General features: G+C 37.0%; 8 protein-coding genes across 8 annotated transcripts; 4 read left to right on the top strand and 4 right to left on the bottom strand.

Moving 5' to 3' along the window:
• Nucleotides 1-14,789: 14,789 nt before the first annotated feature.
• On the bottom strand, nucleotides 14,790-15,982 carry PpY-55A (Protein phosphatase Y at 55A). The gene is made up of 2 exons (XM_068289022.1): nucleotides 15,437-15,982; nucleotides 14,790-15,372 (listed from the first exon to the last, which is right to left on the bottom strand). Exons 1-2 carry the CDS (start codon nucleotides 15,825-15,827, stop codon nucleotides 14,861-14,863), a joined length of 903 nt encoding a protein of 300 aa, XP_068145123.1. The 5' UTR covers nucleotides 15,828-15,982; the 3' UTR covers nucleotides 14,790-14,860.
• A 41,902-nt stretch (nucleotides 15,983-57,884) lies between these two features.
• Elk (Eag-like K[+] channel) lies at nucleotides 57,885-137,860 on the bottom strand. Its single transcript, XM_068289886.1, is given in 18 exon segments — nucleotides 57,885-60,908; nucleotides 60,910-61,158; nucleotides 62,963-63,087; nucleotides 63,304-63,457; nucleotides 65,471-65,566; nucleotides 70,539-70,619; nucleotides 71,707-71,825; nucleotides 71,919-72,110; nucleotides 73,068-73,269; nucleotides 78,703-78,866; nucleotides 79,147-79,375; nucleotides 79,790-80,040; nucleotides 85,793-85,930; nucleotides 87,921-88,040; nucleotides 88,284-88,394; nucleotides 92,257-92,437; nucleotides 136,771-136,866; nucleotides 137,829-137,860. Coding segments are annotated over 16 exon segments (3,915 nt in total). The 5' UTR covers nucleotides 92,333-92,437; nucleotides 136,771-136,866; nucleotides 137,829-137,860; the 3' UTR covers nucleotides 57,885-59,300.
• LOC137575733 (uncharacterized) lies at nucleotides 96,854-97,357 on the bottom strand. The gene has a single exon (XM_068288366.1). The coding sequence runs from the start codon at nucleotides 97,355-97,357 to the stop codon at nucleotides 96,854-96,856; it is 504 nt and encodes a 167-aa protein (XP_068144467.1).
• Nucleotides 99,647-101,570, top strand: LOC137577197 (uncharacterized). Its single transcript, XM_068290591.1, has one exon. It carries the CDS (start codon nucleotides 99,714-99,716, stop codon nucleotides 101,490-101,492), a length of 1,779 nt encoding a protein of 592 aa, XP_068146692.1. The 5' UTR covers nucleotides 99,647-99,713; the 3' UTR covers nucleotides 101,493-101,570.
• LOC137575732 (uncharacterized) lies at nucleotides 105,362-105,991 on the bottom strand. The gene is made up of 2 exons (XM_068288365.1): nucleotides 105,929-105,991; nucleotides 105,362-105,874 (listed from the first exon to the last, which is right to left on the bottom strand). Exons 1-2 carry the CDS (start codon nucleotides 105,989-105,991, stop codon nucleotides 105,362-105,364), a joined length of 576 nt encoding a protein of 191 aa, XP_068144466.1.
• Nucleotides 106,901-109,431, top strand: PPO1 (Prophenoloxidase 1). The gene is made up of 5 exons (XM_068288753.1): nucleotides 106,901-107,297; nucleotides 107,355-107,985; nucleotides 108,066-108,699; nucleotides 108,771-109,023; nucleotides 109,108-109,431. Exons 1-5 carry the CDS (start codon nucleotides 106,942-106,944, stop codon nucleotides 109,307-109,309), a joined length of 2,076 nt encoding a protein of 691 aa, XP_068144854.1. The 5' UTR covers nucleotides 106,901-106,941; the 3' UTR covers nucleotides 109,310-109,431.
• Nucleotides 117,339-119,036, top strand: LOC137575731 (uncharacterized). The gene has a single exon (XM_068288364.1). It carries the CDS (start codon nucleotides 117,339-117,341, stop codon nucleotides 119,034-119,036), a length of 1,698 nt encoding a protein of 565 aa, XP_068144465.1.
• Nucleotides 129,520-132,513, top strand: LOC137577173 (uncharacterized). The gene has a single exon (XM_068290568.1). The coding sequence runs from the start codon at nucleotides 129,624-129,626 to the stop codon at nucleotides 132,327-132,329; it is 2,706 nt and encodes a 901-aa protein (XP_068146669.1). The 5' UTR covers nucleotides 129,520-129,623; the 3' UTR covers nucleotides 132,330-132,513.
• Nucleotides 137,861-144,179: the final 6,319 nt, after the last annotated feature.

The following is a 144,179-nucleotide window of genomic DNA, read 5'->3' as shown; positions in this document are numbered from 1 at the left end:
CTTGTATTTATGTCTCACTCTCTGCCTTTTCCGACCTCAAAAAGGATTTAATGAAGAAGATAGATAATGGTATCCCAGGTCCTGTTTGTCAAAATGTAGCACAATTCTGATTAAAATTGATTTGATTTTAATCCTTTTTGGACACAATTCCCATATCTGTCAATGACAATTCATTTGCCTTATACTTCTGTATGTATGTGTGCATGTTCTTTTCGAGCAGTGTAAGGAAGAAGAAGTGAGCATTCAATTGGTTTTGCTGGCCCTAGCATGGTAAATAATTTGATAAGGCTCAGCATTTCAATTAGATTGCATTGCCGCATTCTATGCCCGAACCTAAGCCTAAGCCGAAGCCCTATAGTCGTTGCATTTTGCATGCAACTTTGACAGCGTTCCCAGAGACCAACCAATTCTCTTCGATTGCTAATTGCTCAACACTTCAGTTGTCTGGTTTGGCCATGGGGTTGCAGGACGGCCTTTAAATAGGGTGGGGTGGAGTGGGAGAGTACATAACTAAACTAAATGCTAACCCTTTTGCGTCATCATCGTCGTCATCGATTTTGCATGCATATCTCTCTCTATATCACTGGCTGTCATGTGTATGAGAATGCGGATGCTGATGATGCGGATGCTGAAGCTGATGCGAATGGTGAGGCTGCTGCTGCTGCTGCTGCTGTTGCTGATGTTGATGTGAATGGTTTTTAGGCATCAACAGATTTTCCATTTGGTTTATTTGTCATGCATGTTGGGGCTGGCAACATTGTTATCGGTCATGTTTGTTGGTGTTGCTTATGCATTTTATGATTTGTGTGTATGTGTCTGTGTGTGTGTGTGTTAGTTAAATTGCAATTACAACACAAATCACATTCATTGCCTCTGGTACAAGCATCTAAATACATACATAATTTTGGTATCTGTAGTCCATCCAAATGTGGTGATGATCATAATCACGAGTCATGGGCATTCATGGGGAGGCCTAAGGTGTTTTATTTATGTCAGTTGGTCAGTCTCTTATGCTCATTAGGCCACTGGTCGTAATCCCAGCCATTAAGGATATGCATTATTCACGTTTGAAAACGCTATGCAAATGTATGTGTGTGCGTGTGCATGTGTGTGTATGTTGCATGTCCTTGTTTGTTTATTTGTATGCTGTGACTAAATGCTTGTAATTTTCTGTATTTAAGCTTTTGTAGATGCTTCTACTGCTTCTACTGCTGTTCATGATGGTAGATTGCAATTACTTATGCCAACGATGACTGCCATTATCACTTGTCTGTCCGTGCACACACACACATATCCCCTTAGTCACACACATGCATCTGCCGATTCATATTTAACATGGGAAATCAATTTGCTTATAAGGATTTTCATTTATAATGTAATTTTACGTTCTTTGTTGGGCTTTGAGCCACACTATTGACATTATTTGAATTTCAGTTTAAGTCTTGTTACCCCATTCCCCTCTACACCACCCTCTTCGTCACGACCACACCATCTTTCTATACACACATTTGGTATCTCATGTTTGATATTCGGTATTTGGTCGTTTCTATTTGCCCACAAAATTCAAAAAGCATTGCGCAAACACACTTGCTGACTTTTCAAGCAGCAAATATACAAACATATATATATATATATATATATTTATCATTCCATATCTGAATTGTAAATAATGAAATTTACCAAACTTTTATGAAATTCGCTTTCAAAGTAAATCGAAAAAAATATATGTACATATGTATTCAACTAGATTCTGACAGCTGCGGGGCAACTGCATTCGAGTATCAATCATCTAAGAAATCTAATCAAATCAAATCAAAACAGCTGAGGTTAACGATTTGGAAAGAAACTTTGTTCAGAAGTCAACTGGCACTCAAATTTCTCTAGTTAATTTCTAACTTACGTTCTGCTTGGATCTATTTGGCTTTGTCTGTATGTGTGTACTATTATTTGATTCCCTTAAAAGCGACTGCAATTCGAGTGGCATTATAAACAATTTCCCCAACAAAACTTAAGTAGAAAATTTCCCATGCTTTTCTTTTACCATCTCCCCACCCCCCATTCTCTGTACCCTCTGTCTGTCCCTTTGCACCATTTGCCTTTGTTTGCTAGTCTCGAATTCCGTTTTTGGTTAGCAAAGTCAAGCCATGTGTTTTGTTGACAAAAATAGGGGAAAAACAAAAAAAACGAATTCTAAAAAGAAGAAAAATACTTCACAATTTTTGCACACTAACAAGGAGGAGCATTGCGTGCCAGCAAAGCAACAAAAAACCCAAAACGTTAAAATAAAACTTCAAGCGTACCAAAGATTTTATACTCTTGCCAGTTAGATTCTAACTTTTTCGCTATGGAAAGTTTTAATCCATTTTTGAGTTCGAGGTAGACAGATTTTCTTAATATCCATCTATAACAATGTGTATGATGAGACTTTATATGAAGTCTTGGTAGCGCAATCCAATTGAAAGAAATTCATTAAAAATAAATGTTTCTTTTTTTTTATCTAACAATAAATCTAAGCCTTTTTATATCAAATTTAAGATTTTGGCATTCCAATTTAAGATTTCAACATTAATAGTAGCTAAGAAGCTGAAAGTTTAAAGTTTGTTAAAAAAATCCTTATCGATTTAAAGTCCAAACGACAAATTTCTTAAATTGTTTTATATATAAAATTCTAATTCTAAAACTCTTAGCAATGATTAGGGGTGAAGTCCTTATGGTGTAGTCCATCAAGTCTGATGAAGTTGTTAATAATATTTGACTGATTCATATTTTCTTTAATATTAACGCGAATATCAATATTGTTTTAAAATATGATTTATGATAATTTTAAATCATTTTATTTAAAACCCAAGTTTAGATTACTTCTTTAAAAAAAACTAGGAGCTATCATTAATTAAACAAGTCAAAGTTGGTTAATATCCCAAAAGAGAAACATAGTCAGAGCTTTTCCTGCTTCTGATGATTGTCACACACCTCTAAGGTCTACGTTTCTTACAATTGTTACGACTAGTGAGAACAGATGGACGAGAAATAAACCAACCAAAAACTCTATTGCGACTGTAACAATTCATCAAGAACAAATAAAGTTTTGAGGTGGCTGCACTGCATTGTAAAATGGAATATAGCCATTTGGCAAGAGTATTGGGAACAGCAAACGACAAAGATCTACAAAGGATAACAACGACAAAGAGGAGGAGCAACTGGCGCACAAAGTGTTTGCTCCAAATAGCAGCGTAGCAAGTATTTTTAGACACGGTGCACAGGATACAGAAGGAGGATATGGAACTGAAGCTGTACCAACTTGTGTAATGTTGCAAAAGTCTCTACTAGCAGCAAAGAGCAAAAAAAGCGACAAAACAACCAGAAAAACAAGAAAAAAAGACATACATATAAACCGAGCCGTGCCATGGCCACATACAAAGATTGAGATGCTTATGGACACACAGATACACACACACACTCACACGCACACCCGAGGGAAAGGCTTACCCTTTGCCTTAACTCGTCCATGGCTAAAACGGGGTAAGGTAAGGGTGGATTATGGCGAGGGGAAGAGGGTGGAAATGATGTTGCTAAACGTCTAAACGCTTTTGGCACCTTAACAACGAAAACAGCTGCACAGCAGACGAACAAAATATTGTTACATGAAAAATTGCAAACAAATAGAAAAACGCATAAAGTTTTTTCTCTCCTTTTCTTTTTGTTGGCTTTTTTTCCTCTTGTTTTTTATGTACAGTTTTTTTTCTTTTTCTAGTGGCCAGCCAGAACATGTTGTTCAAATAAAAAGTGGCCATAAAAAAGAAACAATCAGAGTATGGGATAATCGTTGAAACGAAGCGACGACGAGAAAAAGATTTCACATTAAAATGTTTGAGATGGATAAGAAGATACATATTTATGTCTATATGTATACCAATAGATTTATGTTTTCATTTCGTCTATTTTATGTTTTCCTCTGCAATTAGTTGAATTGCTTATTTATATGGTCATAACAATTGTAGTTAAGTCCTTAAGACTGAACACGAATGTTATGCAATGTTCGATTAAGTTTTTCATTAGTATATAGGTATTCTTATAGTCTTTCTAAGTCTTCACTGAGCATAGATTATATAAATTTAACATGCAACTTGTATTAACAACTTTTATTTAGTATTTAATGAACCTCTCAAAAGGGAGTTTTACCTGTAAGATGACCAAATTCTACAAAATTTTCTAGAATAAAGTTATCAATTTGCGGTATTTGATTTATTTGAATCAACTATGGTATATCTGAAGACAAAGATCAAATTTGATACAATTGGTTTTAATTTTACTTTTTATCTTTAAAACATAAAAAAAGAGCTTCTGCAAGAGTTTGCTCTGTTCCCTCTGGTAATGACTTTTATATTGTTTACAACAATTTTTTCGAACATTCTTGTTTATGAAATTTAAAAAAAGTTAAATAAATTGCAAGCGCTTGATTCAAGTAAATGAAAATGTTTATTTACTCAACATTTAATATGGTAAATGAATTAAATTGTGCGTTAAAACGTTAATGAGCAGCTGAGAATGACATGAAAGCCGACAGAACGGGCTAAAGAGGAGCCAACGAATGAGAAGAAGAACAAAACGAAAGAAAGGGGCCAACAGCATTGTAAGCCAACAACTGACCGCGTGCTATCCGCAACTATCCACACCAAAAACCATGATTGATAACATCTACAGGACACACACAATGCTGCACACACAAACACACACACACACTCACGTGAGATTGGGACAGATTTCGCGACCGCCGCGGCACATCGCATGGAAAAATGTGGCAGACAGGCGGCAACAAAAATCTTGTTGTTGTTGTGTCCGTTGCTGGTTGCCGGTGCTGCTATTTGGCTGACTGTCGGGCATTCCGACACCGGCTGACTGACGGACTGACGGACTGACTCACTGGCTGTCTGTGCCTTATCGGAGCACTTAAAATTGCACTGCCATGTGTCAGAAGCAAACACGTGTAACTGCCAGGCGTTGGGATCGTCGGTTCGTGGGGTCGTCGTGGGTTATTGGTGGGTCACGTGGCTTGTGGGTGGTTGTTGGCGGTTTTTGCTACGGTTTTGCATTTTTGCTGCCACCTGCCACAGCCATGGGCAACGGTTACGATTATTATTGCATATGTATGTATGTATGTGTATATGACAGTGTGTGGATATCGTTTATATATACATATATAAAGCATATTTATTATTTAAAGAGCTCACACGACAATCACGGCTGAGCTCAGCTCTTGACGAGAGAAACATTTCATGCAATTTGCACTTGTGAGTGCCATGAAAAATTGCCAAAGAAAAAAAATCTAAGGCACACAAATTGCCAAGCCAAGAGGATAAATCGCATGGAGGACGAAGAAATGGTGGCACAAAGCATCACAAGAAGAAGACGGAGACGATGACGATGACGATGACGACGACGAAGCCAAAGAGGAAAACAATGCGGCAATGTGTAATAAAAACTAAGTAGCTTACAAGCTCATTGCTTGCTCTGCTTTAGAGCTATAAGAAGTTTTGCCTGTAAGGAGACATTATGCAAAACTCAGTCCTGCTGCTGCTTAGTTAACATTTGTGTATCTATGTGTGTGTGTGTGTGTGTTCGAGTGTAGGGACATTGTGTCTCTCTGTGTATGTGTGTACGGGGGCGTATGATTGTTTTACATGCTGCTGCAACAACATGACGATGACAACAACCACAATAGCAACAACAACAGTGGCGACTCTGGCTCTGGCACCGGCTCTCAGCTCTCAGCCCTCAGCTCTGGCGACAACAACGATGAGAATGTGTCTCTAATAACCTAACGTGCTGCTCGCATTAAATATGCTAATTTTTACAGTGAATACATTTTGAAGGCAACATTCCCACGTTTTACTCCATCTTCCGCCGGCCATTCCCCCCATTTTGTCTCACTTGCAACCTTGCGTCATCATCATCATCAGGCATATTATTTGCCAGGCAGCCCGCCCGAATATTAAATGCAGGAGATGGAGACGGAGATGGAGATGATGTTGCCTACGTGTAGATGTCGCCTGCCTGGCCGCCCGTTGACATTTAGCACGACAGCGACAACAACCACAGCAGCAACCGTGGAGCAGCACCAACATCGACAGCAACCGACAGCAACATCAACATTAAATGCGGCAAGAGGGCAGCGGCATGAAGAGCCAAACCAAGCAAACCAAAATTGAGAGAAATTACGCTGCAAAATTCCACGTGAAAAATTATGAAACATTTTTTTTTTTTTTTTTTTTTTTCGTTGTTGCTGCTATTGCTGATGTTGTTGTTCGTGCTGTTTTGTGTGCTGTTATGTGCGACAAGATTTTTGCTTACCTTTATTTTATGCTGCTGTTGCTCTTGCTGTTGATGTTGCCATTGTCGTTTAGTACACTGCACGAAAAAAGTTTGCCAAGACTACGAAGAGACGACTTACGTTTGTCAGTATGAATCTTTAATGGCTAACAGTACGTATGCGTAATAAAACATTTAACTGCATACATACATACATATATAAATCTTTCTATAGAAAATAAAGTAGATTATATTTATTCTCATTTTGAAAGTGGTTTAAATATATATTATTTTTGTCCTAAGTGATTCTCAAAACTGGTAGAAGCGAGAAATAAAGAAATTTTATCTCCTAAAACATAGATACTTTTCCCTGTAGAAGGAAGTATTATTCACCACTGTTAACAGAGCACTCAAGTATTTTTTTATATCTTTGAAACTTTAAATATTGTAACATAATTTCTTAGTTAAATGTACTATATAAACTTAACTAAAAGTTAAAGCTAAAGCTTGTCATCTTCGAGTTCGAATCTTCTTCTATCTTAAGATCATCAGCAAAGATTGACAATAATAATATATATTAGGAATATCTATCCTTTTCAGTCATAATTTCCTCTTTAACAAAGTTTGGTTTCTAGTTCTCATTACAACGAAAGATTGATTAAAATATTAATTAGTCTGTTTAATAACTAAATCATCAAATCCTTTTTAACATTTTTAAGGTAGTTAGTATTGGTCATGTTTACGTATATTTAATCAGCAAATTTTTTATAATTTCTTTCACTGTCTATGAAATTTGATACTCTTTTTCGAAGATACTTTTGTCGATGTACTTAAAATTTGACATTGTTTCTATGAAAATCTTATATAATATTTATAATAAAGTGGGGAATAGGATGAGAACTTTTGTTATTTTTATCTATGATTTGATATGTATAGGTGTCTATTTAACTCCTTAGAGTATTTGACGAATTCGTTTCATATTTGACTTTAAACTGGGAGTGTGGGAAGAAGCCTTGAAGAAGTCCTTGGCAATACTTCCATTCACCCTCGCTGACTCCATTCTCTGCCATTTACGCACGACTGTTGCTGTTCTTGTTGTTTGTTGATTTTGTTTTGAGCGCTTGTTTTTATGTTAAAAATATTCAAATTATTTCATGGCAAAGGTTGTGGGAACATTTACCCACCATATAGCTATATACATATACGTATATGTAGGTAGACGACTTTTTGCACCCACAAACCTCCTACTTGGCTCTTACTTGGCGCTGCTGCTTGGTTGCCATCATTGTCAGTGAATTAAAAACGTCATAGGGGCTTATTTAAATAAATTATAAACATGTACAAGACTCCCGGTGCCAGGTAGAACTGCGAGCTAAGAGCTGGGCGAGGATGGGGGCCAGATTGTGTGGGATTTTCAATAAATGTAAATAATTTAGCACATAACTGAGGCTTATTAGCCAAAGAGTCGGCGCAACTCCGTCTTTGGAAGACATGGCCAAAGCCATGTGAGAGAGGCCACAGCCGGCAGACGGCAAAATGTTAACTTGGCTAAATTCCTAAAGGAAATTAAAAGCAGCAGCAGTAATCGCAGCAGTAACAGGCAGCAAAAGCAGCCACAAAGGTCACAAGTTTTACACGGCTTTCGCCCACGGGCATCTTATCAAACTTTTTCTCTCTCACAACGGAAAAACAAGTAAAAACCAAAAAGAAACAAAAAGAAAAAAAATAACAAAATATTTTACTTAACCTGGCTTTAACTAAATCGTAAACTGAATAGAATGGCACGAAGGTGAGCTGCTCACCGAATTACAATACATTTTCAGTTGGCTTTTTATATCAATTGTTCAGTGAGGCAAAGTTAACATTTAAAGTGCCAATAATCGGGTAGCCGAAAATGCAAAACGTGCCTGGCTAAAGTCTCAGGTGTCTGGCACCAAAGCCAAGGCGAAGATGCCATGTACAAGAGAAGGCTCTTTGCCAGTCAAGAGAATGGCAGAGGAAGTAAGAGAAAAGAAAGTGAGTGCAAGGAAAATATGCAATGCAGCTGCCACCAGCCAAACAAAGGAGAAAGTGAAAGTAACGCTTCATTGTTATCCTGGCAATGGTCCTCTATCTCTGTGTTCGTGTCTTCGTCTAGAGGGCTTGGGCCCAGAATGGGGTCCAGGTCGACAGGATGAACCGATGTTGGCGCTGCCGGCACAATTGCTAAAAGATAAACTTCGTTGCACGCAAATGGTGAAAAGCAAATCTCACAACAATTTGGGTCAAACAAGCAAATTGCATTCTGTTTAGTGGCTGTTGCTGCTGTTGCTGTTGTTCCAATTGCATTGCCTCCCCTTTGAGGTTAAGCGCCATTGAGATTTGCATGGGGGAGTTTCGACAAATATTTACTCAACTTTTTTCCCAGTTACATGAATAAAAAGCAAAACAAAAAAAAAAAAAAAAACAAGAATATATCTAAAAAGACGTTAAAAGGAAATTCTCGGTTTTTCCGCTTTTCCTTTTTTTTTTTGTTTGCTTTCTATCCGACATGCGTTAAAAAATAGAAGTCGCCTCTTTGTTCCTCACATAGATGGAAATAAAACTACCGCTTAGGATTTATCTCATTAAATTTTGCTAAAGTGCATTTGGTATATATACATATACATATACATGTATATATGTATGTAGATGTGTCGATGGATACGTGGTAGATCTCCGGTAGATGCGAAGCGGAGACGGAAGCAAAATCTCTGGCAGACGACAGATGGCAACTTATGCAAATTTCCATGCAATTGAGACGACGCCCTCGCGGCCTGTCTGCATATACACACATACATACGTATGTATTTGAATGTATGTGTGTGTGTGTGTTTGTGTGTGTGTTCGAGGTGTGCGTGTGTGTAATGTAGTGGTAATGCAGTTGCGAAAAAGCCCTAAACGACAAGAGCAAAAGAGATGAAAGCCAAATCATAAGTGAATTGCTTTTAAAGCTAACGAAAGTGTTTGAAAGAAAAATACATTAAATTTGCATTTGCATATCGATCATTTGGGGCGAAACAAATATATGTATGTATATGTACATCACAATATTTTCGAGAATATCAAAATATTTCAATGAATGAAACAGCTTATCCAAACCCAGGACGAACTGACTTTGACATTTTAAACTTTACTCTGGCATACTAACTGAGAGTTATCAGAAAGGATTTTCGAAAACTTATTGGAAACATTTTAGAAATCTACTTAAAATTCTTTCTATTAGGCGCTCTAATTAGGTAGATAATTAAATTTGCATCTAATGTCCTTTGGTATTGTTTTCGGATAAAGCAAAAATACTCAGAAAATATGCAAGTTTTGAAATTGTTTTTATTCCTTATATAAAATATATATTCCCTACTGTATAAGCAATGTATTTCTTAACATTTTTATAGGTAAGAACCATAATCTTTTACTATTAACTTATTGATATAAAAATCCAACTATTTTATTTCTCAATTGCAGCAGAAACTGCGCTTCATGATTAGCTCTTTAAGAAGAATTCACTTTGGTTCTAGGACTTGATTAAGTTTCAAGAGACTCAAGAGTAATAAAACTCGACGTCGGATTGAGGAGTGAGTAAATATTTATTGATTTCTGTTTTTTTGCTTTCTTGAGTCTTGATTTAATTACCAGGGTCCTTCTGCTGTTTATCCATTTATTGCCATTGGACTTTGATTAAAATAAAAAGGACCACTTGATAGTAGCAGGTAGATCGAGTGAGTGGCAGCAATGATATAAGCACGCATCGGATGACAGTAGATGCAGCGGCCAGCATATTGAAGCGTCGCGAAGGAGTGGGATAGAGTGAGAGAGAGAGAGAGGGCAGAAGGAGGCGGATGAACTAAGTAGACATTAACTGTGGCAAAGTGCCAAGTGGCAAGTGGAGGTGGAATTGGAGGGTGGCGCCCTGAAGCAGACTCATAGCAAATGCTTGTTGTGACGACTGTTTTCGCTCTCTTTCTCTCTTTCACTTATTTTTGTATATTGTTTTTTGTTTTTTCTTATGCTACGGCTGTATAGAAAGGTAGAGAAGGAGACGAGGACATTCCCTTGGCATTCTGGTAGTTAAGCAGAATTTTAATTGATAAATTGCCACTTGGGACATTTACTTTTGCGCTGCTGTTGGCGCTTTGAATAATTTGCAAAGTTGCCACCAGTCGTTGCCAGAGTTGGTGCTGCTGCTCCACTGGCGCCTGGCAATGGTGGACGTGCCTTTAGTAGCGTTTACATCATCAAATAAAATCAAATACTTGGTCTCAGACTCATTTAAAAAGCAATTAAATATTAAAAACACTTGTACAATTGTCACATTCAGCAGGATGAGGCAAAATGTATGTAGATGGAAGGGATGGGAGTTGAAGTAAGTCAGAGTAGGAATTTTGATTGTTTCTTTACCAAGTTTTGCTCTTGAGACGACAAAGCCAACAGAGAAGAAAGAGAGACAGTGACAGAGAGAGAGAGAAGGGGGAAAGGAGTGGAAAGTGTGGAAGAATTGCGGTTTTGTTTGAGTGATTATGCAATTAATTAAAATCTCTTTGCCAACCCACGACCACGAGGAGTTAGAAACAAATAATTGAATTTTAATATATTCAACAAAAGTCTAACCGCAAACTACAGCAACAACAATAGCAACCAAATATCAAGGGTATTCAGCGTACATCATAATGCATTTAGAGAATGATGACTTAAAGAGAATCTTACCAGCTTCTGGTACAAACTCCTCCCAATAAAAAAACAAAGAGAAATTGTGTGGTAAAAGAAGGAAAAAACTCACATTCCTTGGAAAGATTCCATTAATTTGATTAGACTTTCAGTTAAGACCGACCGACCAACTGGCCGAAGTTGGAGCTGCAACAGAGAAAGCAAATCAAAATGCTAAAGGCAACAATGAAAGAGGCAAAGAAGAACTTGGGCTTATGAAGTGCCCTTCCCTTTATCCTGTTTTTATTAACTATGGGCAGGGTGGAAGTGGCAACGTCAAAGGGCCAACCGGAACGAAACGAAAACGGTGGCAGTACAACTTATGCCTCATAAGAATTTAACGCCTCAAAATGCTCAAATTGTCAATAAGAAAGTTGGACACGCCTCACCCTAAAGTCAGTGAATTGGAGGCTAAGCCAACTTGTGAACATTTTATACCTCAACGCACACACACACACACACATACACATTAAATTGTCCACGCTTTTTCATTAAGGGGCCTGGCCAAGACTGGCCTGGTGGGTCGTAGCAATCATTTTTTATGAAGGCATTTCGCGTGGCAACAGCAAAAGCAGCAGCAGCAGTAGCAGCAACGACGCATCAAAAAGCCATTTGGCTGCCATTAACTTGATTGAGTCGAGCTGATGTTGCTGCCACATACCTTCCACACACCCCACAAACACACACACACACCAACTCAAATGAAAATTGATCATGTTGCTACTGAGTGTCAGCAAAGTCATATTTTTTTGGTCGCTGAGGTGATCAGCTTAGTCGCCCCATTAGTTGTCATTAGTGGCGAGCATTTTCTTAATTAAACTTTTCCCTAAAAATATCCTCAATCAGTCATCTTTATCTCGCCAGCCATTTGTCATCAGATTCCATCGCTGTTCCACCCCACACTCACCAACCTTTCCTTTCAGCTTCTTCGCTTGCTATCATTGAACAGATGCAATCGACTTGGGTAGTTTGCTAATTAAACTCGGTAACAGAATAATGTCACCTCGAAGTTTTCTCACTGACCTAGTTTAAATCGGCAGGTGCAAAGATTCTAGCGACAGGTGTGAGAAAGAGAGAGAGAGAGAGAGCATGGACTGAGTTGGCTAGGTGGGCTAGATGAGTCAGCAAGCCAGGTTGTCAGCGACGGAAAAGTTAAATTTTCATTGTGTAATTTAATAACTCAACCAGACCTTGTCAGAGCAACAGTTCTTTAGCTAAATCAATAACTCAGCTTCAGTTTCAGGTTTCGGGTTTGTCACTTTAAGTTCCAAACAAACTTAAATCAATATGTCAAATGTCGGAATAAGCTTAAGCTGCAAAATGCTCAACTTTTCCAGCAAGCATGTTTTAAAGTAACTACTCATGGCGGCCTACACTCGAAGAAAAACGGGGCTCAATTAAATTCTACACTGTCAGAATGCAATTGAATTGAATTCAAGTCTTAAACTTACCCTTTTGACCTAAGACTGAGTTGATCCACAAAAACGTGTGGCAAGAACAGCTACTCAATGGTCGTGTCTCAGCTCGAAAGGCTAAAGTAAGTAATTATTATGGTCATTTAAAAAGCTAGCACAGAATTAATAAGGACGAAATTATTTATATCATACGCGATAATCGATTATCTTGCTCAAAGTCACCATATACTGAGACTAAAAACCATAAATTTCTCAAATAATTGTCTCATCTATGTAGTTCATAATATTAAGACCCATTAATATCCGAAATCATATTATCTGAGATTCAGTTATGAAAGACATAAGAAAAGAAATGCATAAAGTACTTATTTAAATCACATGATGTCCTAGAAAGCCTAAAATATAATTCGAATACTAGGCTGTTAAAGGTCTCATGAAACATCCCCAACACGTGACGATCTCTTAAAAGTGACTTCTGCAGGAGCATGTGCCATTTGAATGAGGAACACATTAACCACTGCCCATCCTACTTAATCTTAATTCAGTATTAAACCAATAAAAATTAATTGTCTTTCTAATTGCATATGCTTTACTGTTATCTGTATTAAAAAGTACTGAAAACTTTCAACAAATTTGAAGAAATGGTTTTTGGTTATTTTTGTATCTTCTAGATCAACTTCGATTAATCATATCTTCAATAATCGATTAATGAATTTCTTTGTCATCACTACTTAATATTCCGAGGTCTTAACTATTATTATTATCAGTATGGGATATAGTTGTATCAACCGACCAATAGGAGCTATGGAATTCATCCATACACCAGTCTGGGACTCGAACGTTGTTTAGTTGCCTGATTGACTAGGCCATTTAGGCATCTCATCTATCGAGGGTTTAGCTCTTTCTCGACTAAATCAAGTGTTTTTATTTAAGAGATTTCATATCGTATAAAACATACATACATACATGGATATGTCGGTAGGTACTTTTTTATTTGACGACCCATAAACATCAACAATTGACCACACACATAGTCCAGTCTATATGTGTCTAGTTTACGTGTAAGTTTGAAAGACTATATAAAATTCCGATCAAACATTGTTTTCTTAAGAGGAAAAACTCCCGAACAATCATTGAAATGACAGAAGATACATATGTTAACCACAATATACTCCTTGGAGAACTAAACTTTATCAGTAGCTTGTTAAATTTTAAACAGCATTGAGGATGCAAACCGCTCTAAACGCGGAAGTCGTAAAAAAGTGCATCGAAAGGTTTTCCCCTGACCGTAAAGAAAAGTTGTGCCACATTTTGTATACGCAAACATTTGAATATGAAAAGAGAACCACAAGGTAGGTAGTGAATTATAAAATTTGAAGCAAAGCCAATACACCGATTGTTTTGATTTATATATAGCAATAAAATTATTTTAGCATAAATATAGAATCTGTTAAAAGATTAAAAAAGACTAGTTGATAGTTTGGTTTTGGTTTGGAGGTCTTACGTTTTTTATTCCTTTTTCGTACAGTGCATTTGGCCAAGGGGATAAGGCATCAGGCAGTGGCCTGGCTTATAGCTAGACAGTAAAATAAATAAATGTGATTTGTCATTTTGCAAAACATAAAGCGTGCAACGGTTTTGTTGGTAGAGCGCATTAAATTGCAGTCAAATGGCACGCTGTGTGCATGCCAAATGCTAAAAGCCAGGAACCCAAGAGTAAAGCCATAAGAAAGGAACAGGATCACAAAACTTACACAAACACACATAGAGGACGGTACATCTATTTTTTTTTTGGCTGCCGGAACTTGTCTACATATGTACATACATATGTGTGCGGGGTATTAAATTATTCGAGCGTGCCCAGACTTAGCTTTAGATATTCCATGTACTTTAGTATGCAAGACTGAGCACAGAATCCGAGAATTCAAAGCAAAAAACTCAGCCAAAGTTGTTAGAATAGAAGCATCAGTCCTCATTTGCAGCAAATCAGCATCATAGCATCAGCATCAGGCATCAGAGGCAACTCGAAGTCAAGTCAAGTCGAGTCAAGTCAGTCAGTTCAAGTTAAGAGGCATGTAAAATTCATTTGACTGAGCAAAAGTTGCAAATGAAATATCAAAAGATGCGTGCCAGCCAGTCTGAAAGACATCCATATGTATATGTATATAATATATATATATCTATCCATTCAGCCACCTGTCGTCCGCCCAACTGATGCTGACATGCCAATGCCAATGCCAAGGTGATTCTGTGGCTTAGGATGGGGGGGCAATGTCCCGCCATTGACCTTTCAACAGTCCTTCAGTCTAACATATTCGTATTCAAGTGATTTTTTTTCTTTCACAATTTGTTTTGATATTGGACTGTCTACACACTTTATTATATGATACCATAATTTACAGGGTCATCCCCATCGTTTACATTTCGTCTTTTTTAAAGGGCTTCAATATGTAAAACGAACAGGTTAAATCGCTACTAACTTTCATCACGCCACCAGCATTGTCCATCTCCCCGCAATAGTTTGGAGCCGAGAATATGGTGATTAAATGGCGATCGGCAAAGAACTCATAGCCGTCCTCGACCACCTCATGGGCCCTTACAACCAAATCCAAGTCGTGTCTTCTAATGAACTGCTTAACAATTAAGTCATCGAAGGTGTAACTCACCCCTCGCGAGTTGTACCCCCAGCCCTTGGTGGACCGGTTAACATCGGCCCAGAGCAAATCACACATAACTCCAGTAGAGGGCACCTCACTTGGACGACGCAGTTGGCGGATTTGGTCCATTTGATGGAGGTTGGGACTCAAGCCACCGTGACAGCAAAAGATACGTTCCCCCACAATGGCAGCCACGGGCATAACATTAAAGCAATCGGTAAAATTGCGCCATAGTTTGATATTATAGCGCCTCTTGATCTCATCAAAGAAGCCTATCAATCGTTATGATCTTATAACCATCTATTATACACTAACAATTAGCTAAAGCAGTCTCACCATAGATCCTATTTATGCTGGCGCACTCATGATTACCACGCAAAAGGAAAAAATTCTCCGGATAACGCACTTTGTAGGCCATCAGCAGGCAAATCGTCTCCAGGGATTGTTTGCCTCGATCCACATAGTCGCCCAGAAACAAGTAATTTGTATGTGGCGGCCAACCACATGCCTTAAATATTCGCATCAAATCTGTATATTGTCCGTGAATGTCACCGCAAATGGTCACAGGGGCATCCAGCTCGACCAGCATAGACTGACGTGTGAATGATTCGCGTGCCTGCAGGCACAAGCGTTGTATCACCTCCTCATCCAATTGACAATTGGCACCGTTCAGATTCTTCAGCGTCGCAATTATCTCATTAATTTGAGCCACCGACAAAGCCGCCATCGTTGATTTCGCAATAAAAACTCACACAAAACAAAACAAAAGAAAAAAAAACAAAATTATAAATCACAGGAATTTTGCTTCGCTGTACATATTTCGATTGAAAAAACTCGGAAAGTGAGATCAAAAAACTATATTTCAATTTTAATCGAGTTAATTCAAGCTTCATTCGAAATGAAACAAAACGTGAATGCAAATGACAATTTTAAAGTAAATGTTAATTAAATTCAATTTTTTAATTACGTGCTTGGATTAATAGCCCCAACGATTGATTGGCAATTTAAATTTTCATTTATTAGTTAATATGAACAATTTAAAGACGGTAGATGACATTAACTTTTCGAAAAAATACAAATTATTATTATTAATCTTTATTATTCATTTGGGAAACTTAAAAAACCAAATTCATACAAAGTATTTGGTCGTTCTTAGTGCTAATGTTGAATCGATTTGACTCTTTTCGAAAAGTCAAAGGGTTAAGGGTTTTCAAGGTGGGGAACTATCTTGGTTACAAAATGAAATGAAAAGAACTAAACATTGTTCATTTACTGACTAAACCAGAATATTTATAAGGGGGGTAGGGGGTATTATCAAAACCAGAGGGCCGGGGCTAACTACGAACGGACATGGCTGATCAAGAATATATATACTTTGTATGATCGGAGATGCTTCGTTCTATGCGTTGCACACTTCTGACCAAAATTAATTGACCCTTTTTGCAAGGGTATAAAAAGAAGGAAAATAAAAACATAAATGAAGTTAGGAAAGGCAACACAGCAGCCTTTTTGTAAATTGTTAAATGGAAAAATATATATTTTGTGTTCTTCGTAACTCGGAACCGTAATCTATCCATTATTCCCGTACAACTATGTAAATAGGTCTTTTTCGGTGAGATGGCCTCAATGGTAAGTTTATTGAACACTATTGTGGATGGCGGGCAGAAAGGATAACGCCAAATGTCTCAGTTTAAACCACTTAAAAGGACAATCAACGGAAAAATGTGAAAGACGGAAAGTGTCCTGTTGAAAGAGTTCATGATAATTGACATTTGTACTTTGTAGGACCCAGGGGATTTCGAATACAGCTTGCATACGGTAAATAGATAAAGTATTTGTTGCGTAGTAGATTCATTCTGATTATATTTAGACCTAGAAATGAAAATTTTCAATTCTAGTAATTTGATCATTTGTAAAAAATTAAATCAGTAGATAATTTTGAAGTAGTTTAATGCTTGAGAGAAAGTTTTAGTGAAAATTTGTTGTGTTCAATCGGTCACAATATATATATACAATATATTGTAAAATGAAATTGGTTTCGTCCTTTGCATTTAGACAGTAATATAGCAAATAAATTCCTTTTGGTATTTCTTCAACTGTGAGAAAATTTCAATTTTAAAAGCATTTCACTTAAATCTTTGCTTTGAAAGTTTATCTTGGAGCGATTTGCTGGCTAAATTCCTGGTCAGTATTCTTTGTTTTTGGCAGACTTTTCTTTATCGTTATAAACATCTTGTCTAAGTCGTAATACCTTTAGTGTATATACACAGAGAGTGGGTACACACAGAGGCATTTTCAGGACAACAGACAACAGAGGCAACCCACCCAATCTCACTCCTGACTACTTTGCTTAAAGCAGAAGCGTTAAAGTGCAAAAGATTTATGAAATTTATTTATGTGTCTAGTACAAAATTCCAGTGCCCTAGCATGGGCATAGCCATGGGTCAGCTGCCCAACCTCATTCTTATTCACCCACCAACTCATCGCCTGCCATTTCCCTCCGCTCCTATTCCTATACCTATTCCTATCATCATCATCATCATCTGAATCGCCATCACAATTTTGCGTTGCGGCGGCGTGGACGTAAGCGGATTTGCGACAAAACTCATTCGCCATGGACATGCCACGCCCACTGCCCTGCCCTCTGGGCCATGGTTGCCAGTCACTAGCCCTTGGCTCTTGCCACTGCCTCCGCCTTTGGCTCGGTGCGGTCGGTTGGGCACACTTCATCGTCGTCGACGTCGTCGTCGTCGTCCTCCGCTTGTTAGCAATGACAGCAAAGAGCGACGAGGCTAAATCCTGTTAAAATTTAGTGCAAAATAAGATAGAATGTTGTTCGCCTGTCCAAGGCAAAAGAAAAGTAAATTATTTCTTCTTCATACTCATTCAATGGTATACCTACTTTAATTTTCATTCTTTCTGCAGTTTTCTTCTTGCCGTTTTCATTCAAAATAAAATAAGAAATATTCCCAGCTCACATATACACATATAAACAAAACAATGTTTGTGTGTGTGTGTGTGTGAGTATCCGTAGATATATATTCCGCTGACCCATAAATTGTCACCGAAAGCTCCGAAAACAATAAAAATAAATGAACTTGAGTGAGTTCTGACTGCCTGCCTGATTTTCTGTATACTCTTCGTCCTTTTGCTCTAAAGAAGGGCATTTGCAAATAATACAGACACTTAGTAGATTAATTCCCAATATTGTAGGTAAGAATGTTTTTGAAGGTGCTAAAGAACCAAATAGTCCAATCGATTGATCAAGGTGACGACTAAAACAACTTAAAATGATTGAATAAATTGTTCAAAAATTTTTAAGAGTTTTAAAGTAATGTTTTCGTGGTCTTTTAAGCAGAAGACTAGCTTAAAAATATTTTTAAAATAATTTACTAGTTTTTTAACCTTTTATTGCTTCTTCTGGTTCAGGTTCTGTGTATTATCCACTTGGCAATAAAATTGATTGGGGGTCAATTGATACAGATGTTCGTAAGGGTATACACATTAAGTCATTGCGGAAAATAGTCTCATACTCTTAATTTTTGTTTCTTATGTATTTCCAACTTCTTGTGTCGCTTTGGTTTTCAGCGTGGAAAACGGAAACTGAACTGGCAATTTCATTATTATTACTTTCTCGAAGCTAACTTTTCCTTCTTTCTTGGCCATTCGTTATTTGAGCCAGGCCCATTTTGGCTATTAGTATTTATTATATTTAACGTAAAGCAGACTAAAACATGATAAGCAAGTAGCAAACGGTAGGCGAACAAATTCTAATGTTGAATAATAAAACATGTTTCAATGCATTTGTCTCCATTAAAGAGTTGAGTGGCAATAAAAAATGTAGAGAATTAGGATGAAAAACCAATATATATATATAAACCACAAATCACAACCAAGAAACTAACCAAAGATCAGGTTTTTAAGAGAAGTTTGCCAAATAAATATATTTGTGGGTTTCATATATATGTTTTGTACTAATTCGTATTTATTGAAAATCCTCTTAACCATTTTTAAAAGCCATTTCCTAGGAAATGCAAGCTCTCTCCCTTTGTCTCTCGCACTGAGTGAGTTGTGTTTGCTGTAGTTATATGGCAGGAGATCAAGGCAAAAGCTTGCGGAATCAAAATATAATTCCTATAAATGCAAAATGCAAGAGAAAACGGCAGAAGGATGTGAACAATATGCAATACGTACAAAAGCACGATGCCCAAAAGGAGGAAGAAGAGAAGGACTAGTCGATGGGATGCCTCCACTGATGGAGAAATGCAGATGAAGTTGTTGTTGCTGCTGTTATTGTTATTGTACGACACGTGCCGGATCCTCTGGCCATAGTTTTGTGCGTGGAGCATGGAAATCTTTTGGCCCTACCTTTCTTCATGCTCCATCTACCCAACTGGCTATGGCCGTTGCCTTAAAAAGCAATAACAAACAGCGACAGTTAGTATGTGGAATGTAGTTTCTGTTTGCTTCTTTTTTTGTTATTTTCTTTAGCTTTCTTTCTGACTTCCTTTTTTGCACATTTTTTTCTGTTTTCTGTTTTCTGTTTTTTTTTTTTTTTTTTTTGGTTTTCGCATTTCACTTTTCACTTTCCACTTTCTACTTGGCACTTTAGTACATTTGCTAGGTTCTTAGTGTACAGCACTCCATTGGCCCCCCCCTGGTGTTGCCCTCGTCTCTGTAGTCCACTAAGTCTAGGACACGTGTCGCTGACATTTCCCTTGGCTCGCATTTGCAAATAGTTTTACTTTTGGCATACTACACTTAAAAATTTCCCTAAGTAAATGGCAAAACTGTACATAAGAAAAAGATATACAAATAAAATTGTGAAGCTGAAAAAGGAAGAAGAAGAAAAAGCCAAGTTTCAGTTTGACAACTTAATGTCTGGCAGTGGCTAGAAAACAATTTGCATTGGCCTGAGAAATGTGCCAGCTGAGGCCACAAATAAATATTGAAACCGTAAAGGATTTTGCGGTGAAAGCAAACCCAAACCATTCGAGTCTCCAACTCCAACTTCAACTTCAACTCGGTTTCGGGCATTCTCATAATCTGCCTTGTAATAAACTCTGTAAAACTGGACACAAAAAACGACCAAAGTCATTTATTTTTACTTATTATTTTTATTTGTATTACACTTTTATTTATTTATTTTTTTCTTTTTGCAAGAGTTTCCTCCTCATCGTGGGCAAACATAAATATAATCATTCATGGTTTTCAGAGCATGAATCACATGCAAATTGAAGAAGGCCGAGAGCCCAGAGCACTGAGAACTAAATAGATTCATAAATCAGTTTGAAAATATTATTTGATTTCCGTTCTGTGCTAAATGCCAGCAGTTCTCAACAAAAGAAAAGCCACTTCAAGACATGGTCGGAAGCAAGTAATTGGAGCGTAAAGTAGGCAAGGAACAAAATATTAGAAGAGGTATATCCATTTATAAATCAAACATAGGAATCGTAGGCGAATGTTTACTTAAAGAGTATTTAAATTTCTGTCATTTCGAGTTTCAATGGGTTTTTTTTTTCCTTTGCTTGCTCCCCCCTTTTTCTATTAATTTTCTTTTAAGAAACGGATGCAAAATGTTGACATTCCGTTGTCATTTGGGATGTGAATTATGAGTGGTTTTTCTTAGTCTTAGGCCATTGGCAGTATGACAATGAGCACTTCCTGCCGTCTGCCTGCCTCAGTTCAACTCTCCAGCGCGCACAAAAGTATGCTACGCCATGAGAAAAGAAAGAAGGAAAGAAATCGGCATGATATATAAATAAATGTCAGGCGGGGCAAAGTCATGACATACGAAATGAGTTTCTCTGCTGCATTTGTTGTTGCTGTTGCTGCTGCTGCTAGTGCTGTGGATGTTGCTCTTGTTGCTGCTGCTGGCAATTGTTGTTGGTGGTGCCTTTGTTGCTTAATATTTCCGCTTGCACACTTGCTTATTTATATTATGTTTCCGCCATCATGCAGTGAACACCAGGAGAAGGATATAGCTAAAGTTGAAGACGCGACTAAAGCGAATGCCGCCTGGCAGAAAAGAGGATGGGTAGAGAAAAAACTTAGGCTGCTGCCACATGCCACATTCGCCGCATGCAGTCTGGCTTCGCCTACTGGGAGCTTCATGTTCCGGCCCTTGGCTGATGTTAAGTGCCTACATAGAATCCAATCTTCACATTCACACACACACATATATTGTGTGAATGTATGCATCTCAAGTCAAGCTGTGCAGTCAACTGCATCCTTGCTCTAACCATCAGTAACTTGAACCCTAAAGTTCCTTGGCTTATCCTCAACGCGTCATTTTGCATTTTCTAGTGCTTCTTTTGCTCCCTCAAGCTGTCGCTTTAAGTAATTAACCCGACCACGACTCGCTGCCTCTCTTCCTGCCTCTCTTTCTCAATAGACAAGCGAGTTTCAGTCGCATTCACAGTTATCCCAGCAGGTAGTCCTTTGACTCCATTTGTTTGATTGCTGATGTACGGCCAATCATTGTCAGTTGCAGCAAATATTGTCCAACCACATGCTGAGTGCGTTTATTAAAGGCTAAATTTGACGCTGCCAGTAAACAAAACTAGCTAGTCCTTTACCCTTCTATCTATTATTCTTAATCTACTCCACACACATGGCCCTTGCTTCCACTCTGATGCGGCAACAGTTGGCATGATAAAAATAATACTTGGCTACACATTTTTGTTCCTCCAAGGCAACTTGCCCAGATGCTTAGTTTTAAGGTTTAAAAGCTAAATAAGAGAACAAAATGCTGCAAAACAAAACTTTTAGTGAAGGAATTTCCTTTAAATAGCATTAGAAATTAATCTAAAAATATCCAATTACTTTTTCATTGGCTTAAACTGAATTTAAACCCTTCAACTAAAGAGTTTTATAAACATGCTCAGTTGTTTGCAACGCAGAGGAGGAAACAAACCATATGTACATAGGTATATATAGGTATTCTTAATCAGCGTGAGAGCCCGAGTCGATATTGCCATGTCTAATTTGTAGGATCTGATTAGTAGCAGGAACAAATAGATATGTAGCCGCGATAAACACCAGCGATCAAAAAGGCTACTTTATTGAGTAATATCTTACTAGAATTATGGATAAATATCAATTAAGTAGGTTTAATGAGAAATTCTTTTAATCTGACATAAGAAATCTGACAATATATAACAATATTTTGATAACGAAATTTGGCACATCACAAATACATCATCAGAATTTCAATAGGAGCCAAACAATAAATGGCTCACTTAAACCCTTTGCAGGTGAAAAAGTTTATAATCCCGTGTACTTATTTCGCGTAGAGAGGATTTCTTTTTGTAGAAAATGTATAAAATGTATTGTAAAATTAGTCAGATTATGTATTCTTACTCAAAAAAGAGGTTTTCGACCCCATAAAGTCCATATATGTATGTACATATTCATTATCAGAATGAGAAGTCGAGTCGATATAGTCATGTTCATTTGTTCATCTGGGCGTGGAATAAAACTAGATTATTATCTTTTTGTTTTCCAATTGAGATCAAGTTTCATGGGACCACAATGTTGAGACGGGGCTAGCAACATAGATACATACATACATACATAGATACAGAAAGGATATTCCTTTCTTCCCGCGAAGTTTAATGAGTCTATAATGAATTCAAAGAGTTATGAGTTAATTATAAGAGCTATTTTAAATATCAGTTTAATAGTGTATATAAACACATGTATGTAGGTGTATATCTATAGTTTCTTATGTGATGCAACATCTCTCAAAAAGAGCACCTGAAAATTGTTGCACAGTGTAATTGCAGTTGAGTAGGTAATTAGAGGTCATTGCCGTCTTCATTCGATACTCTGTGCGCTGGCATATTTAATGGCTCAAATGTTTAGGAGGTATATGTGTGTGTGTGTGAGAGCCACAGGTAGTTTTCGGTTGGACTTTTTTTTTGGGGTTTCTGGGCCATGAAAGTGGGAAGGCATCGTTCGTTTGGATTTGTTTTGTTGACTATGAAGCCACGTGTTGTGCGCTAATTATGTACGTGACTGACATGAAATTGACGTTTCGAAATTTCGACAAGTTACCCAGGTAGTTGCTTGGCGCCCTTTCAGTTCTCCAACATTCTATTGACATCGTTAAAGTGCTTAAAGATTTGTCTGGCTCCTGTTCTATTCACCCCTCATTTCTCTCGATCAACTTTTCTGTGTGTTTCTTCATGACCATTTGTTATGGCGAATAAAATTCACTTCAAGTTCTTATCAATAAACGAGCTGGCGCTGCTTTGGCAAATTTTCTTCAGTTACGTTTGATGTCATTTAGATTCTGTGCTGCTGCGGTTGTTGGCAGGTGTTGGAACACACACACACACACACACACACACACAAATACTCGCTGATAGAATGAGAGTGAGTTAACAAGATATTTGCTGCGTATGTCGTTACAATTTTCCATCAAACAAGACAACGCAAAGCGAGACACACACAAAACTTTCATGTTATTGAAAAGCAAAAAAAAAAAAAGAAGGAAAAACCAAGGGAAACACGAGAAAAATACACACAAACACACATACGTACACACACACATACACAGAGGTAAAATAAACCTTAATGCTAAAAAATATCAAATGTCTTTGACTGGCAATGTCTTTTCTCCAAACTGATTCCCTTCCATCTCTCTCTCTCACTATCTCGCTTTATCTAAGTCTCTCTCTCTCTCTCTCTAACTGTGTTAGCTAAGCATTTTTAAATGGATTCGCGCACGTGTATGTCCATGGCACACACACACACACACACACACACACATACTTGCACAGAAAGTGCGTTGATTAAATTTTCGTTAAACTGTCTCCGAGCTCGTTCAGTTTTTCACTCCCTATGTGTGTGTGTGTGTGATTAGTGGGTGTTTGTGTGTAAGAGTGTGAGTGTTATATATGTCATTGTATTTTGAAAAGATTTTTATATGCTTGAGTAAGCAAATCGCTTTGACAAGGTGATAGAAAAAATAACAAGTTAGATTTTGTATAGAACAGAACAGAAAGAGTTGACAAAATACTAAAACTTATTTACGGTCTTTAAACTTCCTGAGATTGAAGCACATCCATCAGTTAAAGGACCTGCTCAAAGTGGAGCACAGGGCTAACTAGTTGTCCTCCAAGGGGGTGATATTAAACGAATTTATCGTCTACTTATGCCCATTAAAGAACTATACAAGTTCTTAAGAATTGAAGTGGCAGATCTGAACAGTAAGAAACTTGGTTAAACGCTTTCAAACTCAAAATGTGATAAGAAGTACAAGAAACCATGACAAAAGTCTGGCATATTTTTAGTATAACATGTTCTTAAGTCATTCATAGTTACCCAAATCGTCTAAATAAACTAGTAAACAAAAAGGCAATAGTCTGTGATGACATAACAACCATTGATAGCAAAACGAATACTTAAATACAGCGCCAAAGAGTATAGACAATTTCTTATGGAACGATAATTTCTGTTTTCATAAGTGTGCAACTGGAACTGTGTTTTTATTTAAAACAAAATGTTGAACACATGTTAAATAGGGCTACGTACAAATATTTGCCACTTTTTTTCACTTATCGCACAAGTGAGTCAACATAAACATCAACAACATGAACAACAACAGTCAGCAATTAACATTAACAATGACAAACAAATTGTCAGTGCATTAACCTGGCTAACTGACTGACTCACTCAATGACTGAGTGAGTGAGTGGAGGAAAGTCCTTTGCCCGCTGGACCTTAACAACAACATCAACTGGGCAAAAAAACAACATCAGCAGTTGCCTGAAAGTGAGTCAAAGAGTGCTTCATGTTTTGCTCATTAGCGCAAATGAGGGGGCCCAAGCAGTGCAGGAGTGAAAATCTGTGAAAACCTGTGGAAAATGTGCAAAATATGCAAGAGAACCAAAAGACCGAGAATGAAATACAGGAAGACCATAGAAATGCATAAGAATGACGAGAGACAGACAGTTTTCAAGCTTGAGGGAAAATTATGTTATCTGAATCTTTCTCTCTTTTTTTCACTTGCACAATTTCCAACTAATTGGCCGTTGAGGGTGGGGAGAAATCTATCTGGCAAGAAAAATCTAACCAAGTTTGATATTAGCATGTGTCAAGATAGTTAATTGAATTGACCACGAAGCAAGGGAAAGTAGAGTGGGGGACAAGCAGCATAATCATCATCTCCATCATGGTCTACATCATTCTTATCATCATCAGCTTTATCAGCTTGCTAGACATGTTTTTGGGGGCGTGTATCTATCTTTAGTTGGGACTTGTGTTAAAATTACAATTAAGCAATTTCTCACCTGTTCAACACAGAAGACACCTTGCCTGACCACAACAGTAATACCAACAGCAAACGGATAGCTGAACAATGCCTAATGACTTAATGAACGCCTGCTAGGCAGTGGTTGGCGGACCTAACTACCTGTTTTAGCCGGAGACCTGAACCTGTCCGGCGCATTAAGTTAATGCCTAACCAAAGACATGACAAGCCAAAAGGAAGATGAAGCCAAGGCTGCAACTGAAGCTGGAGAAGAGCAGGAAAGACCAACAAGACAAGGCCAAACTACTAAAAGCACTTCTGTGGCCAACACGGCATTGACTCTCCCTTACAAGCCGCCGCCCACTACCAACCTCGTCTCTTCGCTCTATCCATCTCTCGCCTTCTCTCTTTCGCTTTGTCTCTTGCTATTGAGGTAACCACGACAATAACAACAGCACTAGTGAAACAATGGCTTTTAGCTGGAAAACACAAGACATAAAGGTGGCCAGCCACCTCGACATATAAAGCAAAAACCAAACTGAAAGCTGCGGAAAATGCTAATGTGAGTCCGGATCTCTCTTGTTAGTGATGTTGATGTTGTTGCTGTTGTTGTTATTATTGTGGTTGTTGTTTTTATTGTGGCTTGGCCTGCTGCTGGCCCTATCCTGGCAATGGCCCCGGCCTTGGCGTCGGATTATGGCAAAGTTCGCATTGCGTGTAATGAGTATGTCCTTGAAACACAATATGTCTCTCCATTTCTCTGTCTCTTTGCATAAATTACAGTTATTTATGCCGGCTGGCCGCATTAGAATTGAAGTTGAGACACCCACACACACATACACACACACACACACACCCTCAAAAGGTGAGAAGTGTCAGAGAGTTGGCTCTTTGTGATGCCTGTTAGCATTAACTGGATTGCCATTTAATTTTCGCCATAATCCATTCGTGCACCGGAAATGCTGTTAAACAAAAATTAAGCCAATTGAATGTTAATCGCTGACTAAATGAAATGGAACTGAAATTGAGAGAAAAATGGTAATAAGTAGAATTGAAATAAATCACAACCTACCAATAACTTAAAGTGAAACATAGGCCCATACACAATCAACTAGAGTATAATCTTTAACTAATTGTAAGACCAAATATAGATTCATAAGTAATACATACATACATACATATTATGTATACTACAAGTACTTATTGAACGAGCTTCATTTGGAACACTTAGTCCCAAAAGAGATGCCCATGGTGGTGGCAATGAATAATATTCCTCCTATTTTTGAATTGAATGATGATGGAAGCACAATGCTTTGGACAGAGTATACATCGATGTCAAAATGTAATCACAACGTCTTCGATTTTATGTCCTTAACTTCTTTGTCTTATGCCTAGACACGTCTTTTTTGACTCAAGCTTCTGCTGTCTGTTTCTCGTTTTGTTTTCCTTACATCGCGACGTTGTCGTCCCTTGATCGTCTTTAAAACTTTCTCGACTTTGCATCACTCACATCTTTATGATATGGTTGGAGGTCAACCTAATGTCCTTGTGTGGGTTTGATTAACTTTTGACGCAGTTTTACTTTTTAAATAAGAACTTATTAAAATACGAAAATAAATCTTGTAATCTGAGGTGAAATTTAATCTGCAACTATACAAAACACCCTTTGGGATTTTTATTTTTATACCATACACCCATAGGGTGAAATGGTATATTAAAGTCGCCAAAATGTATGTAACAGGCAGAAGGAAGCTTTTCCGACCCTTTAAAGTATATATATTCTTGATCAACAGCCGAGTCGATCTAGACGTCCGACTGTCCGTCCGTCCGTCCGTCTGTATGAACACGCAGATCTCGGAGACTATAAGAGCTAGAGCCACAAAATTTGGTATGTATACTCGTGTATTATGTACATATACAGAGTTAATTGGAATTTCGGCCACGCCCCCTTACGCCCCCAGGAATCACATAAAACTATTTTTCTTAAAAAGTATAACAGCTAGAGACATCAAATTTGGTTTATATACTCGTTTAGTTGGCGCGCAGAAACTAATTGTTAAAACATTTTGCCACGCCCCCTTCCGCCCCCGGAATTAACATAAAACTGATTTTCTTAAAAACTATGACAGCTACCGACATCAAATTTGGTATGCAGACTAGTTTAATAGACGCGCAGAAACTGGCTATTTAAAAATTTTGCCACGCCCACTTCCGCCCCCGCAAATTAAACAAAACTGATTTTCTTAAAAACTAACAAAGCTAAATTCACCAAATTTAGTATGTATACTGGCTTAGTATGCGCGCAGAGTATATATATTTTCATATTTTGCCACGCCCACTTCCGCCTCCATAATTAAGAAAAAACCGATTTCCTCCTGTATTTTTTTGACTATCGCATTCAAATTCGGCAGACTAATTAATCTAATCCATTTCTACAAAACTACCAAATTTTATTGAAATCGGAGAAACATGCAAAATATGCGTATGAACGTATTTTACAAAGCAGTCCACAAGGCCAGAATTGGCCGTTGGCTGGTGGCGGCGCTAGAGTGCTCGTGTGTTTGTAGAGTGAGCGAGATAGCACATAGTATGAAACATGTAAAAACATCTTAATAGACAAACATTTGGTTTTCGAAATTTGAAATATTTGTTTCACCTGGTGTATGGTATACCCAAGTCGACGAGTCGACTCACTTGCTTCATTTTATTAAAAGCTTAAAACATTAGAATATAATTGAAAAGAAATGTAAACAATTATTGAACGGTCTCATTGTTGCAACAAATCCCAAATAATAAAACTAAAGCCTATTAAACCAAATGGGTGAGTCTGATTGCTTAGCCTGAGGGCTTCAATTTCCGCACACACACACACAGTCATACAAAACATTTCACGTACCTGGGATATATTTCCTCGAAACCAAAAATCAATTACACCTGAAAACCGCTAGCCGCATTTGAAATTTATGATAAGCTGGAACATCGAGATGCAGAATGGCATTGCAGGCACACACCAAAACACACACACACACAGGCATATTCACAACAACAATTCGAACAGTTACAGTTAAAGCAACATTTACCGTTTACCGTTGCGGCGCCCATTGTTTAGCCAAGCGACTGTAATGACGATGACGACGACTACGACGATGGCTACGATGGCTACGACGATGGCAACAACGCGTCGTCATCTTGGCTGACAAACAATCCAACATATGGCGGCACACGGCATTCAGAATTTCGCATTGGCAAATTACACACACAATGGTTGTTGGTCGCGTTTTGTTTGTGTATTGAGTGAGTGTGCGGGTGTGTGTGTGTGTGCTTCAGTCTTATGTCACGCAGATGGATAGATATCTGTATAGATACGGTTATATACGATTTTTATTATCATTTTGTTACGTGTGCTTTTATGGCCAAAAAGCAAAGAGACAAGCAAGGATTCGCCTCCCTCCTTGTCTATCTTTTGATTTCTCTTTTTCTTTCTATGTGGCACAAACATTGTTGTTTGTTGCTCTTGTTTACCCGTGAATGAAACTCAAATACCTTTGACAATGTTTTTCCGTAGAAATTACATCTTGGATTCATTGTTGTTGTTGATTTAATACCCTCCAATCAGTGGGCAAAAGTATATAGACGAGGTAAGTGCACAAAAAAAGGACTATGCATATATTCATTAGCTGAATCGATCTAGCAATGTCCATCAGGGCATAGTGTCCTCCTTGATATCTTAATTCAGTTTCCTTACTTGGTCTTTACTAGACCTATCCGCCAATGAAGATATTGGGTTACGACAGAGAAAGCACTTAAGGCCAGGCCCAACTAGGTCTTAAGAAAGTTGTCAAGCACGAGTTGTGAGCGCGCGAAAGGAGTATTTAGTTACATGAGTCCAGAATTCTCGAGTGACGGCAGTGTCCTGGCATTTTACAAGCTACTCGGAACATAATTTTCTATATTATACTACTTTTCCATTAAATGTTTAAACATATTTCTTTAAGAACCCTAACCACTGGTAAAGGGTAACGCTAAATCGTTCTTGTGCTTAATTTTTGTAGATGTTGTTGTCGTTCCTGCTGTGCCAGCAAAATATATGGTCATATTATGTACCATTGTGACCACATTTGTTAGATTTCTGTTAAAGCTATCACTTAAAGAGACCCTTCTCCTTACTGATTCTCTTTCCGGCTTCGGGGAAAGGCAGAACTCCTGATAGTGGTGACGTGGCTGGTGGTGGCGGTGGTGCTGCTGATGTTGCTGGTGGTTGTACGTGTGTACCCGTGCGCTGATTATTTAAAAATTTATGAAGCCAACCAAGCGCAGCTGAAAAAGTTTTGCACAAAACTAAACAAACTGCAGCAACAACAGCAACAAGGACAGCAGAGGGAGTAAGTAACAAACACGGCAGCAACATGGACGACTATGACGACAGCAACAACACCAACAAGAACAATAAAAACTACGACGTGAGCGTGAGGAAACATCAGTTTGTTGTGTTTGTTGTTTGTTCCTTTTGGCGAGTTTTAACCACAAACGGAGGCAGCATTCGCTGCTGCTGATGTTGTTGCTGCTGCTGATAATGTGCAACGTACAAAAACTTTCAACATAGTTTGCTACTTAACTCGAGCGTAATAATAAAAGTGCTAAATCTTTGCTTATATTCACTTTGAAAATGCTGCGAGGACAATGCCAGGGAGATGGCTGACTGGCTGGCTGGCTCGCGGGTGGTTCGGGACAAAGAGGATTGCAAAGGAGGCGGAGACCAAATGGGGCCGCAGGTCAGTCAGGCGGATCCACAAAAGAATGGTATTACAAATAGAGGGAGCGGCAAGCTTGGGGCTTAAAAGGTGAAAGCAATTATACAAAATGTTGTAAGGGAAACCAAGAATTAAGAGAATGCAAAAAAAATGCAAAGTAAAATAAAAAAGGAATAAAAAGTGGAGAGGGGGGCAAGGAAAAATAAACGAAAAGTGAAGTGTGAAAAGTTTTACAATTTTCATTAGATTTAATGAACAAAGTTGATCAAGAGTTGATGCAAAATTGTTAAAGACTTTTGAATTTTAAATATATTTATTGTATTTCCCTATCAAGAGTTATGCATAAATTGCTAAATCCCACTGAAATAGTTGCAACCACACAAATCAATTTAGTAACATGAACTAATCTCACTATTATTACACGCATTACAATATATTTACTTTACATTATGTATTAATGCATTTATAAACAATGCATACAAATGCCAAGCCAGTGACGGATTTGCAGGTGGAAAAGAGATTACAAATTCTATCCAAGGAGATGATAAAATTTCCTGCACATTTTAATAAGAAAGGATTAGCAAAATAAATGGATAGAAAATGGCATGTGTTTAACAGCTCTCTAACCCAATTACTTGACGTTGGAAATAATAATTAAGTTAGAATGTAGGCCGACAGAATAAACGAAGACAAGAATTACAACGCCTTCAATGAATGAATAAATCAGAATCAATTTATGCTTTACAAAGCTCAACAAGGATATATGATATAGTAAAACTCAAAACTAAACAAAACTTTTTATTTGGGAAGGTGAATACCCTGACTTAGTATGAAGGATTATACTTAATAACTGAGACTAATCATTTAAGTAGGTGAAATTCAATTCCGATGGTATGACTTAGAGAAATAGTTTTTAGACTGTCTCAAATTAATATTGAAATACATAATTACATGGTATATAGAAATAGCATAAATGGTAAATACAAGAGACTATCTTTGTAAGTGTAAACTGAATTAAAGTATTTGTAGGCGGACTAAATGATTTTAATGTAAATTTTATAGAATTCACCTTTTGACTAACACACACACACACACTGAACTTAGCATCGCATCTGCCTCAGTGAAATAAGTATATGTGCATTGTGCTAATATTGTGCTTTAGTGTATGTTCAAGCGTTGAGGTGTGCAAATCAAAAAAAAAAATGTTGTAATTAAAAGGTGACTAGAACAATTTAAATTGTATTTGAGTTCAAGAATATAGTTCTTAATATGATTTTATGTTAGAATGCCTCGTGGATCGCATTTGTCGCCCAAAGACCAAGGTCTGATCACAGGATTGGCTGAAGCTGGAAAGAACATAACATATATTGCTGCTAGAGTTAATAGGCATAAAAACACAGTGGCCAATTTCCTCAAAAATCCGAAAACTTACGGGACAAATAAGCGGTCCGGCCGACCTACCGATATTGATAATCGGTACAAAAGGCAAATTCGGCGACTGGCGGTGGAAGACAGTAAGTCTTGTACCGAAATCCAACGTCAGCTACAGCTCAATGTATAAAGTAGACGGGTGAAACAGATTTCACAGGAGAACGACACGGTTACATAAATAGTTTAAACAGTGATATCCTTTTAATCACTCTCTCCTTTAAGCACTTCCTAACGCAAATCCAGGATATACAATCTCTTATTTTGATATACCAAACCATTGCTGTCTTCGTTTCTCATCGATGTGTCCCTGAATTTTGAGGATTGCTAAGTCATTCACACTAAACTAACATTATGATTAATGATTTTGCATAGAGGCTATATTTATTTTGTGAAACAAATATAAGAATGCTTCTCAGACTGTATTAAGTGTATGTACATATATTTACGTTCTTAATCAAAATAAAGTGTTTACTTACTTGCGATCCGACTAGATCAATGCAAACGCCTTCCTGCTTAAAGAAAGACGTCATCAATTTCGCATTGCTTCCATATACTAAATACATTGAAATCGGAATACATATATGTATAAAATACTTTTCATAGTGGTCGAATATGAAATTTCATGTCAATCGCTTTGTCATCTTCCAAAAAATTTTAAGTTTTCAGATGAAATATTTTTCACTTCGACAATAATGGAAAGAGAAAGTGTAATAGAAAAACCGGCCAAGAGTAAATAATAAAGGGCCAAAGTTAACCCGGCTTATACCTTATTATCCTACGTTACTTATTAATGTAAATCTTAAATCCGCCACTGGTAAATACATTTATATGTATGTGTGTGTCATAAATAATCCAGAATTTTAATTAACTTTATTTATAATTTGGTTGGGGGATGGCCAGGGCCAAGGTAATATTCCATTTGATTTCGATTATGATGACGATGATTTCCATTAAAACGGGCTTAATACACCCAAAAGGCAGTCGCGGCAGCAATAATTGATAAGCTTTAATATATATGTATAAACATTTATATTTTATAATATATGTACCACACATAGATATATATGTACATATATATATTTCGATTTCATTGTATACGTTCGATTTCAGTTAAACGTAAATCCGCAACGAAAGTTGTTTGCACATTTTTAATTTGATTGTAATAACGGTAAACATTAAAGGCGAAGGATTTCTCTGATGTGGATTTCGTAAGAATTAAGCGCCATAAAATTGCATTTGCTCACCCTCAATCACCGATCAGCGAAAGCTATAAACCCGAAAACGAAAAGTCTATAGGCAGAAATCATAAATTAAGCACATAGCACGGATACGATAGGATAGGATAGGGAGAGAGAGAGATGAAAAAGAGCAACCTGGACACAAAATCATTTCGTCCTGGAGACTTATCAGGCAACGGCCATTGGTCGCCTGTAACAAACAATAATTTTTTTAGCTTCCACCAACATGGAAACTGAACGGAATGGCACGGAACGGAACGCAGCTCTGGCCAGTTTATTATTTATTTTGGCGTGAATTTTACGAGCCGCACGCCAGACTTCGATGTCGTGGCTCAGGTTCAGGTTCAGGACTGTCCGGCTGCCAGATATATTTTATGACCCCTCTCCTAGCCCCAGCTTAGCTATGCTTTTCCCCCACAACATTGTTATATGCCGAAGGCTGAGACGGGCTATACGAAAAATGAAAAAATTAAATTTATTTTTTCACGCGCCAATAATCACAAAGCGCCGCGTAATCAAATTTATTGAAAAATAAAAAGCCATAAAAGCACCCAAAAAAATAAAAACAAAAAACGAGAAAGTGGCATGAGAGGAATATGTACATACGTCCGTATCTATATATTTTTCTATATTCTAAATTCATCATCATCGTTGGAAGGTATCTATGGTGTCAGTGCAGTTTGTCCACCTGTTCATTGTTTGTGTTTTCCCTTGATCGAATTATGGCTGAAAGAAGAGTACTCAACGTTTTTTATACCCTTGATCCGTCAGGCAACATGGAAAAGGTATTGAGTCTAACTTTAGCCAATAATTAAGATGTCGCATCCAAATGAATACTGAAAATTAAAAAATTGAAGATGCTAATGCAAGGACAACACGAGAGTCCCTATTTAGAATTGGATCTTTATCCAAGATTGGCAAACTGTATCAAAATTTTTTATTTACTTTTTACTTTCAAATTGTTGAAGTCCAAAGAGACTCGCTTACTTAATGTAAACGTTTTAGTAGTAAAATTGGTTTAATTAACCTTGGACTTCTCTCCATTACTAAGGCCCAATTTATATTCCTGTTTCGTCACTGAAAGTGCCCAATCGAGCCCAATATCCATGACCTCTGAAGTTAAGTTAACAAAAGTTAGTGTGCTGATATTAATTTATGATCTTGTAGTAATTCAAGGTGAGAATTAGGTCTCCAAAAATGAAGTTTAGAAATAATTCCAGGAGCTACAACGATTGTCTTGAAAATTAGTCATTTATTTTCACCTAATTCAATCAATTTTAATTAAATTTATGACTAAATAAACCCGTTAACAGGAAATTTTAAAGTCTCCATTATTATGGCCATAACATTTTAACTTGTCTATCTTTTATGACGTATTTGCTTATTGCAAATGAAGAACCATTCATTTGTGCATTCCGTTATACCTTCACTTTAGAGTGAATGGCACTCAAAACACAAAAGCAAACTAAATATTCGATTTTGTTGGCAATTACTTTCGCCATTTTTCATGAAAACATTTACTTCCACAATATTTGCTTATTGAATTACGCAATGTGGAATTTCCAAGAGATATAGAGCGGAAGAGAGAGAGAGAGAGAGGACGAAAGGGCCATATTCGTGTGTAGGAAATGGGAATGACCTGAAACCCCAGAAATTTTAGCCCGCTTTAAAGTGTTCGGGGTTGTAGAGAAATTAATTTGATTTGAAATTTGAATCTGGCAGCCATAATTACATATTGATTTAAGTTAATTAATAGATTTCAAATTGTTTGGTTTCACTTCTCTCTTTTCACTTCTCTTCACTTTTTTGTTGCTATGTTTTTTGTACATTTAATCAAGCCAAGTGGCTTTTACATAACGCTTAATTAAACTATCAAATTGTATTGGAAAAACACTCGACATAGAGCTGGCAGCACTTGTGCAAAAAATTGACTCATTAAAAAACGTTTAAACATTAGATATTGCCAATAAACAGGATGGGTTTATTTACAAATAGGTATGTTTCGTAAAACTATACTAAAATAATTAGACATGTTCTATGTTTGCCTTTCGAGGTCTAAAATATGATCGTAATGTCAATAGACTCCTCTGAATTATCCTGTTTTCTTTCGGTAACTTGAAAATAATGCTTGGTAGTATCTTTTAGCCAATATTTCTTAGTCTTGCAGAATTTTGATTAGTTTTGATTAGAGTTACATATTACCAAAGTTAGTTAGGCATAGGCTTCGCCTCAAGTCATTTGAAGCTATTGCTCTGATTAGAAGCTTCTTTTTGACTGAAATCTTCTAACCTTTCCTGTTTAGCCTGCAGTTAGCTGTAGCTTAAAATAATTGAAATCGTTTTGTCTGATTTCCTTAACTTGCGTGGCACGGATCGGACGGAAGGTGGCCAGCTCATCCAAAACATATTCAATATGTATGGCTCTTGGTTTTCCTCAAATTTAGTAGACTCAAGGGGATTTCAGGTTGCGTCACATAAAATCAACTGTTGAAATATGCCGTCAGCATTTACACGGAGTGACAGACAGCCGCATCTAGGGCATACATAAAAACCATTCAATGTGATTGACATTTATTGCTAAATTCGACAATGACGATTGATTTTAATTCGTAACAACCATTTATTAAAAAACATAAATACCAATTGCATCATAGTTACTTTAGTCTATGTCTAACTTCGATCATTAAATAGTAAGGCACATTTAAAATACTACTCTCCCAAAGCTATAGGCGACCGTTTGATTCGAGGTGCTTCGTATTAGTTGATGTTTAGTTTCTCTACACCAATCAAAGTGATTCTTTTTATGAACGATTGATAAGATATGGAAAATGTTTATGCAAAAATGAAAGACCGCGGTACGCCGCATCTTACAGAACAAATAGAACCATTCCCTGCATCCTGACTGTCATGATGCAGGGAGATGCAACGTAAATATAATTGAGTGTGACCCATATCAATCCACACTATCTTCTTGTTCCATTATTGACTTCCTATCCCTGGAGTAAGCACTTTAAGACTTGTTCCAGTACTATCTTCCCATCACATATGTATGTAGCATAGGCACTTTCCTATCAACCTTTGTAACCAACCTGTTTCCACTGACCTTACCGTAAAAGCGACCTCCTCTCAAGATCAGCCGCATTACGATTAATAGACATTGATTAGCCCTCTTAAGGCCCCTATCTCCGGAACGAAGGCAGTTGCAACCATAAATACAATTAATGAATGATTGATAAACGAATTGCAAGGTTAAACCGAAACTTCTGTGTAATTAGTTGCATGGCAAACTAGTGGTTAAAGGAAGAGTCTTGTGTGTCATCTTCCCAAGCAGAGACAAAGACTCGTGGCATGGATGGATTGAAGTGGAACTTATGTGTAAGGATGCCTGTATCCCACGAAATGTCATAGGTCGATCGCCGCTTTCTTAGTTCGCGAGCATCATCTTTGTTTGCCGTACATCAACCTGCACAGAATTTTTCAGTTACTAAACTACTCCCGATGCTTAGAAATGACAATTAGATCTGACTAATTTACTGAAATATTCACAACTCTAGTTCATTGAACATTAGAAAGCCGTCAATAAAGAATAACTAATTGTTGGACAGCTACCAAAAATAATCTTTATGTATGCAAAAAGTCAAATATAACCCATTTTGAAATAGAATTTAACAACTTATTTATTGTAGGTCAGAAAAACCTCATGGTTTGATAGATCATTTCTATGTGCGGAAAAAAGAATATTAAATTTAAAATTGCCGTCCGCTTGACTTGGCCACTCCTTTTTGTAGTATCACATTGACACACTTTCGATTTCAATATATAGTAGATGTTTTTACGATGCAAACGATCCAACAATTTGCACTTTTATCTCTCTCGGAACAAACGGCAATGCACTAGCTGGAAATAGCGTGATTTATGGTCTGTGGGTGGTTAGACAAGCCCCTCTCGGAGCCATCTCCCGCACCGCTATATGCCTGCATACATAACAAATGTTAGTTAACACTTCATTTATCTATGTCGCGCTAAACAAAATTCAATTTGAATTGCACTGGCAGAGACAAAAGAGAACTGCTATAAGAAGAAGCAGAAGATGCTGGCGGAGAAGAACTTAAAATGGCATAATTAATGCGGCTCTATTAGGTTGCACAAAGAGGGCAAAAAGCAGCTGCTGGTCCACTTGCCACTTGGCCGTTGCTCGACTTTAGCTGATGCTGTTGCTGCAGCTCCTTAAAAACAAGTTTATTGGCATTGTCAATGTGCTGGAAGCAAGTTTGTTCACTTGCAAGTAATTGAAAGTCATTCTTTATGCAATAATAAATGAGTTTTTCGCCCAGTTGGCCGACAGTAAAAGGAGCAATTGCTACCCCCACCCCCATCAGACAACTGGCAAGAGGCCACCAGCCCAGCAGCCACTAGAAATGGCAGCAACAACTTCAATTTGCAGTTTGAGCGTCAGTTTGATGCATGCTTCTCCGCAGGCTGCATCTGCTCCCACCTACACTCACACACTCACATCGAGTCGACTCCTCTTGGCCATCTACATATCCCTTTGCTTGAGATAAACAACTGATTGCTGGTCGTTTGAGCGCCATTAGCCTGAGAAAGTATACAGAATCCGACTGACACATTGCCAGTTCATCTCACACGCAGTCAATGACAGATTTAGTCTTGGTTTGACTTGACACAAATGGCCTCAATGTGTGTCTCTATATCTTTCTCTGTCTGTCTGTCTGTCTGTCTGTGTATCTCCCTCCTTCTCCGTCACTCGGCTCGTGTTACAAATGTTGGCAAATCTGTGTCCTAACTGCGGCCATCGAAAACAAAAATCCTTTAAGCGACGCCTTAATATTTATTCGGTTCATCCGTCTCTTTTGCGTTCTTCATTTAAGTCGCTTTATGCAATCAAGCTGAAATTTTTAATTTCCATTTAACAATCGCAACAAAAGCAGCAGCAAATTTTAATACTGGCATAAATCTAATTAGTGAAATCAAAACCTAATCATGCGTTAACAATTTATGCGCTTCAGTTTCAGTCCTTTATCCTCCCTCTAGGGTCTCCTCTGCCATCACCCGTCCCGGACTCCTACTCCTGCTCCTGCTCCTGCTTCTCTTGTTACTTTTTCCTGCTCCATTTCATTGGAAATTTTCCCCATTATGCGAAAAGCGCAACGTTGGCAGAAATTTACGTACTATATTTTCCTGTTTTTTTTTTCCCTTTTGTTGTTTTGTGTTTAAGGGCAACCGTTTTGCATTCAATTTCGGCTGTGGCATTCACATTCGCATAAAGTAATTGAGTGCACAATATTGCGAAAACGCAAAAAACAAAAAGACAATTTTTCTTTACTCTAATTGCGAATTCTTCGACTCGACTCCAATGCGACCCTGTAAATATCGCAGTTTATTAAGTGAATAAAGTGAATCACTTGAACGTTGAAAAAAAAGGATAAATTTACAGAAGATACTTTGGGACCTGTTCACATCTTGCTTAACGATATCATGCGTTACATTTCCTAAATGGCAGATATTAAGTCATATTGCTAATTAATCGGAGATGTTTAGCATTCTTAATTTTTAGCTAATCCTAGAATAGATTTTGTTTGAAATAAGATTACCTTAACAGTTACTAATCATTCTACTTTATTCTGCATTGTCACTCGAGGGAACTAAACTATCTTAAGCGATATTAAATTTGGAATACATATCGGGTGTGTATATATCGAGAATGTTCCTAGCTTAGCAATACGTTTATAGTTAAGATGAGACTTTTTCAAAAAATAATATATAGAGATGCTAAAGCCAAATACATGCCTCTGCGATGTCCGTCCGAAATCCATGTCTCAATAAAGATAATGTCTGTAGTTTTGTAATTGTGGTAATGAAGAAAGAGCTTTGATAGGAGGTGAGAGCAAAGCGACCACAACTTCTAGAAACGGCGTCTTATTCTCACAATTGAAATCTCCAAAGTTTCTCAAACCCTAGACCCAAAAACCTCTCTTAGCTGCAAAGCCTTAACTTTTCCTTTTCTCACATCAAAATTAACTTACCAAGCGTTTTTATAATTGTATATCAATTTTTTAAGCTTGTTATACCTTTTGCCATTGTGAAATAAAATATAATTTAAATAAAACAAAAAGTTGTTACCAAATGTCGAATACCTGTGCAACTTATATACCTTTTTGAGAGCCCATTATGCGCAATAAAAATACAATATTCCATAGGCCATACCCTTATAATGCCCTAGCTAAGAGTAGATTGATTATAATAAGCTTAATGTTAATATATAAAACTAATAAAATATGGATTTATTTTGCAAGTGTTAATGGGTTAATCACATAACGAAGATTATTCACCTCTATTTTCTTAGAGAGTTAGGATTATGTAAAACTTTTCTTTTTCGCGTGTAATTGGTATTCTGACCAAAAACAAGTGGACAATTTAAAAATATATTGACAAACCTCTGGGCCTATTTAATATTCTCTCTGGATTCTTAGATATGCTTCAACGCTTTAAATTGAAGAATTTAACATTTGATTCTCCTGTGTTAAATTCGAAACCATTTTTGTCGAGCTCCATGTCAAAAAGTTTAGCTATTGATTTTCAACTAGGTTATATGGTGAATGGCATAAGCATTTCTGTCCTCAAATTATTGCAATCGCAACTATATAGTATAGAGTATTTCAACATTAACATGGACAAAGCAAAGGGAGTTCCCTTTTAGTTTATTTTCTTTTTATTCCCTTTTATATATCAGATACATTTTCAATGGTTCGTCACAGTTACCAAAAATGGGAAATACATGTAGTTGCACTCGGGTTCACCCTGTGAATATGTGAATACAAGTGTATCAAGTTTTCAATTTTCCATCAGCTTTAACAGCCGCAAATTTGTGGGGAAAGTGAAAAGCGTTTATCATTTAAGTGCTGCAATTACACATACATTTCTTCCATTCAACGAAACGAAAAACTAAATGAAACTTTTATGTACCATGGCCATAAACATTTGTTGTCGCTTACATTTCCCCCAAAAGCCCCTCTCCCTGTGTTGTTCGCCTTCTCTCGAAGCTTACTATCTCCCATTTAGATTCTATGGTTGAGGGCAGGCCTATTAAAATTTTATGCTCGATTTTCAGAAATGATTTACACAAATGATGTGTAAATGTGCCAGAGCCAGACTAGCAGAAGATGTATCTGGATAAACTGATTTCAATTTGAGATTCTTTTGGCCGGCACTTAATTGGATTTTCACAAAGCTTAATTACCTTTCGCCAAAATTACAATCAAAGTCATAAAAAAGCCAAGGAGGGATATAGAGTCCAGAGGGGGGGTGGAGTATGTGTGTTGTGCGTCCTTGTCGATGTCCAACCAACAAGTTGAAAGTTTAATGCAAAGCAAACTCTGTTGCCGGCATAATGAAGCAGCAGGCGGGATAGTGGGAAGGACGACAGGCTGGCAGAAGGCGAACCAACGCGCTGGCCAACAAATATTTACACAAAATTTATAGCACGCGCACCCTGTGTTTTGTATGCCGTCCCTAGGATAAGGGTAAGCAGCAGCAACTCCAGCAGCACAAAAGTTGACAAACAATGCGTGGCCCCAAACAACAGAAACGAACCAAAAAGCCAAAGAAAAAAAAAGAAAAATATATACCCACCAGTTTAAAATTAAAAAAAAATTAAAGAAACAAAAAAGCAAACCCAAGCCGGAAAAACAAGAAAAATCAGCCCAAAAAGCCAAGAGGAGACTCGCATAGGAAAAGTCACGTTTCATACGCAAAATTATGAAAATGCCAAAAGTGGCGCATAATTTTTTGACCCAAACCTACAACCGCCCCAAAAAAAAAAAAAAAAAAAAGTTCTCCAAGGGAACACTGGGAGGGGGACCGTGGAATGGAAGAGTGGTAAGGTTACGGCTGATTGCGCTTGGCAAATGAGGCATTTTTAATTAATTCATCAGCCTCGACAACAACAATGACGACGACGACGACGACGACGACGACAACGAATTCTGAGTTCAACGATGTGAAATATTTTATGAAACTAAATCGCATATTGCTGAGCAATTAACAAACAAAATCAACATTAACTTCATTAAAGATTTCTATTTACATTTCTACGTCAAATGTTGGTTTAACTAATTCCCTTCGAAAGTATTTTGTAAATTACTTAAAATTTCGCATAATTTTTCGTGGAAAATGGCTGACTGAGAGGGAAACTCTCTGATGACATGCAGGATTGACAGTTCTATGTTATTGTCTGGCAGCCTGTCAAGGCTTTGGCTTAATTAGAAACTCGTCTCGCAAATTCTCCTTCTCAACTCATCAACTGCATTTGGGGAGCCATCATCCTCACCCAAGCTTGTACTTCTCATCTTCATTTCTCCATCGGCATCGGCATCATTATCATCATCATCACGAGTAGAAGCTGGCGGCAGTTTCATACTGTCAACGGCTTAATTCAACCTAAAACCAACCAGCTCACCATCTTTCCCCAACGACCCACCGAAAACCACCCAATCATCAGGCTCTAAAACTGACTGGCATTTTGTGTGAGAACGGACGTGGGACTTATGTTTCTCGCACACTCATTAAAATTCAAACAAAATTGTTGCCAAATTAACTCAAACATAAGCGAGCAATAAAATTTCCATATTCGCCCCTTCTCCTACACCTTCTACTCAGACTCAGAAGCTCAATTCCCTGCCGCCCTTCCCTCTTCTTACTGCCCGGAAGAGAGAAGCAACAACAACCCTCAAACTACCCATTGGTAGAACAAATATTGATATAGCTCTACCAGAATCACCAGCAGTTCCAGAAACCAGGCCTTACCCATCGTCATGAAGGGAAACCTCAGATTGTTAATTACTTGGGCAAGCTTAAAGTTTATACTTTAACAGGATCCCTTCGAAAGAAATTGGCAGGAAATGGGTACAGATAAAAAGAAAAACATATATGAAAATATGGCAGGAAAAGATACATGTGCAGTTGGTACTAAAGTGAAAAGCTTTCTATGAAAAATAATTACAATGTGCATGGAAGTATGCAGTGAGTAGTTGAGAGTCTTGAGTGAATAATGAATAAGAATTCACAATCAAGGGAAAACGCAACGACTAACTTTAGTTCTCCTGCAGTTTTATGTACCCCTTTGAAATATTCTACACTGTTGCTCATAAAAGTATTCGATTTTCATGAAATTTTATGACCATAAAGTTTACTTCTTTTAGTTAATATTTGTTAACTTACATATGCAGAGACTTTAAAACCTACTCTAGTCAATCAACGTCAAGAGAAAGTGAACAGATTGAAAAGCGAATTCTTTCTCTACAACCCTTTAGTGGTTGTTTTTTAGTTATAAACTTGGCCATAAAGGTTTTACGACACTTAAGTTGATGTGAAAATGATTTTAGAGTATGAAGAAGAAAAAGAAACACACGAAGTTAAATTATGTTAATAATTCCATTTCGATAAATCTTTGTTTTAATCTCTTCAACATTCTCTTAATTTTTCTCTCTATTTTACTATTTTCTTTAATGAAAATACATATTTAAAACTAATTGAATTATCTTTTTATCATTAAATGTAAATACCGCTTAAATACTTTGCTGAGTAAGCTGTTATGCCGACTAGGGTACTCCCTATAATAAGAGAAAGCTATAACTTCACCACATTTGAAATTTTCATTATTAAGTTCAGATTGATTTTGTTTCATTCCTTTCATTTATTCATTTTAAGTTTCTCTGCTCCATTTACATCTAAAACTTTCTCTATGTCAACGACACCATAAGACCAACATCAGTTTTTTTTTTTTTTTGCCCAAAAATTGATTCGTTTATTCTCTTGGCACCACTTTCGGCGTTCTTAAATTTTTTTCATGTCGCTTTTCTTTTTCTGTCGAGACTTTTCAGTGAACCGCGTTTCATTGAAATGGGCGATAATTCACCATTGATTGCACTTTGTCGCCAAAGTTTTGTGCCGCTGACAAGTTTGGCAACTGCAGTTTGCCTTTTTCTTTATTTCTTTCGTTTTTTGTGCCCTTTTTACTGGCCCTCAATGCAATTTGGCTATTTTCATATTGGCCGATGGAATCGTTTTCTCTTTTCCCTCCTTTTGACACTTTTAGTTTTTGCCTAAAAAGAAAGATTGTGGCGGAAACTGGGAGAGGGAAATGAAGAGAAAGCAAAAGTTCATCTAGAAAAGCAATTAGTTAAGATTTCTTGTCTTGCGGTGTGGAAAGCCAAAAACAGAGTGTGTCAGGGCGACAAAATTGTTGTTACAACAGGCCATGGATAAATCTTAAAGATGCCATCATCAATAGAGGCTTAAGAGCAAAATTTTGGTGAGTTTGTTGACTTGTCACTTGCACTTGGCAACTTCATCAATTTCTGCTTAAGCCCCAAACAAAAACCCAAACCTAATGACAACGGGAAATTATCTAGCCTGGTCCACCAATCCCAATCCCACTCCCACTCCTGTCCCACTGCTCTCTGATTGGATTTCAGGCCCAACAGAGCAGAGAGCAATGAAATAAAATGCCTCAATATATTGCGTATACGCAGCATTGCCATAACCAAGGCGTAAAACTTTCAATGAATACTCTAGCAAGTTTTGTCTATAAATTTCGTTACCATTATTTGACCTGCTTGCATACTATTTCAACTCACACACACACACAAATACATGGCAACACCTTTACATACACACACCTGCAAGTTGTCCAGGTTCATAGGCAAAATGTATTCTTTAAAAGGGGGTTATAAATGAAAAATTGGAATTAGGTCGAGATTCTTCACTTCAGATAATTGTAGACAAGTCTCTAATTCGTAGGTTTAATCGCTGTTTAATCGCTGTTTAATCGCTGTTGTATCTTTTTGTAAGCCAGAGAAGTTTGTGGGTAGAACATATACCCATTATTAAATCAGTTGAACAGCTTTTTTACATTGGATACTTCCTACTTATTTTGTACCTACTTGTTGTTTATAAAAAGCCCCTGAACTGACCAAATGTTTACACAGTTTTTGGTGGGATCGTTTTGTCGGTTGACAGAGTAATAAATCCTGGATTGAGATGGATCACATTGGGATCTTGCTGATCTGTGATCAATGTGGCTAGTTTAAGGCTGCTAAACAACCCCTCAGCCTTTGCCACTGTCCACACGCACAAATACACACACACACACTCTCTAAGCCGGGTATACCTAATGCGAGAAGGCAATAGCCATGGCTATGGCGTTGATGGTGGTCGACCTCAAGCGGCCTCAACACAGGCATTCGTGCATGGCAAACACTTGAATTGCAATGCACCAATTACGAGCATGCTGCAGCCTGCCGAGCTGCCGAGATGCTGAGCTGGTGACTAGCTGGTGTGTTGCTGCTGTGTTGCAGCTTCTGGGGCCGCTTCTTGGCACCGAAGCATAACTAATCTTTTGAGATTTCCAATTAAAAGTAAAACAAGAAACGCAACAACAGCAGCAACAAGCAAAGAGAAAAAGTAGCAGAGGAAAAAAATAAGAGAAACTTGCAGCCTGCAGCAAAAGGAAAAGGTGTAGGCGAAGGCGAAGGCGATGCCTCCAGAGTATTTCATACATTTTACGTGCAAAGTGTCTAAATTAACAAGGACGACAAAGTCGACAGAGGGCAGAGGCGAAGGCGAAAAGGAAAAAAAGCAACTTTATAATTATGTTAAGCATGTTTTCAGCATGCCCCACAGTGTGGCAACAGCAGCAGCTTATTTTGCCGGCACGCTCCACGTATTTGTCTTGCCTTTAGTCCATTTAGTAGGCACCAAGTCTCCACTAAGATGACTGATGCCAATGTCTTTCACCCGCGCTTTCCTTGGCCATGCCACTATCGACACACAAGCACACACACACAGGCATCTCAGGCGCAACCAAGTTATGCCTCGGCTTTACCTACCCAGTTGATAGTTGCTGAGTTTGCAGTTTTTGGCTTTTGTGATGGGCTTTAAGTTTCTTTAGATTTTGGTTTTCTCACTTTTCCTTCTACAGAGCGCAGTATGAAAATTACTTTTACGTCACTCATATGCACTCGTTGGGCACCCGGTGCGTATGAGTAACTTAATTAGAAAACTTTACCATAGCCAATACAGCGCACACACACACACACCCATACACATGCAGATATATAAAAAGAGATAGAACAGATGATGAGGTATAGGAGTGAGGGGATGGGGGCTCTTAAGCAAGGCATCTTTCTACTGTAAGCAAGTTTTTGTCAGCTCGTGCAGCAGGCAGGCTATTTATGCCAAGTTAAAGCAAGGAAAAAAATGAAAACATACAGATTTGGGATAAAAGGAGTAGGAAAATTGCTGCCTGCAGGCCTTTGATACACACTCACATATGATATCAAGGCTGTGTGTGTGTGTGGAAGTGTGCTGGTTTGGCTTTTCACCAAGTGCACATGATGTGGTTTTCTTTTACAGCAAAATGACTTTGAACTTTGCATTGATGGCAGAAGCAAGCAATAGAAGCTGCCAAATTGTACTTCGTTTTCCAGAGGTAATTTACTTGCCAGAAGTATAACTTTGCATAGCTTAAATGCTTGGCCTTGCCTGTTTCTTTTGTTGGGATAGTGTTAACAAGCTTGCCAAAGTAAGGGTTTATTAATTTCAACTCACATATGTACATATGTACATACATACATGGTAGTTCTGGTCTCTGCGGAGCTGTCACAAATGCTACTCTGCAATTTTGGTTAGATGATTGCAATCAAAACCATCTCCTACCTTGACTACCAATTGGAGTAAGCGCTTTTGACTGCCACTTTGACAATCGAGCAAGAAGAAGCCCCTCTAATCGATCGGAGAAAGTCCTTCTTATCCTTCCGTTTGAGCTTTTGTTCAACAGTAATTTGTTGTGACAACCATATTGACATAAATATTCTTACGTAGTGGCAATACCTTACAACCTGTGTTTCTACATATCACAGAAATGATGTTTCTAATAGCAAACCCAAAATATACACTTTAATTTTAAAAAATGACTGGCAATTGAAAAAATTAATTTGTTAATTTTCCACGACTGCCACTTTCGTTCCTTTGTGACGAGGACTCAAGTGAAAAGTTGCCACAATTTGTAAGCTCTTCATGTCTCACAGGCGAAACAAATTTCCAGCAATCATTCAGTATATAGAAGTGTATATATAGATCTCAATATAGTAAAAATCACTCATGCCAAAAGTGCAAAAACAAACAAACAAATAACAAGCAGAAATCAACTGAACGGAGAACGTTTAGTATCAAATCGATTTCAAGTTTTTGGTCAAAAAAAAAAAAAAACCAAAAACCGGACAAAAAAACACAACACAAAAAAAAAAAGGAATGAAAATAAATAAAAACACAAATCTGAAAAAAGGGAAAGGTCTCCGACCCATACACACACACACACATATACATTTAAGCACACAAACTAGAAATCGAAAAGCAGCCAAAAACAAATCCAATGAACAAACAAATGTGGAATCAAGCCGAAAGCTTTTACAGTTACATCTGCTGCTTCTGCTGCTGCTGGTGCGTTCATTTTTTATTAGAAATAGAAACAGAAGCTGTAACGGGTGAAAGAAAAGCGGGTAAAAATGGGGGAAATGGCATGTAGAGAGGAATGAGCGTCGGTTGACGCTATTGGAAAATGGTGAACATATTTGTCCCTGGACGGCAATTATTGTTATCGTTATTTGGCATCGCATCGAGAGATTGACTGAAATTTATTTCAGTTTGGAGAGTGCAACACGACAAACGGCAAACGGGCAAAACGAAAAGGGACAACGTGCCCCAAAACATGGCAGCAAATGGCAGACGCAGACATGCTTGACCAGTTTCACAGGACAGCATCTCTAAAACTCATTTTGCAACAAGCCAGCTGCAATTTAAAAGCGTCCAAAAATCCTAAAGACCAAAAACAACAGAACAAGACCAAAAACCAGCACAAACAACAGTGAAGTCGACTTGGTGATACCCAGTAGTGACCAAAAATTTAACTTGGACGTTTTTCACTTTCAATTGGTCCTACAAAGAGTAAGAGTGTACCCTTCAATACCCAGCGCATTGACAAGATTATATATTTTGTTAAGTTCACAAGTCCACATTTCAGAAGGTTTATTTTGCATAATTGTAATTCCCAACTAGTTTTCGTAAAGTAATTGAATGATATTGCAATTCTATAGCGATTGCCTTGACTAAGACAAACTACTCATATTTATACATTTGACTTCATGAAAGTTTAAAAGTTGATATACTTTATAAACTTTATACAATGGTGTAAATTCGTTTTCTTTTAAAGTATTAATAAGATAAACTGATAGAACAAGGACCAAATTAGATACCAGATTGCATAATAATTAAACACAACTTTAGATCTACTATGATATAAAATTGAGCCGACTGACATGGCTGGCATCACTATTGATGTCATTTTCATATTTTTATAGTACTCTTTCAGTTCAAAATCATAGGTATCAAAAAAGGGACCTAGACCATCAAGCCATGCAAAGAGAATGAACGAGAGAGCAACATAGTTAGAGATAGAGACAGGGGATATCTTGAATCGAGGCCTGCCGCAAAATGGGCCACAGTTTCCTGGCCTTTGCCATTTTTACCTTTACTCTTATTTCTTTCTCTTCATTCTATCTATCCACCCTTTGTATGCATGTGTGAGGCATGTAGAATATTTAAGGTGTCGCAGGACTAACTCGATTAGTTTTACAGCTTCTCTTCTTCATCTGCTGTTGCTCTGTGCCTCACAGAACTCAGTGTCTCAAAGTTTCCTTCTCTTTCTCTGTCTGTGACTGGCTGCCCCACGCATTAGGATAGCGTGTCAGTTTCGATTTTAACCAATACACGCCCCAAAGACACAGATACACCGTAACACAGATACATTTACAGATACAGATAGTAGAGAAAGAAACCCAGCATCTTTCCCCTCGTCTCCGTTTCATCCGCCCGCTCCTATTTTTTGGCTTTTGTTTTGTATAGTTCCTTTTTTTCCTATTTGACTTTTGTTGATTTTGTGTGGGTGCTTCCCAAAATCATGGCCATTGTTGTTTTTGCAAATTGTGCGGTTTGTTGTTTTTTTGTTAAAAGGAGACGGAACAAGGCAAAGCAACGAGGGGACAGGGAGGTCTATGGGGCTGATTATGGTGGTGGTATTACCAAAACAAAGATGGGTGCTTGGCTTTTCGACCAAGCTCAGATTTTCTAATCAGTTTTGTAATTGTTTCTTTTTGTTTTTTGTCTCGTTGTGGGTCAACTTTTGGGGTAAGCCCCAGTCTGCTCAACCCTTTAGGGCTGCCAGACGCAGACTTCTAAAAACTTTTCCATATACTTACTGTTATTGTATTGTATTGTAAGTATATATATATTGATATCATGCCAGTTAGGCCATTACCATCGCTTTGATATTTTATCAAGTTAATGAAACTATTTCCACATTTTTTTCTTGAAAATTAAAGTTTAATGCTTTGGCTGTGGCGTGTTGACCCTTAAATTCTATAAAGTTGGCTTTCAAATGTGTATTAAAGGGTCCTATTCTTCCTAAGCGAAATGTTTTTCAAAGCGAATTAGTACTTAAATTTTATATCTTATTCTTCATAAATGTTTTCAAGGAAAACCCTCGTTCTCTCTAATTAACCAACAAAGAATTGCAGTCCTGAAATCTAAAAACAGAATCGTTTAATATAAATCCAGAGGATTGAGTCAACTTTGACTTGCTTCAAGTTGAAATACCATTGACAACTGAATTACCTCAATGGCATAAAAGTCACGAAACTGACTTTGGCAACGGATACGAAGGAGCAATGTGAAGTAAATTGGAGTATTGAGAGAATCCTTTGACGAGTGATTGCAACCGCAAAAGCTATTCCATTTACCTTTGCCCCCTATGCTATGCTTTACTTGCTTTACTGCAATATTTTAACCACTCAATTGAACAAAGTCAATCGCTTACATCATTATTGATAAACACATCGTAAAAAATCAATTTCATCTGACCATAATAATGACTTTAAACGTGTCACATGTCAAATGAAATTTGTCGCCTTTTAGTTTCTATGGCAGCCTGTTGCTCTCCGACATAATGTGTAGGAGCAGCAGTGTAAATTGAATTGGATTACATATAAATTAATAAACAAAAACACAAATTCTGAGTTTCAGCATTAACATTTTTCGCTTGAAATATAAAATTAAAAAAAAAAAAAAAAGAAGAAAAATTGTCACATCAAAATGGATTATTCAGTCGTGTTGAGAAGGGGACAAATAATCACCGCTGCCGTCATTTACATGTTTACACGCCGCGGTTGCCAAGTTGCTAAGTCTGAGGTTAATTTTCGTAATACGATGTAATTTTTTAATGTGCCACAAAAATGAAAGCAAAAAGGAACATGGAAAAAGAACGAAAAAACGGTAGCAAAAGGGTTGAGCAAATAAAAGCAACCGAACGAAGGCAAAATGCGTTAAAATTCATGGCCAAATAAAATGTAAAATCGACTGAAAGTGAAATAAAAAGTGAAAATCCTATTAACATAAGGAAGTCAACGGCTCAGGGATACCCTGCATGAGGTAGTGTTAAACATTAAATACGTATAAAAGTCAGCTAAAAGTGTATATAATATATATTTAATATCACTTGTCTGATTTTGTAACCATTACAAATTATGTAAGTGTTATTAATAGAAACCATTTCTTTGACACAGTTTTCATTATCACCTAACCCAAAGCACCAGCCAGGAAAACTATGAATAGGTGAACTGATAAGATGGGTAGGAAAATAGTTAAGAAAGAAGGATCTAAGGAAAAGATAGCCATTTAGAAAACAGAGTTGAAGGTTACCAGTCCAATTTGAGCATCTTTAGATTTGCCTCTATGCCTTCTTGGGTCGAATTCATTTGCCTGCTTTGAACTTTTAATACCCTTACATCCCATCAGGATGCGCGGTTAGTTTTCATTATCACCTAACCCAAAGCACCAGCCAGGAAAACTATGAATAGGTGAACTGATAAGATGGGTAGGAAAATAGTTAAGAAAGAAGGATCTAAGGAAAAGATAGCCATTTAGAAAACAGAGTTGAAGGTTACCAGTCCAATTTGAGCATCTTTAGATTTGCCTCTATGCCTTCTTGGGTCGAATTCATTTGCCTGCTTTGAACTTTTAATACCCTTACATCCCATCAGGATGCGCGGTATAATGAGAAAGATCGACCTTGGCGGAATTGAAAGGCGAAGCATCGGCAAAAGAGTTCAGTACAAATGACCTTTGGACGGCTGCATACAAAATTTCATTTATTTATTTGTTGTACTTGGTTTTTTATGTGTGTTTTTTTTTTATTCAAACCAGAAAGGGGCCAGCAGTCGGGGTGGACAACGGATAGGATTGGCGCAATTAACAAGAGTCGGTCTCAACTGGGCAAAACCGAAAGAAAGCCAAAAAAAGGAATGCAAAAGCAGCCGCGAGTTGCCTGCAGGCAGGCAGCCAGCATCAGCAGCAGCATCCACTTATTTATCAAATCGGCCTTCTCCCAGTGAACTGCCATTTATCTCAAAGACAGAAAAGGGCCAACAGCAACAACAACCTCAACAACAGCAAATCCAAAAAAATACAAGCTACAAAAACAAAAACAAAAACGGCGGCATATTTATTTTGACCTTAATTAAAGACGCGAACGCATATTGCCCGGCTCGTTATTTTTTAGTTTGCCTGCAATCTGAAGTTCAAATTTACTGCCTCTTGTTTGTTTTAGAGATTCAACTGTTTCTCTTATCCGTTGCCTCGTTTTTTCTCCACGCTTCTTTTAACTGCAAATATTTGGTTAGGATGAAAATCTAATTAAAGCATTTTTTTTTTTTTTTTGTTGTTTTCACTTAATTGCAAACTAATGAAATTTGACCAATCTGCTGTCTACTCCTGGCATCAAAATGAAACTAGCTTCAGCTGAACTAAAAATCTGATGTGAGTTGTTTAATGTGTTGTCTACTTTTAGGCTTAATCTCAAGTTAATCCTTATTTGTGTTCATTATTTGTTGGAATTCAAAATACCTTGACTGATGGCTAACATTTCTTGTTTTATGGTGAAAAACTAAAAGTTAATTAAAACTTTTACCTACTAAATGTGAACTAGACTAAGACAATAATGCTTTTCACATAAATATTCCACATAAAGACTTTATACTGTAGACTCACAATGTATGAATGGATAAGAAAATTAGTGGCAGAAATAGTTTGTGCAAGGATTATAGCAAAATCTTGACAGCAGAAAAGCTTAAGTTAATCTCTTATATTAACATCAATTTTTATAAGCAAACATAATTAACGATAATTCAATGAACTGTATTAAATATCAAGTCTTGACGAATTTGTCCCATATCAACCCATTTACAAATTAACAAATTTTTAACGACATTTTCCATGGAAAAATATTCATTTTATCAATTTTGTTTTTTAACGATTCCTAGACCATTGAAAATAATACTTAGCGGTCTCTATACGAATGTGTTTGTTTTCTTATGATTGATGACATTTTGTTGTTATTCCATTTTCCAACATTGCTTTTCCTTCCTTCCTAAAGTATTCATTACTCGGGACTAATTAAGTTGACCAGTTAAGTTGGCAGGTAAACATTTGATCGAACACTTTTAGTTTCCCACTTTCATTTAGTTGACTGGTTTCAGCTCATTAAATGCCACTCATTTCTATTGCTTTCGCCGATTCTCTCCTCCTTTTCGATTTCTCGGTGGGCTAAAGTTTGTCACTTTGACTCAAAAGTGGCCTCGGGGTTAAAACGCGAGACCTAAACTAAGCTTCAGAAGAGTTATGCTTTTACATTTCTCAGCGTGTTTTTCCTGTATATTTTTCTCGTTTCTTTTTTTTTCTTCCTTTCCTTCTTTGCCAGCTGCCACTTCAATTACATAAAATTCACATTATTGGGGGGCAAGAGACAAAGAGAAAAAAAATAGAGAAAGAGCAAATGGGCGCATTTGAGGCGAGACGGCGTAAAAGAGTTTTTTTTTTTTTATGTTTTGTTTTTGTTTTGGTAAATTAAAATGCCCAAAGGCAGCAGCAAGTACTGTGGGCAAGAGAAAGGGAGATAAAGTGCGAGATAGAGAGATCAGATTGATGGCATTTGTTCTGACATCAGCCGGAAACATTTTGCCCACCAAAAGCCCAAACCAAGCACACAAAGGGCGAGAGACAAACATGGTCAAAATGAATGCCAAGGGCCAAAGCAATCGACACAGCACAACAAACACCCAAACAGGGAAAGAAGCAACAACAAAAAAGAGACGAAACCAGCAGAAAAAAGGCTTTGACCAAAAACAATGGCAATGCGCTTCTAATTTACATGCTGGCCGAATGGCTGCGAGGATGGCTCCTCGTTATGTTTTTTTCGCCTTTTTCCATTTTAAAAAAAACACAAAAAAACCCTAAATGTATTACACCGACTTTGAGTCACCCTGTAACTTCTAAAAATATTAATGCTTATACTTATTGTGTTTATTCAATGATCTTCTATTGCCAAACTTTGTTCTTTTAACCTTAATATGAATGTATTACCTATTGTACTTTGGATCAGTATATGGAAAGGCTTAACAAAGACTATAAACTAAGATTCGTATGATGATTGACGAGATTACGTTATGCTGAAAGAGAAAATTTAGTTTAGATGGAAAAATTTGAAAAACGTTTTGTTAAAATAAACGCGCCTAAATATATTTTCACTCAAAACAATCGAAATATGAATAAATTATTAATTCTTTTTAAAACAAGGATTTAAGTTGTATTTCTAAGTGCAGACATATTGCCTATGAAGGCTTTTTATAAAGCAATATGTTTAAAAACATCTTCAGATCTCAAACACCATCTGAATACCGGATTTGTTTTTTTTTTTGTAGCATACATTTGTGCGAAACTTAATATGCTTTATCCCAAAATGCCTACGCGGTACAAAAACACAAAACTGTGCCGCTTTTCGCGCATTTACCGTTAAAAATTAATGCCATACCACTTTGCCCAGAAGAGGCGAGCAAAAAAAAAAATACGCGCCAAAAAGGAAGTTTCCAGTTGCCAACTCAATTTCGTAAATAAAGCAGAGGGAGACAAAAAGGGTAATTCATTTCCCTATCTCTGTATCTTCCTCTCACTCACTCGCTATTTCTTTATTTTCTCTATTCCTCGCACTCTCTTTCTCCCTGCCAGCCTTTGGGCAAAACAATTAAATCACAATGTCTGTCTGTCTCACTGTCTGTCTGCTTGCCTAAGCTGCGTTAAGAATTTTGCCCCGCCCAGAAAGGAATTCTTCTTTTTTTGGTTTGGCAAAGATGAAGAAAACTTTTTGCCAGGGGAAATTTGTGTATAAGTTAGTATATTTATGTGTATGTGTTTGTGTGCGTTTGGTCTAAGTAAAAGAAAATCCCATTCCAGACAATTAGGCGCAATTTGCATGCATCAAACCAAAGCCACAAAGAGCATGTTTAAGTGCCGCATATGCGGCAACAACAACAACACAAAACTTTCACCAACTCTTGAGAAAAATTGAGGCTGCTAAATCTCTCTTCCACTTAAACGCTTTCGAATGAAGTTTCACGCGTAAAAGTCATAAATAAAAAGACAACCAGCTTGGCTGTATGTGTATGTATGTATGTGTGCGTGTGCGTGTTCTTGAGTGTGTGTGTCTGACAAATCTGTAGAACAACGCCCCAGTGCCATAACCGGGCAGGCGACTGTCAGCCAAGCACTCGCTCATATGAAAAACTCATTTAACTCATAAATTATGCACTAAAAAACAAATAACTCATCATTTTTATGCGTTCGTCGAAGTTCCCTGTATGCGTATGTATTTGTATGTGAGTATCTGTGCGTCCGTATGTGTCGCTTGCATTGTGTGGGTGACACTTGCCCCATAAATACACTCGTGGAAAAATGTTGCTAGACACAAAAATGACAGACAAAACAAAAACTCAATGAAGAAAAAAAACAATCGTAAAACATAGAACGAAAAAGTTAAGACAGACCATTAAATCCCTTTTAAAACGCAAAACTAAATGTCAGGAATTTGGAAACTAGACCACTTCAAACGTCTCCCAAATGCCAAACTGGTAAGTAGATGCTTTCATTTCAATATTGCACAAAATTCAAATTGAAAAACGAACTTAGTACAGATTTCAATCTAAAAACTAATGTAGAGGTCAAATATTGTAAAAAAGATATATCCATTATAGAAAGCTTAAGATATTTTGAAATTCTAAATGTTAACTAAAATTGAAAGCAATTCCCATTTGTCGAGTGTAACTAACATTTTTTCTTGTCCCTATGAGTTTCTCTCGATCGCTTATGATATATAAGTGGTCGGAGTATGTATAATGTATTATATACATATTTATATATCTATATTCTTTTCATTGTATGCATGCATGCTTTCGCTTAACACATATCTGACATTTAAGCACACTCGAACATATCTTGAGGCAGCCATTTAGCAGTATTTAAAATTTATGACTTGACTATTAAGTACGTATTAACTGGCAAAGCATTGAGGACAAAAGCACAAGGCGAATGCGATAGAACAAGTTGGGGGAGCAAAAACGCAGAAGAGGGAACTTTTAATGCTTTTGGGTAAGAGAATAAAAAAAAGGGAAAAGTGAAAATTACCACAAATATGGCTGCAGTGAAAGTTGCAAGAGGTGCAAAAGTTTGCACCAAAAAAATAAAAAAAGATATTTTACCTTTTGCAGGTTTTTTTGCAGCCACCTGGCAATGGAGACGTTCGTTTTTTAAGTGAATGTGAATGTGTAGGATGAGAAAGTTAAGAATGATGAGAGTGCAATTAGAGCGGAACTACATTAGCTAATCAAATGTTGGGGGCGTTGCCGTTCAGTTTTGGAAAACGGCAAAGTCCGCTTTGCTAATTACTCCCATGAATCCTTTTAATACGATTACGCGAATTGACACAAGCATCTCCCCCAAATGTCCTTGTCCCACCTGTAGGTGTGTGTGTGTGTTGAGCAGTGAGTGTGCGATCAACTTTGTCTAATGAAGCGCATATTAGAGCCGGGGCGACATCAACACAGCCAAAGCACTTGCCATTGCCCGCTGACTTATTGGCATTTTCTTTACAAACGCATTTAACGCGCAGGCCAGAAAATTCGATGCTCCAGCTCTGCATTCAGCATCATCCTACAGGCAACAGCCTGTTAAAGGTAGAAGAGCTTCGGATGATGGCTCGCTGCCTTGCTGGTTAGTTGACTGCGAGCCATCTAGCCGTTCGTTGCCGTTCAATTCAATTTCAGTGTAAAACTTTTGCAGCCAGCCTTAACACACACACACACACACACGCACACATATACTCATTTAACCAACCGCACAGTGCATTCATTTTGGTTTGCCTGCCTTTTCTCCCTCACTTGGGTTTCCATTTCGGATTTTTTTTTTTTTCTTCTTGTGTCGTAAAAGTTTTCCCTCCCTTTTTCACCCCTTCTGAGTCAGCCTCTCGCTTGTTGTGCCGCTCCATCGATTCTGACTGGTAATTTGCTTTATGTTCGTTTGCTTTGCCTCTTTCACTTACTTAAAATAAATTAGAAATTATTGAAGCATTTGGCTTTGCCAATTGATTTTAACTTTAACTCATAAATATTTCTCCAGTGAGAAATTACAAACTAACTGAAACTAAATCGAAAGATGCCAACTGATTGACGGCGAGTACAAAAAGTGTTGCCTACTGTTTGGCGCTGACCCAGACTAGGGCAAGAGAATTGGAGCAGAAATTAAGCTTATGACTGTCATCTAGCTACTTTGTAACCAGATATATGCATATGTGTACATGTCTGTGTGTGACAATGTCTCTGCGCGCATATGAGTGTGTGGTGTGTGTGTGAAATTGCAATCAATGGCTTTTGTTGTATTTGTCACATTGGCAACGGCATCCGGCAACAACATAAATGTGTGTCTCTAGCTTTCACTCACTCTCCCTTGGGCTACCTCCATCCGTACTAACATTTACACTGCCGCGCCATGCCATGGAGCAATTTGTATTTTGCGTAATTAAGGGGATGGCCATTGGCCAGGATCTAATTGCCGTCAATGTCTGCGTTTCTAATTAAAACAATATCCACTTTGAAACCAAATGGCTGCTTCGCATTTAAACGCATCTTATTAGGCAATTTACTTACCACCAAAGTGCAACCTCAATCACATTTTTTCCCCTCCCCACCCACTCGATTCCCGCACCCATTCTCCGCCGTCCCAGTGCTTTCTTTTATTTTCTTGTGGCAGTAAAAAGTTTTTCAAGAAAGTTAAAGGAACTGGTAAACTTATTTTCTTTTCGTTCAAATAGTTTTTTTTCTTTGATAATAGCTTTAAGTTATTAACATAATTCAAATTTAAACTTACAGCAAAAAGGGGTTGGGAAAATGATATCGCCATTTCTTTTTCTTTTATCTTTCATTGAAAGTTTTTATATAAATTATTAAAAAAAAAAATGCATCTAATTGTAAGAAGAAATTTCACTAATTACCCAAAATGCAAAATGTAATATTATTATTATCAATTTAGTTTACCTTAATTTAATCTTATCGAAATTCGAAATACTTACCGAATATTGGTTCCTTCTCAGGATAACAAGCTTGAAAAGCTGTTATCCTGAGCTTCGAAAAAGCTTACTTAAATAAAGGTGTGAGAATTTTTAAAAGCTTTCAGAGCTAACATTGGGGTAATTTGTCCTGTGAAAGTCCTGCTACAAATGTTGAGTAATAATTTTTGGTTCAACTTTATTCAATATCATAATATTGGTTTATGAAATCCTTACAAGTTTTTCTTATAAAGCTTTAGTACAACGGTGGGAAAATTTGAAAAGTTTGGTAAAAGCTCTAGTTAGACATCAACCAAGGATGCTATAGCATTTATCAGAATCAATTATAATAGCTTTAGAACCAAAACATCGCAAACTATAGTTTCCAAATGAATTTAGTACAACATTTTGCGATTATCAATCTTTAGTTAGTATAAGTTACGAATATAAGAGTAAAGACATTAACCTGTCTGGATTTTGATTAACCAATCCATTGTGTATTGTTGTTTTAATATCCTTATGATACTATCTATATCCTTTCTGTATTGATATTGTATCGTAGCGTGAATTTCCTATACAATTGAACATCTCTTGTATGGTTTATCTGTTAAGGAGCTTATCAGCTACAAATTTGGCAAATGTTGACTCTAATACCTCCATTGACATATGAACTTACCACATACACAGACACACACAAACACATGTATGCATAGAATTGGTCTATATAGGAAGCTAGAAGTAACCCCAATTGAGTTAATCGCATTAAAGCCAGACTCATATGCTTTAGCATGCAAAATGGCCAAAAAAAGAAGAAGAAAAAAAGGGAAAACGAGAAAGACAGACACTGAGCCAAAAGCAGCTAAGGCCAAATTCAATTTGTGCTAAGCAAATCACAATCTGTGTGTTAACTTGATTGCTCTATTAGTTAGTAGGCATTCCCAAGAGTCACTGAAATACATACTAACCACAATTAACTTCTTCAATTTCACATCAAATTGTTGTTTTATTTTTTGTTTTTCGTTTATTTGAAATGTTGAATATCTTTTTCATGTTCCATATATAACTACATTTGTCTATATATACCAAATATATTTAATAGACGATATATATATAGTCTCAATATATACACATAGGTACATATGTGTAACATTAATTTTTTAAAACAATTAAAAACGTTCAATAGATTTTTCTCTTGATCTTTTTTTCACATGAAACAGTTAATTCTACCCATAAATACATACAATTTGTTTGATTAAAATATTGTTAGTTATATATATATATAAATTATATACATATATATAAGTGTATGTATAGTATTTGGTATTGATTTATGTATAAGTATATTCTACCACATATAAAACCTACACAAAAATGCTTACATCAAAGATAGAATGAAGCCACAAGTCTTTATAGTTGTTTGGGAACAATTATTACATACGAGGGGTGGCGAAAAAGTTATCGTTAAACCATTTTGATATAGTTGAATTAAGTTTGGTGTCAATTCTGAGTTGAAACATTCAATTAATAATATACAAGGAGGTTTTTATGCAGATCATCTTTTTGACTACATCGATTAGTTTTTTTTTTGGCCGCCCCTCTTATGAAGGTATAGTTACCATATAAATTAGATACATATACATACGTATGTATGTGTAATTAGATATATATATGTACAATTTAATGAATTACTAGAAATGTACAGTTATCTATTTGTTTGACCACACAAATGGGTAAATGTTCTTAAATTTTAATTAGCTTTCATTTGATAAACCCTTTTTGTCAATTGGGCCACAATAATTGTTTTCCACAATTCGCGCTCTCTTCGTAATCACAAATATATCTCTTTCACTTTATAAGTAAGAGAATCTGATGAACTTCCAACTTTGCTACCTAGCGCACACGATTGTCAATTAACTTATATGATATAGAGACATCTTGGCAAGTCCTTCACTTCTTGTCAAATACAATTTCTTGGCCCTTACTAAAGGTTTCCTATCTAGCTTTATCATAATATCATCCAATTTTTGTTTAATTCATCTCAACAAATTGGCATCAAATTTTCACATTTTTCAATTGCCATAAACTAATACTTTGAATTTCATGATTATGTATGTTGCTTTGCAATATTATTAATCGGAGGTTTAATTTATAATTTTCCATTTCCTTTCTTATTATTAATAATTTCATTTATTAATTTTTTTTTGTACTTTGTCTTACCTCACAGCAGACTGCAAACAAAACTTGTTGGCAAATCATTGACCAAAATTATAGTTTGATTGATATACTACTGCAGATTGATCAGTTTTCTGATTGTATAAACTATACTTTCCTTTAGAATAATCTTTTAGCTTTAGTTTGGTAAAAAGCACACTTAAAATGATATTTAGATAAACTTTGGATCGGACATCGTCATCGAAATGCATCTGCAAGAGTATTCACACTTCGGTGAGCCGAAGAGCTTTGGATTTTGTTTGCCAACCATTATAGATTTTGCTCTTAAAGAATCGAGTTCCTGTAGTTGACATTAAACATTGAGATATAGTTTACACAATTAGTTGTCGGTAATTAATTCATGTCTGTCCTTATGGTACATAGAATTGAAAATGTCTGGATTTTCTTTTATGTTTTTCCTGCACTTGCTATTGCTGACAGCCTCTCTTTTAAATTTTCACTTTTCACTTATCGCTTCACCGGATAGAGCTAAAAAAATATATATTTATGTATATGTATGCATATGTAGATAATCTTTTGATATGCTAGATTTAAGATTTAACTATGTATATTAGATTTGGTTAACAAAACAAACGAAATGATTTATATAACAAACTTGTGTGTCTATGTGTAAGTGTGTGTGTGTGTATCTTAAAGATATTAAAAAGTACAAGCGTCTTCGTGTTTCAGTATTAATTAGAAAATAAATCACGCAAATGTCTCTCCACGCCTTCTCATCATATTTGTGAGTCCTTTTACTTGACACTGGGATCTCGTAGGGAGCGCGTAGATGGCAGACCACGCAGACCCTTCTCCAATTTGTCGGCATCGCCAGCAGAAAACCGGAAATTCTGAGCATGCCCCTGGCCCTGACCCTGCACCGTCAGCATACGTGTTGAGGTGGAGGTGGAGCAGCGTTTGCTATCCATGCCCCGTCTTCCAGGGCCCAGCAATTCTACACTCTCCTCCTCCTCGTCGTCCTCTTGCCCACCATAGCCAAGGGGAGTTGTCGATGGCGTTGGTACCTTAGCTGGTGGAGAATATTCTGCTTGAGCCTCTGTTAAACGACGATATTCACCACTGCGGGAATGCTGCAACTTCCAAGAGGCTCTCCTGGTGGTTGCAGCCGCCACACTGGCCACACTGTGGCTACTATTGCTGCAGTGAACCGCCGCATTGGTGGTGGTGGTATTGCTGGTCAGATTGCCAGTGCTCTGTGAGACCAAGCAATTCGAACTAGAGCCATTTGAACTGCTGCTGTTATTGCTGCTATTACTCGACAAGCTGGAATTGCTACCTCCCACACCTGCTCCACTGCCTCCTCCATTGCGTCGTCGTTTACTTTTGCTAATGGGCTGCTCTTGCAGCTGCTGAAGTTGCTGCTGCTGCTGTTGTGTATTGGTGGGTGAGCTGAGTAATGCATCTGTGCTCTTGCAGCAACTTTGATGGCTGGCCGAATGCCGGATGGACCAACGAAAGTCATTAGAATTCTCGTCATCCATTTGGGGCAGAGGCATTGGACGCTCCTTGGGAGGTGAAACGCACTCATTGATTGTATTGAGGGGGGAGATTTGCACAGTTTGCTTTTGTTGCAGCATTTCCATTTCATTCTTGATGGCCGGCTCAATACCCAGAAGGCCCAGCACAAGACGCGGATTGGCCAAAACGAAACGCTCAAAGGTGGGAAAATCAATGCGATAGAAATCGGTCTGGCAACTGCTATTGGTGGTGGTCACTGCTGGTGGTGGTGCTGATACTGGTGCCGCCGCCGTCGCTGTTCTGGTGGCGGATTCGACTGGCGAGGTGGTGTTAGCGGTTGGCAATTGCATTTCTCGTCCCCAAACCTCAGGCGGATGGGAGGAACAGCGTTGCAAAGCCTCGGCAGTGCTCATATGCTGTCCATGAATATCCAAGCCCACCTCCGTGGCAGTTACTCCACAAATATTGGGTATGGAACGAGCTGGTGGGAACTTAATGGAGCCATGCAGCGTGGCTGCAGCTGTTGATGAAGAAAATGTCATTTCCTGCAGGGCGCTAATAGCGTTCCTCACTTCCACGCTCAACTGGGCCACATCCTGATGCAAAGTAGACACTTGAGAGTCCAAACGTTCGAGCGAAGGCCTCTTTGCTGGCTCCTCCTCCAAGGGCTCGGGCTCTTCAAAAGACCCACGATCCAAACTGCTGGCTGCATTCAAAGCTCTTCGCTTATTCGTCTCCCTCAGTGTGATCAGGGAACGTCCACGCTGATGCAAACGCTGATGATGTCGCGGACTATTGGCCATATTCATTCCCAATAGAGGAGAACGTGTTCCAATGCTATGCAGAGGTGAGGGCGAAGGTGTCGCACCTGTTCCGCCCCCCCGTTCCACCATTCTCCTTGTCTGCCTCACTACCCTCCTCGCCATCCTCACGATTCTCATCGTCCTCACTGATGCTGGGCAGGGGAAATGATGGGCCAATATCCGACTCCTGATTCTCATATCCCTCACGCAAATTGAAGGTCAAATCGTGCTGTATATCATTCGCAAACTGTTGCTGATATTCTGGATACAAGCGAAGCACCTCCACCAGACCGCCCATGTGGATGCACTTCAAGTCGCAGTAGGTGAGAGCCTGCAAAAGGAAAACCACACACCAAACGTAATGTAAGTAAGTCAAAAGCCGTTTTGTTTACATAAACGATTATGCACTCGGCACAAAATGAGTGCGTTTTGCAGAGAAAAGCCACAGCATCTGCATCAAGGATACTTTTTAATAACCCGAATGCACTCAATAGTATGTAAATACCTCGTAATCGAGACTTTTACATGTTGTGATGGCCCAAGCAAATTAAAATGGAGGGATAAAATGCATGAAAAAACAAAATTAAACAAAAAAATTTTTCAAATTTTTAAGTAACTCTTATGTAACTCGTTACTTTTAGGCCATGAATATCCTTTCAAACGGACTTCTTATACAACGTAACTCAATCTGATGGCACAGAATGACAAAGGTTATTTGTGGTGCTTGGAAACTATGATTCTCAACTAGTTTTTACGTTAATCCTATGAAAAAGCTTGCTTTTGAAATTAAAAATATGTTTTCAACACAAAATATGAACTAGTTCTAGGGTAAATTCTTGTCGATTTAAAAAGCGACTTAGTATTCGTTTCGTCTTTTTAATCTTGACGCCTTGTCGTCATTTTCTGTTTAAGCTCAAGAACGACATCTTGGCGTTTAAATACACACAAACACATACATATCTTACATATTACACACACACGCACACCCATGCAAACACACTCTTTGGCTTAAGTATCACTCATACGCCCCGTTGTTGTTGCCTTCTACTTGTTAACATGAAGTGGCGCTGCTGTGAAAACACATTCAAAAACAACAACACCCTTACAAACACACACACACACACACACACACGAAACGCGCACACACTTACATTATGTCTGAGCTGCAGACATGCAAATAAACACAACATTAAAGTGAAAGTACAAGTAAAAGTAAAGGTAAAAGTAAGCAAATAAATAAGCAAGCAAAACAAGCAGAGACTGAAAAAATATAAAGAAAACAGAAACCAAACTAAGCAACAAAGAAGTAAAAGAAGAAAAGAAACAGGTACAAAGAACCAAGAAAATAATAGACAGAGAGGTAGAGAGAGAGAGAGAAAGCGAGGGAGCGAAGAATTTTGGCATAAATTAAACTGCTCGAACTAATTAAGCGACAATGAAATTCCACAAATTTTTGTGGTTATTTTAAATCTTCTTTTTGGTCCATGCCTCTCCGCGCAATTTGATGGCAATTAATTAGGCGTGAAGCTGAAGTAACCTGACCTAACCGCTGCAACATTATTGCCATAATTAGTAAAGATATAGACACGCACACCAATACCCAAACAAACTCACACATACATACACAAGCACACAACTGATACTTAAGCCTCATTGCCTTTGTTTGTCTTAGAAAAGCAAAAATATTTACAAAAAAAAATACAAATTTTAAATGTTGTGCAGTCAAGTTGAAAGTAAAAAACATTAAGATTGTAGCGAAGAGTAAGAGATACCCTGTGCTCTTTAAGAGTTTATAAGTTTACCAAGTTGATACCGATTTGCTTGATTTTACTTAATAATCATGACTCGAGATATACCCATAGATTACAGTTGATCTCTTCTTAGTCTTCTACAGGGTATATGAAACAAAGAAAATTCTTGGGAATGCCTCTTCCCGTCGTTTGGCCTCGGCCATAAAGTTTAACGAGTCACAGTCTCAACTTAAAGTTTAATGAAAAACAACATGTACATACATATAGACATGTATATGTGTAATTAAAGTATGGGTAAAAAAAAAAATGAAAATAAAACTAACGAGAGCATCAGCATTTGAATACTAAGAGGGTCATTTACTTTGGCTTAGGTGGGAGACCTACCTTGATGTCGCTGCTACTTCGAACTACTACATCCTGACCGGCACTATTGGTGGTGGCTGTCATCTGGCCGTTGCTGGTGGCCACCAGATGCACATTGATGTCGGAGCCAACCAGATCACCCTTACCTGGAATAGAGTGGTAGAGGGAACAACAAAAGGTCGTCGTACAACACAAAAGAATCAATAAGCATAAAAATAGCTGCCATTTGTCTAGGCTTTGGCCTGAATAAATAACTAAGCGCGGCGCAAAGCAAAAAGCGAATGAACGCATTTCTTCAATGGGGAGGGCCAGTGGGACAGGTTCAATAGACTCGCAGCATTAAATTTTGATATTTAACTTACCCAAAATGGCAACAACCATATCATCCTTGATCACCTCCATGGAGCCGTTGCACAGATAGTAGATATAGTTAAGTGCGTCGCCTTTGTGTATTAAATATTCACCGGGTGCACAGAAATTCGTTTTTATGTGCAGTGACAACAGTTTCAAACACCCCTGCAACGAATACAAACGCAAATACAAACACAAATATAAATGCGAATGTGAATAGGAATACGAATAAATCCAATGTGCCTGGTTGCTAGTTAGTTTGGGTCAGCAATAAAAAAAAAAAAAAAAAAAACAAAAAGCGACATCTGCTGCTGGTCGTGGTCCTGTTCAGCTACCATTGAATGTCCTTGGTCTCGGTCTGGGTCTCAGTCTCGATGTCGGTCTTTTGGTGTCCATCTGCTTCGCTGGAAAGAGCGAAAGCCATGGTATTGGCCACGAAAACTGGCTTAAAGCGCGCTTATAACTGTTGAGTGGTTTTTGTTTGCCTTTGTTTGCCTTCTCTAAATGAACGTACATACATATATACGCCTCTATGAACATACATATATAAGCTTTATTATTGTTTGCATTGCGTATTTGTCGTTTCGTTTAGCTATTTTACTTGAATTACATTTTGTGCCTTCGTTGATTTGTTGCAGTCACCAAGTGCTTAACTTTCCACGAAGAGCTCAGTTTAAAGACCATTAAGAACATAATTTACAGTAGACTTTCTACCATTAACATTAATCAATTTGGAATATCAATATGAAATATATGAGCTTGGACTCGAATCGTTTTTCCAAAAACATTCCCTAACGATAAAGAAAAGGTAACACAATTTGTTTTTGTAAGTTGTTTTGATTAGATGGGTTAGGTGTTCCTTTTTAGAGGATTAAGGTAAGAAGCGATCTCCATCTTTTCATATAATTGTCGAATACTATATTGGTTTAAAATGTATTCGGAGTTCGCCACCAATCAGCCCAACCGATTGGCAGCAGACCTGCGAAATGACAACTATCCTCGCAGAGGATAGCACATCTCATCACGAATGATAGTCAGTTGGTAGAGTCGCAAGATACTTATTAAAGTTGAATCCTCACGAGACAATCTTTTAAGCGGAATTCAGTCCTCTCCATACAGACCTGTCCTCGAATAACCCATGCTGATGTAAAAATGAACCGATTTGCTTCAATTACATTCCAATACAAAGTCAAAGGAATAGAAAATAATGTATGTTAACGGAATAGAAGGAGTACAGTTGACTATTAATATGACTAGTCTTGAGCAAGGCAGCTTCAAGTATTGCGAGATATTGAAACTCTTCTTCACTTCTATCTTTGTATTTAGTATAGATATTTTCGATTTAGATATTTCGCTATGGTCACCAGAGAAATTCTTCCACTTCTGCTATTGTCTATGCTGATATTTTGTCTTAATTTTTTGTAGGTTTCTAGTCGAAGTGAAAAATCAATTACTCTAAGGTTGGGCAAGTACGCATCGTTTCGCTTTTAGCACCTTTTGGCTATAAATGTTTGCCCATCAGCAGCAAGTGCAAACACACACACACGCACACACATAGACATAGCTATCTATGTATGTGCGGCTTAGTTTTGGGCAAAGCCAAATGACAAGGGTACTGACATTGGCATCTACGATAAGCAGCCAAAGAACTACTTGCAGAGGGGCAGACATTTTTGCTTACAAGTTTGTTGTCCCGTCCAATGCCTAAAACCTTTTTCATGCTTCAGAGGCGCACACACACTGACACAGTCACGCATAAATTTCGATGTGTCAGAAAGTTTACCTGTGACCATATACTAGCAACTCCAAGGGGGCGACCAACACAAAGAACCAAATTCACCCAAACTTGACTTTTTGCCTGATGTTTGCCTGGCTGACTGGCTGGCTGGATGGATGGCTGGCTGTTGGATGCCTCCTTTTGCCGCGTGCCACATGCAACCATCCAAGTTGCCTGTTGCTGATTATTTTGCCATCGCCTGCCATTTCGGTCCATTTGTCTGAAGGGAATCACTTTTAAAGCGAAATCGTCAATGTGTCCCTCCATCCAGCCCCCCCACAGTTCCAAGAACAAACATGAAAAGCACATCCATTCAGAGGATGTCCTCCCCCCAACCTCGCCCTCGGCCCAACTCAGACCCAGAAAAACACCTTTTCACCGATCCATATTCATTCACCCACCTGTGAGGCCGCCTCGAATATCGGCAGCTGTAATATTTCACGATGTAGATGCATGGAGACATCGCCACGGAGTTCCTCGGGAAATTCGCGTAGCGTCTGGAAAAAAAAAGAAGAAAATGTGAAAGTGTATAGTAACAGTAGAATGAATAAGCAGCAAACATAAACACGCTTGTCACACACGACGGAGTAAATGTGCCTTAAAGCTATGAGAAACACACACACACCCACTTACCCACACAAATACCGCACACTCATACTCGCAGAGGAAGACAAGTGAAAATTGAATTGCACGAAATTGTTTGGGAAATGTTTGACATCTCTCTGGGAAATGTTAGTGCACATTTTTTTCGTCTTGCCATTCTTGTTATTCATTCGCAATATGTAAAAATAAGTGAAAGGATATATGTTTTGTGTGTATGTGTGCCTTCTCCTTGGGGTTTTTTCACTTTGTCAAGGGATGAAATTTCGAATAAAAATTGTTCTTGCTGGTTCCGTTTTTTCTCCTGTTCTCGTATCAGAAAGATTAATATGAAAATTGAAAGGAATTTGCATTTTGTTTGTTTGGTTTTGGTCTGTTTTGTTCTTCCGTTTGTTTACCTTTTTTTTGATTATTTGCTTTTGTTTTTGTTTCTATATTTGTTGTTAGATCATCATGTGTGTGTGTGTATATTTGTGTGGGTGTGTGTGTGTGTGTGAAAGAAAATTATTCATTGACACGCTTGAGAGCATTTATCTCTGACATAATTGGTTTGCAAACATTCAATTGAAATGTTATCGGCCGATGGCAAATAAACAAGATAACTTCGCTTAGATCGGGGAATATGACTTTATAGCAGATAGAGCAAACAATTTCAAATGCAATTCTTTTCACATATTGATTTTATATAATCTTTAATGGCTTTGATTTAGTTTAGTTTGTGACTTGTTTAATAGATGGGCTATCGGGATACACACATCCATTTATACATATGTATATTTGTTGGATTCACCATTTATTTAAAAGAATGAGTAAAGAGAGTAAGTGGAAAATACCTTTTCAATTAAATTGACCATTAATCAATCAACAAGTTAAAATTGAACAGTCGAAATAATTTAAATTCTCTTATAAATTGCCAAGTGAGCAGCAAAATATCTTTCACTTTGCACAATTTAATTGAATTTAATTTGCAGCAGGCAAAACTTGATACTCATCTATTGAAATGAAAATCTAAATAAAAATCTTTAAAATATTCTCATAAAGTTTCCACTTTTTCCCAATTATTGACCTCGACCTCTTGCAGCTTTCCATGAATGCTTAATTTTCCAGTTTTTGCTCTTCAGGACTTACAGCGAATTGATAAGTCCTTCTGCAAGCCAAGCAACAACAATCAAGTAAACATATTTAAGTCGGAAACTATTAATTGAAGCAAGAAGAGGAAAAGGAGTAACTTTTCCTGGTGCCTCTTTAACATTTTGTGTTGATGCTGGACTGTTGAAAGGTAGATAGGTGTTAGAGCTCTGTGCTGCAACAGTCGCTCACCAAACTGCCGCAAAAGCGCGGGCATATGGAGGAAACTTTATGTTGTTGGAACTTTTCGCATAAAATGGTTCAACAATGAGGCAGCCCGGCAACCATCAGTCAGAAAGATGGCCAAGAGCAGAAACGGTTTGCTAATTTCCATTAACAGCACAAAAATGGCTAATGAAAACTTTTCAAAGTTGACTTTTACAACGATAATAGTGGCAATTAAAAAAAAAAAAAAAAATATAAGAGCCTTCTCTTCTCACTCGGATGCATTTGTGGCAAATCATGATTTCATGTGCAGTGCAAATTTACACGAGTTTGCCAAATTTGGTTTTGGCAAATTAATTAGCGGCATTTGTTTGGCTTGGCCCTCAGGCTCCTTTTGATGTTGGCATCGCTAAGCACTTGACTGACAGTTGTTGCTTCGTCTCGTTCCTGATGGTGTGGATGTTGTGTGTTACTTCCTGTCAGTTGCCAAACGTTTCCCCATTCATTTATCACGAAATACATATGAGATTTATGCACACACACACACACTCGCATATGGTAACGTGTACATATGTAAGTCAAGCAGCTTAACTGCCAAATTAGCAACATAATCTCTGCAATTAAATTGCCCAAAAATAATGTCTAAAACAGATTTCCTACTTACATATGCATACGAATATAACAAGAGAGTTAGCGATAGGCCAATGGTTGTGTGTTGCGGAGGGGGGGTGGTAGGTAATATGCCTTAGGGTGAAAACATGTTTTATATTGTTGGAAATTTATGGCAATGTAAATGCGTTGAAAATGTTTTAAATCAAATTTTAATTTAATTACATTAAAAACATGAAATATAGACACGAACAGGCCTATACACACACACAGACACACACGCACACTCATTCATCCGTGCACACACGCTCGAAACATGCCGAAGCCAAAAGTTGTGCCAAATGTATAGCATACAAAATGGGGCAGTTTGGGAAGTGGGTGGCAGTAAATTAAATTGTTAATTTATTGCTCAGGGAAAATTAACTGGCAAAATGTCAGCGCCTCAATGTTGGTATGGCACGCGTAATTTTCCAGCCATCCAGACATGCAGCATCATATGGTAGAAGAGAGGGATGAGAGGGTAAGACAGAGCATTTTCCTTTGGCCTGCCAAAACAAATGCATTAAATTGTACACGGATCAAGCAACCTGTCAAGTGCACTGTTCCCTATTCATTTCGCTTGACCCTAACATAAGTGTACATCTTCTCCACTTGCTTTTCTTTCAGTGTAGTGATAACTTTCGATTGGTAACATCAATTTTTTCACAAGTTTACACAATTTATTGTATCAAATTCCTTCGAGATTTTTGACTACGATGAAAAGCCTACTCGTCCTTTTAACCCTGACCAGACTTCCTTTTACAACCTATGTAGGACTCAACACGACACAAGTCTTGAACGTTTTTTTGTTTAAAGGCCCTTGCTTTTGTATATCTAAATTTTCCCTCTCCCTTTCCCTTTTACTTTCACGTTTTTCTTTCAAACTATTTGCAACCCTCGCTCTTTCTTTTCGAAGAGAAACTTTTGTGTCGCCTTCAATGCAATTAATGTAAAATATTTTACACTTCTTTGCATTTTCTGGTCCACACATACATATACAAACACACACACAAATAATAATTCTTGCCCTTTGGGCCGAAACCAAAAAACTATGTCATTAAATAAGCAAATAAACAAACCAGCATACAAACAAGCAAATGGAAGGCTAACAAACCCAACGGGCAAACTTTCAACATATTTTCCAAAATGGGTTTTCGGGTTTAGTTTTTACTGTTTCACATTTTTTTCCTCTCCCCACTCTTTTCCATTCCCACCAGCCATCTGCCATCCTCTTGCCCTGCTCATTTTCGTTTTTTGGTTTATGTATTTGCAATGGTCGGTAGTTAAATTTTTCCTGTCCACATAAATTTTACTTAAAAGCCAACAGAGCAAACATAAAATTTGCTGACAGCTCATTTGCCCAACTATTCAACTATTTGAACCTATTTACATTTACATTTCCAGTCAAAGCTATGATGAGGGAATTTGTAAATTAAAATTTCTCTGCCACGAATATAAATATGTATCCACAATACATATAAATTGAGCTATGTATAATAATTGGCATATTGAACATTTTATTTGCTCAATCGAAATTGGTCAATTTACGGTTTGTCTGTTGTTAATTAAGTTGTTTGCAAAGTTAGATGGAAATTGAAAAGAATAAAAATAAAATAAGTAAATTACAATTGATATGCATTTTCGGCATGCCCCATGAGTTCTTGTTCAAAAGTATTCAGTTCAATATTTTAGTGGCATTTCGAAAACAAGTGCTAAACTTTTTGCATTTGACGAGAAAAACAAAAAAAAAAAGGAGATTATCCTCTTTTAAAAAAACTTTTTTCTTATTCCTATAAATGACTTTATTTCCTTAAACTTAAGTTTAAGCGATTAATTTACCTAACCACCATTGAAAAGATTCAGTTAGCCAGTCAGTATTCAAATTCTCACATTAAAGACTATAATAGACAAAATAAAGACAAGTATTGATTATAATTAAATTTGGAACCTTGAAAGCTTTAAAATCAATAATCGATGCAGACAGGTGATTGACATTTCACAAAGGAACATCACTTTGAACTGACGTAACCTCATTGAAAAGTAGTCGACAACGGAAACATGACAATGTCCGTTGTTGTCAAACCAAAATAAGGATCCTTTCCTGTTAAGCCCAAAGAACCAACGAATATTTGTATACAATTACTTTGAAAATACTTCAGGTTATGCTTATGTTAAACTGAAACTCTTAGCCGATTCAATTTAAAGATCAAAAGTATTAATTAAATTTATTTTACCAACACATTCGTCTCAAAGCCGAATAAAGAATTTTAATTTTGATTTACTACTGTGTATTAAGTCAATTCGTTTGCCAGTTGGTATATTTACAAAGGATAATCAAGCAATTATTCTTTTGCCTTTTCAATTAAAATATTCATTTAAACGGGCTCATTCCATTTTCGCCAACACACAGCCACACATACACACACACACACACACAATAGTATGGGAACAATTCAATAAAACATTTAATTTTAACTTTTAAATGGGCTGAGGCTTTGAGCGAGAGAAAGAGAGAGAGAGAAGAAACAGAAGAGTAAAAGACAGAGTCAAGCACCTGCAAGTCAATGATGGCTGAATTCTGACAAGGATAACCAATCAAAGACTGTACCATTCCAACTGAATGGCAATCAATAAGCCATGACAGAACGAAAAACCAGTCCATATACTTATATGTATATATGTGAGTGTATGTATGTATATGTATATCTATAAAGATATCGTAGGACTTCTAGGCATTTTGCTTAATTAAAGGCAACAGACATATCTGAAATGCCAATGGCAAATGTCATGGCACAACTTTTACCGATGAAGATTGAGAGGGCCAAGATTTTCGTTGTTTTTTATGCTGCTGTGTGGACAACTTTTTGCACATTGAACGATTGAGATTGAGTTGGAGTATCAGTGAAAGAAAATGACAAATCTACTTACCTCATATATGTCGATGCCATGACTGAGGGACCAAGATGTTTGAAAATAATCCTCTATGCGTTGCTTTAACTCCTTGGGCATCTGCAAATAAGAATTTTATAATATAAATAGAAATTTTAATCAAGTTCTAATGCAGTTCGTATTACAATGCCACTTAATGAGTTTACATCTCTCTCTCTATATATTTTTATTCTCCGTATCTAGCGATTTCTTCACGTGTCTGTCTCTTCTGATAGTTTTCACTTCATTTGCATGCATTCCGCAGATGAAAGCAAGCAACACAAATGCGCTTAATTATGCAACGCTTCCTCCTACACATCCTCGGTACAGAAGCCGCCTAATGGAGCGACGTGAAAGTTTGTGCTATCATCAACAGGTTGCAACAGCTCAAGTCACGGAAATACATATAGTATACACGAGATCTCCAGTGGCAAATGGGATGGTTTGAATTGGGGTTTATAGTATATGTATGTATGTATATACGAAGGGCAACCGCATACACAATCGCTAGGTGACGTCCTTGTGCTGTGCTTACCCCTTGTGTCTAATGTTGCGTGGCATATGGCAAAACTGTGTGCTCTGCATTTCCAATAAAACTCAATGAACCAATTGAACTCTCATACCACTCGAACCGCATCCATAAAAAGCAAGCACGAGTATGAAAAATGAATTTCCTAACCCTCTAACCCTCTTTTTTTAAACCAAAGTGAAAATAAAATTGAAATCATAGGGTAGGTTATGAATCAATAAATTGTTAAGCTACGAATATAATGACAGATTTAAATTTCATGATGGCCAATAATTTGCAATTTCTTTGATTTCCATAGCCTCACTTGGCCATAAACCTTGTTCGAACACATCAAGAAATGGTTTCATTAATTCCCATTGCCTATTTTTGGGAGCATACATATTCATTTTTATTGCAGTATGGATGTTTTTATGGTTGCTATAATAAACAAGTATTCCTTGCAACTTTTCTGCAAAAACTGAACAAGTTTTATGTTAATTGCCTACTTTTGGGGGCACATACCTTAATGAAGGTAATTTTAGTAGAAATACTAGTTCAGTTGTTAGTTTTTTAATTGGCAACATTTATTCTGTCGTTCTTTAGGTAAATTAATTAACTTCATTTCATTTTCGTGCCATTGAACTTCAATTTAATACTCACATTGTGCAAGGCCACAAAATCCTTAAGATCCCGCCACTTGCTCTCATAGAGCGAGCGACGTGAATACATTCGCTGAATAATGGCAGTCACGTTACCAAACACCACGGCATGCATTAGGGCTGAAAGTACATTTTCAAACGTAAACTTATTGATTATATACATATACATTTCCTTTGTACACTTGTTGTTCGTTTTTTCTTTGGTTTACCCACCGCCAATCAGCATCATGATAATGGTGAAAACCTTTTCGGCCGTGGTATTTGCCGATACATTGCCAAAACCGACCGATGTCAAACTGGTAAATGTGAAATACAAGGCTGTGGAATATGTCTCGGCCGTTGTCAGTATGGCAACGGAGGCATTTTTACGTTCGGCAAGCAATTGTAGCCAACCTGTGAACAATACTTGAGGAATTTAATATGCGCGATGCGATGAGTATGAAGATTGAGGCCAAGACCAAAAGAAAGAAAAAGAAACTTGTTTTAGTATGTGGAAAACTCCGACTTACATCTGTCTATCTAACGCATAAGCATGTGCGTGTTCCTGTGTGTCGGTGTGTTGGCGTGTGTGTATGTATGTGTGTCTGTCATATTCTACATTAATTGTAATTCAGACCAGCAAATTGGTCTTATTAAATTGACAATGACTTGTGCAAACTTCGTCTGTCTGCCTCCAACTGCTGTCAGTCACTCACTAAGCTGTCGTAGAGCGTGCCAAAAAATCTGGCAAACTGCTTTAGCCTGATACTTAACTGAACTGAACTGAACTGAACGAAACTGAAAGTCAAGCCGGAAACGTCAAAGATTGTAGGCAGTTGGCCAACTTTTTGCCTATCATCCACACGCTTGGCTCAATGTGAAAAGTTAACTGGCAATTTGTTGCCTTTTCCTTGTGTATGGATTTCTTTTCTCTCTCTTTTTGTTTTTTCTGAACAACAACAGTTGTCAGTTCATTAGACCGTTTTACACATTCTTGTTGTAGGTAGATGTAGGGAATTGTATGGCAAAACAAAATGTGTAATAAAAACTTTTGCTTCAAACGCGTCTTTTAAAATTACAACATATGTTGATATGATTTTATTTCTTCAACTTTTTCTAAAGTATTTAAACAAAATGTATATTTAAGGGTAAATACATGGAACAAAATGCCCGTGTTTGAAGGTCTTGACAGGAGAACAAATTCATTTAAAGGCAACAAGCAGCCAGTTAACCAAATTACACTAACCAACACATACTGCGTAACTGCTGTGACTAACGTATGACCTTGGGCTTTTGCCTTGGTTTTTGGTTTCGCTTTTGCGTTAGTTGGTTGGTTGGTTGGTTAGTTAGTTAGTGTGTTAGTTAGTTTGTAAAACAACTCACCAATGTTGCTCTCCGGGAACCATTCATACTCCTTAACCGCTATCACATACCATATGCAAGCCAACCAATGAGCGGCCAATGTGAATGAGAACATCAGAAGAGTCAGTATCATGGCCGTGTGCTGGGAATATCGATCAATTTTTTGCAATAGCCTCGCCAGGCGTAACAAACGCGTCAATTTGACAAGATGAATGTGGGATTCCTGTTAGAAGGAGGAAGAGACAAATATGCATGCATGTATCTACATATAGTATAGTTCGTCACAGGATATCATGTTCAAAATCTGCAAAACAAAAACAAAACCTGTACAAAGTTCCTTTTGTTTCTTTTTTGGTGTGCGGGAGATTGATGGTCACGCCCATTTCGCGTAAGCTTATAAACAATTTTTTGTTCAACTTGTTGTCCAAGTTTTTTGTTCGGCTTTAATGTTTGCCTAATGGCAATTGCCTGTAACGTACTTCAACCAACCAGAAAACTTTGTATGTATATGTATGTGTAAACAGTAATGCATATGTGTGTGTGTATATGTGTGATGCGTGGGTTTTTGTTGCCTACTTTTTAGAGCACAAGCAATCTTGATACATTTCCCTTATTTATTAGCAATTTCCCTGCTCTAAATATAAGTTAGGTTACTAAAAATTACAACTTCCGTTCACGCCCAACAACAAAAAGGGTTTGTTAAATAAAAATCAACCAAATAGCCAGCAACTGAGTAAAAAAAAAAGCATCAACCTAAACCCAAAGCGAAAAAAGGTCATCATCATCAGCAACATAAACAAGCTTATCACCAAGCTAAAAAGGAAGACCAAAGGCCTCGGCCTCTATTACTCTTTCCCTCTTTCTCTCTCTCTCTCTCTCTCTCTGTGTGTCTCTGTCGCTTACTCCTGGTATAGTCAATTGAAGGTTAATGCTGCCTCATTTAAGCTTAACCAGCTCAGTGAAAATTTTTTATATTATTTTTATTATATTTCTTATGATTAAAAAAGTTATATAGAGACCAACAGGCCAGGCTAGACTGGCAAAGCCATTTCCATGCAGTTAGCTGACAAGGCGCCATTTCACAAATGGATTCTAAGTAATGGTTAGAATTATGCGGTCTAAGCATATTTTGCTATCCTGCAACAACCTTGCAGCAGATTCAATAAACGGAACACCACCAGCAACAGCAGCAAGGTTGTCAAACGCAGCTTAAAGAGCGACATGGCAAGAAAGAGGGAAATAGAAAGCAACAAATGTAGAATGCAAAAGCAAATGGTAGACATTGAATCAGAACAGATTCCAGTCTGGCCCCAAGACAGCAGCAAAATGAAGCGAAATTAAATGCATTTAATCAAACCAAAGAGAATTCAACTTAAATAGAAGCAAGTAACGAAGACAATTGCTTAACTTTTGACTGACTTTATCTAAAAGCGATAATCCTGCACAGACTTAGGAAATGGAAACCGGATACACGTGTTATCTACCAAGTCCATGTGTCTCCCAAAGTCGTTTGAACGTGGCACAACTTTTACTCTCTATTAAAATTCTGATTAAAAGACTAGTACGATTGTCAGCCCATGCGGATGCATAAATATGTGACAGGTGTGGGAAGGAAAGTGTTTGCTTTTGACTGCCATCATTTCCAATTCAACAGCTGCTCTCCTGTGAGTATCTGCAGCAACTCGCACAGTGAGAATTGCTTTCTAGTGTCGTGTCTGGAGAAAGTTCTCTATATTGATTGATGTGCCCCTTGAGTTAAGTCAGCAGTTTTCTCAATTTTCTAGTTCTTACTTATGTATGTATGTCTGTCAACATCTTTTCAATGATTTCAAAAGTTAGTAACTTCTATTATCCCCGGCGGAACTATCTTTTAGCATTGTTTCATCGGGGAATACATCTGTAGCAGGAGTACATACATATGTAATCCTTATGCAAATACTGTGTCCTCTATGGCTTAACACACTTGTCTCTTATGTTTCATTACTCTAACTTGGGCCTAAGTTTACTTCTCATATCTTAGCCATAAGCTCTACAAGTACAAGCATACCAAAGAAAGAACTATTAATTTAATGATGCTTGAACATTTAAGTCTGTTTATATTTAAAATTTATAATAATTTCAGGTCCGATTTCCATTTACTGAATTACTGTTTGGAGCACAAAGCACGCATCTTGTATCTGTGTTAAGTAACCTCAAGGGAACATCATTTTCAACAGATTTGTCATTCATGTTGCAATTTGTGCAGCGCTTTCACGTTTTTTCTTTTTGTTAGTTGCACACTCTTTCACTTTAGCACGCCTCCGCAAACTCTTTGTCATCGCGGCATTTTTCCCCGTACAATCTTTTTGTGTTGCTCAGTCTGGCAAAAGTTTCGCTTACTTTATTTACTGTGTCGCGTAGCAGGAGCAGATTGACGCCTCATGGACTTCTTTTTAGAACTTGACTGCCATGGCAACTTTCTTTTCCTGTTGGTCGACAGACTGCCATTTCTTTCGTTAAATTCGTTCTTCTTTTTAGGTTGTGTCTCATTTCAGGACTGGGGCAGAACTCTCAAAGATAATTAAAACTTTGAAATAAACTAAATATGCAAAAAGTCAAAGTTTCAAGTGCATTAGCTTGAAAAAGGCAAACCAAGCTTAAACCAAGGAAATGGGAATACAACAAAAAAGAAACACATTTTTCAAGTATAAAAATTATGAGAAAGTTTCTACACATAAATGACTTTTGGCTACTTTATAACTTTGTAAGCATCTTTCTCTTTGGTGTACTTTCTATCTTTATCTCCATCTCTTTCTGTCACACACATACACGCACATTTTAACGCTCTTTCCCACACATCCACAACAATTTTGGCAATTAGAACACATTAAAGTTTTATTGAAAATCTGGTGAAAAAATAGCAGCTTAACACACGCCAAGATTTATAAACCAAGCAGACAGACAAAGTTTTTACTTAACTTTTCCAAAGGCAAATAATCTTTTAAATAACGAATTGCTGATTCTCTTTACTAGGGAACTTTAAGTTATTTGTAATTTATCAAAATTTAATACAATTTGTAAAATAGACTTCCTACGACTCTTCTGAAATCAGTCAGCAAAACATTTGATACAATGAATGGCAAATATCCTTACCGGATAAAGGGTATAGAAATTGTTTCTGATGAGCAACGAAGCAGCAACAACGATTTTCGAAGTGGAAACCGCACACAAGAAAAATATATGACGAAAGAGTATTTATTGAAAAAATACTTATACAATGAATGCATTTTACAGAATCTTTCCGATTGCATTTAAAAGTGAGTTGAGTTGGATTATGTTCTAGGTTCTTCAACAGAACCATGTCCTTGAAATGTCAATAAAAGCAGCGACAGCGTTTCCTACTTCGCCTGACCACTTTCGAGTGCGAATGAGCTGGGGCAAACGGAAGAAATATACAGGAAGAATAGCAGAAACAGCAGTCGTTAGAGGCACCAGCAGCAGTACTGGAGACAAAAAAAAAAAAAAGACAGAGAAAGGCAAGAGTCCAGAGAGAAAAGCAAAAAGCGGTAAGCTGCTACGGCATATTGCTTCAAGTGATGCTTGGTCATTGTTTGTCAAGGCTGGGTCTGCTTCGCTCTCTGTGCTGTTCTCTGTCGTTTCACTCTCGCCATGTCTGGGGCTCTTACTTTAGTCACTTTCTGTTGTGATGACAGTTACTTGGACGGTCGGTCTGTTTGTCAGTATCGTAGTAATTGTGATTTAAGCTTTAAATAATCAACCAAATGCAACGCATTTCCTCTTGCACTTATTTCATAGTCTACTTTTTGGGGACTAACAGCGAAAGAAGAATAAAAGAGAAATTTATTTGCTGCACATTTGGGTCACAACCTTGTCTCACCCACACCACTTACCACTTATGCTTATAATTATACCCAGAACTGTTATAACAGAGCGAAAAGGGCGAGATAGGAGACATCCCAATGTAATCCGCTTAATGAGCTTTAAGTACGCTACAGAAAAATGGTCAAGTGCCGGTGTCCACTTGTATCTGCCAGGCAAATAAAGTTGTTTAACTGAATTGATGCTGCTGCCGCTGCGCTCTGAGTATGCATTTAAATCGGTTTATATTTAAATTCGTATATATGTATGTATGTACACAAGTCAACTTAGAGCAAAATGCTGTCATCGTCAAATATCTACATTATGCATGCTGGCACAAAACTGTTTCGGGTTTTATGCAAATCTTTTAATGCTATTTACCACTTGAAATTTGCTTGAGTTTTACGTTTAAACGTATATATGTATGTATATATTCTTTTTCTGCCTTCTGCTTAAATGATTAATGCCCCTATAGAGCATGAGATGGAAATTTTGTGGGTAGGCAAAAAAGTTTGCTCAAGAGATTTTTTCCATCGTCTTTTTGACAGCAATCAAAGAGAGACAGTCGAGAAGTGAGCAAGCATAATGAGGCAAATTTCCCAGATTTGGACATTATTTAATCAAATATAGTGAAATGAATCACTAAACGGTAAAAACTTTGGCTCCACTTCAATTAAAGTTAAGCAAGTTTCATCATAGTATTTCGAAAAGTTTATGTGAATTTCCATCAAGTGTATATGCCATTTGCAGGTGAAGTAAAAATATATCCGTAAATGGATTTCCCCCTCGAATTTAATTAATATTTACGACCAAAGTGCAATATGCACTTTGGAGAAAAAGAAATACAAAAATTTATGGTGCCAAAATACTGGTTATAGTTTAAATTTATTGATCCAAATCAATTCGCTAATGAAGACTTTTTTAATGTGTTGAATCAAGCTGAAAATTTAAAAGAAGATTCTACATTTAAGCAAAGAATTTTGATTAATTTAGAATGTGCTATATCCAATCCAAAACTTCTCATTTTAATTTTACTTGTAGAGAATCGGAAAGTGTTTAAAACTGTATATTATCTTTAAGCGTAAAGCAAAAGCTAATAAATATAAACTGTGTTTGATTAAAAAAGACGCCTTATATAATCCATGACAATTTTAAAACTGAAAAAACTATTGTGAACTTAAAGTCCAAGACTTAAATCAAATCAACGTTAACCAAAGTATTTCCTCTCAAACTTATTTGGTTAGTTAGCCCAAACTCAAATATTTTGTCTAAATATAAATGCATTATTATGGCAAACTTAATAAACTGCTTCTTCACTTGACAATCTTGTGTGTTGATATTGTTAAAGCTTTTACTTTAGACCAGAATAAATTTGAAGCTTTGATTTGCAAATAGAAGTTTATGTTGTGTCTTAACTTTAAGTTTGTCAACAAGAACTTAGACCAAATAATGAACCAATATCAGTGAATAAATTAACTCAACTTTATTGATTAGATGCAGAGCAAAAGTTGACGTAAAACTAGTTGCATTGCGTTTGAAGAAAATCACTACTTTCTCTAGTCCTGTATACGTATATTCAGCATCTAATTTTAGCTCTGTTTATTCATTTTTGCACTTTCCGCATTTTCAACATGGAGAGCCAATAGCATATGTATATCTATCTTTACCTCATGCATAATGCAATTTGAAGAGCTATGCAAATTTGAAAAGTTGCAACAGCAACTAGCTTGAATATATGTATGTAGAGGTACGCATAATGTTCTATATCGTTGGGTATGTATCTAGTTTATGTACTTACCTCGCCATCGTACAAATCGGAGGCATAAAGATGATCAAAGGGCAGAGCAGCCAATAAATCCAAGGCAAACCAGCCACGAAAATAATTGATGGCAATCTGTTTGGAATTGGAGACAACCTCACCTTTGCGCGAGACAAAGGTTGTGCGAAAATTCAAGAGAATGTCTGCAAAAGAAGGGAAAAGTGAGAAAAAGAGCAAACCGAAAGGGTGGGAAAGGAAGCAAAGGATAAACGGTTTATAAGAGATACAAATTCAATTCAATGCAGCAACTAAAGATGCTGGGCTTAAGGCCAACTTCCACCCTCTCCCTTCGAAACCAATAACAACAACAGGTGGTCCATAAAAAAGGAAACTAAACGAACTGGCCACAAAAAGGAAAACGGACAATGTTGCTTAAGTCCAAGTTGTATCCTCCTGTGTGTGTGTGTGTGCGTGTGTACTTACCAACAATGAAAAGCGCCTCAACAATGACATCGGAGACCATCGTTTGACGATCCGCCTTGGCAAATGCTGCATTGTAAGGCACCATCAATGCCACGTAGAAGGTGGCCACCAGTATGACCCAATCCCAGATGCCTTTGAATACACCATAATGGGGCAAAATCAAGCGTGACTTTTTTATCGATTGGGTTTTGTATTCAGGAAATGGAGCCTCCGTTGAATGCATGAAATTCTATTATGATGAATTCCAAGTTGTCGATGAGCGAAACATGAAAAGTAAATTTCAATTACAATTTAAGGGATTAAGTATAACCCAGAGAGAGAGAGAGAGAGAGGTGAAAGAGAGACAGGGAGAACACAACTTAATCAAATTAATGGAAATGGAAAATCTCTCTCTCCCTCCTGTTCTCTTCTTAGCGAACAACAAAGCTATATACTATAGATGGTTTTAAATCAAAACCAGTCCCGAAACAAAATTTTACCAAATTTAATTGAGTTTGTCGACGGAATAGGCCCAAAAACGTGACCTTTTCCCCAACATTGTTAGCATTGTTGTTCGTTCGACTGTTTAGCTGTGGGGCAGGCACCAACAGGTTACCTGTTACCTCATGCTCCAGTCACATCATCTGCAGCTGGTGATACTTACATTGCCGAGCTTCAATTTGGTTTTGACGCCACCCTTCTCCGGTTTATAGTGGCCGGATAACTGATACAGCACCGCTCGGCTACGGCGTCGTCCCATGTTACAGCCAGCGGGTATATCCAAATTGTTACCCTCCCCAGCCTCGGCATCGCCATCTGTGCCATTGGCGGCCGGTCCTCCCAGACCAGGCAGTCCGCCTAGGCCCAGCATGCCGGCATTCGAGCCGGCACGAAATCTCGCGCCCAATAGTGCAGCTGTAAGGGCAAAAACTTACAGAGTTGCAACCAAAACGAAAACAGAAACCAACGGAAAAAACATATTTGATAATATTTCAATGGACACACACCGAAATTGGTAAGGGAATATGGAATGGTTTTGTGGATTTCATGGGGTTTACAGATTACGAGCGGGGGGGTAAGGGTTGAGGCAAAGAATAATTACAATGATTTGGCATTTTTTTTTTTCGTTTTTTGTGTTGGGTGATTAAAGAGAAAAGAGCACAAAAATGGAAAAGAAAATAAATACATATAGAGAGAATCGTACAAAAATACATTATGAATTACAATTTAAATTAGTCAAAAATTAAAGGTATTTAATTTTTATTTAAACATTAATTGCATTTAGTAAACTTTTTAAAATTTCTTTAAATTTATTTGAAGCTTTTAAGGGATTAAATTCGGTGTGCCAAATTTTTTTCATATCCTTGCAACAACCAAATATTGCTATTCAATCTTTAAATGAATCATTCATTTTTTTTTTTTTTAAGGATGAAAAAGTTTTTGCCTAAAGGACTAAAATGAAAACATGAAAGGAAAAATGCGTTGCCTTACATTTCCCAACCTCTTCATTATAGTATTTATCTTGTCTATTACTCTACAATAAATAATAAATATTTTCTGATTGGAAAGCTGAGATGAAGCTAGCCAAGGAATCTTCATTTTATATCATAACAACTCCTTCACCTTGACAACATTGAAATTTCTTTTGATTTTTTAAATGACTAACACCTAAAAAGGGACTGAATTAAATGAAAATCCATTTCCTTTTATTAACCGAGTCCCTTAAGTATTCGACTGTAAATTAAGTAATTAAATCTTTTTTTAGAAACTTTAATGGACAATTCCTTACAATATACGAACTAGGACCAACAACAGACTAGACCCTACGGCAGGTAATCAAAAACTGACCAGATGTATGTGAAACACTGATAATTCATCTTCCCCATTACATTTCAAACGAATAAGAAAAGTCCTTCAAAGCTTGTCGAGTATTCATTACACAGTTTCCTGAAATAGTTATCTGAATGTGGCTTACTGGGATTTCCATGTATTCATCCTGGATGCAATAATAGAAGCAGACCAAAAAGACAGATACTACACATACAGATTGATGGCCATACATATGTCTATCTATACGCCATGGTGTCGAAGATGAAATCACAATTTGGTTTTCATTGTGCAAGGATATATGAAAGCAAAACACAAAGTCCACAAAAGTGAGTTATAGTGTTGGTGAGCCAGAGTTGTGCTTTAATCTGAGTGTGCGTGTGTAATCTGAGAATGTATGTATATGTTTAGGTGGCTAGGTGTTCTCGATATAGAATATCTGCCCTGTATCAACTTTAGTCAGACAAAAGGGACATATTTTATTTCTTCCGTTGTGCTCTTGTCCATTTCTAGTGGCACATTGCTCAAATGTTTCCATACAAATCGTTTACATCTATATAATTTATTACACAAGCACACACACACACGCACAAGGATATATACAAATATTTGACCTGCCTGCATACCTACGAATTGTACAATGAGCAAATACAAAATAACAAAATAAACATAATATTTCACATTGAGGCAAACAGCAGAGCGATAAGAAGAGCACAGGTTGCAAGCGAAAAAGCGAAAATCCACCAAGGCAAGAAACAAAAGCCTCGAAAAGCAACCTCATTAAATTCAACTTAATTCTATTTTTGTGTCTTTTTTTGTTTTGTTTTTGTGCCTTACCTCAAACGATGAGAACGATGCCGCGTGCCATTATAAATTACAATTAGCTTGATTGTGAAAAATTGCGAAACACACAAAAAAGACACACACACACACGCAAAATTGAAGCGCGACAAAACACACAACGAGAGTTTTTCTACACGTTTTTTAGCAACAGAGCCTACTAATTATGGTCAAAAGGAGATAAAAAGGAAGTGGCAACAAAAAAAGGGACACAAATATGCAAATAAAAACAACATGAATGGTTTCTTTGGAGTTGTGGACTTTAAATTAAATGAGAAAAATATCCTTTTAAATATGTTAATAATATAATAATTTCACGAGCTTGTAAATTAACACTTTGGTTACAGGACATTGTTCAGTAGCCTCTTTGTCCTGGTTTACTCTATAGTTTGGCTAACCTTTAAACAACTTTCTATGTGATGATATCTCATCACGATCATCGTGCTTTAACATACTGTAATTTCCTTACGAATGAAAAAGGACTCCGTTTCATGACATTTTAATCTGTCACCAAAAAAAAACAACCTGTACAAAAACTAATGTAGCCACAAAGCTGTCTTTTCCAACCACCACGGTACACCGCTATAATCGCCATAATTCTTCTTTTAATTTAAAGTTTGGCTTAAATTTTTTACTTTTCTACTTCTTGTTTGACACGTTTCTCGCAGAGCCTACTAATTATGGTCGAAAGAAGATAAGAAGAGGAAATGGCAGCCAAAAAAAAGGGACACAAATATGCAAATATTCCCCCAACAGCAACAAATTTAAACAACTTAAAATTTGATTTCAATTTTTTACTCAGCTGTTCTGTTCTGAAGGGTCGGTCTATTCCCTGGGCTTGGGCACTGAGCCAGGTCCTCGTCCTGGCCTGTCATATCAGAATGCCAATTAAGCTTGTCGAGCCGAAAAAAAATTCCTTCAAATGTTTTTTATTCTTCGTTTTGAACTGAAATTGGAGTTACCTCTCCCTTTTCAATTGAAAAAAGCACGTGGCTTAGGCTTTGTGAATACAAAAATATACGCGAAATATTATGAAAGACGAATACAAGATGGCGCATAAATATGCTCGATTACTTCGAGTGTGGCAACTCTGGACATTTTTGACAGGCCTAATGATGTGTGAAACGATGGCGACCCATAATCACCATTCCCCATCCTTATCACTATGGCAAAAACTGTCATTTTCAAATGATGTGTGTGTGTGTGTGTGTCTCATCAAAAGCCGCTTTTCGTTTTTGCAAAGAGATTAATTCTCAACTTAAAAAATACCGGAAATTAATATACTCTTAGGATTATGGATATAGAACGAGCAATTCAATGTAAGTAAGCTTGTATTTGTGACGACAAATTCACAAAATAACTGCTATATGGGACACAAAATGCTGCCAAATTTAGTTGACACAATTTGTTAGTGTATAAACATTTGAATCTAATTGCTTTTGGTTTTCTTTAAGCATTAGAAATGTGAAGAGTTTTGCCCCATCCAATGAATATCCATTTCACGCATTAATTTCTCATTGATGTGGATCAGCACTCAATTTTCCACTCAGCTTGAGCGAATTGTATGTCAAGGTTTGTTAGCCAAAGTTGATTTAATTTCATTTACATAAATTAACCAAAAAAGGAAGGCAAAAAAATTGTGATTCAGTAAACAGGAAAGACCAAAATTGAATAAGGTTCAGCTATTGAAAAGATTGCTTTGGCGAGTTTATGCAAAAAGGCAAACATAATTGAATATAAGCTAATTGAAAATGAAAATTGAATTAAACATTGCAGTTGAATCATGTAGACGTGAATTTAAATACAATTAACTTATATGACATTTAAAGGCACACACACACACACTCACAAACGTAGATACTCACGCTCCAGGCAAAAGCACAAGCACATACAAAATGCATGGAATGATTGTCAGCAAGGACTTGTGTCCTTGCAATTGCAATGCGCAACAGTTGCGAAATGTGTGCATTTTTTATGACCCATCAGCAATCTGCCAACTGCTCCATGCCATTCGCCAACTTCTTATCACAAAAAAAAAACGAAAAAATAAACACACAAAAAATAGAGGAAGGACGTTGAGGATAAAGCGATCAAAAGCTAAAATCATTTAAAGCAGAAGACCAGTTTAACAGGACATCTGATGGGATTTTTGCATCGCTCGGCGGCGACTCCAACAAAAACAAACCAGAAACTAGAATTAACGATGGCCATAAAAAGCTGCAAATGAATGCCACACAACCAACAGCAACCCCAAACAAACATGGACGTAGGACGAAAGAACATCCAACTAAATGAAAAATATGCGGAATCAATACACAACAGAGACTGACTTCAATGTGACACAGGGATTAAGTCTTAAGTTTTACAAAGAAAAGAAAAGATTTAAGAAAGGTTTCTATCTACATTTTCATTTAAAGCAGTTCAAGCTTATCAATTGCACAATCACAGAATTAATTCGTGTCTAATTGTGAACTTTTTACTTAGTTACATGCCTTAACTAAAACATTCATACATAGATTAGCAAATTTTAAAGCAAGTGTCTTCAAGAGTATCTCGCAGTGCTTTTGAAGACACTTAACTTGTGAAGAAAACTTTTTCTGTTTTGCAATAACTGGAGGTCTAAATAGGTTTATATATCTTGAGTATCTCGAAGTGCTTAAGATATATAAACCTATTTAGACCTCCAGTTATTGCAAAAAGTTTTCTTGTCATTCAAAGTTCACTCTATGCCTTTGATTTTTAAAAACCAGATCAATGTCATTTGCTTCTGAAATTCCTCCTTTCGCATCAACTTATGAGGACTACAAACTCTTTAGATCCCCTATGGACTCACTAAAGAGAACACTAGTTAATTGCTTAATTCTTGCGCCCCAAGAATGGCTTAAGATCTCGACCATGGATACATCCTTAACATACATATGGTATATATATTTATTAGTTTAGGGGTTTTTTCCTGCTCTTTTTGTGACTTTGCTTAAACTTGGCGCAACTGTCAGAATTGTTGGCAGCAATCATTATGAAGTTGTCGCTCGGCTCGAATGTGCATTAATATTTAATGCATGCTTTTGGCATTCTTTCTCTTTGTTTTGCTGTCCATGTTTTATCTTAGTTTATCTCCAGGGATGACAATGGCAAACTTGTCTTTGCCTAACCAAGTAACTAAGCAAGTCAATGTATTTGATTAGAGTTAATTCAACTAAGATTAAGACTCATCGCTGGGTTGGGTTTAATAAAAGTTTATCTGAAAGTTAATTAGCAAAATGATGGCAAGCAAAAAAAAAAAAGTTTTCAGCCATACAAGCCAAGAAAGCTTTATGTAAATGATATTGAAAAATGTAAAAAGTGTTAAAATTTCTGAAACGTACTCAAAATATTGAGAAAAAGCATTGACTGGACCGCAAAAGACATGCCACAGAAAAGAGCAAAGTTGACGGAAAGTTGATGCTGTTGCATCCATGAATTAAGGTTGAAAATATTTTAATGTCAGAGACAGAAACACCATAAAACCAACACCCAATCCCACGACTCTCTGAAGAGTGTGTGTGTGTGCAAAAAGTCTGCGCAAGAAACAAACCGCGAAAATGAAATTGGAGGAAGGGAAAGTGGATGAGAGAAAGGAAAAGCATGGCAAAAGTTAAAGGTGACATGCTGACACAGACAGAAGAAAGAGAGAAAGATACAGAAAGAGAGAGAGAGATAGAGACTCTGTGTAAAGGATATACCACAGCAGACACATTATAATCATAATATTTCATCTGACTTTACCGCATTTCGTTTGAACATTAACTTCAACTCTCTATATCAGCAATATTTGCCCAACTGATTGGAGTTTGGGTGTGCACACATACACTGACACTGACGCTCACAGATTCATTCATTATTCAAGCCTAACTAGTGCAGTTCGTGTGTGTGGCTGTGTGTACTTGTGTGTGTCAGGGTATCTTTTTTCTGTGGTTTGTGTGTTAACTTTGTGAATATTTATTTGTTGAAGAGTACTTACCGCTATCACATTCCTCATTCACATTCATCTCCAACATCTTCGTGTGTGTGATGTCCTTGTGTGAGGCCAAAAAGAGAACAACATCGCGTTTCTCATTCTTAATCGGGACAATATCGAAAAGACACCAAAATGGTGCGCCTGCCAAAACGAAAAAGAAAGTGTATAAATTTTAAAGTATGTACGTGAAATACCGTATACGACATGTGGGCTGCAAAAGATTTGCGGTGTGTAATCCGAAATTGCTTCGCGGTTAGCCAAACAGCCTGCCCCCCTCACACATACACACATATTGATTTTCATTTACCACCACCTAATTGAGGTTGCTTATTGGTCGGCCAAAATTTCGAAAATGTCACATTTGCGTATAAAACGAATATTTAATCGCATCTCTTCTCCTTTTTGTTTTTAGCTTTTAATTAGGCCTTGCTACGAAAAATGAGTTCAAATTGCCTGACAACTCAATTAAATGGCATTTTAATAATCATCCTCCACAAAAAGTCTTCAAAACGATGCCCAAGGCCAATTCCATTGCATTTTAATAATTTCAATAATTAATATACGTCATAGTCTTGGTTAAAAGTTTTAAACACCAAGCTAATTAACAAAACTTATCAGCAAAAAGTTTCTTGATGGTAACTAATATAGATATAGATACCTTAATATGTATAACCTAAAAGCTGACTTTGACTTCATCTTTTGCTGATTAATCGTGACCTCATTTAGCAGGGGCGAACGTGCAAAAATGTTGGGAGATAAATTTATTGCCGTCTCCATTTCACCAGGATGCCTAAGTGGCCATCATGCTCGGCATCGTCTCTTGGCCACAAGTTGGCAGCATATCCTGGAATTTCGTTTCGAAAATGCTGCCCAAGGATGTCTTTAAGTCTATTCGATTTGTATGTGTTGCTGTTTCTCTACAGCTCACAGCTGTCCAATTCTCTCTTGAATTGGGACCATATGTTGTCCCACATTTTCAGTTCCCTCCAAAAGTCTTGACCAACAATAAAAGTCATACTCATTTTTGTAGTTACTTGTGCTCTGGTACTCTTTGAAGCCCACTTTGTCATGCGATCTTATGACCTACCTTCATTTGTCTAATAGATGCGGTCTACCACTGTCAACAGCTTTTCTTTTCCTCTAATGTCAACACAGTCTTTAAATGTTTGCGGGGGTCGAATGTTTGTATGCTCGTGTCCAAGTCCTTCGAGACTTGGGCCACTTTTAGCTAGCTAACTCAATTAAAAGTAAAGGATGCTTTCGCAAGCAAACAGAAAAAAAGACAACATGCTGCATAAAGAGCAGAGCAAACGCTTTAAAAATATACAAAAATTTTGTCTTTATACTGTGCAATGATTTAAACAAAGTTCAATTGGGAATTAGAAACATTATGTTTGAATATTACAATGAAAAACAACACAAAGTACTTCTTTGCTTCACTTTTGTCCTAAAACCCTTTCATTTGAACTACGCTCCTGTTGACTTGTTGATGATGTTACTTTTGCTTGTTCTCGCTTTACCAAATTATAAGTCGAAAAGAGGAGAGTTTTGTTTGTCGGACCAGTTTTTATTCTGGGGCACTTAGTTAACCCGTATTGTCTGTGGCATTTGTGGCAAGCTAAATTTTATAGGTGGCAAGCCCACACAATTGATTTTCAACTTTTCATTAGTTTTTCTACGCTGGATATCGAAAGTAGCAACAACAAGGCGATTGCAGGTATTAATCCTTTTTACCTGGAAGTGAAACTTTTATACACACAACAATACACAACACACTCGCATAAAGTTCGACTCTTGTGTGTAAGTGTGTGGGTGTGAATGTGTATGGTTGTGGTTTTTCAGTTTGTATTAGTTTTTCTAGACAAAGCCATTTTCCATTTGGCAAGGCAATAGAAAAAAAAAGGAAATTGTACCGCCAATCTATTTTTGAAACATTTTTCACGCATTTGTGCAGAATGAACAAAACAAAAACAAAAAAAACAAAAAATTGCGGATTTTTAATTAAAAATGAAAACAATTTACTCAACATTTTCTCACATACTTAGTTTCCTTTTCATTTGGCTTTTGCTCTGTTATGTTTTGTTTTTGTTTTTCATTCTCTCTTTCGTTTTTGTAGTTGTCGGGGGCTTACCTTCCTTTTTGTAGAAAATAACCTCCAGCTTAAGTTCCGTCTTATTTGAAAGACTTTTCTCAATTTGCTGTTTATGCTCCTCCTTTGTATCCGGTCCGTAAAGGAAATGACATGAGCAGCCTGTTGTTGTTTGCCATTTTGTTGATGTTGTTGTTGTTGTTGTTGTTGTAGTTGATGTTGGGTTGGGTTTGGAACAAGGGGCGGAGAAAGAAATACAATTGAATAAAATGTACAATACATTGAAATGAGTATTCAAGTGTTAAACAAGTTGATGCCGTCTGTTCTCGTCCTGTCTGTCGTCCTGTCTGTTTGTTGGCCAATTCTGTCCCATCTTCCTTAGTTTGTGTATCTCATCCTTCTTACCCTTTTGCATAATTTGAGCGCGCGAATATCCTGTCAAATCCACGAACCCATCCGAGCAATAAACAATTGGATTGCCATTTGCCTGCGCATTGCCAAGCACAAAATTTGAGTCTGAAAAACAAGAAAAGGAGATTCGAAAAGAAAGCTCATAATGACGAACGAACCAACGAATGAATGAATGAATGAACGCATAAGGACTATGAAGCCAGCTGTTTCTCATTTCAACATGAAATATTGTCTCGACAACAATAACAATATTCCAAAACAGCAAAGAAGATAAAAGAAAAGATGTTCTAAGATGCCAACGTCGACATTGAGATACTCTCTAATAATTTTAAAACTAATTTAATACTCTTATATCTACTAACAGCTGGAAAAACCAACCAAAAACTTTCCTTCCATTCAATAGTCCATAGTTTTCATGATGATTAATATCCATTTCTTTCTTTCTCTATGCTTCAAATTGGTTTATATTTTGAGCTAGGGTGTAGAACAATGAATGCTGTTGTTCATGTTCTTGTTTTGTTTACGGACATTTTCATTTCATTGGCCCCATTTCGTTGGAATTCCTTTGCTTTTCCCTTTATTTTCACTGTCACCTTTAACTCAGAAATGGTTTCTATAAAATAAATTTTTGAAAAACATATACCCCAGACAATGTCATTGGGCAATTTGCAGAGTTTCATCCTTTTGTGTTTATTTGGTACTTGACCTTCTATGTAGAAATGAAATTTAATTAAATTTTTTACTGACAAAGCCAAAATGAAATTCTTCCGCATGTTTGCCATTTTGACAAATTAACAAATATTAGAGTAATGTCCGTACCCACTCAATTGAAGCTTTATTGTGGCTATTTGCCTTTTCAATTTGAAATAGCTAATTGTTTTGTCTTTTTCTTGAGCAACACGTGTAGAATTCGGACAAATGGGAGAGAATAGAATCTTAACTATTAGGTAGATTGACAGATTGATGTAGCAATGACCATTATGAAGATACTTAAAAAAAACGTAAAGCTATTGAGGCTAAACGTAGACAAAAAATTAGCTACCAATGAGTTTATCTTCTCCTGTTCATTGTCATTCGCACACGATGACAATTTTGCATTATATTAACAGTTGTTTTAATCCAAATTACTTTGGTACATTTAAATTACCAATTACATTGAATTCTTACCGTCTGTGACCATGATCTTGATAAGCTAATGCAGTAAATGGACATAGGGATTCTTAAGCTCCCAGTTACCTGATTAGTTTGAAAGTCATGAAAGGATACAATGCATACAAATAACGAACACACACACACACACTTATCCGCCCACAGCAAAGAAAATCTGATATCCTTGGGCAACCTTTCTCTGCTCAGGAACAAATTGAATTAAACGACTCAATGGCACTACTAAATGAACGCACACATAGTATCAAATCAAATGAATATATGTATGTGTATATGTATATGTGTGTGTGCAACACAAGAAGCAAACGTACAACTATCAATGTGGCAACAAGTCCCCATTGTCAGATAACAATTGCAACAAGCAGAAAGCGTATAAAAAAAGGTAGCTGGCTTTTGTTTTATATGTGGCAATTAAAAATACATTTGCAGGTACATCAAAAGTTTTTTCCAGTGTTATTAAAGTTGAATAAAAAGTCAGCTCTCGCACATTTGTGTGTGTGTATGTGTATGTGTGTAAAATGTATACGCCATGTGGGTCCGTTGTGAATTATAAGCTTGGCCATGGCCCTGTCTTTACGCCGAATTACGTATACGCATATTTGTCCATATACATTTGCGTCTCAATGGAACGACATCAACATGAACATCAGGCCCTCTGTCAGTTAATATATCAGACTGAATGTCTGACTGCTGCTGCTCATTAAATATGCTTTCATAAAACCTTTTTAATCCACACAGCAGACAAAAAAGTAAAATTAATTTCATATCGCTAAAAGATAATTACCATCCGAGCCCTTCTAGCAATAAAACAATTAACAAGTATTTTGACCTTAGCAACCGACCAAACAATAAAAGAACATTATATTAAATTTTATTTTAAAATGTCAAATGCTCATTACTCTGCAGGGCACCTTTCAAGGATAACAGAAAGGAAAAAACTGCCAGTTTCTTAATAAAGAAAATTAAGTACTCCTAGATGATGGACATGTTTATTTTTTAAGCATTCACGAGGTTCACATACTTCTTAGATATGACAACCTTTTACAATATTCCGAGAAAAATATTAATGAAAAGATGTACCTGAACTTTAAATTTTTTAATGCAACAGCAAATAAAGTTTCTTCTTTTTTTATTCGTTCTGTATGATGTCTTCTACAATTGTGGTGTCCCATACTTCAAAATTTCATTGTTTTTGAAATTGAAATAACAAGGTTCACCATCTAAAGTTATTCACTTGAAATTGCAAAGCTTTAATATACAATAGTAGCAAGTGCTTCTCTAACACGAGGTTCCTTAAAGCCAAAAATAAGTGGGCCAAAAAGGCAACAACCATAAAAATGCGTTCAAGTAGGAAATTGTGCGCTGCATCAACAAATTTCAATCGCTTCTGTTTCACAAAGGTCATGGTAAAAGAAGCCATAAATCGCCATGTGTGTCACGTAGCATCATTCAGTTGCAAGTAAAGGTCGTCGGTGAGTACTTAAAAAATGTTATATATATCTAGAAGTATTTTGTATATATTAATTAGCTAGTAAAGTAAATGTTTCTTAATAGAGCAACTGATTAAGTTCTCTTCACAATGGAAAAGTTTAATAACAAGCTTAACAAAACGTATTCTAATGTCCGGACAGGAACTTAAGTGTATTTACACTAAGCCAACTAAAATCAATAATGCTTAAAGGAACATTGGATATAAATAGCAAATGAAAAGCCGATTAAACTATTCAAATGAAATGAAACTAAAAATAAATTTTGAATTGCATTGAACAAAATTTATAAAGAATCTACTATTTCTATAGAAAATGAAATATTTAATAATAACTGGGCAAATGCAAATAAAGCAAACAATAAGCTGCTTGATGGACTGACTGAATGATAGACTGATTGTCAAAGTGTCAGACTGGGGTTTTGTTTTGTGATATTTTAAGGTTTCGGCTCCTACTCTGCTGGCAGTTCTCATCCTTATCCCACGGCACTCCGTTGAGCCTTTCGTGTATTGCGTTGCCAGGCGACACAGCAGCACCAGCACCAACACCAGCAGCAACAATAATACGTAACGAGTGTACACAATACATAGTTTTAATTTCCCAGTACACACTCACACACACACACAGGCACACGCATGGTTTATGAGTGTCGTTGGTAGATTTCAATAAGGATAAAGCTTTCACTCACGCTCAAACCCATACTTTCTCTTACTTTTTCCCGATACGCGTGCACTTAAAAGGTTGCCAGCCGATGCCAAAAATCTCTACATATATATGTACAAACATATATATTTATATATACATATGTATGTATATTTCGTTTTACGATTTAGCCAAATGCCAAGCTCTTGGCTTTCTTTCTCGTTTGCTTGTCTTTCCAATAAAATTGACATAAATATTACATTAAAAATCATATAAAATCCTAAAGGAGAATCGTTTAGCTTTTCTTAGCTTTTTTTCCGCTTTTCCACTTCTTTCCGTTTCATTTTTTTTCCACGTTTCGATATTCTGTAATCGTTGACAGAAAGTTAACGCCTAAATGTATGCAACAGGCAGTGAAAAAAACAACACAGAATCTAAAGACCACGACAAAAGAGAAACCAGTACATAAAAATGGATCTATAGACCAAACAAAATGAAATTTAGTTACTGACAGTTCTTTTTTTAACTTCTGCTTAGCAATAGGGTGAAAATAATTCATTTAGGAATTACTTTCCAAAGGCTCCATTTGAAATATAGGGTAACTCAATGTCGACATTTCTAAGTTCTCTTCAATTTGTTGTTTTCTTTTTTTTTTTATGTTTTTCACTTACGCGTTCCATCGAAGCGTGTGGCAATTGTGTCCAAGAATGTATTTTGGGGCGCTAGCAGCCCCTTACGGGCTGGCATGGGAATTCTGAGGCCTTAGGTGCGCCTATACAAGCGCTACTTCTTGGGCTAAAAGGGAAGTGCTAGGGGAAGCTAGCCGGGCGGGAGGAGGCAGGCGTGGCTATCCTGTAAAGAAAAAATGAGATGGAAACAAAATTTATTGTTCGAGTTTAGCTAAATATTTTCAATTTAGAATTTGAATTTAACACAATAAACTTCCAGTACAAACAAAACATAAAAAAATGTCTAAATTGTTGCCGACTTTTTAATATTTGTGGATATTTTGTTTTTCTTCTTTTTCTTTCTGCCTTTTAGAAGGCAGAACAAGCAGAAGCACTTCGTTATGGCTGCATGTAAATTTTATTCTCTCCTTTTTTTATTGTTTCTTTTTTGTTCTGGTTTTATTCTGTTGACCAGGGCAACAAAAAACCGCAACCGCAACTCTGACAGCTGTTGCGCTTTTGCTGTTGTTGTAGCTTTTATAGCTATTAAATAAAACTGAACAAAATGGCAAAAAATGTCAAAGCGATAAGCGAGAGAAAGTGAACGAGATTGGGTTTGAGAGAGGAGAGAACGAAAAAGAATAAAGAGTATCGACCATTAAATGTTAACCAGCCAGTGAGCGACTAAATGGTTGAATGAGTGACTAACGACAGTTTGGGTTATGCGGGTTGAATAAGCCAAATGATAACAATTGGTTACCACATACGAACCGAACTGTGAACTCTGAGTTTTTTTCTGTTGCTGACACACAACACACACTCACAACAAATATTCGTAGAATTCGTTTTGCTTTGCAGCCATTAACTCATAAGATAAACATATTTTGTTATTTTTCATATAATAGACAACGGTTCACTTTAGATATCCAGCGGAAAACGATGTGGGAAGACATGAGTACCACAACTTTAAATTCTCATTCGAAGAAAAAAACGAATTTATGTAGTTTAAATAAGTTGAGCATACTATTTCTTAAGCAGATTGTATTGAAAGAAGTCCTTATCTTCACTAGCTGGCATTAAGAGAATCATAAACAATGTAACGATATCTCATGACTCATTTATATATATTTATCCTCATGTAAATTAGCACACTCATCTTCACTAGGAACCTCATTCTCGTCTTCCCACGCAACGACCCTTCCCGGGGCACCAAAGATTTATCAGAAACGACTAAGCGAGTATCGGGTAAATTACCCTCCCTCGCTATAAGTAACACCACACCATTAACCACACACATACAAACATGTAATTTAAGCACATCCCGACCTATATCAGTCCACACCACTTATTGTTAGCTAACTAAGCAACACACGTCTTTCACTTCCTAGTATACATACGACCCAAGCAAATATGTGACCCACGTGTGACCAGTTTCGGCTCACACTAGACACTTCACTTCTTTAAGTTAATCTTTGTAGAATTCACCGGAAGAGTGACCTGCTCTGGATAAGATCGTGGGGCCGCTCCCGGCAACCATGAAGCATCTTGGGTATATTTAAAGGACCACTCTCCGGAGAAAGGCAGCCTTAACGCAAAACCTTTATAACGTAAAAAACCTCTGTGTTGGGAATCAGTTAAAGTATTGAATTCCAAGAGTGGGATCGCTTTTCGACTATCATGGTAAGATAGAACCTTCTAGGAAATCCAATAAAATTATTCTAAATATGTGTTACAGATGTTTGTTAATCCTATACATATGTATACATATATGTATATGGACAATTTCAAGTTATGAATAGTTAACTTTTTGTTTTGAAATTACCATATATTGAATTTAAGTTTGATAGCTAATAGCTCATTGATATTTTTATACGTTTGCAGAGGGCATTATATGATGTTTGTAAAGCAGAGACGTTTCGGACCCCATAAAGTATATATATTCTTGATCAGCATGATAAGCTGAGTCGAAATAGCCGGGTCCACCATCTTAAGAGCTATTGGGATGAAACTTTGTGCAACTGATAACCCAGGTAAGATAAAGTATGAAAATCATCAGGATCGGATCTCGATATCATATAGTTTCATACGAAATGTAGGTGAAGCAGTTGGACTATCGCTATGAAATATACATATTTATGTGATAATATTGGATATAAAACCTCAGATCCCAAAGTATATGATATTTAAATGTAAAAAGTAAATGATATTTTTTCTGTAATTCGTGATTCTATTCTCCAATTTGAAGTGATACAAACAGTCCGTTTTTTCTTCCTCTGTGTCTGCGACAAAGTTTACCTATTTTGAAAAGAGTTTAGTTTTCCACTCCATAAGATTTTTCTGTTATATGCAGCTAAGCCTACATTAAAAAGATTTTTCTTAATTGTACTCAGGTATTGCTAAAAAAAAATGTAGGCTTTTCCACCGATTGATTCTTTGACAGCAATTGGTTTCATTGCTCCGATCCACTTAATTTTGAAACCTAATCTTAATTAAGTAGCATTCATATTAAGGTCGTGATAGACAGTCGGACAGACGGTTGTCATGTGATCAAGATTATGCAAATATAGCGTATGGCAAATTATAATATATGTAGTAGGTATAAAAACTAAAATATTGTAGATGTAAATTCAAAGGGGTCAGTTGAATCATTTACTTTTTCCACTAGTAGTAACGGAGCCATTTTTACCAAGGTTTCTATACATAAATTTATGAAAGGAAACTTTCAAGTTGTCTTTTAAAGTTTCGTTGATTTAAAATTACAGTTTGCCATATGCAGGTATTATGTTTAGGAAAATTAGATAGCGTAAAAGCTGATTTTTGCCTTTTATGGTCGTTAGTGTAGTTTAGTTTGGTAATCTGAATCGCGCTATGAAATTTGCTCAGCGAGCTTATTACATTACATATGCCTCTCTCTCTCTCTCTCTCTCTCTCTCTCTCTTCCTCTCTGATAACAAATTGATGGGTGTGGGGGGGAGTGCATTGGGTCTCTTTGATAAAAGGCTATGGTAATTGGTGCTTGCTGACTAAGCCCCCAAAACAGATGAAGCCGCAAGACCAACCTGGTGAAAATTAAGCGGCCACAACCACAACTATGCAAATTTAGTTACAGAGGCAAATGCAATTTTAATTAATATGCCATAAGTTGGTCGTAGACTGCCTAGGTACCTATAGCCTGCTTTGGAGTCCTCAACCCCTTAACTTTGCACACTCACACACGCACAGACACCACACTAGGTGCAACAACAATATTTTGTGTGTGTTGTGTTGAACCACAAAATTTTCATTTCCAACATTTCCGCAGGCAGCAGACGGACAGGCGAGCAGCAGGTGATGCCGCAGGCAGATGATTTCCAGGAATCTCTACAACTTTAACACAAACACACACACACAGACACATACAAATATGTTCATATATGCACATTTATGTATGGTCTGTGTGAGTGTGTTCGTGTGTACATATGTGCAATTTCCGTTTCCGCCTTTTTCCACATGATTAGACTGATGATACCTTACTAGCTCTCAGCAGCTGAGCCACAGTTGAGCAAAGGCTGCGGGCATACTTACAACAAAATGCACAGTAAAAACATATTTTTATCGTATATATGTGTATGTTTGTTTTTTTATTATCAAGGAAAAAACTTTGAGCTCAGTGGAAGTAAGAAAAATCTGTTTTCCATAGAACTTGGCTTGGCTTCTTCTCTTCTATACTTTTATGAGGGTATAATTTTCCCTTTGACCTACCAGCTTAAACTCTTAAATTCGAAAGGTCAATTTGATGGCACTTAGATAGACAACTTTTCAAATGTTTTTATCTGCATAATAGGCAAAAATATCTAATATGGAGAATAGATTGCACACACAGCCGCAAGTTATTTCCCTCATGTCCCCGCCAAGCCGAATACTCGACAACGGGACGAGGGGCAGACCGACGTGTTAGATTCATTTGAGCAAATTTACTTGCTTTATGCGCGTACATTAGCCAGAAGCTGCCCAGGAGCTGGGTTTCCATCTCTATCTCCCCCTATCTTCTGCAATAATAATGTTAAGTTGGGCATTAGATGGAACCCAGAGCAACCGAAAATGCCTTGTAAGAAATGAAACGCGTCTGGCATTTTTAATTCCAACTCCAATGCCAATTCCTTTGCTTAGTCAAGCACGTGCGCCATATAAAAAAAAAAACGGAAAGAAACGAAAAAACAGTGAAAAAACCAAAGTTCCTTCGTTCGAGTAAGACGAAATATGCATTCTCTTTCCAAATTTTTACTTCAAATGCTAACTGTGTAACAATAAGATCAATTTGATAGAAGGAATGATCCTTTAAGTCTTCAAGAACTATGCCATTGTCACTTAAACTCCTCTAGAATTTGGCCAATAGATCTAAACCAGCCACTGCAAACGTTTTACCCAACTTAATATACCCTTGTCCAAGGCAAAAGGTCCACGCCGAAACGATAAAAAACTTCACACACTTGACTGGATAAGAAACAGGGGAGAGCGCGGCTGCGGTGTTGGATTAGCAAAATGTGCTAGCTAGTGAACTTTTTTCTGTTGCTTTTATTTATTTTATTATTTCAACAGAGATTTCTTTCATTTTGTTACACTAAATATCGGTGGATTTTTTGTTGCCCCGACGTCTTTGCACGCGACTCTGAATGAATCCCTTAATGATCTTATTGTGATTGACTACAAACTCAAACCACAGATGCATATCGGCCTCGAAACTGAAAGCTGGTAGGGTTTGCATATCCGTGCGATAGCCACGCACATAATAGCGCACATCCTTTGGCCAGGGACAACGTTTCGGTATGTTGCTAAAACGATCCATATTCTCGCGTCCCAGTTTAATCATGGTTATTTGATTTTTATTTGACAGCAAATTACAGCCATCAATATCGGTTAGATTGAAGAGGGGAAAGTCATCGCCCACACTTTTTGGTCTTGGCAACACGACACGCATATTGACCTTAAATTTCACAACGGGCTGTCGGAATTCCAATTCAATTGTGAAGGTGGGACGCTTCGAGCTCTTGCTTATGCCACAACTAAGATGTGAAAGGACATTCTCTGGATCTTCCCGGGTGCACGAACAATTGTTGAATATCATATCGAAATTGGACTACACAAAATTTTAAACAATTATAATCCATGGTTAGTTTAAAACACATGTTTATCTTACCCTCGCACTGGTTACATATTCAGCAAGGCAAATTAATAAAAACAACGAGCTGAATTGAAAATCCATTTAGCCTCTCAACTGAACACAAAATAACAATTGTCATAATATTATCATGTGAATTACATATATTTATGCCCGAAAGGCCAAAACGAAAAAGAACAACAAAAGAAAACAATCAGCTGGTCCATGGCCTGTTAACCATTTGGCTAATTATTCATATTTTTAATTGCTTTTTTGTCGTCGCAATGTTCGCATGTGATTAACCCAAAGCAGTTAATGACAAAATCATTACGCATATATGCGACATGGATAGACTAGCTATATACGACAATATAAAGTTATTTACATATTCAATCAACAGAGTATGAAATTCTCTCGAAAAGTGCAAAAGCCATCATCTACATGAATTAAATTTACATTATGCGTATTCGCTTGACCATTTGCTTATGTTTGTATTTACAGTACCTTATCAACAATTTAACTTTAATATTATTAAACTATTATCATGCTGAATTTAAATTCTTAGTTATTTGCTAAGAAAAACAACTTTAATTGTTACCTTTTTTGTTTATTTTCAATTTTCGTACAGAACGAACAGATAGTGTTACATATTAGATAGCTGCATGAATGACAGATAAATTTAATTTTAATGAATGATTTCGAGTTGAATTCAATAAACTGAATGTGTGTACTTCTCAAATATATTTTAAAATACTAAACTTGGTTAAATAAAAGCCAAAGAATTGAGTGTACTAAGGCATTTAAATTAATTTGAATAGTTATAATTGATTCATTTCAATGAAATTTTTTAGGTCAAAAATCTATCGAGGTCAAAATTTTGGCGAACAAATATAAAGAACTTTTTGCTTTTATACCATATACCCATAGGGTGAATTGGTATGTTAAAGTCGCCAAAATGTATGTAATAGACAGAAGGAAGCGTTTCCGACCCCATAAAAGAAAATAAAGGACATGTATGTTGTTGATCAGGATCAACAGCCGAGTCGATCTAGCCTTGTCCGTCCGTCCGTCTGTATGAACACGTAGATCTCAGAGACTATAAGAGCTAGAGTCACTAAATTTGGTATGAATAATCGTTTAGTGAGCTCGCAGGCATTTGTTGTTAAAAAATTTTTATCACGCCCATTTTCACACCCGCAATTTTAAAAAAAAACCTTTATCACAAAGACTATTATAGCTAGAGACTCCATATTTGGTATGTATATTTGTTTAGTAAATGTGCACATTTTGTATGTGTAAAGATTTTGCCACGCCCCTTTCCGCCTCCGTTATTTAAAAAAACTCGATAAAAACCTGTAATTTTCTACCTCGTGCAAATTTGGCACACTTGAATTCGATACTCATATACAGCAAAATACAAAACTTGATTAAAATCGTATGTACATATTATATTCCGATGTCTTCCGGCCACTCATGGGTAGCTTCGAAACTTAGCAGCTCATTGTCTTACATTTAAACTCATTCAATTCTTATTTGTTTGGACTGAGTTAACGCACTTATTCACTCCAAGTCGATTTTCTAAGTTCAGTTTCGGTCATTGCGTTTTGAACATTATTAACTCGAGCTTATTTTTATGTCATTCATGCAATTCTCCAATATATGTATGTATACATATGTATGAATCTATATATTTTTGGTTATATCTAGTAACAGATTTCGGTTAATTTTGTTGAAGGATTTAAAAATTGTATGGTGGGGTATATTGGATCGGTATTGCAATTAGTTTATGTTGATCCATAACGGACTTAGGCAACCCTAAAAACAGTACTGTCTATTGGCAATGTTGGTAAACGGTCTAAAGAAACCAAGGAACGGGCACAAATTTTCAAATTTCTATTCATAATTATTTGATTATATAATATATTAAGACATATACTTAACAGATATATTGAAATCCCGCCAAATTTTTTTTAAGTTTTTACGTAGAACACATATCAGCTGACTAGATTAAACAGCTGTCTAAATAGAACATCTGCAATCCAAAATTAACGTAATTTTTAGCATTGGTATTTATTTTGAATAAAATTGACACAATCATCAAAAATATATGAATTTTCAAATTTTGAATATGGAAATGATTTGCGATTGCGGGTAATATCGAATATCGATAGATGGCTTCAATTACTGGTTCCGACTAGTTCACCAACTGGGTTTTTGTCCCAATAAGGTAACATTCTGATTTTTTTCTCGTTTCAGTTTCAGTTTGTTAGTAAACTTTTACAAATTCAGGCAACTTTCATAAATTATATAGACTATTTCCAAAATGTATAATCAACACCAGGAATCAAACGGAGTCACCGAAAAGAACGAGACCCTTAACCCAAATAGAAAACAACATTGGTCATGGAATCTTCGGGTGGTTATTTCCAACTTGTACATGAAGACCGAACGACGCTTGCCGGGAGCGTGTGTGCCGAGATGTCTGCAAAACGCGATGCAATGCGTCAGCATGCATCGATGTGCTCCACTGCCCGATGAACCGTGTTTCCTGAGTACACAAGCTTTGAGGAACACCCTGCATGGTCAGCACTATGAGACATTTTTGGAACTCGTCGAGATGAAAGTTCTGCAGGGTATCTATCCTGGCGATGGGATCATGGAGCGCTTGGCGGATATGGCCATGATTCTGACGGCCAAAGGTATTAGCGTTGCGAAGCTGATCATCCTTTATAAAACACTTGTACGCGTATTTTATTTGCTTTTAAATACTTTTCCACCCTGTTGGACGGGCTTGCGTCCCTATTACGTCAACTTTTTGAAGATACCAGTTTCTGGAGTCACCACTAGGCATTCCAAGCCGTCGCCAGGAAAATTACAATTCTGTTTGGATTTAGTGGAGAATATCATACCCGAATGCCGCGAAGAGGAAATCGGCAAATTAAACAAATTTTATCAAAAACATGAGTACAACTTCTCCGAAGAGGAGAAATTAGATTTGTCACAAGAGTCTGTGTTTCTGCGCCATGTCCAATCATATAATTGGATGGACAATGAACTTTGCTTAGACGATTTCAATCAGTTGGACGCTCCAGTACGCCTGTCACGTGTTTTCGATGTACTTAACATGCTGACCCGAGTACTTGAAATGGAATTACTTTCCTGGCTGGATCACAATCGTTTTCATCAATCAAGTGTGGAGCTGTTTCAAGATGGCAACGAACCTTTTGCAGTTTTAGCTTTGAATTTGAAACCAAATGAGTTCTTTACGGATTCAGTTCGTCAAGTGATGAGATTGTTTAGCCTTGGGGCAGCCAAGTCCTTAGATTGGGAGCGTTTAAACATTTTACAACGATTAATATCCCTCATAATGGAGATCAGCAACACTGCCGAGCTCAAGTATGTGGATAATGCTATCATCTATCCCAATTTGGGGCCATTTACCCAGAAGCTTATAACTGACTTCTTTGCTGTATTTAAAACACACAATGCCGAAAAGGTCCAGACTTATATAGAGATTATACCCCAACTGGATCAACCATATCTACGCTTTGAGTTCGTCGATCATTTCCTTAAACTCTTCTCCTACACCAGAAATCAACCGTTCGGTCCTCAAAAAGTGTACAGAGAATTTCAGTCCAAACAGTGGGTCAACTACAAACCCAAAACTGAGATTGCTGCTGATCAAGATGGTGAAGTACAGCTTTCCCGCGAGGATTATCTAGATATTCTGTTGGTTGCTCTGAAGGCCTATTGCCAATGGTTAGACTTGGATAAGTATTGCAACTACTTGAAAACCAAAGAAATTATTCAACCTTTGCAAACCACAATTTTCGTTCCATTTGCCGAGTCAAAGGAGGAACCCCACACATCGCCAAGCAGTAGGAAGACCAAGATGATCACCAGCAGACCCAAAATCAATGTGCCAGTCGCCAAAATTCACGTCCACTCCATGTCTGAACGCTATGGCTCCAGTATCCTTTATTTACGCCGTCTTAAAAGGTTGCTAAACAATAAGGTAGCTAACTTGATAGATGTTACTGCCTGGCAAGTATTTTTGGATGATTTTTTTGACCATCACAATGGGTCAAGTCCAGAAACCTGACTTGTTCCAGACCTGGTTTTTGACTGTAAACAAAGTTTACATAAAATAAATTTTTAATAAACTAAGAAAACAAGAAAACGTTATTATTATTGAAGTAAAGTAAGGGTATTCAATTTATGTTAGTTCAGGACTAACAAAAGAGCTAAGGAAAGGAACTTAAGTCTTTATCTTTCTACAACATTTTCCAACTACTTTTGCCCAAGGTTTCCTTTCTATCTATACAATGTGATCTACATTTTCTTTAGCAAATTTAAAATATTTATTCAGATTATTCACATGCTTTTGTTCCCTTGTTAATTCAAAAAACCAAAATGCGGTTTTAAATTGCAAATAAAAGGTATAAATATTTATTCTCTGCTTCCTGTTAACTGCAACGAGAAGTGTAAAATTCTTTCTTAATGAAGTTAACAAACAAATTATTTTTTCTCTCTTTTAAATGAATTTAAACATTTGATATGTAAAAGTGAAACGTATTTATATTTCATTCAATTAAAGAGAAATCCCAATTGATTAATATTTTCAGAATTGAAAACAATTTTCCATTGTTTTATATTGAATTCATTTAACCTCTGTAGAATAATTCGACATTCGAATACTCTATAATATAGAGTCTATATGCAGATTGGCATGGTCTATGGCCAAGACTTCAAGACTTCTTCTTGTTCTTACCTTTTGTTAATAACCGAAATTGATTGATAATGATCCAATTAGAGAATTATAGATTTAAGGCAAACAATCAATGGGAAAATGCTGGAAAAGTAAAGAGTTATCTAAATGGAAATTGCATTCTCAACTGACAAAAGGTGCAAATTGCCTTTAGAATTATTTCCCAAGTCGTTTGCTCAACAGGCAGAAAGAAAACTTACCCCAAGGGCAAAAGTGAAATAAATTGGCCTACTTGTATTTTGAGTAGATAGCCATTATATAAATTTCGTACATAAATTTAACCACCAGGACGGAGGATGAAACTAACCATTGTCTGTAATAGTAGAGATGGCCGTCCAATAGGCTTTTGATGATTAAAGTATATGTATCTATACTGTAAATCAATTTTTGATGCCTCATGACCAGACACCAAAAACTTTTGCCATTGTCAAATAATAAATGTTTCTCTGGCGTTGAAGTTGCTCGGCGCATTAATCTGTGAAATTGACAGCAGCAGCAGCAGCAACAACAACAACAACAAGGACAACAACCATTATATTGAAGAAAGATGAATTTTCCACACAAAATGTTGTCGAAACATGAAAATGGCTTTTCGTTGTCATAGTCAAAGTTTTGTTTTGGTTTCTGTATTTTCGCTTTTGCTCTCTCGTCTCTTCCTTTTGCATTTCCGTCTAATGTAATTTTTCATTTGGTAAAATGTTTGCTTAGCATAATACAAAAACCAAGAGCAATAACAACTATACTAACTTATTTTAATTAATTATACAACATTTTTCTGTGGATGGCCACAAAATTAAATTTTCTGTAATTTCCATATCGAGTTATATACATACATATATACTGACATAACCGAGATTAAAATACTCGAGACACGTGCAAAAATTTTGTCGGTTTTTTGTTGTTTTTTTTTTTTTTTTCGTTCATTTTATGAGCACTTCCGCGCTTACTTCACCCAAACAAACAAAAAACAAAAGTTTAAAAGTCTTAAAACAAAAGCCAAAAACCAAACTCTGTGGTTTATATGATAAAGACAAAAGTAAGTACTTACTTACTGACTGTCGATGAGCAGTCATAAAAAGGGTTTGGTAAGAGACGAACCCACATCTAATTTAGTGTGTTTCTCGTAATAAAGCTGCTGGCCAGGTCTGGTCTTTCGTTTAAGACCTACATACATGAATTAAAATTTGAAAAAAAACTATCTACACACACCCACTAGAAGGGATGGGGGTCCTAACCGCATATATGTACATTTTTGTGGTGGCCTTGGCTTATCAAAATGTTTGCTGTTAATTGCTTGAAAGAAAACTGATTAAAATTTCATTACTTGCCCATATCTAATTACAATTTAAAAGCATTTAAAACCAACTAAATTTGACATAAGACAAAAAAGTAAAACGAGGCCGGAAATTGCATCTAAATGAGGAGACTTTTTGGACCAGAAGCACCCAAACTCCAAAGTAACAACTGTCAATGAGAAAAATAAGGAGATGAGTTTGGAAAAATGAGTCTTTAGCGGAATTTGATTGCTTAAGGTTTGCCAAATATGCATATGAAAGTAACTGGTATTTGTGATAAGTTTAGTTTGAGCATTGCTAAAAAATATCATTAAACTCATCAATTTTAGAATACTTTTGTTTAAAATCAATTCTTGCAATTTCACTTTTAAAATATTGTAAAAAATCCAAAGAATTTTACTGTCTTTTTGTGAGAAGATTTAATTTTACCCTGTGTAGATTAAACGACTCTTGCTTATTAAGAATTACAATCCTTCATGTTCAATCTCAAATGAGGTTTCTAATGAGTCTATTCTGTCCACTTTCGTTTTAGGAACTTTTGTGTTTAATTGGGTATTCTTGTTTTCTTTCTTTTTTAGCTCAAAGTATTGAGAATGTCGTACCAAACAAGTTTTTTGAAATTTGAAATACTTTCTCCTCATTTGAGGAAACTTGAAAAACGTTTTTCTCGAACCTAATGCAGTCGTCGCAAAATGGTCACGTTTCTGGTATCGACCTCATTCTGATGAGATGGGAGCCAGAATCACATCAATGCTGAATCAAACGCCGGGTTAATTTTTGGTGCCAACCAAGAATACCCCCTTTAGTTCCTCCAAGCTCAGAGAAGGAACTGTTTGGAATAGTTTGTTTTCTACCGCATTAAGGTGGACTTAAGTTGTATTGAAAATTTTCAATTAAAACCATTCTCTGACACTTAATGAAATATTTACATTCATAATTCATGTGAAGGCGTTAGCCTATAAACCATTTTCACTTACAGGACTGGCCGCAAAACTGCCTTAATTAACGTCTGGCCTTAATTGGGTGTGCAGTGTGTGTGTGTGTTTTGTGTAGTGGCGGTTTGGATGGATCCTGCCTACTGCTACTATTAAGCACAGAGTTTTCCTATGGCTGACAACTAGTCAGTCAAGTTTAGACAAAGTTAATTGTATGCAAATCTCTGATGTCTAATTAAAAGACTTTTGTTGCACAACTGGCAGGAGGCTTCTTCCTCTTTCAGCTGGTTTTTAGCCCTGACAGCTGCAACATGTGCCAGGAAGTGAAACTGGCGTAAAATGGCAATTTTTGTTCTCCCAAACTCTCTCTTTTTCTTTCAGTCATTTGCCCACTGTCTTTCATTATGTGTGTGTGTGTGTGTGTGTGCGAAAGTGAGAGTGTGTGTGAGCCAAGTTGATGATGAAAAAGGGAAACGTTATTAGTTACCGTTACCATTTTCCAGAAGTTGTCATCTGTCAAATGCCAAAATTGTGGCAGCTGGTTTTCGAAATTGTGTCGCCATATGGCTGCAACAATGCTTTCTCACTCTGTAATTGTGTGTAAGTGTGTGTGTGTGTGTGTGTGTATGTGTGTCTGTTTGTGTGAGCTTGGCTCAGGTAATTGAACAACATTTGTTGAATGGCATGGAACAAATTGCCACATCCACAGCCAGGCAGAGCATCTGCTGGTTGCCTTTGTTGTAGGTGTCAGACCAGTCAGTCAGACAATCAGCCAGCCAGCCAGCCAGCCAGCCAGCCAGGTGCTTCTAGATGATTTTCTGCAATATTAACTCTCTCTCTCTCTCTCTCTCCACTTATTCTCTTTTTCTATCTCTTCATTTCTTCTCTCTATTTCTCTGTTATTATCTGCTTTTGCTCTGACATATTTTAATTTGCTTCTTCTATCCATCTGTCACATAGATTTCAATTGAGGTTAGACTTTAGATTTCTTGCCTCCTGTGACAGTGCGCTGCACACGTGCCACTAAATGACCCCGGACCAAGGTCAAATGCTTACGCTGATAGCCCAACACAACCTTAACCGGTGTCTCCATTTCAACAGCTGGTATTAGGCTCAAATCCATACGAAATCCACGTATATAGTAAGTTATGCCCGTCTCGAAGGGGCATTGTTTGGGTAGATTGCTATATCGCTCCACCAGACTGCGTCCCATATGCATTAGAGGCACTTGATTTTTATTAGCCAACAATTGACAGCCATCAGTGGTGAGATTGAGTAGAACGAAATCCATTCTCATGTTCGGACGGGGTAGCACAATTGTCATAAAGAAGTCATGATCGTTTAGATTTTGCTTCAACATGAATTCCATACTAAAAGTTCGTCTCTTGAGGTTCTTACTTAGACCACATTTGAATTCTTGTACAAAAATTCCCTTTTCATCGTCACTGCTGCATGTAAAGTTCTCAAATTGCATTTCAAAGTCGTTCTAAGAAAACAAACATTCAATTTATATTCTCTACAAAACATTACCCATACGCACCTTTGACTCTACAAGGCCCACAATTGTGGCAAACAGAAGCCACAAACAAAACTTATAACGCATAGTCTCAAATTTACAATTGCAATTGACTCACAACTGAACCAGAAGTAAATTGAAAACCAAATCTAACATAACAAATAACATTATTGTTAATATCGAAATAATAACAATAATCGATGGAAATTTACCAAACTATTGAAGCATTACTAATGAAGGGAGGAGAGTCTCAAATCAACAATTACTATTGTTGCTGTAGTTAGTTAGTTAGTTAGGCAACATATCCAATGAAGTGATTAAATATCAATACAATTGTTTAATGATATACACACAAGCAAAATCATAATAATCAAATGCAAATTTCTGCTGATGCCCTACATATGACTGATAATCACATCAAGTGAATTATTTGCACAAAGACTTTAGTTAATGCGAATTATGTCAATAATGATGCCAAATCAAATATAGATTAGTTATTTCTACAAATTTATTTCAATAGACATTCAAATGAATTATATATTTAAAACAATGTACGAACAAATCTAAATTTTCGAGCAAAAGAGTTCCCCATATATTTCCCATGCTGAACTCTGTTATTAGAAACCACTGAAGAAAGAGAGGGGGAGAGCTAGCATTTGGCTTGTTAGAATTTATTATCTTGTGGCATTATATTAATCACAATTTTTATAGTTTGTGGTCTCTGGGAGAGTCGCAATGCTTGAGTAAAGACATATTGCTCAATTGTGTGGGAATACTTCCACAAACATTGAAGAAATCGCATAACCAAATGTTGCAGCGAACCTGATAAGAATATAATATACTTCTTCTGTTATCTTTGTTGGATGTGGCTTGACCAATACAACTTTCAATTTCATTCCACATTATTGTATGTATATGAATATAATTCTTGCGGTCTGGATGTTTTTGCTATAAAACGGCATTGAGACATGCACCATGAAGACAGTTGAAGTCTAACACTTTGCAGGGTAACTTCATTGAGAACCTTTCTCTTAACGATGACCAACACGGATTTGAAGGCTTTGGAGTTGCTTTTCCAACGTCCATTGGAGCCAGTGTTTACCACTCGTGACCAGGGCAAAACGGTCTTGGAATTACCCGATAGTTTCTATACGGATCGGTATCGTAATGATGCGGACGATGTGTCCAATCGTTTTTCCCAGAATGTGGAATTAAAAATTCCTATTCAAGAATTGGCCAGAAAACCTAATCTGGACTTTGCCAAGAAACTCACTCTGAAGAATCAATTTTCCCTGTTCAATAGTAATCATCAGGAAATTGCTGGCAAGTTGATTCAATTGTTTTTGGATGCCCCCAATCTAAAGCAATTTGTTTCGCTGGCTGCCTTCACCAAGTAAGTTCACCCATTGAGATTGTTAGAATTACTGATGCGAATTGTTTTTCGTTTCAGGGATCGTCTAAATCCAGTGCTCTTTCAATATGCCTATGCCGTGGCAATAGCCCATCGTGAGGATACTCGAGAGGTACCAATTACCAATATTTCGCAAGTGTTTCCGGGTAATTTCGTGGAGCCATCAGCTCTGAAAGATGCCCGTCAGGAAGCCTCAGTCATTGCTGATACTGGAAATCGTGTTCACGTGGATATTCCACGTAATTATACCGCCTCCGATCGTGAGGATGAGCAACGTTTGGCATATTTTCGAGAGGATATTGGCGTGAATAGCCATCATTGGCACTGGCATTTGGTATATCCCGCCTCGGGCCCGGTGGCAGTGGTCAACAAGGATCGTCGCGGTGAATTGTTCTACTACATGCATCATCAGATATTGGCTCGCTATAATACAGAACGTTTCTGCAATAATCTTAAACGTGTCCAGCCGCTGAGCAATCTGCGTGGCGAAATTCCCGAAGGTTATTTCCCGAAGATTCTCTCAAGTGTGAATAATCGCACATATCCATCTCGCATCTCGAATCAATTACTGCGGGACGTAGATCGTCCGGATGCTTCCATTGAGATCGCAGAAGTTGAACGTTGGCGTGATCGTGTCCTGGCTTCCATTGATCAAGGTTTTGTGGAGAATGTAAGTGGAATTATCGAGGAGACAGATTAATGTAATTTCTTTCCCTCCCTTTCTCTCTATCTCTCTCTCTCTGTTTTCAGTCATCGGGTCAACGCATACCCCTCGATGAAGTCACTGGCATTGATATTTTGGGTAATCTAATTGAGGCCTCATCCACGTTGTCGGTAAACAGTCAGTACTATGGCAATTTGCATAATCAGGGTCATACGATCATCTCGTTTGCTCATGATCCCGATTTCCGCCATTTGGAGGAATTTGGCGTAATGGGCGATGTTACCACTGCTATGCGTGATCCAGTTTTCTACAGATGGCACACTTTCGTCGATAACATATTCAATAAGTTTAAGACTTTACTAAGTCCCTACAATGCCAGTCAATTGGGATTCGATGGCATCAGTGTGGATTATATTGAAGCTAAGCTTGGAGCATCCAATGCCCAGGCTAATACTCTTTTGACCTACTGGCAAAAATCAAGTGCAGATTTGGCTGCTGGCTTGGATTTCGGTCCATCGGCTGATGGCAACATCTTTGCCTCATTCACCCACTTGCAGAATGCTCCATTCACCTATACCTTCAACGTCACCAATAATGGAGCAAAGAGGACCGGAACTTGCCGTATTTTCATTTGCCCCAAGGTGGATGAACGTAACCAACCGCTGAGACTGGAGGAGCAGCGTCTCTTGGCCATTGAGATGGACAAATTTACTTGCGAATGTAATATAATTATTTTGTCCCTCTCCCACTCTTGGGCTGTCTATTTCATATATTCATCTCCTCAATTTTAGTGCTTCCCGGTGAGAATACCATCCGACGTGAGTCTAGCGATTCCTCTGTGGCCATTCCATTCGAACGCTCTTTCCGGCCCATTGGCGCTGCCTATCAACCAAAGGGAGCCGATGAATTGGCCCGTTTCCGTTTCTGCGGCTGCGGCTGGCCACAGCATCTCCTTTTGCCCAAGGGTAAACCTCAGGGCATGCTATTCGATTTGTTTGTCATGATTTCCGACTACTCCCAAGATGCTGTCCAGCAACCAACTAAGTAAGAGTCAATCCCACTCCATTACAACAATTGAAATGGACTTTAATCTGAATTCCTCCTCCTGCTCTCTAATGTGATTTACAGCACTCCCAATGATGCCTGCAGCACTGCCTATTCCTTCTGTGGCCTCAAGGATAAACTATATCCGGATAAACGCACCATGGGCTTCCCCTTCGACAGACGTTTGCCGAATCCAAGTCTAGCTGAACTGACTGGTGCCTTCTCGAATATGGCCAAGACCGATTTGAAGATTGTATTCAGCGATCGCGTCGTCGATAAGGCTTGAAAAAATGAGAATCTTACATCAAAATCTTGACGACCAATGAATTCTATGAACCCTCAATGCTGTACATCTATTAATACCATTTTTAATTTTCAAATTTATAAAATATAACTGAAGAAACGTAAATAGAAGTTTTTTACTATATGAAATTATGTAGGTACTTCCAAAATAATTTAAACAAAAAATCTGATAGTGACTCCAGCAAGTGAACTTAACAACTCTTTGAACACCAACTCTTTCTTGAACTCAACTAAATATTGAAGGATAACATTTAATGTGTAACAAATTACGGAAGGGCTTCAAAACTTACACTCAAGATCCGAAAGCTCGACCAGAGTCATTCAGGAACTCAAAAATATAGAACTTAAATGAAATTGCTTCACTCAAATGAAGACAATTAAATAAATTAAGCAGTTGAGAATTTACAAATTGAATCTGAATATTCACATATTCACACAAAGAGAAACATTTACAATGAAAATCATGTGGAGGAAACAGCGAAATCTCCATCGTATTTAAATAAAGATATGGAACAATTGTATGACAATTCTGAAAATTTTCAATATAAAGCTAACTTCGACCATATTAAAGTTTGTATACCCTTGCAAGTTGTTTGTTACTCATTCCTTACCTAAAGCCGTCAAAGTGAAAAAACGATATTCTTAAAAGCCTAATGTTAGCGTCAGAACGGCCTACAATATTAGCATAGCAAATAACGAAGTTATTGATGAAAGTTACCGAATGTTCCTATGGGAGCTATATGATATGACTATATAGGGGTGACTACCCCATCTTGATCAAATTTAGCACAGTCGTTTATAGGTGTATTAAACTCACTAATATTTCACGACAATAATTTAGAAAATAAAGAAGGTACTCAAAAAAGTCAATGTTCGTGACATTGCCGTTTGTATAAGAGCTATATGATATAGTGGTCCGATCCTGCTAAGTCCGAGATATACAACCCCTGCAGTGCAACCCCAAGCCTACATGCAAATTTCAACTCTGTAGCTCCTACGGCCTAGGAGGAGTTTGCGTTTATTCAGATGGACGGACCTGGCTATATGAACTCGTCTCGTCGTGTTGATCCAAAATATGTATACTTAATATGGTCGGAAATGCTTCCTTCTATGCGTTGCACACCTCTAAGTAAAGTAAAACTGATGATATCTATCATCTCAACCAGAGAGAGCTGGAGAAGGCTACATATAGGCAAATTCGACTAAAAACGAAATGAAACAGGTATATAGAGAGCTTGGCAAACAGAAAACCAATCTACAAAAAACAATCAAAATACTTGAGTCAAAAAAAGGAGAATCAATTGAAAGAAAGAAGTCCCCTAAAGAAGAGAATTGTAGCAATGTAATTAAGTCTGAAATTTTACCTTTAAATATACATGTAAAGGAAATTCAAAGTCGTCTAACTCTTAGTAATCATTTATAATTTCTTAATGTAAACTCTTCCATATGTATATTAACTAATTTAATTATAAACAGGGATAAGAGTAACAGGAAACTTGCAGGATTATAGAATCGTAAAATCACATCTAAGTTATTTGTATCCCTTATTGACAGTGTTTATAATAAACTGTTTAGTTAGTTTAATTTATTTTGCATTTATTACTTAAAGATTACTTATTAACTTAAAGAAAAGCTCACACTATACCGATGCACAAATCTCATTGGGCAGAAAGAAAAAGAAAATATTTGATATTTTAAATTCTATGCTTCACTAAGCAAGCCCATAAATATTTCATCAATATCATGTGAACTGGGTTAAGTGTTTTTTGTTATCTTTATGTATTTCTAATAAAATAAATTTTATTTCTCTGCTTAAATATTAGCTAACCTATTTATATGGGGGCTAGAGATGGGCATGATGGAATAGCTTTAATAATATGGCTAGTAATTTTAAATTAAATTATAACATAAAATTGTTAGACATTTGCCAAGGCTTTAAGACTGATGTTTAAGTTATCAATTTTATATTTCGAAACAATTTTAAGTCACACGGAAAACGGTTGTAAAAATAGTTCCTAATTAAGTCGACTAAATATTGAAATAAAATTAAAGTTTAAAAATTAAAGAGTTATTAAGAGTTAAGTGATTAAGCCAGTTAATTTGACATTGTGCTGAATTTTTTAAATTTCTTTGACTAAACGTGGATTTTCTGTTAGCAAGTTAAATTGCTCACTCGGAATATTGTAAAAAGGTTCGAGATTCGCAGAATTTCGAGTGTTTTTTTTTTTTATATGATAAAAAAACTTCTATTAGAGAATTGGTTTGATGCAGATTGATTCGGTTGTACCAATGCGAAATTTGGCCAATTTGATTTCTATTTCAATTGAATTGAATTTTTCTCTTCAACACAACCAAAGCCCTTTTGTGTGTGCGAGTGTTTGTGTGTGTGTGTGTGTATGTGTTTTCCCTCACATACGAAGAAATTTAAGTTTAAAAATATTTACTTGGCAAATATTTGCTTAATATTATTGAATATTTCTGATGCCGAATGCGATTCCCACCCTCCAAGTTTCCCTTGCCCATTTTCGCCATCCCTTCTGACTTGAGATGCCTTACTTGTTTATTTGCCACAACAAGACGCCCACACTGTTTGAGCCAAAGAAGGATGGTTGTATGTTTGTGGGATTGGGGTAGGGGTAGACGATGGTAGGTCAGAGGCAGGATGGGCGCGAGGAGGTAGGTGGCTAAGGCTAATCCTATTAGACTTCAAAGCCGTTTTTGCCCAACAAACTTTGGCATTGGGTAAATGTCCAGACATCCCAGGCACAAGCTCTCGCGCCGAGGCAACCGAATGGGTGGGATTGAGTGAGAGTTGAATGGTTTGACGGGATGCTGGAGGTGGAGATGGCACCAGGCATGGTGCCCCGTACACGGAGGAACTGTTGAGCTGTAGAGTTGCCTTGGCAACAGCTAACAAAACTGTTTTGCACGTGTTGCGCTTATTAATTTTAGACCCTGGCTAAGTTCCTTACTTTAATTAATGCTCCACACACTTAACTATGCTGAATACTTTTGAGTGACTCACATAAGTGCCACACAAATCCCCCACCAATTCACTCGTCTCATCTTCCTTTTGCCATAAGTAATAAGTGGCCAACAGCTGTCGGTTCGGTCAGTAGCTTGTGGTTAACAAATTGATTTTTAATGGTTTTTATGGCCAACTCATTGGCCACATTGAACTTATAATTAAAAAAATAAGAAGGAAAAACCCAGAGAAAAAGCTGGAGCGGGCGAAATTCTGAGGCCATAAGCTGAAAGTGCTGCAACAAAGTTTCAACCAAAAGTTTTTAATAAAGATCTAACAATAAGTAGGGGATTACAAAGCGAATGAAGTTAATGTTTAAGTTTTCCCTCCCCAAAGAAAAAAAAAACTTGCATTTTGCATTTAGTGTACAAAATTTTTACCCAAAAATTTATATGTATAAAAAGAACTTATGAATTTCAGGCCAATAGACCACAAAAGTCAAAATATGGCAAGAGAAACGAAGAAAAAAGAAAACGAAGTAAAAAGTTAGCTAGGCAAAAATACTTTAATTTATTTTATAGCCAGGGGGCAATTTTCAATTGGGGGTGGAAAGGAAATCATGGGCAGTAGAATGAAGTAGATTTTGCCTTCCAATTTTCCTTTACTTTCCTTTTTTTTTTGCGCCGTATTTGTTATTTTTATTTGGCATTAATGTTGCTTATGTTTGGGGCACAGCTTTTATTTTTATTATTTCTGTAGAAAGTAGAAATAATATTTGTTAAGGACTTTTTAAGAGGCAGCTTCTTCACATATATTTACAAATATACACTTATGTATATATTAACATACACATACATACATACATATGTATGTCGTATATGTTTTGAGGGCCCTTGAGGGCTGAATAGGGTGAGAGATTGAAGGGGCTGTGTTTATGTATATTAGACTTAGGCTTCCCTTGCAAATTTGTAAATAATTTTTTCATTTCTTAACTTAAAGTATACAAATTGAATGTTTTCTGACTTTAAACCGTTTTAAGTAATAGTAAAAGTGTAAAATTCTAGTGCTTATTAAGATAGTAATACTCATACGACATGTTGTACAAAGCGGTTGCATCGGTTTTCATTTTGAAATCATTTCATGGTTAATTTATAGACCAAACTGATGAATTTTAGCGGCTACATAAGATACGAAACCCGCGTGAGCTGTCAACTACAGGATTGGCAAAAAAAAATGTTGCCCTTTGCAATTCTTAGATCATTAGTCATAATCTAAGCCTTCATTTCCACACAACATCCTTTTACTTTTCTGCTTTGCTCGCGATTTTAAAGAAAACAATTTCCATTCATTGACCATGAAGAAAGGCAACATTCTCTGGAATAAACTGTAAATTAAATGATTGTTTGATAGACTCATCTAATTCTAGTTGAATTGACTACAACGTCCTGACTTTAAATCGTGAGTTCAACAGCAAAAATCAATATAGACAGCCCTCGTTTGTATATATGTATTTTCTATGGTTTAGATTAGTTGACTTTGTGGTTAACATTAGTGAATAAATTGCTTAAAGCTGAAATTTTCATGTAAATTATTTCACTTAATTTATGGTTGAATTTTCATTTTTGGTCTGAAATAAGTTGTTGCATTTGCTCAACTGCCAAAAGAAGCCCATTAAAAAGTCAATCAAATGTGAACACAAAGTAGCCAGACGTCGTCTATACGTAAATAGTGCATTAAAACTATATATATACATATATATACTATATATAGTCTTGTTCAATTTGTGTATATTGCATATGGAAACACAGTGAGAGAGACCTTGCCTTGCATTCAATTGTGAATTATTATTGAAAGTAAAAACAAACACCTTGCTGTTTTGTTTTCTTGTGTTGTGTGTGAGCAAAATAAAAAAATTGAATTTCGAATTTTGAATACGCGTTTGCACTTGCATTCGAGGGAGAACATTTTGGGCCTTGAAAACAACAATCGAAAATCTATGCCAAATTGGCTGGATACATGAAACATGTGTCTGAGATTGCTCTGCGAAGACATAAGCCTACATATGCTTATGTTTTCCCCATACCCCTCCAATGGGGGGGAGTCCCACGAAAAGAAATGACTATGATTGAAATTGAATTCCCCCAAGTACTAGATGACTAATCCAATGTGAAATGCGATAGCTATGCACAGTTTGCTTTAATGATTGCGAACAAAAGGCAAATGACAATGACATGGCTGTATTTGCAGCTCCTCCACCAGTTGTGGCATCCATTGCTCCATGGCTCCTCTCTGCCATGGAGCATGCTAATTGTTTGCAATTATGCTTTGGTCTCTGGCATTGAGACCTGACATTGCCAGCACAAGTACCCGAGTCTTTCTGTTCGGCATACTTAGAGGCTGGCCCAGAGACATCATTTCGCATTTCTCCACCGCCTGTTTGTGTTACTTCAAATTGAAATTTCAAGTACAGCCTGAAGTAAAGAGCTTAGACGAAACTAGACCAATCAGTAAGGAATATTTTTACTTATGAATTCCATAAAACCAAAACAATAAATACAAAAGAAACTGCAACGAAAACAAAATGTCGAGTTTGATAAAAGAAATACTCATTACATTAATTTTCAAAGTCAATTTTGGCTTTCATAACTTTCTTCATTTCAATACAGAAATAATGATTTAGTAAAAGATATAACTTTAAAATGCAGTTTCAACAAGCAGATTTCGAGCCTATTCTAATTTTTTGGTAAAAACCTTTTTGGATTCTCAATACTTATAGACATCTACTTTCTTAATTTTTTTTTTTTGTCACTGCTCTTTGCTGTCGGTTTACAATTTCCCAAACTTACCTTTTTCAGTCTATAATTAGGTTTTCATTTCCTGTAATTCTCCACCCAACTTGGAATTTTGAAACTTGTTTACTCTTGGACCCATCCTCTTTTCCTTGACTCTTTCCCTATCCTTTCCTGTCTTGCGATGTAAGACCTTTTTTCGTTATTATTACCCCATTCTTTTGACACTTTGATTCCTTCTTTGTTTTACTTCTTTTTAATCTGTTTTCTGCTCACTTTCACATGCCCTTGTCCTACTCAATATTCCTCTTTCTCATGCACATTCTCACTTGATTTCATGTTTTTTTTCTCACTTTAACATTTTAACACATTTCATTTTTAACATTCTTTTATTCCCTTCCTTAGTTTTAAACTTTAACCCCGTTCTGTGCCAAATTCCATCCTTTTTTTTTTGTTTCTTCGACATTATTTCATATTTTTCTTAAGAAAGACTTCCAATTTCTCTTAAGATAAGATTCAACTAAAGTTTTTAGTTTGGTTAACTTGACGACTTGTTTGATATGTTGGTGGGATCCTACAATTTTTGGAACAAGCTCAATCTCAGAAGTGGTTAGCTGTAGCCACCTGTAGCCAATAATCCCGTTCATTTTGTTTAGCTCTCTATAAAGCCATGTTGAGGCACCTATCGAACATGATTCCCAGGTGCAATTTGCTCAGACTGGAGGCTGATTTAAAAAAGATAATGAAGTAGAAATATTTCAGCTTGAGATAAGATTCTCTTAGTTCGACTAGCAGCAATTGTGACATTGCGGATCAGGATTTTATTTCTAGGAAATACATATAGAAATCGATGGATTTAATATCCATAATTTAATGCGTGTTGGTCAATGAAGACGATTGCAACAATGTGTGGCAATACATCAAAACGGTATGGCAAATTGTTTATTAGTTTGTTTTTATTTTGTTCTTGTGTTGTTTTTTGTACGAATTTGACTGTTTATTTGCAATAAATATTGAATATTTACAGTCGCCTATTTGTTGTTTATTTGCCACGCGCTTTGCTTCAACATTTCTTTTCTTGCTTCTCGATGGATCGTTAATGCTAATATTCAAATTAATTGCTAATAAACCCAAACATTATCATATCATCAATGACTCGCTGTTTATATACTACTCTTCCACTTGTTCGACCGACAGACACACTGACATACAGTCCGATTCATCTCTTTTACTTTATACATGTAAGGTGGCAATAATGCATGAACCGACGGTGTGGCATCCCTAAAGAGGGCAGACTTTCGGTCGGAGGTTGCCATCATGGGAGAAGAAGAAATAGAGCGTCAGTAGTAGAAGAAGTCGTGAGCGGTCGGTCGAGAGTTAAGTCGTCGGTCGAATCAAGTTGCAAGTCGTCAGTTGCTTAAGTTGCCTAAAGTTGTTTAAGTTGCCTACTATAAGACGTAAAATATAAATATCCTAAGCTAAATATAAACTTAATTTAATAAAACTACACAATAATCTACATTTGGGAGCTCAACCCGGTCTAAAACCAAAACGCCGCAAAGTTTGTGAAATTCTAAGAAAGATTGCGTCATCCAAAAAACGCATAAGTGCTGTTACGTATGTGACCCATCTCTAAGAAGCTGTTATCGTCGGACTGTTAAAAGGTCTGTTAACAGCTGCACTTCTCAGTCGTTCTACTAATTGCTTCGGAACAACATCGGACTTCCCTGCTACAACTACGAGGGACTTCTACTACTACTACTACTACTACAGCTACAAGGGATTACTACTACAACTACGAGGGATTGCTACTACCGCGACTACTACTACAGCTACGAGGGACTTCTACTACTGGACTTCTACTTCTACTACTATAACTACAACTACTACATATCCAGATTTCTATATATACATAAGTTTGCACAAACACAAAATTGGCGACGAGGATGGGATAATTCGTCAAACTTATATATGTATATGTCGTGTACAGTTACAATCGACCAAGCGAAAGCGAACAAAGAGACGCCAAAAACCGCATGCGTGCTGGCGCCAAGTTTATTGGAATAAAGAAACGATACTTTTCCAACGCGCGCATTTGCAGACAGACGCGCTACGACTACTGCAATTTGGATTGATGCTCAAACACACACACATACGATCGAATTCAACTACTAATGTCTGATTTGGAATCACATGAGGAAAAGCCCACCAAAGTGAATATTGCTACAGAACGCAAAACAACAAATAAATCAGTGATAATGTCAGGAGTGGGTCAGTTAGAACCATTTGATTTAAATCACCCAAACAAATGGACAACTTACAAGCAGCGTTTTGAGCTGTATCTTCTGGCCAATGACGTTACGGAGGAAGCACGGAAGAAGGCTGCATTGCTTACCCTGGCTGGCGCTCCACTGTTCGAGCTTCTAACGTCATTGGCATCCCCTACTCAGGTGAGTGATTTGAGTTTATCGGAAATATATGAAATACTCAACCAACATTTGTCTCCATGTCAATCGGAAATTGCGGCCTACTACCAATTTCACAAGCGAGACCAACTAATTGATGAATCGGTTGCGAACTACATGGCTGCACTTAGGACTCTCGCTGTCGACTGCAAATTCGGAGCTGCGTTGGATCGCATGTTGCGCGATCGCTTCGTATGTGGAATGAAGGATGAGGGTCTTCAGAAAAGTCTTCTAGCAGAGGCAGATTTAACGATTCAACGCGCGATGGAACGCGCCACATCTAGTGAGGCCGCTGCTCACAGCGCTTGGGCCATGCGAAATACAGCTGAGAGCACTGAGTCGATTCACGAAGTGCAGACTAACGCGATCCGTCCAAGCCGACCCAATCAGCACCACCAGCCATGCGATGGTTGCGGGGGTGCTCACTTGCGGAAACTGTGCCCACATCGGAACACTGTGTGCCATGCCTGTCACCGAGCAGGCCATCTTCAACGAGTCTGCAGGGCTGTAAGAGACCCGGGTCGTAAAGCATTCAACACATCGAGTGGCCATGACTCCTACCGAGGACCACACAAGCAAAAGCCGAATGAAGAATACAGTGTCCACAGCATACTACCGTTGATTTGCCCAAAGGAAATCGTTACAATAATTATAAATAAACGAAAATGCCAATTCGAAGTGGATTCGGGGTCTGCGATCACAATGATAGACGAAGCTACGTTTCGTTACATCTGGCCAACGGATAGACCGAATATCCAAGATTGTGCTCTAGAGCACGGATTACCTGACGAAATAGTGTCAGATAATGGCACTGCATTCACGTCTGAAGAATTCAGGATCTTTATGAAAAACAACGTGATTCGACACATTCGGTCGGCTCCATTTCATCCTGCCACAAATGGGCAAGCCGAGCGCATGGTACAAAGTACCAAGAATTACCTGAAAAAGTTTGATAGAAATCTTAACATAGATCTCGCACTGGCGCGGTATCTTTTTAGCCAACATACTACCCCTCACTCCACGACAAATCGTACCCCTGCAGAACTACTATGTAATCGAGAGCTTAAGTCATATTTCGACAAAATTCAACCCAAGGAAATAACATACGGAAAGGTCTGCGACCTAACAAATGATAAGCAGTTTTCTATTGGTGCTCCGGTTTGGGTCCGTAACTACGCCCCCGGTCCAAATTGGATAGAAGGCGAAATTGTGGACCAGACAGGCCCCATTTCATACAACGTTCGTTTACATGATCGCCGCATTATTAAACGTCACTTCGACCAACTTCGCCATCGGGTTCCGCCTGTCGAAAGTACTCAAGACACGGAATCAATCGAACTACCTGCTGAGGATGCAGTCTCGATATCTGATGATATACCCGACTGTCCTGAATTGTCTGAACCGGCACCATTGTCCCCAGCTCCAGTGACTCCTCGCAGATCGAGTCGGAAAAGACAACCCCCGGAATTCTTTAACCCATCTGGGTGTTAAGGGGTGTTACGTATGTGACCCATCTCTAAGAAGCTGTTATCGTCGGACTGTTAAAAGGTCTGTTAACAGCTGCACTTCTCAGTCGTTCTACTAATTGCTTCGGAACAACATCGGACTTCCCTGCTACAACTACGAGGGACTTCTACTACTACTACTACTACTACAGCTACAAGGGATTACTACTACAACTACGAGGGATTGCTACTACCGCGACTACTACTACAGCTACGAGGGACTTCTACTACTGGACTTCTACTTCTACTACTATAACTACAACTACTACATATCCAGATTTCTATATATACATAAGTTTGCACAAACACAAAAAGTGCCAATATGAGCGACGAAGAGGGAGCTACATTCTTTGAGGCAGCGGAAGAGAGACAACATCATACCGGTGTGCAAACTCGAGCACAGTCGCAGCGGCAGAAAAGTAACGCCATTAAACAAAATCAGCCTGAACAGATATATAACAAAATAGAATGCAGCGAAAATTCTGGTCAAGGGTGCGACTCAGGAATAAACGAGATGAACAATCAGAGTCTGCAGCGGATCATCCAGTTGTTAACACTTAAAATACAGGCGGACGAAATTACTCAGAATACACGAAGCGAACCAAAAATTACAGCAGATAATTTTTCCAAAGTTGTGCCTGAATTCGATGGTGATTGCGTCCCTGTGGAACATTGGTTTCTAAATTTCGAGCAGAATGCAGACGCGTATGAGCTAACGGAGAAACAAAAGTATGTGCAGGCACGAAGTAAGATGACTAAAACGGCACAATTGTTTTTGGAATCCACTTTTGTAAGTTCTTACGACCAGTTAAAGACCGCGATAATAGCAGAATTTCGACGTACAGTGCAGAGCGCAGAAATTCATAAGAAGTTAAAAGAGAGAAAGAAGAAAAGAGATGAAAGCTTTCACGACTACGTTTTGAATATGAAGAAGATTGCTATGCTTGGTAAAGTAGATATGGACTCAGTTATTGGATACATAGTGGATGGCCTAGACATAAAAACTGAATACAAGTTTAATATGTATGGGTGCAAAACAGAGTACGAGCTAAAGGCAAAATACGACATATATGAACGTAAGTGTGGAAGCGAGATGCAATACAAGCAGCACGGCGTCAGACACAGTCATGGCCAAAATAACATGTCGACTACAAAAATAAATCGTTGCTTTAATTGTGGCTCGACTGAGCATGTTCGAAAAAATTGCAATGTTGAAACAAAGTGCTTCAAGTGTAATGCTTTCGGGCACATTTCGAAGAATTGCCCCGAAGTACAGCACGTCATGCAGATAGTCAAGGACAAGAGGCGCATAAAAAGCATTACGATTAATGATGTCCATATCCTTTGCTTGATTGACACGGGTTCTGATGTGTCAATTATATGTCTCTCAACGTTCAATAAAATCAAAAATGTCATCTTGAAGAAATGCTATTCAGAACTTCATGGCTTGGGAAACAAGAAAACACAACCGATTGGTATGTTTATAGCTGCAGTGCAGATTGGCGAATATGAGGTGCAACAGAAGTTCATAGTTGTTCCCGACGGTCACATTGCTTATGAGGGATTACTAGGATTCGACTTTTTGTCAAAATGTTGCTACGAATGGAATGGAGAGGGCTACGTATTTTCGACGGTGTCAGCGCGACCGAATAGCGCTGAAACAAATAAGCTAAGTATATATAACATTGTTGAAACAGAAACTGATGTAAATGCACCTCCACAGTTTAAACAACTCTTTCAGACGATGGTGGATGAATACAAACCAGCTCCACAAGTTGCCAAATGCTCCGTTTTCCTGAAAATTGTACCAGAGGGACAAATGGTTCCGTTCCGCCAGCAGGCCAGTCGTCACCCGCCCGTAGAGTCTGATGCAGTCAAAAAACAGGTTGAAGAATGGCTAACCAAGGATATAGTGCGCAAATCAAACTCGAATTTTGCCAGCAGAGTGGTGGTAGTCAAAAAGAAGGATGGAAATTATCGAGTTTGCGTTGACTTTCGCCAACTCAACAATATGGTACTCAAAGATTGCTTTCCAGTGCCCTTGATGGACGATGTGTTGGAAAAACTGCAAGCGGCAAAGGTGTATACAGTAATGGATTTAGAAAACAGTTTTTTCCATGTTCCAATAGACGAAGAAAGTCGCAAGTTCACAGCATTTGTCACGAAGGAAGGACTTTTTGAATTCAATCGAGCACCATTCGGATTTTGCAATTCACCAGCGGTCTTCATCCGTTTCATCAGTTCCATATTTCAAGACTTAATCGCTCAAGATATCATGCAACTTTATATGGATGACATTATAATTTATGCTCAGACAAATGAGGATTGCCTTCGGAAACTGAATATTGTGCTCAAGAAAGCTGCTGAGTACAAATTGATTATCAACTGGAAAAAATGCTACTTTCTCCAAAATAAGGTTAATTTTTTGGGCCATACAGTCGAAAACGGTAGAATTCTCCCAGGAAAGGAAAAATCACATACGATTCAAAAATTTGTAACACCGAAGAATATAAGAGCAGTTCAGTCCTTTTTAGGACTAACAGGTTTTTTCCGGAAGTTCATAAAAGGTTATGCATACATTGCACGTCCGTTGACTGACCTGTTAAAGAAGGATGTCGTTTTCAAATTTGAGACTGCTGAGCTAAACGCGTTCAACAAATTAAAGGATTCACTGTCCCAGGAGCCAATTTTGAAAATATACTGCAGAGGTGCGCTTACAGAACTTCATACAGACGCATCCAAAGATGGCTTCGGCGCAGCATTGCTTCAGAAGTTCGAACAGCAGTTACACCCGATATTTTTCTGGAGTAAAAAGACTTCGGCGAGTGATTCAAAACGACACAGCTATATACTGGAAGTTAAAGCCGCTTATCTTGCCGTTCAGAAGTTCCGACACTACCTTCTTGGTACGCCCTTTAAGTTGGTGACAGACTGCACCGCGTTCACGCAAACAATTAAAAAGAAGGATGTGCCACGCGAAGTTGCACAGTGGATATTACACCTTCAGGATTTTGATTTTCAGGTTGAACATCGATCTGCAGAAAAAAATGAAACATGTCGATTGTTTAAGTCGATATCCCATAGATGTATTGCCCATCTCGTCGGAAATCTCAGCTCGCATGAAAGTTGCGCAACAAAAGGATCCTTACATAAAAGCAGTACTGGAAATTATTAAATCTCAACCTTATGATGACTTCAAACTTAAAGGTGAAATATTGTACAAAGTCGTTGAAGGAAATGATTTACTGGTTTTACCCAAAGCAATGGAACGAGAAATAATCACAGATAGTCATAATGTTGGACACTTTGCGGTGCAGAAAACAATTCACGCTCTTCAACAGCAATTCTGGATTCCCCATGTCGAGAACAAAGTAAAACAAATCATAGACAATTGCATTTCTTGTATCATCAGCAATAAGAAACTAGGAAAACAGGAGGGATATCTGCACTGTATTGAAAAAGGGGACAGACCATTACACACTCTGCATGTTGACCACCTTGGACCTATGGACTCATCGGCAAAACAGTACAAGTTTATATTCGCTGTAGTTGATGCTTTCTCAAAGTTTGTATGGCTATTCAACACTAAAAGTACAGGAACTGAAGAAGTTTTAAAAAAACTTGAGGAGTGGTCGAACGTTTTTGGACAACCCCACCGCATAGTGAGCGACAGAGGAAGTGCATTTACATCAAACGCCTTCGTTGACTACATGGAACAGAATGGAATCGAGCACGTATTGACAACAACTGGAGTGGCCAGGGGTAATGGTCAGATAGAGCGAGTAAACAGGGTTATTCTTTCGATGATTTGCAAGCTGTCGGCTGAGGATTCCTCAAAATGGTATAAATTCGTGGCTCAAGTCCAAAGAGCTATAAATTCGCATGTACACTGCTCAACGAAAAAAACCCCGTTTCAGTTAATGTTTGGAGTAGAGATGCAGAACAAATCAAACGACAAAATTTTATCTATGTTGGAACAGGAGCTTATTGAAAATTTTGAAAACGACAGGATGCAAATGCGTGTGGAAGCAAAGAGCCAAATAGAACAAGCACAAAAAATTTATAAGCAGAACCATGACAAAAAACGCAAAGACGATCGTAAATACCAGCTGGGCGACCTGGTCGCAATAAAACGTACTCAGTTTGTTGCTGGTAGAAAACTAGCAACCACTTTTCTTGGACCATATGAAGTAGTTAACATCAAGCGCAACAGCCGATACGAAGTGAGAAAAGCTGCTCAGGTAGAAGGTCCCACAACAACTTTAACAAGTTCAGACAATATGAAACTCTGGAAGTACGTCGAGACCAACGAAGAACTATTGTCGTCTGGGTCAGACGACGAGGATCAGGATGACCGAATGTAAGGTGGCAATAATGCATGAACCGACGGTGTGGCATCCCTAAAGAGGGCAGGCTTTCGGTCGGAGGTTGCCATCATGGGAGAAGAAGAAATAGAGCGTCAGTAGTAGAAGAAGTCGTGAGCGGTCGGTCGAGAGTTAAGTCGTCGGTCGAATCAAGTTGCAAGTCGTCAGTTGCTTAAGTTGCCTAAAGTTGTTTAAGTTGCCTACTATAAGACGTAAAATATAAATATCCTAAGCTAAATATAAACTTAATTTAATAAAACTACACAATAATCTACATACATATATATAAATCTCCCTTCAATGTATGTATGTTTATAGCCCACCATATGGGGTTGGCGAATCGGAATTACTTTTATCTGCCTTTAGCTTGATGCCTCGGCTTCTGTTGTTGATGTTGCTGTTGCTGTTGCTATTACTGAATGCCACCAGGTAGCAGCTGTGTTATTTTAGCGTCGTTCAAATTGTAAATAAATATTGCATACATACTACTACATAACCCCCCGCCCCCACATATATACCTGTGTATTTATATACACCAAAAAAAAAACAACAGCAACAACAAAGATAAATAATAATGCAAATGCTATTAACTATGATGTCAGAGGAAGAAGGAGAAAGCGAGCTGTTTGTGTGTGTGTGTGTGAGTGAGTTTATATGGCAATTGTTAATTAAACAATACGTTAATTGTACCTACAAAAGAGGCAGAAACATTTTTCGGTTAATATTTAAAAAGGCAATGAACTGTCAAGGTGCTGAGTTGAGTTATCCTTTGTTTCGCCATCGAAAAGGAGAAGAAAACCATCAAATATTTAAGACAAAAGGGCAAAGTAAAACAGAAAAACAGTGCATGAAACTTCGATTACCATATCTTAAGTAAGAACAAGAGTTTTCAATTAAAAATGCATTTCAATCAACTGCAAGCACCGCTGGGTCATCATATTGTTTGTTTACTGCACATGTTCACGCTACATACTACTATTTTCAGTTACTAATTTTAGTTTTTGTTTTTAAAATATAGCGATAAATCTTAAAGAAAAGCTGTTATACAATAACTGAAACTGAAGAATATTTTTATTTAAAGTGAGTTTACTTCGAGTTTAAGTCATTGCAACGTATCTTTCATCGTTTTGAACTAAATAAAAATGTGTAGAAATATGAATATAATATTTTTGAGTGGAGAAAATCTAGCATCAACAAAATAATATGTAATATTTCAGAGTAGATAAGGTTTAAGTCAAAAATAACGTATCAACAGCAAGTGTAATTAAAAAAAAATGAGCCAAGCAGAAGAAGGGAAATGAAATGGCATTTATAATCCAGTACCAAGCTATATATGTATGTACATATGTACATTTGTATGCATGAATGATGTACATATGTATGTACTTATGTACATACGTGGGTCTGACAATATATGTAACGTATACGCATGGTGATCAATACTAAGACGTTGACGAAAGTTTAATATTTAACTGCAGCAACGAAATATAGTAAAAAGACTGATTTTCAAGAAAATGTCAAGAAAATAAAGTCTACATTTCCTTAAATTATATTCACGCTATATAGAGACAATGTGTATATTTAACCTATCACCTTTAATGGCTTGTCATTGAGATAGGCAAGAGTAAAAAAGAAACAAACGGGAATAAGTATAAACACGTGAAAGTGAAAAGAAAACATTGAATATATGTACATACATATGTTTGTGGTAAATGTCGAAATGAAAAACGAAAAGCACCTTAAGCGAGAGCAAGAAAACAATATATTTCTTTCACACAGTTAGCAATTTGACTGACACATTAAAGTGTTTAAATTTTGATGATTTCATATGGCTATACAATGCCACATTTTTCTATCTGCCATTTCTATTCATAATTTCCAAGAATACGCTTAGAAATAAAACTTTGCCACAGGCACTTTGAGCTTTGTGCAGGTTGCACAATATGCATAGAATTACAGCAATTCAAGTCAGAACAGGACGGATGGTTAAGAAGGGGGGGGCCAGGCCACACGAGAGATATACGCACTCACAAACAACAATTATTTTTATTTCCGTGGCAAAGAGAGTGGGCGCAGACAACCCACACACATACACTTAGAAATGACACCATGATGGGGGGTTGGGACAAACAAAAAACGACTTTCAACGCACAGGAACCCAAAAAAATCAGCACGAGCTCAAAAGAAGGACTCCCACATTGAGATACCCTACTTCAAGCTGTCTATCAACTTAATTTGTTTTAATGACAACTGCCCACATGAAAGACGATCAAATATTTTATACTTCTTTAGTCTTCAAATGTATGTAATACATACATACTATGTATAGTAAACTGGCAATTAGATCTATCGAAAGTCAACCTTGTCGATAACAGTTTAATCGGTTGTTTCCTCCTCCCTATCATCTTCTTCTTTCATGCACAGATTAGAAGTAAATCGATCCAGCAGCTGTCTGTAAAGCTTACCTGTAGCTATTTCATTAATCCCAGGTTTTTTATCATAGGAAGCCATAACCAAAACCGTGAATATCTTTATTGTTATTCCATGACTTTTTCCTCGACACTTCGGTTTATGCGCCAACTGAACAACTAATTCTATATTACCCTTAATTATTTATTAATTAAAGCGAATGTCAACCAATTTATTGTTCTTTCTAAGGCATTCACAAAATGCATTCTTTTGTCTGTGCTAACCCCGCAGCTATAGAGTATTTATTTACATAGCAAAAGGCAACAAAAAAGAGGGAAATAAAATAAATTTAATTTATGCCCAAACAGTTTTTCCAAAGCAACGTCTACGTTGGCTTTAATGTCGATTTCTGTTTACTTCGAAAACCTTTTCGTTTAACACAAAAACAAAACAAAAAAAATACTTTCTAAATTTAACCAAAATTACTACTTTTTTTTCTTTCTTCAGTTTCTTCTCGTTGATTTCGAAAGCCTTTGTAAATATAAACCTTTTCTTCCCAAAATGAAAACTCAAGCTGGACCTTCAAATAATTTCAAGAGACGAGTGGATAAGCCAAAATCGAATATCAAGGTTGGAAGTGGACCAAACGAGGCTGAAATGTCCAGTCCTGTGCTGCTAAAGCCCCAAAGTGATGAGCATTTCCCCAAATGCCGATGCGTGGAGCTGCTGAAGATTGGAGACGGTGCGGGCAGCAGGATCAACGAGGAGATCCTTTCCCGGCGCCGTCGAAGGATGCAAATCATGCAAGTGGGTAGCAATCCCTATGGAGATGTCTATCAAGAGGCCATAAATGCAGCAATGGAGGCGACTCAAAATTCCAGAATCTAACAACATCGTCCACTCCATCGATTCTTCTCTGATGTATTCGTCAATCCAGACCGTTCTAAAAATTCCAAGTTGTAACAATTTATAAAAAAAAAAAACCATTCAATAAATTTATTTTCGATTGTCAGTGATTTCCATGTGGAACTTCAGGCGTACCCTAGCCCTCTTAAAGAAGCCGAAAATTGTGCCATGGCTGCCCTTGCAACCTAGGCCAGTGACAGATGGCTCCTGCCCTTTTTACCCCCCCGTTGCAGCACGGCAGCAATGTTTTTCGACAATGTTGGCAATTCTATGCCAATGATAGTCAACAGAAAATGGTTGGAAACTTACGAAAGAATCAAAACTTTGCGAGTCCTCCAGATTTGATCGAGTTGAAAAAAGAGTTTCAAAAATTTTGTGTTAAGAGAAAAAAAATCAAAACAAGAACAAGAAAAAGTAGTGCTAGACCGACGCAGACAGAAACGTTTCTGAAAGTGGCTAAACAAGATGATACAGAAACATCTCAGTTGGTCAGAAAGGAGCATAGGAAACATTGTATGTTAACAAATGAGAACAAACCTCCCTTTGACCAATCACAGAGACATCATAAAATGCCCAAGAGATTTCATTCTGATGGTCATGTCCAGATAGTTAAGGAACATCTGGAAACCTCATCTAAATCACTACCCAAGCTTAGTACATCGAAGTCACTCTCAATAGATAATGCTACAAAGAAAAACTCAAGTAAAAGAGAATCTGAAACTAGCACAGGGATATCAGCAAAAAGATTTGTAAATAAGCCATATACATCGGATAAAGATTCCATATCCGAATCAACTGCAAGTGGCAATAAAGCAATTCAGAGAACAATCAATCAATCTGAATTGCCTAAGCAAGTACCGAAATCGATAAGAAAACTTAAGAAACATTCAGAGGTATCTTTTTCATTTGAAACGGGGAAAAAATACAAACGAGCAAAGAAATTTAAGTGGGATCCGACTAAAGAAAAGGATTCACCTGAGACTATTATTGATGAAACTAACCACACAGAACAAGACTCCCAATTGAATAAAATAAAACCCTTTAAAAGTGAACCCACTTGGAAAGATAAACTGATAAGTTACGCCAAGTTACTTTCAGACCCTGAGCAAGAAAAGCTTAAAAGCCATGTACGCAAATCCAAATCACTTCTACATAACGACAACTATGAGCGCCTTGAATTTTTGCTAAATCAATTAAAGAGAAAGCATAGCAAAGCAGAAGTTGAAAAGGAATTCGATACATATTTAAATACCATTCAAATAAGAATGAAAACTGTAGACGATGAAATTACTCCTTCCAAACAAGACTTTGAGGAAGATGCGATAGTACCCTTTAGAAGCTTGCCCAATTTGAGAGACGCGATTGTACAACGTGAAAGAGAAGTTGAAATGATTGAAGAATCGAAATCATTTTCCGAAAAAGCATTGACGGGATCAACCATGAGATTCAGTTGGAAAAAGCCCTTACCTGCCTCCAGTTCGTCCATTTCAATGGCAAAATATACAAACAACTTAAATAAGACACGGCCATCTGAAATGTCAGAAGTAACCATCGGCAGCATTTATTATACAGATTCAAATATTTCCACTGTTAGAAACTCAAAAAACGCATCCATAATCCTGGCAATAAAGGACATACATCCATCATTAGCCAGGTTGCAATATTTTGAGCCACTTAAAGCTAAACTGCCGGATAAAGATCCAACTGAGCCAAAGCCAAAGCTAGTGAAGCGTCGCAAACGTTTAAAAAGGAAAAAATCGTCTAATAAGTCAATTAAATCAGAACTGAGCTCTGAAGCTGTTGTAAAACAAGAAGAGTCTAATAAATCTTTTATTTCGGATATATATAGACGACGGGCATCCGCGATCTCATTCGATGCACAATTTCTATGGCGTGAACATATGTTTTCAGCCATTGATTTGGATGAATTTAGATTGGTCCATGGCATAGACTGTGAGAGTGGTTGTAACTCATGGCCAAAAATTTGGCCAAAACCACAAAAGAAACCACAAAGCAAAAAGCGATGTAAAAGACTTAAATTGCAAAATCCTCAAAGTTCTGCCAGAATGCGAAAAACAGTGTCCTGCCAAACAGAGCAAAGATCACCAAAGGAACTTTACCTCAAATGCGATCCAATAAAGTTGATTGAAACAAAAGGACCAAGACAACTTAACCACAATTCAAATCATGCCGTGCGACATCCTGCCCAAAGAAGGCTCCAGCTAAGACACAAAAGAAGAACGAAAGCGTGTCAAACCGATAAAATGCCTACGGAGGATAATTGCTGCAAGGATTGGCCACCTTTTCGGCACAAAGAACCCGATCAACCCTACATGCTAGAAATGAGAAGGGAAATGAAACGCCTTGAACTGAGAGACTACTATAGAAATAAACTGCAAAAGAAGCCAAGCTGCTCTCTAAGTCCATTGGAACTAATGCGCACCCAACTTGAAATGTGCCAGAAAATCCTTTGCCAATGTGATCAAATGGTAGAACAAAGAAAACTAAATTTAGGACCTCAGCCAGGCTGTGGGCTTTGATTCAATGGAAATGCTGTCAATTGCATTGAATCAAAGCCCAAAACTTGGCTAGTTAACCCAAAAAAAAAAAAAAAAAGAAGAAAAGTGCAATAAATGTTTTAAAAATTTGACCAAAAAACTAAATCATAGTTGTCTTTGTTTTAAATGAATTGGGGGAAAGATTAACAGATGTTAAAACAGTTGCAGAAGTTGTTTAATTTTAAAATAGTTTTCAGGTAAGTGGAAGATTAGTCCATTCGTTTACAAAACTTCCATTTGACAAGACAAAAATAATAAAATTAAAAAAAATTTATATATATAAGAATAACAAAATTTTGCAGTTTTAATTTTGATTTTTTTTTTTAAATAAACAATATGAACATTTTGCAGAAATCGCGACTATTAGGAGCGAAGCCATTTGCCGCCTGGCCTCGAGAAAAATGTCAATGTCCGTGGCTCTTGGATCGCAACTGTCTTAAGAATAAAATCACAAAACTTGCCTTTCCATCTGAGGCTTCGGATGCTTTCTTTCGTGAATCTTGGAACTACCATGCCACTGATTGCCAAACGCGCTTGCGTAATATACGTAGAGGCATTTGGCAAAACATTGACAATGCCATTCCATTCCATAAAAGAAAGGCATCATCCGCATTACCAACGTTCTTACAGGAACCTAGGCTTAAGTCCTTATTATGCCATGCGCCCGAAAATAACTTGAATGTGGATAGAGTGTATAAGGAGTTTCTCAAATGCTTTCATCCACAACGATGCTTAGCTAAGGCCAAGAAAATGAAAGCCAAGCCTGAACCCAAGAACAAACCAATGCCCAAACCCACAATTAAACCGTTCTCAAATAAAGCTGTTGAAACGCATTGTAAATTTGCTCCAACTAATCGGAAACATCGCTTTGCAAGTAGTGAAGTATTCAAACACGTCACTGATAAGCAATTGGCGGAATGGGAGAAGGAGGCCAATGAGACAAAAGATATTATCAATCAAACGAAAAATCCCTATGTCATTAGGGAACTCACAAAAAGATTACAACGATTGAATAAATTAAAGGAATGGGCATACTTAAATACACATCAGATGGAAAGAATACGAGAGTCTATGCCAAAACGCAAAAGAAAAAAAAAACTGTTTAAGAAGAAGAAGAAGAGAACGTTACCCGAAGGACCACATAGTCCAGGTATTGATGTACTGAAACGTTTTCAAATCGAACATCCCAACTTGAAGAACCTGCCAAAAAGACTTAATGGTTATCCACTTCCGACAATCAGGAAAAACTCAGCAAAAGATTCGGTTAGTACAAAAGATATAAATGTTGGTAGTTCCAATGAGTCCAGTATATACTTGGATTCCACTCCTAAAGTTAGCACAAATGAAGATCGTATGGATATGGATAAGGACCCTCGACATTCTCATAAAGCCACAAGAAAGTCGAATACTAAATATACTCTGCAGATCTTAGAAGAATTACCAAAACCTCCAAATATTGATACCAAAGAAATTATTCATCTGGAAATATCAAAATCAAGAATTGTGTCCACTGTAAAGGAGCCACATATTCAAGGAGTTGAAGCTACTTCCGGCAATGACAAGAATATACAGGATTCAATTGTCAATAGCTCAACCCTGCAGAAGCTCAAGAAATCAGTAAAGTTAAAAAGAAAGAGAGTATCAAAACTACGACCTTCTCAAAAATCAATTTCTGAGCAAAAAATTATAGATTCAGAAGTCAATATACCCAACTTGGAGACACCTAATGTCACTTTCCATGTACAGTTACCCCAAGAAAACAGTGAATCTACTCTCGATCAAAAAATTGAAGAATTTTTGAATATTCAATTGGAACAAAATCAATCCAATGATCAGATATTTGACGAGAAAGGCATTGAGCACATTAAACCTGCCATTTTAGAGGCGACGAAACGGGCATTAAAAAGTCCAATTGAAAAAGATAACGATAATCATTCGGAAGAAATTCAGAACTTGACACAAATCAAAATTAACTCAAAGTTTCGCAATGATTTGAGTTCTTTTCTTAGACTTCTACATCAGGATGAAACTAAAAACCTATTAGACAAGTCCAAAAAATTTAAAGGTTCACGAGAAAGTGTTCGAACAAGCGAACTAAATTTAATTACTCCCATATCAGGAAAACACTCCGAACATCATAAGAGAATCACCTTACCAGAACCCAAACGTTTGCGTATCTTAACGAGAAGTTTCAATAAAAAGATCGTATATAAAAATCCGTATGGCAAGGGAAGAAAACTTACGCCAGAGCAATTGGCTACGTTGTCGAAACGCCCAAAGGGTCGCCTGCAAACGAGCCATAAGGACACAAAAAAGGATGAGGATACCACATCGCTATATAGCATAAAGTCATTAAATGCCACACAGAGACCAATCTATTCAAATAAATCGCCGGGTTCATGTTTCAGTGATGTTAAATCGATCGCGGAAGAAACACAGTATCCCTTGCCAGAGGCTAAGCCAATGATCATATCCGAATTGGTAGCCGATTTTATGAGCAAACGCAAAATGGAAGACTATTTCAATAATCTGTATCCGGGGGTAATAAAACCTCTACTTGAGGACGAAACACCAACTAATAGTGATCCAGGACTCATAAACCCCTTGCCATTTGATAGGCCACCGACAAAACGCTTTCATTTGGAGCCCAACGATTTTCCCATACCAAAGCCGTCGCAAAAACCATCGCCACCTATTATTCTAGAGAAACGTAAGAAACAAAGAGTCTACTTTAGAAAAAAGACAGAACCGATCAAAAGTTTGGATACAAAGAAAGAAATGTGTAGTCTTTGCAAGTTAATATATGGTTCGTCCCAGGAGACATTAACTCCATGTCCTCGCTATATGAAAAATATGCAACGTCGTGTTGAGAAATTGCAATTGCGTAACTATTTTGTACAAAAAATGCTAGAGAATGCTAAAATGCAGCCAGCATCTAGTGAGCTCAAGGCAAAGGATCAAAATACCTTGGACCGTCAAGCCTTGTCTAGTTCGTATACAGCTCTAAAGTTATGTCCTTCGATTGTCGAACATTGCCTCTGAAATCATCTCTTTGAATGGGTGATGAAATCTATCAAAGACTAACAATTAACAGTCTCAAACATGTGTGAATGTCACTTGTCTTTGGCTGTCAATCGTTAGTCCAGATTGGCAAAGAACCAAAGATTTGTAATCTGATTTCTTGTAGATAGTTGCAAAATAAATGCGAAAAAATGTCTTTAGGAAACTGATGAAAGTTTGAAATTGAAGATGTTTAATTTCTCTTTTCTATAAGGATGACATTTTTAGACTTCGCTTTGGATTAAACACAACTTCACGTACAATTTAGAAAACTGCAAGTCTCATAAGTAAATTGACATAAGTTTTTAATCCATTATCTTGATTCGTCGTTTTTATGTTTAACACTGACATATATTTTTTAATCCATTACGTTTATTTGTTCAAGAATCGCAAATGTTTTAAATTTAATGCCGCTTTAGATTTTTGGCAGATTTTATCTTGACTTTTCGCCTTTAAAACTGACATCGTTTAAATTTATGTGCCATTTCACAGACAAATATCAAGCAGGCGAGCAGAAATATATAAAGGAATGTTTTTTCTTTCTCTGTTTTTATTTTTTCAACGCTTTTCCATGTAAATGTCAATGCCAAACAAGACTGCATTTTACTTCGACTTATCAAAATCCCCCGTTGACCTATACATAGATAGAATTTCATGCTAAGCTTTGCCCTTTTTCAAGCACAAGAAAACAGAAACAAAAACGAGAGAGCAATCAAAGCATAAGCCAGCAGGGAACAAGTGGGAACAGAGAGATTAAACCAAAATGGAATCTCTTCTTTTTATATCATTTTAAGCATGCAAATTCATAGTTTATTAATTTTTATCCTTTCTATGGATCTAATTTTAAACAAAACCATTGGAAGCGGTTTTTTATGTGAGTAGCAGAAAAGTATGCTATAGAATATGCAATGCATCTAAGGGCAAACAGGTGTGAAGGTTACATTTACATATGCTCGGGTATGAGTGTGCGTGATGGCCAAGACAAGTAGCACACACACACACAGCAGATGGTGCTGCTTCTGTTGGCCATCAACTGCCTGTGGCAGCAAACTCATTTACGGCCAATTAAACGGTAGACGAACAACGTGTAGCAACAACAACAACAGCAGTAGCAGCAACCAAAAACAACACAAGTATGAGTTGGGTTGAAAAAACGGAAATGAAAATGGAAAATATGAGAAATACGTTGGCACCCTTCCCTCCCTGCTTCCGCTTTTCCGCAGCTCGCGCTTCCCCTATCTCTCTCTCTCTCTCTCTCTCTCTCTATAAATCTCGCTGCATGCGTTTGGCATAATTGAATATAACTCAGTTAAATTTATTTATTTAACGAGCTCGCTCGCTCGCTCACCCGCTCTTATCTTACCAATTAAATAATTTCCATTTAAAAAAAAAAAAAAAGGTATACCTTCCCGGGGATTAAATTGATTAAATTTTAAACTAAAATTAAGCATTTAATTGCTTTTAGTTGAGAACGAAACAAAAAATACATAAATTGAAATTTATAATTTGTCCATTTGATTTGTTGACAAGTTAACAGGATTTCAACCTTTAAAGTAACTAAAATTAATTTTTGTTTAATTGACATAGAGTTCATTTCATTTCACTACTCGATTAGTGGAAAAATCCTATCAAAAGTGTTAAAATTAAGCAGCTTATAATTATTAATGGCATTTTCGATTAGAAATGTCCTAAATGGCTTACAGAAATAAATGTGGCTACACTGAATGATCGGAGTTTGAACATTAAAGTCGCAGTTACAAATAAAGCATTATTTTCACACCCTTGCTACTTAAAAAATGCATTTAAGAAACAACTGAAGATCTTTTTAACTTATGATAATAAATAATAATTTTCCCAATCACATACAGAGAAAGATAAGCAAGGTCTTGATGGTTCAGCTTTTCCCTCTTTGCGGAAAATCTCTATGAAATCCAAGAAATCTTTTTATTGATCGGATTTCACTTTTTTTACACTGCAGACGACTTTATTGCTCTATAAGTTTAATACGATTTTGAATTGATTGTTTTATTGTCAGCAAATTCTTGTACTATGTTGTCGTAGAACCGAGCATTGATCTTTCACTTCATCTGTGGCGGATTAGCAATATGGCAGGATTAGCAAATTAGCCCTTTATGCTTTTGATCACTTAAAGATTGATACATTTGAAGATTGATTATTTATTTACCAAAATGCAGTCTGTCAAGGGAAGCATCCAAGGTGATATAGTATCCAACCTTGATACTAATCGCTTATTTGTAGCCACAATAACTGTCACAGTTTTTTTAATGTTAAATATTTTTAATGTCTAACTTCAATTTTAACTAGCGCCTTCCGAACACTAAAGAAAATAATATGCAATTGTACTTTTGTCTCAAACAACGAACCCAACATTGGGTTCGAATTTAGATTGAGCTATTCTAGAATATGACAACGACAGAATGTCAAGTGGCTGACGACGGGCCAAGAATATAATAAGATTTTTTAAAAACAATTGTCACTATCTAGATTCTAGAGTCTAGAATATCTATCTATATAAACTTCGTGCTTTTGTAACTAAAGTCAGTTCATATTTTGAGTTCACTATAAGAAGATTGGTTTTTATTTTCGTCTCAATGGAATCCCTGCTGAACTTATCTATATCAAAATGAGCAAATTAAGTAAATTGAAACATCAAATTTAAAAAAACAATCTGTAACTTTGTTTAATTTTGGAATTTTTGTTGGAATTTTAGGCACGCTACAAAATGACAAATAACAGCAAAGTATTGCATTCTAAATTCAATGGAGCTCTAATTTAGTCCATTCTTAAATTCTATATTAACTATGTCTTGATTATTAAGTTGATATGATATCTTTCAATCTGCATTAATACCCCGAAAACCATTTTTTTAATTGTTTCTTCATTTTGACTGTTTGACGCCATGTGAAAAATGTGATAACTTTTGGATCGGATGCAAATTGTCTAAAATACAGACTGGATAAAAGAAGATTGACCAAAAAATTAGGTTTAAAAAAAAAAAACTTCAAATCTATGATATTTGAGAAGCATGCTCTAACTTTCAAAGTGATCTTCTAATCTTTGAAGGAATAAGTCTCAAAAAACTTATATTACGGTTGGGTTATGAGTATATTTTATATTAAAATGTAGTTCATGTTGTTTCAATTATCTTTTAAGGAGCAAGGATAAGAGAATGCAAAATGTAAACAATTCCTCGATAGTCACTATGGATGCATTGATTGAGAGATTTAGGACTAGTCAAAAGATAGAAGTTAGTTTATTTAATAAGTCCTAAGTTAATGCACTCGAATATTGTTTAAACTTGAATATTATTTCCATTATAAATTAACTTAATAGACTAACGTAAAAACATCTTGATTAAATTTAACATGAGTGGTTTTGCTTAATGCTTGAAATGTTGTCTTAAAATATATACGAAAATGAAAAATTTTTATTTAAAACTTTATACATTTTTAATTAGTTTTTGAAATGTTTTCATCAACTTTCTGGCATACAAGTTTAGTGTATAAAATTTATTGCAAAGTTTATTAAACTGAATGCGTGATGAAAAAACATTTTTAATATGGAAATGTTGGATCAACTAAAGTGATTAAAGAGTTTAAGATAAATACTAAAGTTTAAATTTGAAGATTGAAAAATTTAAAGTGTGATTAAAGAAAGTTTTTAGTTGGCTTTCTTAGGTTTGTTGTTAAATAAAATGATTATATGCTTTATATTTTAAGTTTAGTTTTTATGCCAGGCTGCAAGTTTTTCAACAAGAAAAATTCGTTTGGCTTGTTTGAGCTTACAAATTTCAGTTCAATGAACAATAAATTTGTTTTTAACTTTTTCATGAAATCATTTGTGTGTAAATGAAGGAACAAAAATGTATGTATATCCTTATGGCAAGCGATCTGCAACGTTAATTTAATCAAATGCAAACAATGAAGAATTTCCACTTGCCATAAATAATAATATTCACAATTTTTTACAGCTTTTCTTTTTTGGGAAAGTAAAAAATCCGCTTTGCACTTTCTTTTGCACGGCATTGGCAGAGACTTATTGTTCAAAAATCAATGTACCATGATGAACTTTGTACTTTCGTATCTAATTATTATTATGAGGAATACGGGAAATGGTTGGAGAGCACACACACACACACACACACGAGCAGGCACACTGGCGACAGGCATCAATCAATCATACGCAGTGTTGAACCCTCGCTCAGAGGACATGATAATCACACGAGCCCCCAATGAAAAAAACCAAAAATAAAAAATGGGGAAAAAAATGATATGCATATACACATATCGGAATATATATATATTTTACTCGTCGGGGGGGGATTTCAATTCGTTGCGGTTTCTTTTGAAATGTAAATTGGAATCAAAAAGAAAAAATTTGGATAATCAAATAACCAACTTACCTAACAAAAAAACAAGGAGGCCTTTAAGCCAAATGCTGCTCTGTTGTTTTGACGCTTGTTGCTTGTGATGTTTGCTTTGATTCTACGCTCCAACTTCTTTATTATCAGTTGTAGGTACACACACACATACATATGTACATATAGAATGCAGATATATGTACAAATGTACATACATACATGTTGGCCAAAATTTGTTTGTTGCGTTGGAAAAGAGAGAGAAAAAATAAGAACCAAAAAAATAAACCAACAAGAAAGATATGAAAATGATGAAAAAGGAAGACATACACATATACACATACATACATAGTAGAGGTGTGTGTATGTGTATGTGGTTTTTACTTTCTCTTTTTCGCTTTTCAAGGGTGGCCTTCTCTTTCACTCTTATGCGTTCAGTATGTGTACATTACATATGGTAATTTGGTAGATTTCTTTTGCTTGTTGCACGTTTGTTTTGTGTTTTTTTGGTTGAGAAGGGGGGCGCGGTGGGCATGGCAGGGCAGGGCTAATGGTTGGGAGGTTGCCTGAGATTATAATCAGATTTTTCAATATGTAGACGCGCACGATTGAATTAAGCGTGATTTTTCTTCATTCTATGGCATTTCATTCCTTTTTTATATACATATATTTTTTTTAAAAGATAATTTTGTTGTTGCTTTTTTTGCATATAGAATTTATGATTTTCAAACTTTTTGGCACACACATGTTTTTTTGGTTTCTCGTTTTGTTTTTTGTTTTGATTTATTGAATTATTTCTAATAAAAAAAAAGTTGTGCCAAAAGTGATTCAAACAAATTTCTACATTTTATTTTTTAATCATTTTTTTTTTATATTTTATAGACTGAAAGAGTCTATGCGTTAGAAATTCATTTGATGTTAGTCCACTTGTGGCAACAACTTTGTGGCAACATTGTTGCTGGCAACTTTGAAAGGCTCTTCTTGCACTTGAACTAGTTTCTCGTCTAGTTTAAGTTTCAGCGTTTCAGCGTTTTTGCTTTTTTCTTTTTTTTTCCTTTTTGTTGACTCCAACTGATAACGTTTCGCGCTTGTTTTAGTTCTACCTTAACGGCGTTTTTTTATCCGTGCCACGTCTAACTTTCGAAGCCACTCAACAGCAACTGTTGCAAATATCGAAAAGCCAGCAACTTGTGGCACACACAACAGCAGCATCTTGGCCAAAAGGGAAAAAAGCTTTTCCGTTAGCTGCACGGCACGGACACCATGGGTAAAAAGAGAACATTCCGCGCTAAAAGTATTAATATGGGAATTAGTTTTTATCCGAATGGGCACAATAAAGAGAAAGGGAATCCGTTTCTTTAACGTACATTGGTTTGTATTAGAGGCTGTAACTCTTTAGTCTCTGCTTAACCTCTTTATCCCTGTTGTTGTCCTGCCCCTTTTATAGAACTAAAGAGAAAAGATCCCAAATTTGATATTTGAATTGGATCAGTATTCATTTTATATTATAGTAGATTTAAATGAATTCATTTTGAATGTCTTTCTCTTTTGAGGTCTTCACTTTCAAGTTTTTTTTTTTTCATGTCTTACACTTCGTCTTTTGTCACTTGGGCTTGAAAGATTGTCTTACTTTATGGAATCAGCTGACTTAACTAGGGCAGGCTTAACAGGATTGACAGAATATTCCCACAATATACATACATATACAGGTACTCAAAAAGGTTTGAAAACTATTCAACTACCACATTTTTTATTTATAAATAATTTTGGTTTTTTACTCTTTCTAGGTGTAAATATAGTTCACATTTATGTAGGATTGCGTGAGAACCTCTAATGTTATCGGAATGCCGATAACGATATTAGTAGGATAGATATCGATAGATGGTGAATCGGAGAGGGAGGGAGAAGAGCTTGAGTTGCTGGACGGAGAGGTTGTGTTGGTCTCGTGAAATTAAAAGTGTTCAATAAGATGGTTTCTTTTTCTTTTATTAATAATTAAATAAAAATGATAAGCTAAGATACATACATAAAAGCAAAGTGGTGTGAAGTGTATATTTTATTCTGGTCCAGTGGACTCAGCCTTTCTACATTTTGGGGGCTCAACCGGGATTGTAACAAAGAGCGAGTGAGAGAGAAAACTTTATGAAGAAATCGCGCGTAATTGCAAGAGTGACGCCAACATAAGGAAACATGAGAGCAAGCGAGACAAAATAAAATGCGTGCTTTAATTTCACCACCGACAAGAAAAGAGACGAACACATGAGAAATAACAACAAAGATGAAAAGATGAGTAACGCTTAAAAGACGACAATTTTGTTCAGAGAGGAACAAAATGAGGAAAAGCAAGAACAAAGACGAAAATATTTGAAAGACGAACAACTTCCCAAAGACGAAAATTTGTTCAGAGACGAACACGAAGAGCATCAAAAGACGAAAGACGACAAAAATTTGTTCAGAGAGGGACAAAACGAGGAGAAAAATTGAACTTGCTTGGATTCGGCGCTATCCAATCATTCAGGCAAGCCAAGAAGTAACCTGGAGCAGAGATCGGACTCGGAGAGTGGCTGCTAATACGAGGAGTACCAGATCAAGACGAGACGACCCGATTCACCACTACATGCACAGTCAGAAGGCATCATCCATCCAACATTGTGTGTGTGTGAGTGAGAAGAAGCTAAGACGTAAAGAAGACAACACGTAAGAAGACAACTGCGTAAGGAAAACAACACGTAAGAAGACAACTGCGTAAGGAAAACTACGCGTAAGAAGACAACTGCGTAAAGAAGATCACGAGAAACGGACAACATAGACGTAAAATAACCAGGGCTACATCGCAAGTACATTTATTTTAATACTAACAATAGTTAAAAGTTTTGAAATAAGAGAACAATGAATTACAATTTTTAAAAATAAGAAAAGAAGATTTAAAAGTTGTGAAATAAGAGAACAATGAATTACAATTTTTAAAAATAAGAAAAGAAGATTTAAAATTTTGGAAAAAGAAAAGATGATCTAAAAGTTGTGAAATAAGAGAACAATGAATTACAATTTTTAAAATAAGAAAAGAGGATTTAAAATTTTGAAAATAAGAAAAGAAAGATTTAAAATTTTGGAAAATAAGATTTAAAATTTTGGAAAATAAGATTTAAAATTTTCGAATTAGAGAAAGAGAAATAAGAAAAGACGAACTACGAGTTTTGGAAAATAAGTAAGAAAGAAAAATTCAACAAAGAGGAATTAGAATATTTGTAATCATATAAACTAACATCTAATTTAAACACTAATTTAAATTATTTTGTAATCAATATTTTTACACATGTTGTATAACGAGATCACCGAACTGACCGTCGCAGGGTTAAAAGAAAAGTTAAAAGAGCTGAATTTAAGTGTAAAAGGCAACAAACCTGAATTAAGAGAGAGATTAATTTCATATTTTGATTTAGACACGAACGAGCAATCCTTATATTCAGAAGCTAATACCAGTATTCAAGGCGAAGTTGAAGAAGTTGAGAGAGAAGTGACAATGGCGTTCACCTTAAAAGATATTCGTGATTCGTTGACAGAGTTTGATGGGAGCAACAAAAAGGATGTATTAGAATGGCTTTCAGACTTTGAGGGTACTGCTGTAACAGTACAATGGAATGATCTTCAGAAATTTATCTATGGTAGACAGCTGTTGACAGGAGCGGCTAAGTTGTTCGTAAATAGTCAAGAGGGTCTAACAAGTTGGGGTGGACTTAAGAGCGCGCTACAGGATGAGTTTACTGTTAAATTGTCGGCAAAAGAAGTTCACAAGCAATTAGAGAGTAGAAAGAAGAAATACAACGAGAGTCTGGTTGAGTACTTTTATCTAATGAAGAGTATAGCCAAAAGAGGCAGCTTAGATGAGGAAAGCATTGTCGAATACATCATTGAGGGTATCCCTGACTCTAAAATGAATAAAAGCGTTCTTTACCAAGCGAGAGATTTGAAGGAATTACGAGAGAAACTAACGATGTACGAGAAATATGCTTCCAACCAAGAGTCTAAAACAAAACCACGATTTGAGAAGCTGCAATCGAGGAATACTTTGGAGGATTTCAAATGCTTTAAATGTGGAGGAAAGAATCACGTCGCTAAGAATTGTAAAGACGATTTCAAATGTTTTAAATGTAATCAGATGGGCCACAAAGCTAATCAGTGTGAGGCAAGGAACACAAAAGAAACTAAGAAGGATAATACAAATTATCAACAAATGACACTTAAGTTTAATCGTTCTTTTAAGGACGTTCCAATAGGCAATAGAGTATTATCTGCTCTGTTTGATTCGGGCAGTGATCTTTCCACCATTAGCGAGAGCACTTATAAGGAAATAAACCCGGTTAACTTAAACCGTGAATGCAAGGAGGTAATTGGCGTAGGAGGGAAAAAGATTCGTACACTGGGATTTTTCAAGATCAAAACAGAGTTAGATGGCAACGCTGTAGAAATAGACTTTCATGTTGTTCGAGATAAAGACACATTGTATAAAGGAGTGATCGGAAATGATGTTCTGGAGAACTTGAATGTTACTATTGGAAGAAAACGAATCGTGTTCCACAAAGAAGACGAAATACCAAAGCCAATAAGCCGAGAAGTGCAAACTAAGACAAACATTTCTGAATTGCAGACAACGTTTGAGAGAATTATGACAATGACCTTGGATGAAGACGCTGCACTGGAAATTGATCTCAACCATTTAGACGAAGGTATAAAATCAGATATATTAGAAATGTTGAAGTCATATAAACCGGTAAAGCCTACTATATCGCCAGTGGAAATGAAGATTGTGGTAACAGATGATATTCCAATTTCTCAAAGGCCAAGACGTTTACCATATCAGGATCAAGTGATAGTGAATCAGCAGATAAAGGAATGGATGGAGGCTGGAATCGTTCGTCAAAGCTTTTCCGAGTATTCATCTCCTGTGGTGCTAGTTTCAAAAAAAGATGGCAAGAAAAGATTATGCTGTGATTACAGGAAGCTGAATCAGAAAATAATAAAAGACAATTTTCCGACAGCATTAATTGACGACGTTTTGCATAAACTGCAGAGAGGAAAGGTGTTTACAACCCTCGATTTATGCAATGGATTCTTTCACGTTCCCGTAGACGAAAGCTCACGGAAGTTTACATCGTTCGTTACTCAAAACGGCCAGTTCGAGTTTAATTTCGTGCCATTTGGGATAACCAATTCGCCAGCTGTATTCATGAGATACATATTTGCAGTCTTAAGGCCACTTATCGATGAAGGGATTGTTATTTTGTACATGGATGACATTATCATACCATCAGATGATGAGGAAGATGGATTAAATAAGCTGAAAAGAGTATTAAATCTAGCCGAGACTTCAGGACTGAAAATTAAATGGGAAAAATGTCAATTTTTACAAAGGCGAGTCAATTTTCTAGGATACATAATTGAAAATTCGACTATTAAACCGTCCAGAGAAAAGACTATGGCTGTAGAAAGTTACCCAATCCCAAGAGACAAAAAGGGCTTACAAAGGTTCTTAGGTCTTACTTCGTATTTTCGCCGATTCGTGAAAGACTTTGCAACAATCGCTAGGCCGTTGACGAATATGATGAAAAAAGATGTACCATTCATGATGAATGAAGAAGCACTTGCATCCGTTAGGCAGTTAAAAGTAGGTTTGTCAAATCCGCCAGTATTACGTTTGTTTGATCCGATGGGTATAACCGAAGTTCACTGTGACGCTAGTATGTATGGTTATGGCGCTATGTTACTACAATTTGATTCTGAAGACCAGAATTTCCATCCTGTGGAGTACATGAGTCGTAAGACTACACCAGCAGAGGAGAAGTATCACTCATATGAGTTGGAAGTACTCGCCATAATTCAGGCTTTGTCAAAGTGGAGGGTTTACGTGCTTGGGAAGAAGATAAAAATCGTTACAGATTGTAATGCATTCGCAATGACGATTAAAAAAAAAGAAGTGCCTTTAAGAGTGGCTCGATGGGCGATATTTCTACAAGATTTCGACTTCGAGATCGAACATCGACCTGGAACTAAAATGAAACACGTGGATGCGTTAAGCAGAATTCATTGCTTATTGCTCGAAAATTCTCTGAGACACAAGATACAACAGGCTCAGCTTTTGGATGAATGGATTAATGCGGTTAGAAAGGTATTGGAAAACGGGACATATGACGACTTTTATTTGCAGTATGATATTTTACACAAAGACCCGATTAAAGAACTTATAGTTATACCGTCGGCAATGGAGAGAGAAATCATAACTATGGCGCACCGCCAGGGGCATTTTGGAATTAAGAAGACCATAGATCTCCTAGAAAAAGATTATTATATACCAAACGTTGCCAGCAAAGTTGAGGTGGTTATCAAATCGTGTGTGGAGTGCATTGTGAGCGAACAGAAGCATGGAAGGAAGGAAGGATTTTTAAATGTCATCGACAAAGGTGATGAGCCATTGACAACGTTTCACCTAGATCACATAGGCCCCATGGAATCGACAAAAAAGCAGTATAACCATGTTTTGGTCATAGTAGATGCTTTCTCCAAGTTCGTCTGGCTATATCCCACTAAGAGCACAGGATCTGAAGAAGTTGTTGATCGTCTGCAGAGACAATCGGAAGTATTCGGGAACCCGAAACGTTTTATAACTGACAGAGGAACTGCTTTCACTTCCAACATGTTTAAAGAATACTGTACCTCGCAAAAGATTCAGCATTTACTTATTGCTACAGGAGTACCCCGTGGAAATGGGCAAGTCGAGCGTCTTAATAGGACTGTTTCAACGCTATTGACCAAGTTATGTGCAGAGGAACCCAAGTCCTGGTATAAAAACGTTGGCAGGGTACAACAGTTCATCAACTCTTCGCCACCACGGAGTACTAAGATCTCGCCTTTTAAAATTTTGACTGGTATTGAAATGAGAACGACATATGATCAAGAGTTAAAGTCCCAGTTAGAGGAAGAATTACTTATAGAGTTGCAACGGGAGAAAGATGAAATTCGTAGATTAGCAAAAGATAATATAGCAAAAATACAGGAAGAAAATCGTAAGTCATATAACAAGTTTAGAAAGTCCGAAACAGAATACGAAGTGGGCGATATGGTTGCTATAAAGCGTACCCAGTTTGGAGCAGGGCTGAAGCTTAAGAAGAATTATCTAGGGCCGTATAAAATTGTTAGGAAGTTGAGACATGGTAGATACTCAGTGGAGAAGATTGGGGATGGTGAGGGCCCAAATAGGACCAATACCGTAGCGGAGTACATGAAGATGTGGAATCCATCATTCGGGACGAATGAGCCTGTAGAATGGCCGAATGTAGGATTGCGTGAGAACCTCTAATGTTATCGGAATGCCGATAACGATATTAGTAGGATAGATATCGATAGATGGTGAATCGGAGAGGGAGGGAGAAGAGCTTGAGTTGCTGGACGGAGAGGTT

Source organism: Drosophila tropicalis, unplaced genomic scaffold, assembly GCF_018151085.1.
Source record: "Drosophila tropicalis isolate 14030-0801.00 unplaced genomic scaffold, ASM1815108v1 contig_593, whole genome shotgun sequence".
Classification (NCBI taxonomy): Eukaryota; Metazoa; Arthropoda; class Insecta; order Diptera; family Drosophilidae; genus Drosophila; species Drosophila tropicalis.
This window is presented reverse-complemented; position numbering and strand designations above follow the sequence as displayed.

What these genes read in the sequence shown, in the direction of transcription:
- LOC137577197 (XM_068290591.1), top strand. Translation starts at nt 99,714, where the DNA reads ATGTATAATCAACACCAGGAATCAAACGGAGTCACCGAAAAGAACGAG.
- LOC137575731 (XM_068288364.1), top strand. Translation starts at nt 117,339, where the DNA reads ATGTCAGGAGTGGGTCAGTTAGAACCATTTGATTTAAATCACCCAAAC.
- LOC137577173 (XM_068290568.1), top strand. Translation starts at nt 129,624, where the DNA reads ATGAACATTTTGCAGAAATCGCGACTATTAGGAGCGAAGCCATTTGCC.
- PpY-55A (XM_068289022.1), bottom strand. Translation starts at nt 15,827, where the DNA reads ATGGCGGCTTTGTCGGTGGCTCAAATTAATGAGATAATTGCGACGCTG. An exon ending in CAGCATAAATAGGATCTATG is followed by an intron (nt 15,373 to 15,436) that starts GTGAGACTGCTT and finishes AACGATTGATAG; the next exon opens with GCTTCTTTGATGAGATCAAG.
- LOC137575733 (XM_068288366.1), bottom strand. Translation starts at nt 97,357, where the DNA reads ATGATATTCAACAATTGTTCGTGCACCCGGGAAGATCCAGAGAATGTC.
- LOC137575732 (XM_068288365.1), bottom strand. Translation starts at nt 105,991, where the DNA reads ATGCGTTATAAGTTTTGTTTGTGGCTTCTGTTTGCCACAATTGTGGGC. An exon ending in TGGGCCTTGTAGAGTCAAAG is followed by an intron (nt 105,875 to 105,928) that starts GTGCGTATGGGT and finishes TTGTTTTCTTAG; the next exon opens with AACGACTTTGAAATGCAATT.
- PPO1 (XM_068288753.1), top strand. Translation starts at nt 106,942, where the DNA reads ATGACCAACACGGATTTGAAGGCTTTGGAGTTGCTTTTCCAACGTCCA. An exon ending in ATCAAGGTTTTGTGGAGAAT is followed by an intron (nt 107,986 to 108,065) that starts GTAAGTGGAATT and finishes CTCTGTTTTCAG; the next exon opens with TCATCGGGTCAACGCATACC. An exon ending in GCTGTCCAGCAACCAACTAA is followed by an intron (nt 109,024 to 109,107) that starts GTAAGAGTCAAT and finishes TGTGATTTACAG; the next exon opens with CACTCCCAATGATGCCTGCA.